General features: G+C 39.8%; 6 protein-coding genes across 8 annotated transcripts in view; 3 read left to right on the forward strand and 3 right to left on the reverse strand.

Annotated features, from left to right (window-relative positions):
* pdia2 (protein disulfide isomerase family A, member 2) overlaps window positions 1–5,594 on the reverse strand; it is a 6,957-nt gene extending 1,363 nt beyond the window's left edge. Inside the window, exons 1-9 of the mRNA XM_030780669.1 lie at window positions 5,354–5,594; window positions 4,305–4,511; window positions 3,983–4,116; window positions 3,615–3,752; window positions 3,355–3,471; window positions 1,728–1,853; window positions 1,100–1,294; window positions 471–591; window positions 1–2 (exon numbers count right to left, since the gene is read on the reverse strand). The exon at window positions 1–2 is cut by the window's left edge and continues 180 nt beyond it. Of these exons, the coding sequence (XP_030636529.1) occupies window positions 1–2; window positions 471–591; window positions 1,100–1,294; window positions 1,728–1,853; window positions 3,355–3,471; window positions 3,615–3,752; window positions 3,983–4,116; window positions 4,305–4,511; window positions 5,354–5,594 (1,281 nt within the window). The remainder of the gene's footprint in view (window positions 3–470; window positions 592–1,099; window positions 1,295–1,727; window positions 1,854–3,354; window positions 3,472–3,614; window positions 3,753–3,982; window positions 4,117–4,304; window positions 4,512–5,353) is intronic.
* A 7,224-nt stretch (window positions 5,595–12,818) lies between these two features.
* pgap6 (post-glycosylphosphatidylinositol attachment to proteins 6) lies at window positions 12,819–21,637 on the forward strand. Its single transcript, XM_030779043.1, has 12 exons — window positions 12,819–13,030; window positions 13,746–13,956; window positions 14,903–15,033; window positions 15,290–15,558; window positions 15,708–16,075; window positions 16,268–16,361; window positions 16,484–16,601; window positions 17,125–17,264; window positions 19,499–19,677; window positions 19,987–20,133; window positions 20,873–20,989; window positions 21,311–21,637. Exons 1-12 carry the CDS (start codon window positions 12,819–12,821, stop codon window positions 21,602–21,604), a joined length of 2,280 nt encoding a protein of 759 aa, XP_030634903.1. The 3' UTR covers window positions 21,605–21,637.
* A 4,115-nt stretch (window positions 21,638–25,752) lies between these two features.
* Window positions 25,753–38,165, reverse strand: rgs11 (regulator of G protein signaling 11). The gene is made up of 17 exons (XM_030779044.1): window positions 38,103–38,165; window positions 37,630–37,726; window positions 36,308–36,358; window positions 34,857–34,963; window positions 34,655–34,706; window positions 34,512–34,570; window positions 33,775–33,851; window positions 33,316–33,397; window positions 30,132–30,200; window positions 29,228–29,251; window positions 28,819–28,880; window positions 28,362–28,475; window positions 27,962–28,077; window positions 27,487–27,574; window positions 26,628–26,766; window positions 26,216–26,298; window positions 25,753–25,882 (listed from the first exon to the last, which is right to left on the reverse strand). Exons 1-17 carry the CDS (start codon window positions 38,163–38,165, stop codon window positions 25,753–25,755), a joined length of 1,413 nt encoding a protein of 470 aa, XP_030634904.1.
* A 596-nt stretch (window positions 38,166–38,761) lies between these two features.
* Window positions 38,762–43,129, forward strand: ints15 (integrator complex subunit 15). 2 transcript variants are annotated; one of them, XM_030780459.1, is made up of 9 exons: window positions 38,762–38,838; window positions 39,570–39,769; window positions 40,084–40,305; window positions 40,561–40,726; window positions 41,109–41,410; window positions 41,867–42,068; window positions 42,175–42,214; window positions 42,410–42,485; window positions 42,549–43,129. In XM_030780459.1, the coding sequence occupies exons 2-9, from the start codon at window positions 39,572–39,574 to the stop codon at window positions 42,693–42,695; spliced, it is 1,353 nt and encodes a 450-aa protein (XP_030636319.1). In that variant the 5' UTR covers window positions 38,762–38,838; window positions 39,570–39,571; the 3' UTR covers window positions 42,696–43,129. The 2 variants fall into 2 exon arrangements, with proteins under 2 accessions (XP_030636319.1, XP_030636318.1); XM_030780458.1 differs by having other exon boundaries at window positions 42,410–43,129.
* A 1,600-nt stretch (window positions 43,130–44,729) lies between these two features.
* pmm2 (phosphomannomutase 2) lies at window positions 44,730–49,804 on the reverse strand. Its single transcript, XM_030780162.1, has 8 exons — window positions 49,636–49,804; window positions 48,890–49,001; window positions 48,629–48,705; window positions 48,329–48,420; window positions 47,695–47,794; window positions 47,216–47,291; window positions 46,966–47,081; window positions 44,730–46,261 (listed from the first exon to the last, which is right to left on the reverse strand). The coding sequence occupies exons 1-8, from the start codon at window positions 49,708–49,710 to the stop codon at window positions 46,157–46,159; spliced, it is 753 nt and encodes a 250-aa protein (XP_030636022.1). The 5' UTR covers window positions 49,711–49,804; the 3' UTR covers window positions 44,730–46,156.
* Window positions 49,805–52,500: 2,696 nt separating this feature from the next.
* Window positions 52,501–104,059, forward strand: mad1l1 (mitotic arrest deficient 1 like 1). Of its 2 annotated transcripts, XM_030780524.1 has the most exons (17): window positions 52,501–52,647; window positions 55,041–55,181; window positions 55,907–56,086; window positions 56,186–56,310; window positions 56,455–56,536; window positions 56,636–56,766; window positions 57,133–57,247; window positions 57,580–57,641; window positions 60,430–60,516; window positions 64,436–64,580; window positions 67,675–67,815; window positions 70,170–70,226; window positions 71,585–71,676; window positions 74,133–74,223; window positions 82,876–83,080; window positions 86,612–86,802; window positions 103,770–104,059. In XM_030780524.1, the coding sequence occupies exons 1-17, from the start codon at window positions 52,501–52,503 to the stop codon at window positions 103,929–103,931; spliced, it is 2,154 nt and encodes a 717-aa protein (XP_030636384.1). In that variant the 3' UTR covers window positions 103,932–104,059. The 2 variants fall into 2 exon arrangements, with proteins under 2 accessions (XP_030636384.1, XP_030636385.1); XM_030780525.1 differs by lacking the exons at window positions 56,186–56,310; window positions 56,455–56,536; window positions 56,636–56,766; ... (5 more) ...; window positions 70,170–70,226; window positions 71,585–71,676 and having other exon boundaries at window positions 55,907–55,972; window positions 74,161–74,223.
* The last annotated feature ends 40,120 nt before the right edge of the window (window positions 104,060–144,179 follow it).

Genomic DNA, 144,179 nt, shown 5'->3' on the forward strand with positions numbered 1-144,179 from the left:
ATCTGGATCAGACATGTAGAGAGTTACAGAGTAAATTAAAAGTGTTAACAGAGCTGAGAAGGGTTCTCAATGAGCCAGTTTATTTTTGCTGCATGCTAACATAGTTTAAAGTTTTGGAAAAAAATGTGAAATTGCTGTCTTGAAACATGTCCAAAACTTCTTATTTTTTGTAGAATTTTCTTATATTTATATAAGGATTTATAAAGATTTATATTTAAAAGAAAGAGAGATTTATAATGTTTCCTAGTACAAACCTTTCTTTATTATGTGTCCTAGTACAACCTTTTACATAATTTACATAATAACATCACCACAACGTTTTAGTAACATTGCAAAAATCCTACATTGTTAATTTTCTGTTGGAGGTTCACTGAAATTTTATAGAAAGTTAGAGAAATGTTTTGTATCAGCTGGGTTTGCTTAACCACACAATTTAAACCATGTATTCCAGTAATTAACAACGGACTTACAGAATTCCACAAAGACATTCTTAGTCTCATCAAAAACGACTTCCTCGAAATTTTTCCCCACAAGCACTTTGACAGGATTCTTATCCCAGTCCTCTGGGATCTCTTGGGTCTTCCAGTGAGGCTAATTTAGGGAATTTAGATGGTCAAATAGTAAACTGATAAAAGAGGTAATATGAAACACAGTTTGAACTACATATGTCCATCTATCTAGCTACAACATTTTGGCATTCGACTCAGAATTCTGATATAGTATGTCCCAGTGCAACCTTTTAAAATTGATCTATAAATGTTTCAACAACAGTAACACCACCACAATGCTGTAGTAACATCATAACAATAAGCAATCTTGCATTGTTAATTTTCTGTTGAAAGTTCACTGAAATGTTAGAGAGATCTGTTTAACTGTTTTGTGCTGGCTAAGTTTCACTTAGCAACTTACTGAGTTTACTTAAGCAGTGATCAGGCTAAAAGAATCCCACAAGGACAGTCTCACTCTACTTACGCAGTAATCAGACAGAATCCCACGAGGACATTCTTAGCCTCATTCTCACAAAAAGTAAATGCAAAACTGTAAAACCTAAAAACTTTAAGGGTTAGGGAGTGATGACTCATTTCTGACGTTTCCTGACCTTAATGGTGCCGCCCAGTACACCTGTACAGAAGGCCTGGAGCGTTTCCTTGGTGATCTCTTTGCCCTCCATGGCATATTTCTTGACAGTTTCCGTGTTGATGAGTCTGACTGTTGGAGCATCACTCTCCTTAAGGCCGAAATAGTTGAGCACATGGGACACTGATCCTGCCACATCGATTGTAATGAACAGCACCTGTACACAAAGCCAAACATCAGCCACATTAACACTGATACACACGAACACATAAAAGTGTGTGTGACAAACAGCACATGGGTCCCCAAAACTGGACTCATTTTCAAAGATACACTCCAACATGTTAAAGTGTGTGTGATAAACAAATACCTGTTTCTAAATTTAGACACATTCACACAGATAAACACAAACATGTAAAATTATGTGTGATAAACAAATACCTGTTCCTAAAATGAGACACATTTACACAGATACACACGAAAATGTAAAAGAGTCTGGAGAGTCAGTTTTTAAACACCTGTAAACACACATCCCAAAATTATACATATCTGCATAGACTACACATGTAAGGGTTTGTGTGTGTGTGTGTGTGTGTGTGTGTGCGCAGGTGTGCGTGCATGTGGTAGGGTGTGGTTAAAATGTAATTACTCACTTTGCCCTTAAAATCCGTGGCTGCAGATCTGTAATCGTCCAGCAGGGCCTTGTGAGATTCCACTGTAGTGTTGATAAACAGGAGGAGGTGGTTAAGGACCTTAGCCTTAAAAATTTTGTCAGCATTCTGGAGAGAAAAAGAAAAAAAAGGAAGGTGGAAGAAAAAGAGAGGATGACATGTTTTGAAAATGGTGTGTGATAATTTCAGAATAGATCAAATGGATATGGAATACTTACTTACCTACTAAACAAGAGGTCAAATGACCATGGCTGTTTAATACTGGCTATATAATGGTTACCTTTCATATATATCACTTAAAATTTTTTGTGTGACCAGATCTGTTGTGTGTGACTCTCTCTGTTATATGAAATATAAATTTGTAACTTATTGTTTGGTCCTGAAGGCACTCTCACAATTTGTTGTACAGAAACTGAGGGAAGTAGGAGATTAGAAAACTGCAGTAGGAATCGTAATCCTTTTAATTAATATCTTGACCAAAAATTGGAATAATAGTGAGAAAAAGAATAAAACCCCTCACTTTGGAAATGTATGCTTTGTTTGCCAGAGGGTTTTGCTTTTTGCATGGTGCTCTGCAAATAAACATTTATACAAATGTAATCTAATATCAATCAATGTAAATAGTTTCTCTGATGAGTAATCTAACAATATTCTCTCTCTCTCATTAGTTCTCTGTGTAACAAGTCATCTCTCATGTCTAAAGACCTCCATGTGTTACAACAGAATACTTTTTAAGACAGATCTCACAATGAACATGCAAATACCCTGATTACTCATACATTTCTTTTTACAACTGTGAGGTTCACAGTCAGGGGAACAGGAAAGCCATGTTAAGCATAGCTGGAACATTTCAGAATTTGGAGGAACAAACTTTGTCCAGTTTACAGCAGAAGTTTTAAGAAAACAGAAGTAGTCTGTGAAAAGAGCTTCTGCTTTTGGATCATTCCAGAATACGAACAATGAATATTATGGCTGTGATACATGATAACATCGCGACAACGCATCACGACTACCTCTGATGCCATCACAGCATGACGATGAGGAAGAGGAGGAGGAAGATGACTTTCGCATACTGACAATTTTTACACAAAAGAATTGATATCTTGAACATAACAATGCAGATATTACGCACAGATATATTTGTGAACACGTGGAGAGAAGGGTGAATTCACAATAGCCTGAAATTACGCCTCTGTCCAACTCATTTCCCACTTTATGAGTAAAGTGAGTGTAAAGCCTATCAGGTCCCCAACCACCATCCCACACCTTCCCTGACATTCCAATAATCTTAAAACCCCCTTTTTCTAACATCCTGAACACTATGGCATTTTTGTTCTGTAGAGGCTAACTGGCCTGCTGTGCTCTTACACCAGCTAACAGCTGGCAAAACTCTTCCTTGTTGGTGAAAGGGAAATAGTATGTGCTTTCCAACTTGACATGCTACAGAGGTGCCTGGAAGGTTGTATGTTTGATGTGCAAAAGCTATCTGCTCGCCGATGACTACTGCCAGGCAATTTAATCAGGGAGAAAGAGAGGGAGAGAGAGAGAGAGAGCGAGAGAGAGAGAGTGTGTGATTTTTTGGCTTGTTTCATGGTGTTGTGGTGGTTACCTCTTCAGTGAATTCAATGACAAGCTCGAGACTATTCTTATGGATGAAGAGCACCAGATCATCTCTGTCCAACTTTTCATCTTCAGGAAGAACCATATCCACTCTCTTTTCATCAAACTATCACATAAACACACACACCCACACACACACACACACACACATATATTTTGCATTAAAATAATGTTTTACTTCAGTCACAACTCTTTAATAATAAAGCGTAACAGAAGAAAAAATACATTTTCAGCATAAGATCTATTCACCTTTTTGAAGAGCACAACAGTGTTCTTCTCCACTTTGTACTCCTTGAAAAGCTCTGGGTTGGTTGTGATGCCAAAATTGATGTTAAGCATATTTAACGCCACTTCATAAAACATCTTCACCTCCTCTGCATCCAAACTCTGTGAGACAAAGAGCAAGGGAGAGAGATAATCAAAACTCATAAATGCACACATTGCACATCTCTCTTCTGTTACAATTATGCTAAGTAGCCTACACATTACATGGCTTTTGGCTTTTACTTTTATGTTTGAAGCATGCACTCAAACACTCATCTGCAAATGCACATAAGATAGATGTATATATATATATAGAGAGAGAGAGAGAGAGAGAGAGAGAGAGAGAACAGTACCTTGAAGAACCCAACAGCAACTACATCATGGGCGTCAAGCAGCTTCTGCGTGTCCTTTACGTTCTCCAAAAGTGTAGCACTGGGCCCCACGTGCCGCTCCAACCACTGTAGGATGTCTTTCTTACCCCGCTTTCCTACAGAATGGCCACAACTTATCTCGACGCAGGACAACACATTCAAACGCTACTTCATATTAATTTGAATCCACTGAGTTTTATTTTTTGTTTGTTTGTTCTTAATAACTGCAAAATGTGTTGCCTGGACACAGTTGTGGGTTGTGCGCCGACTTGCACCTAATACGTACGTTTCCATATGGATTTACCTGTAAATTCTGTGGCATTTTGTCGTTTGCCGTCAGTGAAAAACTTGAGAGTTGGAAAGCCTGTGACTTCAAATTCCTCAGCAAGTTCTTTCTCTTCCGTTGCGTCCACTTTAGCCAGTCGAACCGGAGAAGATTCATTCTTCAGCTGTGATGCCACCTCAGCATACACCGGCTCCAGCGAGCGACAGTGACCACACCATGGCGCGTCTGAGAAAGAGAGAGTATTTTAGGAGAAAATCGTAGACCTAGTTGTGTTCATGTAAAATAAAGGGTTTAGGTACGTCATAACGACATCAATACAATTCTCAATTTTGAGAATTACAGTGGGGTAGCGGTGTAGTATCTATGTGTCAGTTTCGCAACAGGCAGCCCAGCCTTATTCTCTGAGTCTCTCCTTAGCCTGCTGTGTCTTGACTTAAAACGCATCCACGTCTTTTTTTTAACACGACTTTTGAGAAGGAAGAAAATTTAGGCTTCCGGTTTCCTCAGGCTGAAAAATAAACTTGAATTCGATTCAGGAACATTAACGGACATAAACAGTTTTGAGAGAGAAGTCCCATGGCTAGCTCTACTAGAACTCGTTTGGCAAAGTAAAATTAAAGTGTAGACAAGTGATACAGGCTAGGACTTCAGAACCGAGATGAAACACGTTAATTCCGATCTTTTAAAAGCTGACAAGAGCCTAATTTTACTGTTTTGCAGGTCACCCTGCTCTGTCATGGGAAGATGTGCACCTGTTTTCAGTTTCGCGAATGCTGACGTCAGTCATAGTCGACCTGGGAGGTATTCCAGAAAGTGGGTTTTGAGAAAACTAGTCTCTGAACAGTTCATTGCCGAGGTCGCAGACCCTACGCCTGTGTTGCACACTTAAAAAAATGACAGAGTACAATCTTACACTGTTTGATATCACATAATCTCCTCAACGTACAGGAAGGCCTATTGTGCGAAATTAGGATGCTGACAGAATAAAAGCCAAAATAACGAGTTAATAAAAGATCAGTGGGATATCACGAGCATTTTTGTCACATTAGAGCCTCCAATCTACTCACAGAATTCCACCAACAGGTATTTATTCTCTCTGAGTGCCCTATCAAAGTTCTTAATGTGGAGAACCATGACATCTTTCTCTTCGGTTATTTCGTCTGTTTTCTCTGTCTTCTCCTCCTCTCCCTCTTCTTCCTCCTCGGTCTGATCTTCGGCACTTTCTTCGGTTTTCTTTTCTTCCTCGGCCCGTGCGATGAAAATGGCCGCGAGGAGGGCCAAAAGGAGGAAAGCGCGCCGCAGCTTCATATTGGTGCTGAAAAATGAGGTGATCTCGTGCTGCTGTCCGGCAGTTTAGTGCTGATAAGAGCGCGTTCAGTTGTGACGAGTTATTGAGGGGAGTGCGTGGAGCAAATCTACTGGTCTTGATAGGATTCTGTGCTTACTCCCAAAATGTTTCACACAGACATTAACGAATTATTATCAGGCTATATGCAAAGTGTTAACCTTAAACAATTGGTCAGTTGGTCACTATATAAAGATTAGGTTTGCCTCTGTAGTGTGGGACTTAGGCAAGAAGTTGAAAGTAACTAAACCGTTTGATATTTAGTTAGAATGAACATAAACGACTCATACTTCCTAGCTGACCACGTCTCTGACGGGAAATGACAGTAAAATAATTTGTGTTTAAAGGACAAAATGTTTTTATTACTTGGAGGGAATTCAAACCAACGACTTTCATGTATCTTTTGGTATCTGCTCTGTAAGGACACGTGTATTAACTTTGCCTCACTCGGTGCTCGCTATCAGCTCTTGATTTGCTTATTTAGGCAAAGCTGTGCACCCCCTCTTCAGTTTTTAAGACACGTAAGCGCAGTCGCTAATCTCATGCTCAAATAGGAGTTAATCCAAACGTAACAAACGGTTGAAAAGATATATCGAGCCATCCTTTGTAATATTACGTAAAGACACCGTTTACGAGAAATGATATTAGTTTCCTTTGGATGGGTGAAGCTACTTTCCACTGCAGAGGAAAATTAATTCAGAAAGAATTGCAGTTTTTACAGTTCTCTGCATAAGAATAGTTTAACGCGCTGCGTAATAATTCTCTTTCTCAAATACACAGGTAACACTTGTGCACATTTGTTCATATACTCCCACATGTACACACAGACACAAACACAGTGATACACAGAGTTGTTTGCTCAGATATGTATGTAGTCAGATAGCTGCTTTTCACATGTTGAACACAGAAAGGTCAGATTCTCTCAACTCTAAGCAAGAACACACACACACACACAGAGAGAAAGAGAGAGAAATTAGATTCAATCATTCAGCAACTACACTCAGATTGTGTGACAGAAATGTGTTTATTCTCATGCTGTACCTTGACAAATGATAACACTTAGTAAAATATTATTAAAATTTAAAATGTAGGTTTAAGCCATTTTCAAGTCACAGTGAAAATCAGACTAAACCGCTTTGTGTTCTGTTTCATTTAGTAATTACTGAGTATGGTTCATACAGTCCCACTCTTAAGTGGTACCAGGTTGTCTTTACTGACTTCATGCGGAATAATCTCTCACTTTTAACCAGCCTGCTTGCAGGAATGCCTTACTGTGAAGTACAGACAGTATATGATTACTCCTCACAGTCATGTTCTTTATATTCTGTTCACATATAGTCCATTTTATTCACACAGAACCCCAAAACCTGAGAGAGGTGTGTACAGTGTTGACAAATAAAGATGCATGAACATTTTTAATTGTTTTGAATCTAATTTTTGCACAATACAGGGAGCTGTTTTTGTGTGTATGTGTGTGTGAGTGTGTGTGTGTGTGTGTGTGTTTGTTTGTGTATATCTGTGTATCATGGCAGCTGGTAATCACAGTGAAAATCATTGGGATTGTCTTTATCTGTAGCCCAGTGTGCAAGTAAGTCACTGAAATCTGGAGTACTGGAGCTACTGAGTGTGCTTGCTGGAGTGTTGCTGCTATTGAGCATGCTCAGTGTAGTACTGCCATTACTGAGCATGCTCACTGGAGTGTTGCTCCCACTGAGAATGCTCCCAGGAGTACTTGGACCACTGAGCATGCTCACCGGAGTGTTGCTGCTACTGAGCGTGCTCACAGGAGTGCTCAGACTCACTGCAGTGCTAGAGCCTAAGGGGTAGGGACATGGCTCAGTCCAGAAGCTGACAGGCAAACGGCGCTGGCTCATGGGTAGGCCACACCCCTTTCTCTGAGCCTCTTGAAAGAGCTCTGCAAGTGGACCTAGTGGCTCAGACTCATCCCCTGATCCTGATGACGCCATCCTGATGAGGTCGGCATAATAACGCTGTCGTCCGCTGCCTGCAGGACACGACCTTTCTGCATAGATGTCACAGGCATCTGGATCTTGGCTCCTCCCAAAATAACGTTGTACATCATTGCTAATGAGCTCAGCAAAACGAAGGAGTTGACTGGTTGCCTCTGTAGGACTGGGGGATGGATCGGAATTCCAGAGGTCCCCCTTTACTTGTGTCTGATAAGGTAAAAGCTCTTCATCCTCTAAACTGCCCTCAGTTTCCTCCCTAAGATCTTCTTCATCATCTTCTTCAATTTCTTCCTCAACCGGAAAGAAGCAGGGCTGGAGAGAGGTGGCCAAACCAAAGTCACTCAGGGTTCGAATCACGCTTGCAGCCATTCTGCACAAAGATTGTGTCAGCATTAATTGTGTGTGTTATATGTGCATTTAATTGTTCCTTTACATTTAATTGTGTTCCTGTAACATAATATCTTACAGTCCTCTGGTACTAACTCAATGTCTTTTAGTACCCACCAGAGATTAAAACTAGCAGTCCTTCAATTCTTACTGTGTAGTCCAGTCCTTCTCAGTTAACCAGGCAAGTTGAGTAAACAGTCAAAAACTATCCAATAGGAAAACAGCTAAATAAACTTCTTTCTGGCTAGTTTATTTAACGACAGCAACAACAACAACAACACTACTGTTACCACTACAACTACTGCTACTACTACTACTAATAGTAATAATAATTTTAACGTTGGTTAGACAGTCCAAGTGCACCCCTTACCGTGCGCAAGGGAGGACGTGGCTCACAAGTTTCTCTTCTGTTTCGCTCCGAGGGTTGAGCAGTTCGAGCATTTATATCCCTCGCACAGAGCGCAGAGATTGTTTTTCCAGCAAATATTTGCGAGCAAGTCGTAATTGTGCTCTGGACAAATAGAGCGCACGTTTGTTTTGGCGCCCAGCAACCGGAGAGGAGAACGGAAACTGGCGCGAGGCTGCAACCGGCTGTAATGGTTCGTTTGCCGGGGGACGTTCAAGTGTTATTCCACTAACGCGACTTACCCAAGGCGCACGCACACACACACACAGACACACACACATACAAAGAGAGAAGCTGCAGGGTGGCAGCCCCTTATCGCGCTCTAGGGCACTTAAGGGCAGAGCTAAAAAGGCGTGAAATCGGATCTTACGCGGTTTTGAGTTTTGAAGGAGCCCCTTTATAAAACCCCATTAGACTAATCAGAGAAATAAACATTAGTCAGCGTCTCCCTCTCTAAAATCGCCGCGAAATACCGAAGATGCCCTTTAAAAAGCACAAACAACCACGGTCCCTATAGATTCATACTACATAGATGAAACGAGAAAAATATTTAAACCGCTAACCTCTGGAAGTTTTTTAGGGCTCCAGAAAGTGAGAGAGAGAGAGAGAGAGAGAGAGTGTGTGTGTGGGAGTGATGTTTGGGGCAGAGCTCCATTGCACAGCTGAGTATCAGCAAGCCTCACTGCAATATAGTCACTAATGACCGCCGCAGAGGGCACGGCATCTGGCCGAACAGATGCCGAAGAGCAAAGGCTCTTATGCAGAGATTCTAATAAAACCTCGTTCGTGTGTGTGTGTGTGTGTGTGTGTGTGTTTGCAGCATTTTCTGTGCTTCGTTCCCTTCGAACTATCCCCACCTAGCTCGCCTCTATGAAAATCAATATTGGCAATGTGTCTGCTCTCGAGCGCTGATACGGCAACATACTAACGTACATGGAGCATTAGATGCAACATGGAGACAAGTCCATGTGATTTGGGGTTTTATGCCAATTACCCCCGCTATTCATCGAAATAAAACTACTTTTGAAACAAAAATCCTCTTCAGTTAGTCCTAAATGAATAACAACAATCGTCTCTAATAAACTATATTCCAATAACATATCTATATTTTCAGCTACCAACCGACATCTTCCAAATAATACTGCGTCCCCTACCTTCTGTCATAACTTTTGCTCAAGAAGTCACTGTGGTGAAGTGAATCGCAGAGTGAAGTGATCAGCGTCATCGATGCTATTGGAGGGCATAGCCTACTGGCATAAAGCAAGATAGGCTTATATCACTGATTCTACATTTAGCTTCTAGTTGTCTTATAACCAATTTAATTGATCTGGACTGTACTTTTGATCTGGGGACAAAACTACATAGCCGAAAAAGTCAAACTTTTGCACTGGGGCGATTATTTATAGTAGTTTTCCACAAGATCCAAGTGCTGAGCAACTTTTTCCAAAACAAGACAAAATGTGAACATTTCTATACGATTAAAAAAGCCCTACAGCAAATTGTTAAAAAGAAATGAAAAGAAAAGAAAAAATCGTCAGCTTCAACCGGTTGCCGCCTTTTCCGCTGTCTCTGGTCCTTCATGTGTCTAGCTCCAGGTTTTAGGTAGCCGAGGGATAGAGAGTAGACAGGTCAGTAGCCTTTTGTGTACTTTTTTTTGGGAGGGGGGCAAATATTAAGCTTCGAAGTATTAGCTTAGTCAGTGAGCTTTATAACTTAGACCCCCCCCCCCCACACACACACACTTTTTAACCTGTCTGTTCCACCGGTTTGTTCCACTGCGATGCATATTTATGTAAAGTATTCATCGTCAAGTTCATTATGCCTGTGGAGCAAAGAAGCAATAACATTTTGTACGACTCAGCTTACTGAGCTAACACCCCTACGCAGCTAAATACTTGACCTTTACAATAAACAAATAAATAGGCTACAAAAACGAATATAGCTACACGTCTCACGCGTACTAACGTATCTACCCTGTATCTCATGATTAACCGAAAGCGGTCTGATTAAGTCGACTTTGCGGTTTTCTCTGTTGTTTCCACAGTTGTTTCCCGAGTTATATAATCGGGTAAGAGTGTTTGCACTCGTGTAAAACCTATTATCAGTCCATAAAGACATCTGCATAAACCTCACCAGTAAAGGGAGTAACTGTACCATTTTTTCTGTTGCTAAGACAGTCGCCAGTAGTCATTTCCAAGTGTATGGTAAACAGACTGGGCTACTAACGCAAAAGTAACCGCCTACCACTCACGTCAATGATCACTGAACAACTGTTCAGACATCACAATCATACAGGGAATATACGATTTCATCGCCGATTTTGGTGAGACAAAGACGAGAAAGGGGGACGGCGCACACATAGGTGAGACTCGAGTCTTCCAATGTGAGCAAGGCGCAATCTGAAGAGACCCGTTAAACAACTGGAGAGTTCTGAGTTTGAATCGCTGATATGACTCCTCCATGCCTTTTATGACCCGTTTTCTTTCTGCATCCACAGTGGCTCCGAAAAATAAGCGACTCTGGATAAGAGTTTCCATTAAATGGGAAAAATGTACACGGTTCTAGTCATATTAACTGAAACACGTGGACCACATGATGTGTCTCCACATAGTCTTTAGCATCAAACAGACCGAATGTATGTGTGTGTGTTTGTGTTTTTCTACAGTGATTTCTCATTCTGGATTTCAGAATACTTGATTTGATGCATACTTCATTTCTGTACTCAGTGCAGAAAGAAAAATAAAATCTTCTGTTGGTGAGTTTTTGAAACGTGAAGGTGTTCATAGTTCAGAGAATGTGAATATGGGTGTCTTAATATTAATGAATTATTATCCTTGCCCCTTTCACAGTGTCTATGTCTGGATTGCATGTTATTCTGAGGAACATTTTAAAAAATCCCGTTGCTGGGATTTACCCCCCTCTGCCACACTTCATCAGTCCAGTTATTGCCCTTACATTTCTCTTTCTTCCCAAACTATCTGCCTCTTTGTTTCATATCAGGAATATTAAAAAACCCCAGAGGTTAGCTGTATCTTATTTTTATTTATTTAATGTAACCATCTTCTGATTTGTGATTGTAGACAACCATTTGGCTCCCTCTCTCCTTCCAAAAGTCTCTCTGTTTCTTCAACTTGACAAATTACCAGGATTGTACATGTGTTATTACATACATACAATTTTGTTGAAGCCACTGGAGGACACAGAGTAGTTTGGCTATGTCTGAGATAAACTTTGACAAGCAGCATGTTTGTTAGTGCTGATTATTTCTGTTAGGTATTACTGAGAAGAATAATGAGCGGTTTGAATTATCTGAACTTCTTTTACGGTAAAGTAGTACATGTGTTAAGAGCCTTCACTGCTTATCAGTATCAAGGGTGTAAATATATCTGGAAATAATTGAACATTCCAGATGAAGATGTCCAGAACGAGTGAAGCCTCGGGAAAGTGGTCAATAACGGTTAGAAAATGACGACGGTAACGTCAAGTTCATGCATAAGAGCAAGGATAAGTGCGCCCTCGGCTGTTCCAGGTAGGCTATATCGTGCAAGCGCGTCTACAACAAACACCGGCGAGACGTCATAGCGGTGGATCACGCAGTGTGCCTGTGGCTGCGATTGCCTACACTGAAACCAGGAAGTACACTATGATGTTCCGTGCAGTGATAACCAAAAAGCTGTGGTTCTACCTCTAGTACATTTACCAATTTTATTATGAGATGATTTAAGAATAACACAATCCAGAGATGAAGGATATAATTTCGTGGTGTCTACTTTTGTCTGTCTCAACCACTGTTTGTTTCGGTGACGGTAAGTTTGCGCCAAACCTTATCTAGACTAGAACTAACCACGTTAGCTAGCCTGCTAACTTAGCTAGCTAAAGTAGACGGCTAATAAATTCTTTGCATAATTTGGTTGATGCATTGCTGCTCGGATACTAGCTAGGTAGATAACATTTAAGTCTTAGATATAACGTTGCTATAAACAGTGCTTTATATTACGTTATGCAATGCTGTGTCGCTTATGTATGTGCACACAGGATAACGTGAGCTACTTGTATTTCACCATACTAAATTACTCCTAAATGTCATCATTGTTGTCCCCAGTGATTATAGATGTTGTTTAGTCCCGCTGTCGTACACAGGACGGGTGACGGAATAAATGAAGTGTTAAAAGTCAGTCCTTGTTGTTTGGAAGGCAATGGCAAAAAAAGAGAAAATATATTAGCAGCTGAGATATTGCACTTCAGGATATTCCACAATTCAGCTAATGTGCAATGACAATAAAGGAATCTATCTATCTATCTATCTATCTATCTATCTATCTATCTATCTATCTATCTATCACCTGTTAGAACGCTAATTCATGTTGTGGTCTTGTTCATGATGGCTGTAGTGCCTTTTGTTTTTGTTTACACTTGACATCATCATGACGCAATTTATCGGGATTTTGTCTTCCGCAGATCTCACATTCGTATCGGGATTCTATTCCAAGACACCACAAAGACTTTCCAAATACAGCTGGTATGGGAACGTGAGGCTTCACCATTTCAGGGTACCAGAGGATGCGGTGCTTCTTCGATGGTTGCTTACGGTGACGCGAGGATCCGGATTTAACTGTGGCAACCAAAACGTCACCGTGTGAGTGAGAGCGCCGCGGTCAAATGTGCATTGTTTCAGTAATGGCTCTTAATCGCGAGCTCAGCTCCAATACAGAGAAATATACAGCACCTCCCCTCCCCCATTTGACTCGTTGAATACATACTGATGGAGTGCAGAAATCCAACTTATCCGATCACTGCCATTTACTGCTGCCATTTGCTGGGAGTGAGGTGGGGGGATGGAGGGAATAAAAGCTGAATTTCTCTGGATTATAATTATACGTTTGTATTGGGGTCTCAGTGTGTACCCGATTGTAGCTCTAGCTATGCATGTTACAGTTTTGTTCATGTGGCACTACTAGCATGCCTGACTTCAATACTAAGCGGAGTGACAGTTAAAAGAGAGGCTTAATTTCTTGTTTTGATGTGGACTAGAATAAAAACATGCTGTCAAATGGGCTAGGACTGAAATAATGAATAAACATTGCTATACATGATCTAACATTGTAAGTAGCCTTTGGTTGACTGTACGGCGATGTTAACAATGTTAAGGTGTTGAAGTATGTGCTAGAATGTTTTGTATCTTACCTCACTGAACGTAGACAACAGAGACACAGGAAACAGTAGCATTTATACCAACACAAATTACATGTGATATGAGTTACTCCAAAACACAAGAGCCCCGGTCATGCCACACTATCAAACTAAAATGTCCTCGATGTTATTTCTTTCATTGTTGTTTCTCCATTCCACAGCCACATTCGGGCAGGAGCACCACCGGTTATCAACCCTGTGGTAACGGCTTTTCCCAATGACACGGCCTACGCACTCGCTACCAACCTTACGTTAACCGTCCTTAGTGGACAGATCGCTAATGTCACCTTGTTTAATGTCACCAACCCTGCTGCAGGAGACTGGTTCCTTGCCGCCCACCTGCCCAAAGATGACGGCAGAATAGAACAGCAGGTATGGGAAAATGCATTCTCGCGTTACTCTACATACTGTGAGAATGTAGAAAGACAGGTGTACTTTGCCAAGAGCTTTAGGCTTAAATGCCATGTCCTCTGTCAACACAGAGACCTTATTATGCATTTAAAACCCTAAATTTAATGAGTGTGTGTGTGTGTTTGAGAGAGAGGGCACCAGTCAGATATGAAAAATGCACCCGACCAAAAACTGCAGTGTGAACATAAAATATTTTCATTTGTCTCTATCGCGTACTTTTTAAAAAAACATGTTCTGTGCTGCATCATGTGAGTTTCTCTTGCCTTGTCATTTCCAAATGCCATCTCTAAACATCTGGGTGCAGGACTTCAAGGACAGCTTATTTTGAGAGTGTGACTTTCTAATAAAAGGACACATACCTCGAATGTTTCTGTTTTTACAGCCTGTCATCATTGTTAAGAACTTCATACTCTCGTGGCTGTGTTTGTATTCTGCTTGTTGCTTTGAAGAAACACATGATTTATTTGTTTCCTGCTTTTGAACCAAGGCTTCTTTAACACATTCCTCTCTGATGTTACTGTTTTCACTGAGTTTGGATGATTTATACCAGCACTTCAGTGCTTGTTTGTGTTTGGTTAGTACTTTTCATTTAGACCCGAATAAGCTATCTCTCCACATTACAGTACCAGGTACCCTGAAAACCATCATTTTGCAGGTCACAAACCCACAAAACCTTTACAAAGCATTTCTCACTTCACAACACATTAGATAGCTGCCCTCATATACGGGTTATACACATACAGGCTGAAATGCTATGGTACTTTACTTCTGTTTGTGTGTGCATACGCAGGCATATATGTTTGTTTGCGTGCATGTGTGTGTTTAGGGGGCTTGCCCTAGTGGTCCGTGATGGATGGAGGATTCTGTCTGTGTAAAGCATATGTGTGTGTGTGTGTGTGTTTTCTAGGGTTTGCCATCCTGTTTGTACCTTTTCCAGCCTCAGATGTTTGTGAGGAGGGCTGTGGACACGCCCATTCTACAGGCCAACATTCCTCTCACTCAGAAGCTTAGTGCAGCACACTCTCCAGCTCTGTTCAAGTACGCTCTCTGTGTGTGTGTGTGTGTGTGTGTGTTTGTCTGTCTATTTTCAGGTATGTAACATGTGTTTGAATTTGGTCAGAGTGAACAGTATGCCTTTATATATTCAAATATTCAGTGTACACATTTTCATATTTTTGTGCGTTTTATGCATTCTTATGAATTATGTTTTCCACTGTTGGTATATGCTTAGAATGTCTATCTATTTATGCGTACAGCTTTAGAGTTCATAAAATCTTTTTTTTTTTTTTTGCAGGGTTTTTATTCCAGAGTTCACATCCAGGTTGAATATTTCTATCCAGAGCTGCAGGATAGAAGATGAAGCTTCGGGTGACTGTGGGTTGTCTGTCACTCTAGGCTCCTCCTCTTTAGGGCGGGGCTCAGTGATCACGGTGAACTGCTCAGGGCAGGAGCCGTGCTTAGCTTCGGTCTCCACCCCTCCATGGAACTCCTGGGTCCGGGTCGCCGTGGAGACCATCAGGCCTAATGTCACTATGACCTTCAGCATTTCTACTAATTATACAGGTCTGACCTTGAACATATGACCCCTAACCCTAAAAGATCTGCTCAGATGTATTGTTTGGCCTTTAATCATACTGAGGAGCAGGCATAAAAAAGCAGAACTTCACTTTTTCTTTTGTCTCTCTTTTTTGCTCTCTCTCTGTTCTCTTCAGTTGGATGTAAGCCCTTGAGTGTTCCTGCAGATTTCAGCCATAACAACTCACTTGCTATCGAAAACTCCTCCGTGTCCTCGAGCAACAACACCTCTGTCACCCCTAGCAACACTTCTGTCACCCTTAGCAACACCTCTGTTATCCTGGGCAGCTCAGAAGCCACAGGTTCCCGTGGTAACGGTTCTGAGGGGACATGCATGCGGAACCCGGCAGTGTTTCGGGAAGAACTCGATGTGCTGTCTCTTCGTTTTACTGTTGCCAATAGCAACCTGAGTATTACCAGTGGCCTGCCGACCATGCTTGCTTTAGACCTGAACTCACCCACGGACAGTGGAGGGACCCTGATTGTTCAACTCAACCTCAACGCTGTGAGTGTGTGTCTGACAGACAGTGAAGACTGGAATATTTGTCTCTGGTGTTTCAACGTACTAAGTCTGTGGGGATATGCTTGTGTGCATGAAAATTCTGATGTTGATGATGTGTAGTTTTATGTGTGTGTGTTTACTAGAATGTAAATTATCTCCTGTTTGTTGATGATGTGCTACTTGTTGCTGTTTTAGAGCTCTCTTATTGGTAGCTTTGGTAGTGTGAGGGCATGTCTCACTGCATCTGCTCCTGTACTACAACTCAATACCAGCAAGCCTTGTGCTACAGGTCAGTTATACACATACACACACACACACACACACGTGTGTCACAAGTTAATGCCTCATTTGGACAGAGGATACATTGGGAGAGTGTGTAACTTCTGTGTGTGTGTGTGTGTGTGTGTGTAGCTTTCCAGCAGGGATACTCTCTCAGTGTGAACCAGAGCATGACTCAGACACTTTTGAGGATTCCCTTCCCGCAAGCGGCTGTGTGGTACCTCAGCTTACAGACCCTCTGCAATGACAGGTGATATATACATATTTATCGCTTAGGTACTGCGTTAATAATTAACATATACAGATTTATCATTTAGTTGCTGCGTTAATAATTGAAGTTTTGTCCTTTTACTGTTGTGCTAATATGCCTTGCTTCTAGATGCTAGGTTGTTGGGTTAACATCAGTTGATGCAATAATGTCTGTATAGCCCCATTCTACCACTGTAATGTTTCTGTATTTTGTATCTACTCTTTCAATTTGTCATGTTTTAATGTTGTATCCTCATGTTGTCTGGGATTCCCAGTATATACGTTTAATGTTTCTATGATGCAGCATGCTAATAACATGGTAATATGTGAGAAAGCTGCTTGTAGTTCTGCAGTCTTTAGTCATAGGAGTGTGCAGTTATGGTGTGTTAATGTAATATTGTCACTATAAGGAGACTGTCTTTTGTGGCATGTTAGTGTAATATTGTGACTATAAGGAGAATGTCTTTTGTGGCTTGTTAGTGTATTATTGTTACTGTAAGGACACCCTCCTGTTCTCTTTGCAGCTCTGACTGTGGGAACACATCAGCTGTCGTGAGTGTGTCGGCTAGTGTGAGTGCGTGTATTGACGACTGCGGTCCGTACGGGGAGTGTCGACTCTTGCGTTCCCATAGCTACCTCTACGCAGCATGTGTGTGCAAAGCAGGTGAGATGCGCATGCACACAAATACAGATGTCAACATTCATATAAATATATACAGCCGAAAAGAGCTGACAGTAAAGATTGTGTTATTTGTTGTTTATAGTTTACACCATCAGGTTTTGATCTACAAATGTGAAGTTGAATATATACATAAACTGCGGTAAACATAGTAAAATGCCCTGCAGTTTCCACTACAAGACACAACATGACTACGACTCTCTTGTTATGGTTGTATAGAAAAAGTGCACTCAGAACTGCATTGTTTGTTATTTGTTGTTTGCAGGTTGACAGGGTTGGGATTGGTTTGATGTTTGTTGTTTGTTGTTTGCAGGTTGACAGGGTTGGGATTGTGTTGATGTTTGTTATTTGTTGTTTGCAGGTTGACAGGGTTGGGATTGGTTTGATGTTTGTTGTTTGTTGTTTGCAGGTTGGCAGGGTTGGGATTGGTTTGATGTTTGTTGTTTGTTGTTTGTTGTTTACAGGCTGGCAGGGTTGGGATTGTGTTGATGTTTGTTGTTTGCAGGTTGACAGGGTTGGGATTGGTTTGATGTTTGTTGTTTGTTGTTTGCAGGTTGACAGGGTTGGGGTTGTGTTGTTGTTTGTTGTTTGCAGGTTGACAGGGTTGGGATTGGTTTGATGTTTGTTGTTTGTTGTTTACAGGCTGGCAGGGTTGGGATTGGTTTGATGTTTGTTGTTTACAGGTTGGCAGGGTTGGGATTGGTTTGATGTTTGTTGTTTGTTGTTTGCAGGTTGGCAGGGTTGGGATTGGTTTGATGTTTGTTGTTTGTTGTTTACAGGCTGGCAGGGTTGGGATTGTGTTGATGTTTGTTGTTTGTTGTTTGTTGTTTGCAGGCTGGCAGGGTTGGGATTGGTTTGTTGTTTGTTGTTTGCAGGTTGACAGGGTTGGGGTTGTGTTGTTGTTTGTTGTTTGCAGGTTGACAGGGTTGGGATTGGTTTGATGTTTGTTGTTTGCAGGTTGACAGGGTTGGGGTTGGTTTGATGTTTGTTGTTTACAGGCTGGCAGGGTTGGGGTTGTGTTGATGTTTGTTGTTTGTTGTTTGTTGTTTGCAGGCTGGCAGGGTTGGGATTGGTTTGATGTTTGTTGTTTGTTGTTTACAGGCTGGCAGGGTTGGGATTGGTTTGATGTTTGTTGTTTGTTGTTTACAGGCTGGCAGGGTTGGGATTGGTTTGATGTTTGTTGTTTGTTGTTTGTTGTTTACAGGCTGGCAGGGTTGGGATTGGTTTGATGTTTGTTGTTTGTTGTTTACAGGCTGGCAGGGTTGGGGTTGTGTTGATGTTTGTTGTTTGTTGTTTGCAGGTTGACAGGGTTGGGATTGGTTTGTTGTTTGTTGTTTGCAGGTTGACAGGGCTGGGGTTGTGTTGATGTTTGATGTTTGTTGTTTGCAGGTTGACAGGGTTGGGATTGGTTTGATGTTTGTTGTTTGTTGTTTACAGGCTGGCAGGGTTGGGGTTGTGTTGATGTTTGTTGTTTGTTGTTTACAGGCTGGCAGGGTTGGGATTGGTTTGATGTTTGTTGTTTGTTGTTTACAGGCTGGCAGGGTTGGGATTGGTTTGATGTTTGTTGTTTGTTGTTTGTTGTTTACAGGCTGGCAGGGTTGGGATTGGTTTGATGTTTGTTGTTTGTTGTTTACAGGTTGGCAGGGTTGGGATTGGTTTGATGTTTGTTGTTTGTTGTTTACAGGCTGGCAGGGTTGGGGTTGTGTTGATGTTTGTTGTTTGTTGTTTGCAGGTTGACAGGGTTGGGATTAGTTTGTTGTTTGTTGTTTGTTGTTTGCAGGTTGACAGGGCTGGGGTTGTGTTGATGTTTGTTGTTTGTTGTTTGCAGGTTGACAGGGTTGGGATTGGTTTGATGTTTGTTGTTTGTTGTTTACAGGCTGGCAGGGTTGGGGTTGTGTTGATGTTTGTTGTTTGTTGTTTACAGGCTGGCAGGGTTGGGATTGGTTTGATGTTTGTTGTTTGTTGTTTACAGGCTGGCAGGAGTGGGATTGGTTTGATGTTTGTTGTTTGTTGTTTGTTGTTTACAGGCTGGCAGGGTTGGGATTGGTTTGATGTTTGTTGTTTGTTGTTTACAGGCTGGCAGGGTTGGGATTGGTTTGATGTTTGTTGTTTGTTGTTTACAGGCTGGCAGGGTTGGGATTGGTTTGATGTTTGTTGTTTGTTGTTTACAGGCTGGCAGGGTTGGGACTGGTTTGATGTTTGTTGTTTGTTGTTTACAGGCTGGCAGGGTTGGAGTTGCACTGACGGCTCTACTGCCCAGTCGTTCTCTCGTCAGCTGACTGCAGCTCTACTCCTCACGCTCAGTAACCTCTTCTTCATCCCACCAATCGGCCTGGCTCTCTACAGAGGATACCACACTGAGGCCGCCGTCTACCTCTTCACCATGCTCTTCTCCACGGTCAGTGTGTGTGTGTGTGTGTGTGTGCGATTCTTCGATGAGACTGCCATGTCATTCTCTGTGACATTCTTGTGTGTATGCTCAGGCAGGTTTAGGCCGTTATTCACCCGTTCATCATGTTCTTCTCCATTGGCAGAAAGAATGTGCATTTGTGTGTGTGTTTGTGTGTGTGTTTGTGTTTGTTTTCTTGTTTGTGTTTGTATGTAACCTCACTTTGACACGACTGCCAATCATTGTATTATGCCTCACACTGAGCACTTTATCCTTTATGGATGTGTGTGTTTTAATATCATTTTTTTTTCTGTGCAGTTTTACCATGCCTGTGACCAGCCCGGTGTGACCGTGCTGTGTATAATGGACTATGACACACTGCAGTTCTGTGATTTTCTGGGTTCAGTGGCTGCAGTGTGGGTGACGCTCATCTGCATGGCAAGACTGCAGGAGCCCCTCAAATACGTAAGAGACACATCACCACTGTCTCAACACTCATCTGTCGGCTGCAAATCAAAAGCCTGTGCTATGACTGTAGCACTGAATATTTGTCATTGTTCTTCCATCAGACGAAGATTTGTTCTGTTTGTGACATGTACTGTCATTTAGTGTTAGAGCACTATTTACCTGGAGGGCCTGGTTTTGAAAGACTGATGTTAATATATATGTTCACACATTAACGTCAATCACCCTATTGACGAATATTACCTCCAGTTAAACTAGGACTGACCGGTTTAGTCTGCCGAATTTCCCTCTTGTTGCTACACACATCTATATATCACTCAATCCTTCCATCCATCCATCTATCTATGCAGTCATTCATCCACAGGGCTAGGTATCCTGAACTGATGCTGTGCTGTATTGTTAAATGGCAGGTCTAAGGCAGTAAATGTCAGCTCTGTTAGTGATACAGTGAGCTATACTGCAGGGTTGTAGAATATTTAGGGTTTACGCTCGTCACACGGGCTGAAACAGGACGCCAGGAGAAAAGCTGACATGTTAACGATTGAACACAAGGGCTGTTATACAAGCCTGAAAGAGTTGCAGGCTGGAGTTGCAATTGTGCGATTAGATTGTAAAGAAGAATTGTTATTTTGACCAAAAATAACAAAACAGTCCCCAAATCAATATATCACAATCAACTATTATGTTAGTACATTACAACTAATTATGTTACAGGATTAAAATTTGTGCTCTGCTCTAGGTGTTCTTTCTCACGGGCACCCTCCTCATCGCCATGGCGATGCAGCTGGACCGACACGGCCTGTGGAACTTGCTTGGCCCAATAATGTTTGCTCTGTTTGTCATGGCTATCGCCTGGGTAAGTTTCATCCATCACCGTTCATACATACATGATCAGTGTAACAGAGGTATCTTATTAATGTCCATTTTTATAATGTTTTTAATTATGACAACCTTAGTAGAGTCACACATCACTGTGGCAGTTGTCATTATGAGGAGTTTCTTTTTGTGTTGTGTATAATGTGACAAATGTAGTAGTAAGAGGTCTCACTGTGTGAAAGAGTTGTAATACCTTAATAGTTTCAACTTTGTATTTCAATATCTGATGAGTGTATATATATGCGTGCATGTGTGTGTCTTCCTGTGTGTGTGTCTGTGTGTGTGTGTGTGTTTCCTGCAGGGCCATCGTGGTATCAAGCGTCGGCACTGTTACCCGACGTCTTGGCGTCGCTGGGTGTTCTTCCTGCTCCCTGGCATTTTATCGGCTCTGATCGGAGTGTGTTTATACGCCTTTGCACAGACTGACAGCAACTACTACTACACACACTCTCTGTGGCACATCATGGTGGCCACCAGTGTACTGTTCCTTATGCCTCCCAGAGAGAAGCACATCCCACCCTGGGGCTGGACACACAAGATATGTGGCTACAAGATCTGCAAAAACGAGAAAGAGGACCTGTATACTGTCTCATAGACGCATGCGCATACGCATACACATTTACACACACACACACACACACAGTCACTCACTCACTCAAACATAGAGTTTACCACTCATTACACCCAGGGTCATGGCACATGCTCTTTCCTTTTGTCTTGCTTAGCTGAGGGTGTCCACTGCACAGCTGGTCCAGTGTATGGTCATGTGATCTGTAAGAACTTGCATTGTTCGTGCTAGTGCTGTAGATCCCCAGTTGTCCTCAAGGGGGCGGCAGTGTCTAGTTCAAGATTACTCTAGGCATGAAAGGAATCGCTGTACTTAATTCATCATCTCTTTTCCCACTAATACTAACAAATTTATCCGGTGTATGTTTCTTTGCTAAGTTAAGTGGTTGTTTAAATCTTATTTTCCTGGATAGATTCCCTTTGTTTTGTTTCAATAACCCTCAGCACCTTCCTGAGTCTATATCTGGGATTGTTCTTGTTTTGTTTTTTGGGACTCGGAAAGTTACAGCACTCACTCTGTAAACATCTCTTGGTGCTACTTTTTAGATTTGTATATCTGAATCATTCACCGTGGCATTTAAGAATTAATCACATTGTTGGGTATTAAAGTAATAACACTAAATGATTTTTCTTTGAAACCATTTTTATTTTTCAAGCAAAGACCAGCTCTTCAAAGACAAAATGAATCCAACAGAATTTGACCGCTTGGAAAAAGATTTCTGAGGCTAGCTTCTAGTTCTAGTTACGAGTGAAAACCAGCGTCATTACCCCTCTCTCATGTAGTTTGAGCGTAACCAAACTTTCGAGAGACAGACTTTAAGGCTCTCAGAGGACACAAGAGTCCCAGGGAAATTTCATGTGTCAGGTTTGGGTTGCATTTCTCATTGCATTATCGAACAGGTTCTTTACTAAACAGATTCCTGGCTGTGTGGAAAGGATCAGTAAAACGCAATTACACTGGACATATTGATCCCATACAGGCAATGCCCTCCTTCATACTTAAAGATTATACTCAATGAAGATGTATCACTCCTTTCATCTATGGCACTACTGTTATCCCAAATGTTCAACATGAAAGCACTTTTGAAACAAATGCTGACTATGAAGTAATCCAGACAAATTTTAATATTTATTTTGGATTCATTTACATTTTTTTTTTCATATTCTGTAATTGCACTTTTGTTTTAACCTGGAATGTGCAATATACAAACTTTCTGAACACTCCCAAAGCATTACTTACCAAACACATGTAATCCCATAGATTCCTCTGTTCTATATGGAGATTACACTCCTTTTTTTTTTTGCACGTACCTTTACTGCACAGTTCTTGTGTGCACCTCCTCTTTAGTGCCTCGTTTCTCCCTGTTAGATTAAAATCTTCATGCACAAGTAATAATGTTGTTAAAAAATGAAAATAACTCGTTCAAAAAAAAAAAAAAAAAGAAGCTTGTTGAACTAAAGATGTAAATGTTTATATACGGTGTTACTTTTTAGAAGATTTATTGGGATATTGATTTGTAAGATTTCTAATATTTATGTTTTGTTTTTCCTTTTTTTTTTTTTTTTGGAAAGGGAATAGTTTTGTATGGATATATGTAAAACTTAAAAGCACTTTTGATATTTCAGAATATTGAAATTTCTTTCTCCTGTGTTGGTGTAATGATGAAACAGATGAGTTTCTTGGGGGGGGGGTTTATACGGTGTAAATACCTGTGTGAAACTACTCAGTGCGTTTTTTTTCTGTTAAGCAGAAAGTGATGGATTCACTTGTTGTTATAGACGGGATGGTGGCTGTTGGCTTAGAGGAATGCGTCTCAGGTCTTTGTGTGTCTTTAGTCTCGGAGAGAGACCGCTTTCCTGTAGATGAACAAAGACCAAACCTTGACATGTATGTAGAACTGCTTAATTTGACATATAGTGACATTTGATGTATGTGAAAACACTTCCTTTCACGTGTGATGTTTCCTCTGAAATGTTTTTTTTCTTGTTTTCTGCACTGCTTTACTTTCTCACCTGCTTTGTGTTCTTATGTTAATGTGGCCAGCGTTTCAAAAGTAATGGTGAACTTTGCTGAATGTGCCAATCATATGCACAGATGGAATGGGAGATTTGAGCAATAGATCTGCGATAGCTGGATGTAGCTCTGTGCAAGATGTAAAATCTTTGTGAGTGTTTGTGGGGCAGATTCTTCCTTGTTTGACCACTTCATGTCTGTGCGTACACTGAATGCACTAATTTCCTTTTCTTAATGAAAAGTATAATTTCGTCTGAGATAAAATGTTGAAAACTTATAAAAGAATAATCACTTACCTCAGTTGCTGTATTTTTTTTGCCCCATTTGAATGTATCCATTGTAATGCTTAAGCTGTTTTAGGAACAATAATAAATGGAGAAGATATTACCAAACTGGCACTGAGATTATTTGGAGCTTTGATCATCTCTTTGGATTTCTCCTTGCATTCTATAAGACCACAGCTTAGTTTGAAGGAGAAAAAAGAAACATGATGGAAATGTACTTTTCATCTCTGGAAAAATATGTATTACATTTACATTGGAGAAATTATGTCTTAAGTTCCTTGCATTCAAATGCTATATGTGCACTATGTGTAACCTGCTTTTAAACTCAATTCAAGTTCAAATGAAAAACATACAAAATGTATCTGTATCACAAACTGAATAATATCTACTGATGCGAAATACCTGTCCTCTATGAATATATTGCTACAAATTTCATTACACAGACACAGTTGCAAAACTGTGTAGCATTTGTCTAAACCATTTACAAATGACTGCAAATTCTTCCCAGCTAAAGAAAGAGAGAAAGAGAAAGAGAGAAAAGAGAAAGCCATTGTTACAGACTTTGGTCTTCACTGGTTTATTTATATGAAGATAAAGATGAAAAAGATCAGAGACAAAAGGTGTAGACAGGAGAAAAACAGGTCTCGTTCAGTGAAACAGAAGGTCCTAGAGTCAGAACTGTGATAAAACCTGATTTGGCCTTATGAATGACTAAATGAGTCCGCTCGCTGGATACGTTACAAAGGTAAAAAAAAGTTTAATGGAGACAGATTAAATAAATGAACAGGAGTCATAACATTTATGGTATCAAACATCAGCATATGATGAATATACACAGTTAATTGGTCAATAAAATCCTGACATACCACATACATATAAATGAGAGAATGGAATCCATACAGATAGAATCTGATTACCACCACAGGCTAAAACAGAGAGAGAGGATAAAACCATGTTTTCATAGGAATCGTGTATCTAAGTAGTTAATATGATGTTGGATCATATCACAATGAGCTGCTTGTGTGTCATTGGTTAATATATTAAATGGATGGCTTTATTGCTAGGTTTCGATGTCTGGATTACAGATCAACAAAAGGACAAAAACAGGTGTTTTTATGTGTGTATGTGTGTGTGTGCGTGCGTGTGTGTGTGATAGATATCTGATGATATTTTCTTTAGAAAAATGGAGGGTGGGTAGATCATCAGCACTTTTTCAATTCTTTGTAATGTTTAAACTTTTATTTTTATTGATTTTAATCCAGAGCCATAGATTATGCCTATTGCTTTAATACAGTTGGCATAATCTAATCTCAGTTTAAGACATTAGCTATAAAAGAATAATGTGCTTGGAGCCACTTAAAGTAATTTTGGTGAGGCTAACAACTTTAAGATCCAGTAAACCCTTTACAGAGGACATGGATACATAAAATACAATAAGGTTTTCACCAGACACAGGGGAGATTGAAAAATTGCCTCAACTTCACTTTTGGCATTTTAAGTTTTTTTTTCCTCCTAATGTCTGTTCCGTTGTCGGAAATGTAGGGAAATTTAGATTCAATATATTTTAGAAATCCTATTCCTGAAATGGATGCTTTCCTCTGAAGCCACTTACATGACTGTAGATCAGACTGAAGAAACAGGAGATTTTTTTAAGGACTGAATCCTCAGGTCATCCTGATGAGAACAGTTTGGCTCAAAGGTAACAATACAGCCAATGATTCCCTCTAAGAATTCAGTTTTTACAGTGGGGCAACTGGACCAGTCATCTCCTATACAGTTCAGGCTGTCATTAGTGTATGTGTGTGTGTGAGTGTGTATGCGTGTGGATGTATGTATGTCAGAGAGAGAGAGAGAGAGAGAGAGAAGAGATTTTTAGAGCTAGGAGCTGGAGTTGATCTTTGTTGGTGCAGCACCAGAGGATTTTGCTTTCCCATCATCCTCTCCTCCTGAGGGAACTAAAGCAGGTGAAGGGCTGGAGTGACGCTGGCGTCTCATAAAGGGAAACACACTAAGTACATAGCGTACACACACACACACACACACACACACACACACACACACACACACACACACACACATACACACACAGAGGGAGAGAGAAAGAGAGAGAGAGATCATTTAAGGTTGAAAATAAACATGAAGTAGTAAGCGATCAAGTTGCTCTCAAAATATCTTTAAAATATATACAAAATATATACACTAATGTACGATTGTGTGTGTGTGTGTGTGTGTGTGTGTGTGTGTGTGCGTGCGCTTGTGTGTGTCAGTTCTTGTATGTGTGTTTATGATGAAGTCATCAGGATCTTTACTATATTAGAGACTATGGATCATTTGAACATACCTCTTTTTGGTCTCTTGTGGTACAATGGCCTTGGCCAGCAAGTTCTTGTACAGGTCAGATTTCAGGTAGCGAGGATAAGAGTCCTGCAGAGATGCATCATGGACCATCAGTCAGGTCCATTAATCATTTGGTTTGATTTTTTTTTTTTTTTTTTTGTAGCCAGAAGATTTCATTTCTGTGTCCCTGGTCAGTTTTGTGCTTTATTAAGGTTGGGGCTGAGACTGGGAAGGCCTCTCTGGCAAAAGCACTTAGAGAAGTTGAAAAGCATAAAATTCCATTTGTTCTCTGTCAGTGTGTGATTTTCTTATTGATGATTTTCTTATTTCTTAAGCACTAATATATTGTGCTTTCCACATAAATATCAGGTGTTTTACAATTCTGTCAAAGACAAAAACTTCAGCTATACTCTTACCTTCTTCATGAGGAAATAAATGTGCAACTGGGCGTCATCTAAGACAAAACGATGAGGTCGTTTGATGCCTTCTAAAGTCTTCTCCATTGTCTTACTGTCAATGTTTACCCATCGACTTGCACCAGGGGCCAAGAACTGCCTGAGGAAGGAAACATCAATATGGTCCAAACCTGACTGAACTAGACTGAACCAGACTGAACCAGACCAAGGTTCAAACTGATCAATTCATTTGCAAGCTTACTTAGCTAGAACTTCAAAAACAGCCCACACATGAAGGATGATGATCATTTAAACTAAACAATTCTGTTTACACAGAATGCATTAAATGGATTGTCAAAAATAGGGAGGTACAGTGATAAGTAGACCGTCACTGTTTTATAACACATGGGCTATAACATGTGTGAGTTACAACATATAACATATGTTTTTTTACCATACATTCCTGATATTTTAAAGGCAACCAAACTGACCAGTTCAACATTTTTGCACTCATTTTACATATATTTTATTTTTGTGTGAATCTGTAGTCTGTATGACATAATTAAATGTGTCACTGCTGTTTAGACTGTGTCTCTCTTAAAAAAAAAAGATCTAAAAACTCTAATTTTGAGCTCTGTATGGAATAAAATTCAAAATGGAACCTTCCTTTCCCACTACAATAACATTTTTTTTGCATTGGTAATGGATAATTGTGCTGCACCCAGCACAAAAGCATACAGTTTTAACAATGCAAGGGGGTCATAAATTATATATCATAGATACATGTATTTAGTGGCCATGTATTTGGTGAGTGACAAAGCAATGCTACAGTAGGTCACACTGAAGACTGAACGTGCTGTCCAATCAGATGAGGGCTTACTTGTAAACCTCGTCCACTTTCTCAGGGATTTTTGAAGTTTCACCGTGACGGACGTCTTCGCACGCCTGCCAGAAACACAAGTTCTCCGCTGAACAAGAGGGGAGAGAAAAAAAAGAGAGGATGAGAGTTGGAAAGACAGAGGAGGAAAGAGACATGGAATAGTCTTTCATTATTGATAGGGAGAGAGCTCTTCAGATGTACATGGGGGACAGCTCTACTGAATTAGGCGAAACAAAAGCAGGGGATGAAGAGGAGCTGCTTTGTGTCTTGTACAAGTAGCAGAAGAACTGATTCAAAATGTGAAATTTTTCAGTTTTAGCACTACTAATCCTGTACAGCTGTAATTGTGTTTCTACACAATGGAATTCTCTCCCTGTGGGTGTGGGCATGTGTGTATGTGTGCATGTGTGTCTGTGTGTGTGTGTATGTGTGTGTGTGTGTGTGTGTGTGTGTGTGTGTGTGTGTGTGTGTCTACCGCTAAACTCTTTCTCCAGGTATCTGAGGAGTTCTTTTCGGCCCAGTGGGTCATTCAGTAGTTCCATGAAGCTGAAACTCCAACGCTCCACACGCAGTTTAGTTGGCATGGCAACCCTATCAGAGTAAGACAAATGTACAATCCACCTTTAAACTGAGTTATTCACCAATTTCACCGTGGAACAGACATTTGAAACCAAATAATATGACCATGTAATTCTGAAAGCAGACTGAGAGATTGGGTGTGTGAGTGTGTGTGTGGGAGTGTGTGTTTGTGTGTGTGTGTGTGTGTGTGTGTGTGTGTGTGTGTGTGTGTGTGTGTGTGTGTGTGTGTGTGTGTTTGTGTGTGTGTGTTTGTGTGTGTGGGTGTGTGTGTTTGTGTGTGCTGCATTGACACTTACGTGTCAGAGTTCATATTCCAGAACATGATGTCGTCTGTGATCCAGGGGTTGCTGGGAAGACTGCCCTGCATTATGGGGTCATGGGCCTGGTACTGCTCACAGAACTTAACAAAACTACACACACACAAAGACACACACACACACACCCTCTAAACAAAAGATCAAAAGACCACAGAAAGTGCACATTCCTCTGTAAAGAGTGCTACTTTCAAAAGGGTAGAACAAAATCAGTGATCCATTAGCTATGGCCCAGAGGGTGGAGGAATACAGAGAGAGAGAGAGAGAGAGAGAGAGAGAAGGGCCAGAGGATAAAGAATACCAGAGTATAAAAGCAAATAAAAAGGGAGACGTCAGGTATCCTTAGCCATTTTTGAGTTGAAGAGCAAACACACAGACACGCGCACACACACACTCACGCGCACACACACACACACACACACACACACACACACACTACCTCTCTAGGCAGATGGATGATTTCACTCGATTTCTTCCAATGCCTCTCCTGTTCTGTTCAATCTGAAGCCAGCCCAACAGACAGCCCAACATACACATGCAGGGAGAAAGGGAGAGAGAGATGTGGGAGACAATTACAAACACACACAGAGAGAGAGAGAGAGAGAGAGAGAGAGAGAGTGAAAGAGAGTTGAAGAATGTAAAGACTTAAATTTCCTGAATCAAAGGATTAAGTGTAAACACTGTGTGAAAGCTGTGAAGTGGAGAATTCAGAATATTTCACTCAATGAACAGATGGCATTTCATATTTCACTGAATAGCAAACACTGTCTCACCATTTAAAAGCACCACACACACACACACACACACACACACACGCACATACGAGCACACACACACACCACACTTACCTCTTTTTTGTAGAATTCTGCATTCTTTTCTGAAAGACAAAGGGTAAGGTAAATTGTAGCAGTTTCGGACAAACTGAATTTGGCATGTATTTGAAAACATATGCACTCTCTGCATGTCTGTTTACATGGGCAGTGGTGAATAGAACTACAGGCAGGTCACAGACAGAGAAAAAATGAGTGATGGTGTGACAGAGTGACTACTTACTTGGGAAGAATGGATTAAGCATAAAGAAAAGAAAGAGAGAGAGAGGTGAAGTTTAACAGACAGGTGGATGTTCACATGGACCCTGTTCTTATAAAAAAGACCATAGTTCCACATGGACCCTGTTCTTATAAAAAAGACCATAGTTCCACATGGACCCTGTTCTTATAAAAAAGACCATAGTTCCACATGGATTTTTACATATGTGTGTGTACTTGTGCACTTGTGTTAATACCCACATTACTACATTTATTATACTTCTGACTAACCTAGTTTCTATTTGAATTTATCATAATATGTATCAAAGGCAGTTATGGATAATTGTTTATAATATAGTTTAGATTATAGTACTGTTGTAGTATTTAAAAAGGTGAAATATTTGTTATGAACCCACTCAAAACAAGGTCCTGAGATGAACACAGTAACTGAGAGTTGAAAAAGCAAATGGTACATGAACAACACAATACATATGTAAGATTACGTAGTGGATTATTGAGCAAATGGAGGTCTTTACATACATCACCTTTCAGTGAATGTGTGAGCTTGACCTTGCGTGTGTGTTTGTGAGAGAGAGAATGTGAGAGTTGGGTTGGGGTACAGAAAGAGAAACAGAGAGAGCGAGAGAGAGAGGCAGAGAGAGAGAGGGAGAGAGAGAAAGAGAGGCAGAGAGAGAGGCAGAGAGAGAGAAGGGAGAATACTGACCAGTTGCACTCGTGTGTTCAGGTTATTCTTTCTCTCTGGTCCCTGTTCCAGGACATTCATTACACCAGGCTACAAAACACACAGACACACACATACACACACACACACGCATGCACACACACACACACACACACACACACACACACACGGACACACCCATTCAAAACACACAAACAGAAATACTAAACAACATCTGGTTCTAACACTGTACATAAACAATTTTAAAAAGTGTCCCATTCAGATTAATGAGGATATAAACATTTGTGGGGATACATGGTGTGGTCTTTGATAAAATGAATCTAGAATATTCCTCCATGTAACTGCACAGTTAGGTGAGTGTCTGAGCGGCTGAACTGTAATCTGTTATCTGTAGCATGTGATGCTAATGCCTCCAATTCTTTCTGTTCGCATTTATAATGACAAGCTTCCAAACCCTATATCCTCTGCCAGGGACAAGGCAAGAGCTGCAGCCCCCCCACCCCCTCCCCCTTTTTAAACAGGTCTATTTAGCTTTGCCATTTACTGAAGATTTAAAACCTGGTTTCTGGACAGATCTCATACACACCGGATGTGTTGGAATGAAATGGCCTCTAAATCTACTCGAGATTAAACCCTCATCTGGATTTCTGGTTGACGTTTTCAGTGGTGTCTTAATGTGAGTGATGCCTAATCACTCTCTCTCTCTCTCTCTCTCTCTCTCTCTCACTAGCATATAAACACAAACACATACTCAGACCCTGCATGCACGCTCACTCCCAAATGCACACACACACACACACACACACACACAGAATCCTCTTAAGCCAGAAGATGGAACCATTAGAGAGAGAGCTCAGATCACATGATAAGCACCGTCTCCCACTCACAAATATTATAGCTCTCATCTCTTTTCCTTCTCTTTCTCTTTCTTTTCTTTTTTCACATACAGTCTCTCTCACACACACATGCTCATCAAGTGTAAGGAGTACTAGTGAAGAGAGACAGAAATATCACGACTTCCACTCTATTTCTCCTTTTCTTCTTTCCCTCCTTTATTCATGAGCAGAATAAAATGACAACCTCCCCTCTAACATCTTACCCTCTACCCTCTGCCAATGCTCCCAAAGCCTCCTTTCTTTTCTATTTGCCTCCTCATTAACTCCTCTACTCCTCTTTTCTTTCTCTTACTCTCCATTCATTCCTCCCTTTCTCCTGCGCTGCCCTTTGTATTTGCCTCTCCCCTCCTTCCTCCCTTCCCCCTCTCCTCTAAAAAGAAATGATGCTTTTAAAAGGCAGACTGAATGTTTTATAAGAAGAGACTGTAAACACAAGAGCATGTGCTGGAATGATTCCAAAAAAATGTCCTTATATTCAGTCCTGCTGCTCCCAACCCTCATGCCTGTGTATATTTACTTAGTAAACTGGCAGTTTTCATGTGTTAGTAATGATCAGCAGAACATGCTATAAAAGACCACCCGTGTATAGCAGTGTTCACAGAATGCACAGAATCTGCATTCAACTCTATCCTGCCCCATAAACATCCCTGAAAATAATGAAACAAACATAGTTTTGTATTATAATGATAGAATAGTCTTCTATAGCAATGTAAACACAGACTTTAGACTATGTGTTCTATTGTGATGTAAACACAGACTGTGGACTATGTATTCTGTTGTGACGTAAACACAGGTTATAGACTATATGTTAACGCTGTAAACACAGACTTTCGACAATGTGTCCTATTGTGATGTAAATGCAGGCTATAGACTATATATTATAGTGTGATGTAAACACAGACTGTGAACTATGTGTTCTGCTGTGATGTTAATGCAGGCTATAGACTTTATGCTATAGTGTGATGTAAACAGAGACTGTGAACTATGTGTTCTATTGTGATGTAAACGCTGGATACAGACTATATGTTATAGTATGATGTAAACAGAGACTGTGAACTATGTTTTTTGTTGTGATGTAAACACTGACTGTAGACTATGTGTTCTATTGTAATGTAAACACAGATTATATATTATGTGGTTTATTCTGATGTAAACACAGACTGTAGACTATGTGCTCTATTGTGGTGTAAACTCAGATGGTATACTATGTGTTCTACTGTGATGTAAACAGAGTATAGTCGATGTGTTCTATTGTGATGTAAACCCAGACTGTAAACTATGTGTCCTATTGTGATGTAAACACAGACTGTAAACTAGGTATTCTACTGTGATATAAACACAGACTGTAAACTGTGTTCTATTGTGGTATAAACACAGACCATAGACTATATGCTCTATTGTTGTGTACACACAGACTGTAGACTATATGCTCTATTGTTGTGTAAACACAGACTGTAGACTATGTGTTCTATTGTAATGTAAACACAGATTATATATTATGTGGTTTATTCTGATATAAACACAGACTGTAGAATATCTGCTTTATTGTGGTGTAAACACAGATGGTATACTATGTGTTCTACTGTGATGTAAACACAGACTGTAGACTATGTGTTCTATTGTAATGTAAACACAGATTATATATTATGTGGTTTATTCTGATGTAAACACAGACTGTAGACTATGTGCTCTATTGTGGTGTAAACTCAGATGGTATACTATGTGTTCTACTGTGATGTAAACAGAGTATAGTCTATGTGCTCTATTGTTGTGTAAACGCAGACTGTAGACTATGTGCTCTATTGTTGTGTACACACAGACTGTAGACTATGTGCTCTATTGTTGTGTACACACAGACTGTAGACTATATGCTCTATTGTTGTGTAAACACAGACTGTAGACTATGTGTTCTATTGTAATGTAAACACAGATTATATATTATGTGGTTTATTCTGATATAAACACAGACTGTAGAATATCTGCTTTATTGTGGTGTAAACACAGATGGTATACTATGTGTTCTACTGTGATGTAAACATAGACTGTAGACTATGTGTTCTATTGTGATGTAAACACAGTCTGAAAGACTATGTGTTATATTCCCATGTAAACACAGATTTCAGATTATGTCTTCTGCTGTGATGCAAAGACAGACTACAGACTATGTGATATATTGTGATGCAAAAACACAGATTATACACGATATGTCAGTTATGTTGTGGTCACAAAGATATCTTGCCAGTTTGATGAACCAGTGTGGATATTCTGCTGTGTGCTGGTGTACTGGTGCAAAACAGAAATGGACTTACTGGAGGTCTGTTGACAAGCCAATAAGCTTGTTCCTGGCATTCTAGCACAATGCGATCAGCCTTCCGCCGTTGTTTAGAGGCTCTAACCAGAGTAAAACAACATTAAATATTTTATAGGAGCACACAATTTCATTGGAGCACACAGCATCCAGCTAACAAGTTAAACCAATGTAAAAGCATAAAGCAATAAAGCAGAGTGGATGTATTACCTACTTAATTCTAAGAAAGAGATGACAAAAACCTGAAATGTCTCTAATGGCTCTAATGTCCTCTAATGCCACACATAGTGCACTGTCCCTGGGTGTCTGTTTATGTGTCTGTTTGTGACGCCTGTATGAGTTCATGAGTTTATCCCTGTACGTGAGTGTGTGTCTGTTCAGGTGTGTGTGTGTGTGTGCGCGTGACCTCTGTATGAGTATTTGAGAGTGTGTGTGTGTGTCTGTGTGAAGCAAGGTTTACCTGAGCTGCTCTCTTGCCTGCATCACCACAAAGTCCCAGGTGTGATTTATCCGCTTATGCAAAGCATTATAACTCTCCTGAGAGCGAGACAGAGAGAGAGAGAGAGAGAGAGAGAGAGAGAAAGAGAGAGAGAGAGAGAGAAAAGAGAGAGAGAGAATATTGTATTATTACTCAAGGGGAAAGGAGGATCTTGCTTGTTTTAGTTTTTTAGTTTTCATGCTAATGGGGGATTTGTGAGGAGGTAAGCATTTTCTCCTCTGTTTTCTAGAAATGCCTTACTTAAAATAAAGTACAACAAACCTCTAAATTCACCAGAGTAACTCAATGACACAGCCCTGCCTACTCAGTCTACATATAATTCATCTTTTAAATACCCACTGTTTCACAACTCAGACATTATTTACAGACAAAGTCATTTTAGGACTCAGCTGAACGTAACCCTTAGACTGTAATTTGACACAGTCTAATTAATTACTAATTAAATCTCTATTTCAGAGCTCAGCCAAAACAGATAGGCTTGCTTGATGGGTGTGACCCTCTTCGCAAAAATGTTAAGTTGAAAAGATGCACTTAATTAATATGCCGAAACCCTGACCAGTTGAAAAAAATGCCAAAAGATGTTGTCTGGCATCAATATAATGCCAATCACTGTCTTTGTTCCCACATATTAAAAGCATTTGGTGTTAAAACTTGCCTCCAACTAGCAACTTCTCTTAAAAAAAAAAAAGTGATGTTACCTTTTCATACTCAATCAGTTCGCCTTGTTTACGAATGTTCTTCTTTGCCAAATAGATGGCTATGAAAAAGAGACATGAAAACATATCACTAAAAGATTAGATCTTTCTGATGACAGTCAGAGTAGGACATTTGAATTACTCACCATAGTCTAGTTCAGTGGCCGGCCAGCAGGTTGTGGTCCAGTAATACGGTGTCTAGAAGAAAAACATCCAGATGACTTGTCTGCCATCCCTTGTTGTATTTGAGGATCTGTTTATCTGAGTAGCTCTGTGTTCATATGTGTATACTGTGTGCAGTATGTGAACCTTGTGTTTTGTTATGTGTGTGTGTGTGTGTGTGTGTACCTGAAAACGGTAAGGTGACTCATCTGGTTTCAAACAGAGATTCCTGGGCTCCCTCAGTGGGTATATGTAGCCAAATTTCACTAGAAGGTTCCCTAAATGAAGCGCCTCTAAACACACACACACATGTGCGCGCACACACACCCACCCACCCACACACCACACACACACACACACACACACACACACACACACACAATATGTGGCATAAAACAGCATAAATATGATGAGAAATGTTAAAATGTATAAATCATTAATTAATATTGAAAGACCTGATGATCATTTTCGCTCTGACTAGGAACTGAATTCAAACTGACTTAATAACTGAATCTAAGGCACCTCAAAACAAGTAATAACACCTGTAACGTTACACTTAACTCACACGACTGTCTTCATAACTGCTCTGAATCAAAGGCTCTACTAAATGAGCAATAAGGCCTCTAATTTTACAGTTAACTCAGGTTAACCATGAGACATGCTAACATCACTAGCGAAAACAGTAATCTTGGTCCTAGTTTGAGATGTTTCATAGAATGAAGATACTGAAAACGAACTTCCTGAGAGAGTCCGTGACATAAAAAAAAAAACAACAACAACAACAGTAACACCCTCTCGCCTCTATTGAGCAGATCTGAGTGGGGTCCCATGGGATCTAGTTTATGGCAGGAGCACCTGTGTGATGCATCACTTGTTTACCTGAATTTTAAAGCTATAAGAGTGCAAAACAGAACCTCATAACCAAACGTTGTTCTATATCTGGCAATACCTACTCATGCTGTTATTAAGCTAAACAGTGCTACTGAATAAGAGATTTTCTACTGACAGACCAAAAACTGAAAAAACCTAACCCTCACTCAGTCCTTGAGTGTGATGAACACAATGTTCTGCAATATAAATCAACTCTGTGGCACTGGACATGCTTGAGTTTCTCTCTCTCTGTGTGTGTGTGTGTGTCTGTATGTCTGTGAGGGAGTATCCCTGAGGAAAATACAAACAATTCACATTCAACCTACATCAGGAGGGCTCTCTAGGGCTTTCTCTGTGACTCAGACAGCAGCCATTGTTTACAGGAAATATCCAAGAAACACACCACAGCAACCAGTTCCCTCACAGCGCAGAGACCAGTGCCCATAGCACAGACCCCAGCACTCATGCAGCACAACGACTTACGCTCATGCAGTTCAGAAAGCAGCTCACACAGAGCCCACAAATTAGCAACCACTAAACATCAACCAACTCTCTACCTAAAACACCACCTCCAAACTTAGACAAGCAACCAAGGAATCAGCCCAAGGATAAACTTGACCTTACATGTCCATATGTCCTGAGATGTAGAACACCCCATTACACACGTGTGTGCATACATACACACATACACACACACACACACACACACACACACACACACACACACACACAGCAGTCATCCAGTGCAGCCTATATCCATTACCCACCTTCTTCACATATGGAGTACTTCTGAATTAGCCACTCCACAATGTCAATTCCTGGAAAAAAGCATAGGAGCCTTTATCAGAATCAGGCCATTAAAACACACACAAACACACTCTCTCTCTTGCTCCCTCTCTCTCTCTCTTACTCTCACATAACCGCGTGCAATAAGCAAATGTTTACAATTGTGTACCATTACCAGCAAAAAGATCACGTGCTATCTGAAGCAAAGGAAATAATCGTTCATTCTCAACCTCTTCTTTCTATCTGTGCTTTCTCTCATGGGAGACTTCTGCAAGAAGCTAATGCAATGTATTAAAGTGTTGTCATTTCATCACCGATCCTCTCTGCATAGAGTGGATGGATGGAGTGGACACAACCTGAAATCACAACTTTTTTATTAAAAAGTAATTTGGGGCATTCCTCATTCTTCTGTAAGATCACTAATTTGGTTGTGGTCTTTAATGTTGCCATGTTGCCAGTGTTCACAATGGGATTAAATGATACAGTATGTGGTGCTGAGTCAGTTTTTGTGGAAGACAATGGGGCTGTGTTTGATTAAGAGTTCCTGAAATAGTTTGTCTGGAATAGTTTGGCCTTGATACACATTTTACTCCTCTAAAGGGAAGCTTTTCATGATCAACAACAACACTGTCATTCTTTCCCTGTCTATAAGCTCTCTCTCTCTCTTTCTCTCTCTCTCTCTCTCTCTCCTGTGAGAAAATGATGTTGCTGCAGAATTTCACAAAAACATACGCTCTTGTATAATTAATCAGAGGAAAATGAGCTTGGAGACTGAGAAGCAAACAGGCGTGTCTGATTTCACCAAGCTAGCATCCTGACGCAAGATATTGATTTAGTCTCCACTCCCACACACACACACACATACACACACACACATACACACAGGCTACCCCTGGCTAGACTTTTTAGCCTCTAGGGTAATATCAGTGAACATGGAAAGAGAGATGATCACCTCTGCTTCACAATAAGTTCAAAGTATAAACTTATTCTATTTCTGCTTCTCCAAAGGGATTTTACCAGTCTCCAGTCAATACTGTAACGATTATCTGCTCCTTGCTATCTGTTCATGTCAGGACATGTTGGCACTGATGTGCTGGATGGAACAAACCCTAAAAAACCCATAAGGGAATATCAGGTAGGTGCATGTGGAGGTTGTATGAATTTACCCCCTTTTAGGACACACACACACGGACGCACACATGCACAAACATACACACACACACACACACACACACACACACTCACACACACACACACACACACACACACATAAAAGGAGGGAGAGAGAGAGAGAGAGGCTCACCGGTCATAGCGTGGGGGATTACTGTTATTAGGAGTCGCTGATTTCTCATCTTCATACCCATATCTGGGTCTTGCATGGCCACAATCATACGCTCCATCTGTGCCGGATATGAATATCCCATGACACAGATGCATCACTGTTATAATAGTTATAGTAATATTCATACACAAACTGGCATTATTATTATTATTATTATTATTATTATTATTATCATCATTATTCCTTGGTAAGAATGGAAAATTTCAGTTGTTAATATTTAAATAATTGCACAATTTAGTAAAAAAGTCTTTCACTGAAAACTCCTCATAAGCATTTCCCATCTTAAAAATATGTCTGGAATTCCGTGTAAAGCAACTGTGCCGCCGAGAAGCCACCTTTGCGCTGTTGGTGTTGCGAGAGATAACCTTACTTTTGTTTAGTTTGATTTGGCTGTTTTTATTATGTAAAAGAATAAAAGTTTTCGCCATTCATACCTTGGTCAAGCAGGGCATTTGTTCTCGTTGGAACCCATTCTGGTTGAGTGCATTGATGGTCATGTTGACGGCTCGATTCCGATTCGCACTCTGAGCGATACGTTGAAGTTGAGCTCTCTGCCCCGCTACGGAAAATTCGGAGGAGTGGCACAACATCAGAGGACAGTATCTATCAGAGGGCTCGGTGAATCTGGCGCCTCTAAGTGGCGTTGGCAGGACTGCATCTACACATCTCATATTTTTGTTCTTCAACGGCGACGATACAGATGCCTCGGTTTTAATATAACTGATTCTGCATAGGAAGGATTTCCATCTTACCGCATTTGGGTCGATTTACTGAAAAGGGATTAACTCCACAATGCTAGTGTAGGGAACTTTGACAAAGTGATATAGGCCAAAACTCCAAAGCTCCCTAGCAAACGGCATGAATTCGTGTAGAATGTTATCATTTTTGTACATCACAGTAAAAAAATAGCAATTTACAATTCCCATGCGATAATAGGCAGTGCATAAAAAGGTTATAACAATATAGCTGCTCTAAACTCCGCCACTGAAGGTGGCGGTGACAACCAGTAGTCTTAATACGGTGAAAGTCCAAAGACGACAAAGAAGAAATATGTCCTACCTGGGTATCCATACTTATTTTACGTCGTGCGAGACCTGATTGTGTACGTTGAGATATCTGCTTGTTACCTTTGAGGAAAATGTGTTGAATACAGTGAATTATTCAGCTGAGGTAAAGTAGATGTATTCTTTAAATAGCATTGTTGATCGTTATTTTTTCGGTTGCAGATGAAAGGTCTACGCAATGCACTATTTCCATACTAATGTCTTACATTCTCTTAAAGCTAGCTTTCAACAACGACGCTTGTGGGTGCAGTAAGAGATTTATATAAGGAGGCTAAGCAGTGTTTGCATGTTGCTTTTGTCATGGTTGCAGAAATTTTTCATTTTTTTTCCAAATACGGAAACGGATAGTTTTGGCAGTTTAAAGTACAGTATGTACTAAGGTGCCTGAGGCATGATCTGGCATAATTTTGGGAAGATGCTGGCCAGCGATGGTCAGTGTATATAGCAACCTGGCAACTTAAAAATTTTAGACAGGCAAAGAACAACCTTTGAGTCAAGTGTATTTCATGTTAACTAGCACACTCATTTTACTGGGGGTGTGTAGCGTATATTTAAGTTGTACCTAATCTCTCTTTCGTCAGTTACGATAGCCAAGCGCTTTTGACAAGATGAAGTCTATGTGTATGATTGTAATATATACATACTTCCATCTTCTGTATTATCTTCTTTCGTCTCACATCGCTAAGAAAAGACGACATTTATGTAAGAGTTTATGGCTCATCTATACAGCATTATGGGCTCAGATATAAATGTTTAGTTAGACATAACATAACTGCAAAGTTTTTCTTTTCTTTTTTTGTTTTTTGGTTGAGATTGATACTTATCATTTTTTTGTAGAAATGAGTGATATCCGACACTCACTGCTGCGGCGGGATCCGCTCAGCGCGGCCAAGGAGGTGCTGTACCATATGGACATTTCGCTGGGTAGCGCGCTACAGAGCTCAGGGGCCGGCGCTCCGGTTCTGGATAAGAGTACCATCGACCTGGTGGAGGAATTCATCTTCCATGTTCCCAAGGATAGGAGCGTCCCACCAAAAGTAAGTACATTCGAGAGTGTACGATCAAAAGAGTGAGGAACAGCCTTGTTTGTGATTCTGATAGGACTGGATGGGACAAGTATAAGCTATTAAATTGAAAAACCAACCCCATAAAGCACTAACTTTGCCCTAACCACTGACTTAAAAATCTGTTTAAAATGCTTATGGTAAAAAGTTAAGCAGTCATTCTGGGTTTGTCCTTAGTTAGAAACCAAAAAACCCAGATAGCTTCTGTAACACATACCTCACTCATATGTCATATCTCGGCTGTTTGTGTGTGTGTGTGTGTGTGTGTGTGTGTGTGTGTGTGTCAGAGGATGAGCTGTGTACAGGAGTTGCAGTTGCTGGAGATCATGTGCAGCTATTTCCAGGAGCAGAGCAAAGATGCAGTTCGTCAAGTCATATTCTCCGCCCTCTTCAGTCTCCAAGGAAATAAAGCCGATGAAAGCCGCATGGCAATGCTGGGCAAACTGGTCTCCATGGCAATAGCTGTGTGCCGGGTGCCCATCTTGGAGTGTGCAGCCACATGGTTACAGGTAGAACACCTATAGAGCATCTGGTTTACTGTTTTATTTATGTTTACCAGTTATTACATGGGTTTTACAAACACTGTACATGGTACAAAGCAGGAAATTTTGATTCTTTCAGTGTAACAGGATTCATCACCTACAGTGTAGCTCAATTAAGCACAGTTCAGTGTCACACTACATATAATTTCATATTATCTGTCCATTTGGGTCTTGCGATTCATTCTTATGTGTGTGTGTGTGTGTGTGTACGTGTACATGCAGCGATCCCACTCGGCATGGTGTGTGCGCTTGGCGCGCGTGTTGGTGGATGATTACTGCACACTGGTTCCGTCTTCTTTCTCCACCTTGCAAAACATCTGTTCGGCCAGCCCCCGCTTCTGCTGTCAGCTCATTACTGCTGTTACGGCTCTCTACGACATGTCCTCAGGTAAACTCCTCTTCTCCCTCGCTCTCTCTCTCTCTCTTACCCGGTTGTCTGTTTTTCCTCTTGCTTCTAGTCTTTAAACCTCTGTTTGTATTTGGTCCTCTCTCTCCTTATTCTTATTCTCACTCTTACCTCTTCTCTCTCTCTCTTTGTTCATTTCTTTTTTACCCTCTCCTGAGCTCTTCCCTTGCTTGTCTATCACCGAGCGCTTCTTTCTCTCTCCTCTTTTTCTCATTCTCTTTATACCATCTCTTTTTACCCTCCTTTGAACTGCCCATATTACCACCTTAATGTATATTCTTTTCACCGTGTGTTTATGAACGTTGTGTGGCTGTCTGACGATCCGTTCTATTATCTAATTTTTTTTTTTATTGGTCTTTTGTAGAGGATATGACTCCGCCCCCTTCCCTGTTGGAGATGGTGGTTGGCTGGGTCACTGAGGACCCTCGGCTCCTCCTGCTCACCTTGATTAACATGCCCCTTGGCACCAGCCTGCCACTGGGTGGCCTTGATGTTACGCCCCTTATGGGGTTGCTTCGCTGGTGTGTGAAAGCTCCACTGGCCTATCAGAGGGGAAGAAAACTGTCTTTGACCAATGGGCACGGAGAACAGGAGAAAGGGGTGGGATGTGAGGAGTTGTACTCCAAACTGCACCTGAGTGTCCTTCAGGTCTTCCTCATGCTTCAGGTACCTTCAGGAATCAGCACACAGACACACACACATATATACTTGTCAGTTCTCAGAAGTCACTAGGGAAGAATTATTGTGCTGTGCTGTGGTTTTGTTTACAGCACATGGGAACTATACTTGACTTTCTTCAGTTTAGTCGCACTAAGCCTGCACACTGAGAATGCACTGTTGATCTCATACTGAAAAAAGAGATGAACTTTAATATTCACTTACCCTTTTCACTTACCCTCTGTAATGCATCCAACCAAACTTTACAGTGCTAGACTCAGAGTCTCACCAACAGTAATAAAGACAACATGCATAACATTGTTTGTATTTCTAACACTGAACAAGGTAAACTGAAAATATATATATCTCACATCCTTTGTGGACTGCTTTATGTCGCTGACATCATTTACCCACTATGAGAAAGTAACAGTATTTAGTTTATTTTTGTTTTTTTCTCCTGTGCAGGTCCACCTCACAGAGCAGAACCTTTTGGGTCGACTGGCCGTACTGCAGCTGGAGTCGGTGGCGGTTCTCATGGAGGAAGTGAGCCGTCTTGTGGAGGAGCTGAACCCGCTCCATGCCGCCAGCCACATACAGCTGGCTCTGGACAGGCTGGCTCAGGCCTTGCAGGTTGCTATGGCAACCGGAGCCTTGCTGTGCACCAGAGGTTGGTGGAGCCTATTTGATGGTTGGGCCTAGAAAATCTATCGGTAATAACGGAAACTCAGTAATTTAATTGTGTGTGTGTGTGTGTGTGTTTTTTTTTTAATCAGAGGACTTGCGAACTCTGTGTTCCAGACTCCCACATAACAAGTAAGTGACAACAACAAATCACCACATATCACTCCTAATATCATTTCTTCAAATATGAATTGCATTTACATTTTCTTAAGGTGGAGACATTGCAATACAAAGTGAAAAAAGAAATTGTGTATATCATGTTAAGTTGTGTGTGTGTGGTGTGTATAAAACATTCTAAAATGGTTGTTGTCTGTTTTGCTGTCACAGTTTGCTGCAGCTGGTCATGTCTGGTCCTGTCCAGTCAACTCACGGTGCCCCGTACCAATCAAACTTCTACCCCCACATACACCCACCCCGATCTTCCCCACTGCCCCCCCACAACACACACCCAGCCCTGTCCACACACAACACACACCCCGCTCTCTCTCCTCACGCCGCACACCCGGCCCTCTCCCCTCATCGCCCACTGACGCCTCACGCGACGCACTCTTCTCTGTCTCCACATGCCTTTCACCCTGCAGCCATGACCTTTCCATACCGGCCTATACGCTAAAGCCAAGCCGACAGAACACAGGCTCTGCCTTAGACTGACTCTACAGTCTGTACCTGTGTTTGTGTGTCTTCACAAGTTATAGACTAACTTACAAAGGCACACACCTACCGTGTGGAACATGGATTGCTTCGCATGCGAGGGCTGGGGAGAAGGAGAGACGCGTGGTATCCTTTTTCATCTTTTTTTTTTTATGGATTCACATTGACGGTATAAAAGTACTCGTTCTCCAGGGGCTGACGGAAAGTTAGTATTTCAGCCTGGGTTGGTTTTGTATCATCAGATTTGATTAAAATCAGTTTGAAAATACAAAAGATGACAAAATATTGTATTTCTTTAAAAATACCCTTTTGTTGGATTTTTCTGTGTTCTCACAAGCAAGGCAAGGAAGGGAAGAGATAGGAAGTACTCTCGCTAGCTAGCTTTTTTGAACTCTTAAGGGCTACACAGTGGATGACACCAATGACCCATTAGACATTTAAGTTACATTTAGTTACATTCTAGTCCCATAAGCTAAGTCATCACGAAGATCCACCCAAGGATTTTGGTTTTGGAAATCTGTTGGCTCAAATGGACTGGGAGTACTCCTTGAGTTGGAATCTAACTTTATATCAAGACCTAGTCATTTGTTTGGGCATTATATAAGTTATATAAGTTCACACTGTCCTTACAGCATATGTTATACCACTTTCTGTGGAAACAGTGTGATGTTGATTGTGGATTATGATGTGTGGACGTCCAGTTTTGGCGAATGCTGCTGTTGGAGTAATGAAAGACTTTTATAGACAGCATTTAACTTTGAGTATTTGTTTCCTCTTTGTCTTCAGACCAGATGTTTTTGTCCTGTAGAATTTGTCAAGAATGATTTAGAATGATCAAGAAGTTGAATTTGGCATTTGGACTGTCTGTCAAAAAACAAAACAAACAAAAACACCAACCCACAGCCAAGGAGTGGGGTTTACCTTGTCAACCAATCAGATGAGAGGTACTATGACTACCTGTCTGGTATGAGCTGTGATGATTTATCTTTTATGAATAAACAAAAATCCGTATCTTTGTTTTAACTCTGTTAATGTCTTCTTTGGCCTTCCTCCATATTAAACCAATTTTATACATGCTGTGTAAACGTGTGATGTTTTTATGGAACCTAAACTTTGTAAATGTAAGAAAAATAAAACATTACTGCTAATACTGCTCTTGTTCGTAATAGCGACACATTTTTCATTTTCAGTCTTATAGAACCATTATGCTTTCTTATACGTGGTTTTTTTTTTGTGACAGGGAAAACTCAGCTCTACTGTAAGTGTTTGGGATACATAACATTGAGTATGGTTACTGTAAGTTATTAACGGCGTTGAGAGGTGACTGAAAATGTGTGGGATGTGGCTGATCTGGTGCTGATCTGTGCTGTCCTCCTTCCCACAGTGATAATGTGTACAGAACAAGCAGCTGTGGTGATGTGTGTGCTACATCCAGTGGGACTTTGTGTCGTGGGTCATTGAGGACATTTGGCTCGTTGCGTGCATGGTTTGAGATGTAACACAGCTGTAGAGGAGCAAAGCTTCTTTCTAAAACTGTCTTTATCTAGTCTTTTCACACAATACAGCACAACATGAACTGCCAAACTGCTTCCTTGTGTTCATTTCCAGGACACTTTGAAGTGGGTGTTCAAGCGTATGTTCATTGCAAGGCCCTATACAGCGTTGATGTGTAGCTGATTCAATTAGTTTACTCAATGCAAAACAATATGTTCTCTATATATAACATCGTACATATTGTATATGTCTATGCATGGATATTTGAGAATACATTTCACGTTGGATGTAAAGTACAGCTTTGTTTTAATGAAGTCTAGGGATGATAATCATTAAGAAAATTTATTTTAAAATAAATCATTAAACACATCTCAATGTGCAGTTGATACAACACTTGATTGATTTCACATTTTACACTTAAATGTCCCTACCCACATGTTCATGAACTGAACTGATTTTTAGAAAACAAAACAAAAAAACCCCAACACAAAACAAACAAAAACAAAAATACAAAAACAATTTCGACTGTAGGTTGAAAGAGCCATGAACAAATGTCTGTCTTGGTGAAGGGTTTTGTGAAATGGAACTAGGAGTAGTTGTCACATATTACAACCCACTCATTCTGTAACAAGGTCTACATTTATTTTTACTTCTCAAAGGCTCTTTTTATGATTGGCACACCTCTGCAGCGGAACAAAAAGGGAGACTTTGACACAGAATATTACCAGATAAAAAGTATCTAGTCATGGATTCTTAGTAACAGCCCTTCAATTTAACAAAAGCCTCAAGTCAGCCAGACTGGATGGGCAGCAGCTCAATTTGTGACTGGACAGAGGGTCAGTCAATCACAAAAACAGGTCCTTACTAATGCAGTGCCAGTGATGTACATATGCAAGTAATGCATCATTGGCTGATTTAGTCACAATGATCACGTCCACTTCAATAACCCCTTCAGTGAAGCCCTGAATCCCACCAATTAAAATAACCCGTTCACCAAAGTCTACAAAGCTGCCTTTTAAAGGTACCCCAGACCAAAGCCATCTCATACGTATCCCTTCCCTGGTACAAAAGCCACCCTTGTCCGTTCATTAACTGAGGTACTGACTTCCTTTCTTATGAGCGAAATTTAAAAGACCTGAACATGCTAAGAGAGACCAAATGTTCATTTGCTCAAATGCATGAACTCAACTTTGATGCAAAAAGACCTGAAAGATAAAAAAAGATAAACATTTAACCAGGACTCTTGCTATTCTTTAAGAAACATTCATACCCTCTTCTTCATCTCTTTGCCATTGACCCTTCACAAGGTCCCGTAACCTCAAGTGACACAAGGGCTCTAAATGACACTATATAACTACAGTGTAAAATGATGTGCGTGTGAGTGTTTGTGAGCTCATTTAGTGTAGATCTCTCCCTCAAGTCTCTAAACTTAACAGGACATTGATCTTTTCTGTCCGTGGTCACTGCTTTGAGGAGAAATGATCTCAAAATATGTTAAGCAGCAGATTTGTCAGAGACATAACTTGGTTAAGAATAAATCTCTGCTTTATATGGTTATAAAAAAATAAACATAATCAACCCATGTTCAGATGACTCAGAGAAAGGCTAAAGGCTCAATTTGAAGGCTCCTTGAGTCTTGTTATGGTTTGACGATTAATGTGTAGTTATGTTAGATTATCTTTTACAATCTGATTCAGGGGTTACGTGTTTGGGTTTGATGGTCATCTTGATAGTCTAAGTTCAGATAAAGAATCAAGGGTCAAAGGTCATGTTTTAGGCTTAAAAGTGACAGTTAACAGGTGATAATGAGAAACTAAAAAAAAAAGTGATGAGAGACTGTCCACCAGTTTAGGTTTCAGTGATATATGATGATGACGACAATGACGACGACAGTGATGATGATGATGATGATGATGATGTGATGCTGTCTCAGCTGAGGAAGAGCCCCTCACAAATACGCTGTGTGTCTTCAGGTGAGGTCACCTCATGACCGACTGTCCGAGGATCGGCGTAGATCTCGTAATCATTTCCCCCCTGCACGCACAAAACAGAAAGACAAAAACTGCTTGTTTTTGTTTTTTTTTTTTTTACACTCTTCCATAAAGGCAAGATGAGTAAGGGCAGTCACCACAGAATTTCTGACTTTTTGCTTTCCTCTTATGAGAATAATTTTCTGAATGGTGAGGTTATACTCTATTCTCTCTTTCCACATCAATAAAAGGTTTAAAAAACGACCGGGGGGGGGGGGGGCGGGGGTCGAGGCAAGTCTAAGGCAACCCCATCCAATTTATCTTTGCAAGTGTAATCTGTTAGTGGATGACAGTTCACTAAAAGCTCATATATGCTTTGTGAGAAAGGTGGTAAAATAATGATTTAAACTACTTGTGTTTTTTTTGTCAATTCAGCTTTTTTGGAGAGTTGTCGACGGTGTTTTGTAAGGTTGCAGGCACCATTACATGTGTCTTGGAGCTGTGATGAGAGACTATTAAAAGAAGATCAAAACAGATTCAACATGATTGCCATAGCAACAACACATGTACTGTTGCTAATCCTAAAATGCTTAGGTTTTGGGTTAGTGACTGTCGAACAACACAGGTAATATGATGCTTTTCTTCCAAAGCATAAATTAGCCTTGAGGTCCATTAAGGAAAAATGGTGGGAGGTGAAAAGAAAAACTCATTAAGAAACACAGAGTATGTTAGAGAGTTTTGAAATCACACATAGGTCAAACAACTCACTGGTTTGGTTTTGTCTCCAAAGAAATGGATGGTCTTGTATGAATCCTTTTCCAAGATTCCCAAACAGTAGCGTTTATCCCAGCCCTCTGGAAATACGTCGAAACTGATCTGACCACCTACAGATGCAACATATAGAAAATGTACAGACACAGTCAAACACACAGACAAGTCTTTATTTTCTCTCCAAGACTGACAGCAACTCTCTCCCCGTCTCTCTCACTCACACACGCACACGCACACGCACACTCACCAATAGAGAAAGCAAGTCCTTTCCCGGCAAACTCCTCTTTCAGAACTGCAACAAACTTCTCTCTGATCTTCTCTTTCTGTGAAAAAGAAAGTGATGGAACTGAACAAATTAGCCAGTGTAAAAGGGATGATGACGAAAACTAAAAATGTCTCTCCCCCTCTCTAATCCACGCTGAATTCTTCATTCTGGTTCAGAGCACATTACATCTTTCTTAAGAAGTAACTTTCAGAGAGAGAGAAACCAAGAGTTTGGAGTTGGGAGCTGACTTATACCATATAACTGAGGCAATTCAATTCTTTCATTGACTTATCATGCATTTTTTTGTACAGGTCTCTGTGTCACATGACAATCATTCCTAAGACATTCAGAAACTTGATATACTCTGCATTGTTTGCAAAGAACAACAAAGAAAGTGACAAAACTATAGATTGGATTAAATGTCTTTATGTGACAGGGCAAGAAGACAGGGTGTCACTAACCTTGTCAAGCTCAAAGAATTCTATTCGCTCCTGTTGGCTGCAGCTCCGGCCAATCGGAGAGATGTTGAGCATTCCATTACGGAACTCAACAAAGGTCCCCCTGCAAAGACAAAGGCAGACAAAGGCTTTAGCTTTTTCAGTGTCAACACCTGCTATTAATAATGATGGGCACAAAAAACCCCAAAACAAAACAAAAACAAAAAAAGGTCAGAAATGAGAGTGTGTTTGTGTCTGAGATTAGGCTGTTTCCTGTTTAATAAACACCCTCAAAAGTGAATGTATCTGACATCTTAATGTATCTGACTCTTTATTCCTTTCAAATACAAAAACTGAATGGAAAATAGCAACATTGGCTAGACGTAGACATCAATATGAAAAATATGTTTGAAGGACATAAAACATCAAATGCTTTGAAGACATTTTCTTGGAAAACATGCTTAAGAATATTACACATTTGAAAAATGGGGCAGCCCAGGTGAGTGAACAGATAAAAGTTACATGAGAGGCAATATCTGGCCACAATAAGGATTGCTGTCTAATATGAGCTCATAGAAGAGGAGTGATTTATGTTGAGGTGTATGTTAAGAGTCAAGTACAAATGAGTGGTGTGTGTGTGTGTGTGTACCCTCTTCACCTTTTCTTCGGCAGTTTGATCTTTGCCATATAATCCAGGCAGAAGTTGATAAAGTCTTGCAGGACCTCTTCTCCCATATATGCCTGAATGCTCTAATCAATAATACAAAAAAAATCATTGTCAATACCCATCAAAATCAATTAATCAACTGATTTGTATCTTAAAATACTTTACCCTCTGAACCCACAGAGTCTGTATTATAAAATGCCCATAAATTTAAGCTTCATTCTCAGATTACAATATTAAAGAGGCTGCATCCTAATCTAAGGATTGTTCATTACAAATTAACATTCACTTTACCTGTACAGAGTGCAGCTGGCCCATTCTGTAGGCCACCAATCCGTTCTCAGCAAATACATAATCCACTTTATCAATAACTATAAAAAACACACAACGTATCTGTCTCAGAAAAATGACATACACTAACATTGTAAAAACACTCACTCAAATAAGACAAACAGCAAAAACAACCACTCCGACTAAATAATACTTTTATTTGTTAATTAATTTTCTTTCATATCGCCAGGAAGCCTGGTTTTGTGGTGTTTGTGTGATACTTACTGTCTTCCCCAAGTTGTTCTTTAATCTTGTCCAGGTCAGAGCCTCCGACAACACCAACTCTCACTCTCTGTCTGAGTCGCGTGAGGAACTCTCGCATCACCGGCGTCACCCTCTGCACAGACATTAAAATACACTATTTAAATGTTGTCACTGCTTTGAAGCAGGACTGTACATAGTTGATTTATTTCACCATCCCGCAACCTATGACATTTAGAAACCCTCACTGTAACACCAGATCGGATGACAGCACTCACGTGGCGGAATTGCGCTACAAGGATAACTGGTGATAGTTTCAGTTTTGTGTTATGCTTTGTTGGAGATACATTGCGAAATGCTGCTGACGTTTACAACCAGTCAGCATCAAGCAATCAATGACAACCGTAAACGATTTAAAAAGATGCTGAACAGAATAAAGACAAAGTTTCAAAGTAACCACTGTCACTATCCGACACTAGGCACATTAAACACGGCAACCCTGAACGACAGCACGTTGATTTGTCGCTAATAGAATTTAGGGAGAGTCAATGAATTATGGCTACGTTTGCCAAACGGAGCAAATTAATTCAGACATTTATATCCGAAATGTAAACGACAGGGTTACTGCAAACATTTAGTCCTGAAATTACCTGGGCATTAGAGAAATTGTTGCAAAATGTTAAGTAGAGATACAGTAGCATCTAACATTACAACATTAGGCTATATTAGGCACTGCACACCGAAGAAGCGGAAAACCCTTTTTAACTCACTTGTCGAGCTGCAGTTAACGTGCCGTCAACATCAAACAGGCAAAGTGTCGTTGTGTCCACTTCAGACTGAGCCATATTCAAGAGCTGTTAGCGATCACTAGCTTTCTCTCAATGTATACTACTACGCTGAGGTGTTTGAATTAACTTTCGTTCAGCTGCACGGGAAGTTGTTGCTGCTATTCGCAACGTCACCGCTTTTGCATTGTCGGAAGTGTAGTGAGGCTTGGATTCTATGGTTGCACTCCTCTGAATCCTGACTGCGTGTATTTTGCGCATATTCACAACTGTTTCATTCAAGTGCATCTTTCAGCTGGTGATCAGTGCAGACCAGGCAGTAGTCATTTAATCTAAGGTTTCGAAAACAATTTCGAAATGTTTAACATTAATGGAAGCAATCTTAAAGCTTATTTGATCTTAAAACTAAATTTATATTGTACAGTAATGTGAGACTATTATAACTTCTACCAGGTGGTGAATTTTAACAACTAAATATTTATAACAGCTAAGTTCTTTTGTTAGACAGATATGGTTGAAAATTGTGTCATTTGTTTATTTACATTCAGATGTAAAAATTTTTGCAAAATAACAACAATTAACAATTCGTACAAATACAAACGTGTATTTTAAACTGTTGCTGGACCACCTAACTGTGTCTGTGTCCATCATTTGGAGATTCGATAGCCATGGCAAACAGCCTAGCATTTTCTATCAGTGACTGTGGCGGAAAGGACTGCTCTCTCCTTGTGTACTGACAGTGAAGAGCAGTTTAGACTTCAGGGGCTTGGTGCTTCTTCCTGTGTCATTCTTTTAATGCTCCAAAGTCCAGTATTTACAATCAAAGCAGTAACACACAATAAAAGGTCTTACCACTGAAATAATGAACATATATCTTTGTACATCTTATTTTTTATGTTTGAAAAGTCTTAAAATGTACTTGTTTCTTGGTGTGCATCTTGGTTTGTTTCTAACCTGGCGTCAATATCCAGAAAAAAATGGCGATGAAGCAAATTAATTTTTTGTTTATACGTGTATTTATCCGTGTACAGGTGGCCTGAAGAGGACTGGAGAAACTTATCAGCTTTATAATGACCATACTTCTATTGCAGAATTACATGCCCATACATCTATATTGCATAAAAACAGGTAAAAGCAGGACAGTGATGGAAACCTGGAAGTATTCAGGGAACATGGACCAAAGTTAAAGATATTAAAGGTTAACAGTACCTTACTTTGCATGTTCTGTGTACTGTTCCTTTAGGTTTATGATTCACATGCACAAAATAACTAAAATGAGGGGCTTATTTTCCAAGAAAGCCCACCTTGCTCTCTTAAACCCATTCAAATTAAATGCCAGTTGTAAACCCCTTCAGATCACATAGCTGATCTGCTACTGTAATGGCTAAAATATCTGGGGGGCATCCAACGTACACCTGACACGGAGTTTAGTTGAATTCATAAACTTGAAAGTTTATTGAGCACTCCAGTTCACAACCAACTCAACGGGCTACATACCACATTCTAACTACCGACCGGCTGACCTCCCTCCAACGTAAAGTAGTCCTTACTCCGAAGTACAGGTCCATCCAAAAAAGAAAAAAAAAAAAAACAGTTTTTGTCCTCTCCCCCTCTCTTCGTCTTCGTCCCCAGTCCCCGTTTGAAAATAAAAGTCCATGGAGATGTCATGTGCTACTCTACCACTGTGGCATCAAGATGTCAAAGGCTCCAATAAAACGGTTTGCGTATTTGCAAAGCCGTTTCAGATTTGCGAGAAACCTGTGCCAAAAGTCACATTACTCACAAGTAGGACTAGTGGGTTTGCAAAGATCTAATCTATGTCTGCAGAGCATTTGTTGTTTATTTACGAACTCTTTGTATTTGTGAACATGCATTTTTTTTTATCGCGTCATATATTTGCAAAGTGAGCTGCACTATTTTTGTTTGTTTGTCGTATGATGTATTTGCAAAACAGGATGGGTTTTGTTTGTAAATTGAAGCATAATTGGCAAGTTTTTGCATCGGTTTCAGTTCGTGCACGCTCTCGTCACCGCACGTCAAGGCCCGTTCCACTGCAGAAGAGGGCGCGATGAGTCTACTCACACACTTTAAAACCATGAAAACATGAGCGGAAGTGAGTACTAACGGAGGGAGATACAAGACGAAGTTGCTCAGAGTTGAAGTTGAGGTATGTTGGGATTGTTATGGTAGTAATTTTTTAAAAAAGAGGCGCAGACTCTTGTTGAGTCACATACATATATCCCGGCTCGTATATTTTGTAAATGTCCTTTGAACGGTTACTGAGCTCATGCATCTTTTTTGCCAGTTCGACTGTCCATTTAACGGCAGCTAGCCAGTTGAGCTTTGAGTCCGTGTTCTTACTTGTCGTGTTTGATATCGTTCAAAAGCGAGTCCCGGGTTGAGGCGTAAATCGATATAGCTAGGTTAGATAAGTTAATATGTTTAGCTAATCCATAAAACACGTTTGTTTTGAAAGGGTTGGATATCCCACGAGTGGGTTCTGAACCCTTGCGTGTTTTTTGTAATGAAGTAAACATTGCCCTTGTTTACTGGCAGTGGTATCTGATTAGCCAGAAAAATGTAAATAAACCGCACTGATTTTTGCGAACCCAGCCACTATGCAGTTTTAACCAAAGCAAGAAACGTGACTTCAAAGGAAAAAGGAAATTTTAGCAACAGAGGTCTTTTAGGTTCATTTACAGATCTTGTTCTTGGCACCCAAGGAGAAAAACGATCGTGTCACGATTGCAGGTCTTAGACCATCTGTACACAAAAAGATTTGATGGTGTTCTTTTGTGGTATGAGGCGTTAAAGTCAGTGGTTGTATTTTCAGGATTCTCTCGAATCACAATGGACGATTTGGAGGACGACACCACCGTTTTTTCAACACTTAAGTCTTTTAAGAACTTCATAACTCGCCCAGACCGGTCTCTGTCGGAAGCGGGGCCTGCATACGGCAGAAGTGATCTACAGAAGCTCTACACTCAAAGACTAGAGGTTTGTCATATCTAAGCCTACTTTGTTTTGCTCTATCGTGTACTTGGTGTGCTCATTGATATGCTCCTTCCCAAGTAATTACAAACTGAAGACCTCAGTTTTAGTCTCAGCGTTTATGATGTTAAGGAGAAAACTTTTTATGGTCATGATAAGTGCAACATGTAAATGATGTAGTTGGATATGAGGTTTCAGGCTGAACGACAGATTATTGTTCAAGCACAAATAGGTAATTCCCAGCATAGACTTGAGTAGATACAATTTGAGGAATTACAATACTGTCAAAGTAAAGAAATTTTGGGGAAATGATGACAGTACAGTGAGCTACAACATTGCAGTTTTTCAGGTGTGTTTTGTGTGGAAGAAGTGCTCAGAGAAAGTAAATGTTTGACAGATGGTGTATTTTCAGGCCTGGTTTGGAAGTGCACAAACAGATCATTTGTGACCCTCCACTTCAGAGCTTGTGTTTTGTTTTGGGTTTATTTTTTTCTCTTGAGCATGCTCAGTTTGCCTTTGAGGAACAGTTTGTTAAGAATAATTCTCTTCAATTCATGTGCATTTGATTGGATTAAGTATTAGGGAGCTTCATAATGTGTTCCTCAGACAGTATTGAACATACACTAAACAAAAACCTCACATTTATGCAGAGGTGGACAAAGTAAACAACTCCATTACTTGAGTAAAAGTATAGATACTCCTGGTCAAATATTACTCCAATACAAGTAAAAGTTGTTCTGTTCAATTTTTACTTGAGTTAAAGTACTGGAGTACTTGCTTTTAAAAATACTTAAGTATTCAAAAGTACATTTTCTTTTTAATGTCATCGCCTTGTTGTATTGTTGCAACAATGCATTTACAGAGTCTAATGACTCTGAAACAACCTACTGAATGCACTGACTTGCTTGTAGAACCTGTAGAATAAAAAGCTTGTGGAATATGCTACAAAGCCTATAGAAACACAGTTGAACCAAATGCTTCCTCTATAAAAGACTGTGTATAGCTTCAGTTAAACAGGCACTAGGTTAACTCAGATTGGCCTTAAAAGGATAAACGCGTCATAATGTTGTAGGCTAGGTTAATTTTACTTCTACTACATAGCATTGTCTGAAATGTGAAACAGAGGGATGACCATCATCACCGCTTGATTCCCGCCCCCCTCGTCCTATTGGGACCGGGTCCTACGTGAATCCGCTGACTTTACAAATATTACTGTGTTTACCTGACAAAATTAAAACATATATTCTCTGAAAGGATTTTTGTCAGTAACGTTAACTTGGCATTTTCGCTAGCTAACTATTAGTATGCATCAGCAGTGGATTCACACAGGATCCGGTGTTATGCCCCAAATGGTTTTCAAGCCAACTGGTTTCTGTACATGTTCACGCACTGTGTTAACAGTAGAAGTTGTGGTCTGCCTCTGTCACCAGATTCGTCACACATTCACAAACATATAAATCGCAATTTTCAAGTCACATCTCATATCTACTGTGGCAAATAATTGTAAGTGTTAGGCGAACACAGCGCGCGAATGCATACGGGAAGCAATTTGCTTGGAAACCAGTTGATTTAAAAAATCTCAGACATGGACTTAAGATATGGCCATGGCTTCTCTGGTGAGGAACCTTTATCCTTATCATCTTTATCTTCCATTGTAGTAGCCATCAGTAAAACCGCCAAGTTCAGTTGTTAAAAAAAATGCAGCACGCACTTGACTGACAGCATTGGAGCAGTTTACTGTGATTGTGTTCATCACAGGGGAAAAACCAATATGGCCTATCGCATTTTAGAAAAGAAAATTCGTCTGCTGACTTCAAAGCTATGCGTTAAAGTAACAAGAACCTTCATAGAAATGTAGTGGAGTGAAAAGTACAATATTTGTATTTCAAATGTAGTGGAGAAAGTCATAAGTTTCCAAAAAAAATAACACTCAAGTAAAGTACAGATACTCGAAAAATGTACTTAAGTACAATACTCAAGTAAATGTACTTCGTTACTGTCCGCCCCTGCATTTATGAACAGAACAAACAGCTGCTTTCATGTCGTAGACCAGGATTCTGACTCATGTTTCTTGTTCACTGGTGTTTTTAATCTGACACAGTGGTCTAGAGGGGATCAGCAGGCTCTCCACATGTGAAGTTTATCAACCACGCACACAAACAGTCATTAAACACTGATTAAAAAGGGAAAAATTAATTGAAACAGTTCCGTTATTCAGCAAGTTTTTAATCCAAAAACTCACTCAAAGTTGTTCAGTTCAATAACGTATACCCATAGGACCTTACAAAGTCATAATGAACTCTAGTGGAGTGTTGTGAGCTGGGTGCGTGTGTGCAGTTTGGCTTTCTTCAGTGCACTGTGAATTTTGGAAATAATCAAGTTTTGTTGTTTTCGTGTAGATGGAGGAGGCTGCAGAGAGGATCCATTCTCACACGAACCTCCTGCAGCTGACTCAGGAGAAACAGCAGATGGAGCTGAGCCACAAACGCGCTCGGATTGAGCTGGAAAAAGCCGCCCACCTCAGCTCCAGAGACTTACAGGTACTGCACTCTATAGACAACAGGCAGGGTGACTGTTATCGAATGGTGTGCCTACATACACAGTGCAGTTTTGTGTCAGACTTTTTATTGTGTGTCGTTGTGAAAATGCAGTATTTATCAACGATACACGTTGCACTTAATTCTTAGTAAAGGGCTTAATCAGAAATGGACTCAATTAAAATGGAGGCAACAGGACCCGTTACAAATCAGAATAAGTTTCTAACTACTTTTAATTTATTAGACTGATTTCTTTGGCTTTTGTTTTGCTTATCATGTTTCATTTTTTTTTTTTTGCTGCTGCTGTTGTTGTTGTTGTTGTTGTTGTTTGGCCAGTATTGACTCGCTTGTTCCTAATGACAATAAGCTGCTGGAGATTCTTAACACTGTCAGATCATGCTACGTGCTCTGTGCAGTTGCTCAGTATCTTCCCTTGATGGTTTTGGGTTTGAAACCCACATTTCACAGCTTATGACTTAATCCCAAAGGAGCTCTAGAGGTGTGCAACTTCTGGTGTCAGCTAAAGAAATAACAGATGAAGTTTAGAACATTCCTTATATCACTGAATTTTGTATGCATGAACTAGATCATTGATATGGATTTTGAGAAGCAGATAAGCTGACTGGATCATTTGTGAGAGGTTGGGAACAGCAGTAGGGTGCTGTTAATGTCAGGCAGTGAAGATGTGGTCTAATGGTTGTTCTAATGTCATGCTTGTGTGTCTGCAGAGGGAGGTGGACCGGAACCAGGATCTGCTGACGAGAATCCGGCGTTTGGAGGACAGGGAGGCAGACGCAGGACAAGCACTCAGTGAACAGGTTGAAAACAACAAGGCCTTGAAACACAGCATAGAGGAACTCCACAAGAAAGTCGATGAGAAGGATAGCAAACTCACTGAGGCCAACCAGGTATAGAGAGAATGAGAGAGAAAAAGAGAGTGACAATGTGTGTGTGTGTGTGTGTGAGAACGCTAGTTTAATCATTGTGAGTGTGTGTTTATCCTATAGACCATTAGTGCTTTGAGAGATGAATTGAGGGGGCTGAATCAGCAGCTTCAAACCCAGGAATCCAAACTCTCCACACAGACCTTAGAGAACCAGGCCCTGCAGGAGCAGTCGGAGCTACAGCGCAGGTCTGAACAAACACACTCACACACACACACACACACACACACACACACACACACACCTTCCTGTGTCAAGCCTCATCGGTAAGGTTAATGATTTACAAACACATATATCACACTGACGCTAATGTGGTTTTCTGACTCCTGCAGAAAGTACCAGGAGCTCAGTCAGAGGTACCAGAGTCTCCAGACGTCTCAGTTTTCCAGCACAGAGAGTGAACTGAAGATCAAGGTAGTGTTTCAACAGGTTGACATCACACGTGTTTAGTGGCTTGCAGTCAGTGTTGTCACCCTGCATTACCTTTGTCCCTCTCACTCTCTCTCCGTGTAGGAGTTGGAAAGGCGTTTGGCTTTGCAGGAACAAGACTCAGTCATTGTGAAGAATATGAAGACTGAAGTGGCTAGACTGCCAGATTTGGAAAGAGAGGTCAAACGACTCAGGGAAGAAAATGCCTACCTCAGGTATCAGACAAACGCTGAGGTGAAAGAAAAAGAAAAAACTTTCAGAGTGTGCTAGTTTTAGTTTGCGCGTGCCATATTTATGCTCTTTGGTTATCAGCCAAGAACAGAACAGCACAGGTACTGTAAGTTCCATCCAATCACAGAACAGAGAACCTGATGCAGCATCCAGTAACAGAGCAGAGGGATGTAGGTATCTTATGCAACAGCCAATCACAGAACAGAGTGGTGTAAGCACCTTATGCCAAACCATAGTGATAGAACAAGCAATTTGTCCAGACCTGTTCAGGTAAAACTAGAACAGCACATTAGGGAAGAGTAGCAGTATATATATGTTTTATCCCTGTGTCATTTATTCTTCTTTTGCAGAGAGACAAAAGAGAACAGCAGTTTACTGAAGGAAGAAACAGAGGGACTGAGGAAGAAGCTGAAAAGGATGGAGAAAGTGAAGGAGGACATGGTTAATCTGGAGTTAGAAAAGGAGGTAACATACACACACACACACACACACATACACACACACACACCTCAACACCACCACTTCACAGTGCCACACGAAAAAGCTCCTGTGTTAAATATCCCAAAGATTTCCCTTTAATATGACCAAAACGTAAAGCTGAATGGACAGTCCAAAATGTCCAAATATGTGGATTCAGAAAGTCCTTTGAGTAGTCCTTTGAATGAGTCCTCTCAGCACCAGACCTGAAAGTAACCAGTTCCAGATCTGAAGGTCAGGTCTTTTTCAGTGTGGCACATTATGGACGTAAAGGTTTGACTGTAATTGTTTATACATCCGTGACTGTGCTTGTCCAACAGAAGCTTGAATTGAAGCTGAAGGCCTGGGAGGACATTGGCCAAACCACTGGACTCAACATCAGGTGATTAAACCATTTTTAAACAATTCTTCACCACAAGGTCTATTAAACCAAAGATTTCCATTTGGTCTCGCTCCTCTCTCCATTAGGTAGACTAATGAATGAATCTTGTGGATTGCGATGCTAGAATTGGCCTATAGGGGGAGCTCTAGGTCTAGAGAAGCAGATGTGCCTTTGGATCAGAATTCAGAAGCATTCCCCTTAAACCAGTTTGTGTGTGAGTGTGACTAACATTAAGGTTAGTTGTCAGGTGTGACAAAAAGTTATTTGATCCCTATGCATACACCCCAAGGAATAAGACCTTTGTATGAATGTGACTCTGGGTTTTAGGTAGAGACAGTGTGTGTGTTTAAGGAATGGAGTGTGTGACAGAGAGAGAGAGAGAGAGAAAGAGGGACAGTGATGTGCTTTACTAGTCATGTGGAAATGTGCAATCGCTCTCTCATTAATGGCTTTCAGAATAGGATGAGTGGGTGGAAAAGCAACTATACACTCTCACAACTCAGTGCTTCTCTACGCCTTTCTGCAAAGCCTTGATGAGTCTGGCACAACAAACTGGCACCACACAAACAAACACGCACACACACACACTCTGTGAATCTCTAATGAGAGAATCCGTGTGAGTTTGCAGAATAGGCTGATTAATAGAATACTGTCCCTAGCCATCTAAGTTAAGCCTCTTATCGATGCTTGTATACCAGCATATAATAACTACTCTTATCGAGATCATAACACATTTGCTCGATGTGACTTAGGGAAAGATTCATTTCTTTTTAATTCAATTGTTTACTTCAAAAATAATTAACATTTTTTTTCACTTTTTTTAATGAAAGATTTTAATTTTGAATACATAGAACATCATCATCCAAAACTAGCTAAGAGACTTTCTTTTGTACCCGGCATTTCCCTCAATAGCCGTGTGTGTGTGTGTGTATATGTGGTGGTGGGGGGAGCAATCTGTCAATCAAGCTTTAACTGTGTAGCCCCCCCCACCCCCAAAATTGTCTGCTGACTGTTTCTCTCCAAAGGATTGGTCATACCCACAAAGTCATGTTTAAGGGCACACACATATTCACACACACACTACACAGACAACTAAGCGGACACACCCTGTGGTTTGACTATGGAAGTATCTGTCAGTGAAGCCCCATTCTGAGCACTCAGATAATCAGGCTTGTATTCATAAGCATCATCCTGCCTCATATCCTGTCTTACTGATTAGGATACTTCAACACAGTCATTTGGGAGAAGACTACTCAGAAGACAGGTGCTGTCAAACTGATGACCTGAGAGACTCTAAGGCTCTGCCTGTGTGTGTGTGTGTGTGTGTGTGTGTGTGTCAGTTATCAAACACAGTCTAGCTGGTTGATTTGAAACCTTGTAAAAACTTCCCTATGATAAATCTATACTATGAAAGGCATGTGAAGCACTCCATACAGCAGTAGGCCACTCTTTGGAGTCGTTTAAACAGAGTAAAACACTACACTCAGACTGGAGATGTATGTGAGTCTATGACAGTCCTTCGCAGGGAATTTCTGATCCATTTTTAGGAGAGACAAGAAAATATGTTTGAGCAAAATTTGAAATAATGGTGTTATTTTTAAAGTAGTTTTGTTATTTCTCACTATTGTGTGGTTCCTTTTGTTACCTGTATTATCTCATTTAACCATCGCTGTAGAAAGAAGTACATTTTCCCTCTCTACAATGACTTGGCAGCATCATGCTCCAGCCTTCATTTCTAGACGTGTATAAATTGTCTTTTAATGGTTAGGCTAATAGCTTGGTGTGTCTGTGTGTGTCTGTGTGTGTGAGCGGAGCGAGTCAGGGAGCGTGTGAAAATGAGCGTGCATTTATTATGTCATAATGGTTATTAGCATCAAATGTCACGTACCTAAATTGTTTCCATCATCACTGTGTTAATATCCCTTTTTATTTCTGATTAGAATGTCAGATTAAATTGTTTTTGCTCAGATTGTTCAACGTCATTCTAAATACTGTTGTCTGCTTCATTATTTCTGCCTCTGAGTGAGGTGGACTGTCATTTTTTTTTTCCAAACATACAGGCCCCCCCCACACACACACCCACCCACCCTGATAGTCCTGAGTTACCTCAACAAGGCCATTCACAACAGCTGTATTCTGAGTCCAGAATAGTGTTTGTTTTGAAAGCATTTAGATGGAACAGAAAACTATAATTTAAAGAGTATCTTTTAACCTTGCTCGTTTTTCTTTTTTCAGACTGTATAAAATCCTCTCATTCACCTAGTATCTCGACCTGCACTCGTACATCTAATCATTAAAAACACAAATAAAACGAAGGCCTGAGACTTTTTTATTGTAACGCAAATCATCTCAAATGTGACCTTCTTATTTTGCCACGCTTTCCATGGAAATCACTGCTATCAGTTTGGTTTGGCCTTTTTTTTCTTTTTTTTTTTTTTTAATTTTTTTGTACCCCAGCAATGGGGGAGTTGACGAGGTAGAATAGTTTTCACAAGTTTCAAGTCTGTCGCAGCGTGAGCTTGGATGATGTGGCAAACTCATTACACAGCTTTAATCACTCAAGATGAAAAAAAGAAATTAAACAAGAAAATGGAATAGAAAATGAGAGTTGACAGTTTTTTTTTTTTTTTTTTTTACAATAGCTTCTCCCAAAAGCTTTCTTTTTTTTTTTCCCTTCTTTCTTCAGTGTGTTTTCAGGTAATTAATCATTAGCATCTCTTCTCTCTGTCATTTCAAATATGTACTCCACAGTTCTGATTTTTTTGCTTTTGTTGCTGTTGTACTGCAGGAAACCAGAGGATTTGTCCAGAGAAGTCATTCAAATTCAGCAGCGAGAGATCAATCTGAAACAACAGAATTATACCCTTACCACAAGGTAAAAGACCCACGTGCGCGCACACACACACACACACACACACACACACACACACACACACACACACACACAATCAATCGCACAAGGCACACATACACGTACACAAACACACACACACACACACACACACACACACAATCAATCGCACAAGGCACACATACACGTACACAAACACACACACACACACACACACACACACACACACACACACACACAATCAATCGCACAAGGCACACATACACGTACACAAACACACACACACACACACAATGACACGAGACACTTATACTACACGCGTTCAGACATTATACGCATTCCCTGAATACACCCCACAAGAATAAAAAGCTTTAGTGAACAAATTGTGGTAGCTTTAGGCATCAATTAATCATTGCGCAGCAACTCTGACTTTGACTCGTATGGCTTCAACTTTCTTTATCTCAGCTGGCATTTCTATTTCTTTGGGTTTCTCTGGCTGAACAGTGCCATAGCAGCCGTATGGTTGTGAGCTGCTCTAATTTCTGTCAGAGTTTGTGCTCGCAGACCCGTTTCTGTCAAACACGGGAAACGGCGAGCGACGTGACAGCCGTTTCTGCGACGACAACTTGTGTTGAACAGAGACTGACAGTCTCCATTCAGCTTCATCCTCCTCTGTCTGCTTCACTTATGAGTGATGACTGTCACCACAGTGTGCTCTCTGTCTCCCGCATGCGCGCGCACACACACACACACACAAACATAAACAAACACAGGCGTGCACACATTCTCACACACTCATATAAAAAGGGTAAAAGAGAGAAATTCAATATTTCAAATAGGGGAGGGAGTGTGTATGAGTGTGTATGAGTGTGTGTGTGTGTGTGTGAGAAAGAGGGATAATATTGACAGTTTGCCCTTACTCTTATTCTCATTTTAGCTCATTTGGCCGTTTGAAAAGTGGATTTTTTAATAGTCAGATAACCAGTGCTAATCTTGTCGGCTTTAATTATTATATAGCTTATTTTAGAGTCTCCCTCTCCCTGTCTCTATAAGTCTCTCTCTCTTTCTCTGTCTCTGTAAGTCTCTCTCTCTCTCTCTCTCTCTCTCTGTCTCTGTAAGTCTCTCTTTCTCTCCACCCCCCACCCCTTCCCTCTGTCCTCTCTAATTCTTAGACAGTAATTGGTCTCGTTCTTGACTCCAGTCAAGGAGCTTGCGTGCACACTTCACGTGGAGCGATCAAGTTGAACGGAAGTTTCCTGACATAGTCAGGTCTTTTCTAACAAGCACAGCTCTACTTTCTCCCTTTGCTGAATGCCACTAATTGTGAAATACGATGTCTGAAACAGAGAGTGGTGCGTTAATGAGATGACAGTCATTACCTTCGCACACTTCACGCTTAAAAAGGGAAAAGTTATGGGAGTGTTTTTTTTTTTTTTCTCTCTTTTTTTTTTTTTTTTGTCCTCCCGTCTTTCCCTCGCACGATTTAGTCTTTTTCCCCTCACTTTTTCTGCTGCCTTTAAATTATGTTTAGCTTACAGCAAATAATTGTCAGAGTTTCCATTGAGGTGCATAGAAGTGTAGAGTTTTTTCCCATTAACTTTGATGGATATCACTGTAGCACACATTCTTGTTTTCCTCTGATTGAAAATCGGATTTGCTGGGGAACAAGGCCTTGTGTTTGTTTCTTATTTATTCTTCACAACTGAAATCATTTAAGAATTAAAGGAAAATAAATCTTCAGCTGATGGGTACAAGTTTTAGCTTCTGTTTCAGGTCGCCGTAGGCTCATAATAAACATCTTTTGCTTTCAAAGTCGGCTGCCTGCGGTGCATGCACGCCAGAATGTGTCATTTCATTTGATCTGTTTAGATGTGTGATGGACTTTGAGCTGGGGAAAAAAAAAACACCCAAAAAACCCAAGGTTTTTGCGCGAGGTTGATTCGCTGGCGGTGGGTTACATGTTGAAATTCCACACGTGTCTGAGTAAACCCAACACTGATTTGATGAGCAAGACAGTCAGTGCAGAGAAAAGGTCAGCTTATGTTTTATCGTCAAACGAGCACTTACCCAAAGGTCATTTATGTACAAAGATGTCATCTAATTAATGTTTCCATTGCTCTTAATTATGCTTATGATTAATGACATAAAGTAAAATTCTAGAAATATAATTGGAATAATTGAAAGATTTTCATTTAATTAACATCTAATTAATGCAAACGAGCTGTCTTTGTGACGGGCTAACGATAACATGGTGTAAAAAATGTGATTTTCTTTTCAGTTCAACATTGTTTTTTTTTTTTGATAAATGAACTGTGATACGCGGTTGTTTTGTCAGGTTGTTTGTTCGTTTTCAGGGTTAAACTAATTCTCCGTAATCTCAGATCTTTGGCCTCGCGGGCTGAAGCGGAGTTCGACGACTCAAGAGTCACGGGTCGTCAAGTTTGACCTCTGGAATCCCTGTTAGAGACACTGATTGAGTGAGGAAGAGATTTGGCATGCACCAAGAAACCAGAATATCCTAGTGCATTAGCTGCCTTTTCTGCTCTGTATTCAAAATCAGCTTGTGTGTATGAGAGAAAGAGAGAGAGAGAGTGAGTGTGTGTGTGTGTGTGTGTGTGTGTGTGTGTTCGTGTACCTATGGTTTCTGTGACTTATCCTCTCGGTCCAAGATGCTCCATTAAGCTGTGTTTTCGGCATAGAGACCGAGTGGACTCACTAAATTAATTACTTAATTTACTAACGAATGAAGGCAATTTGCATAATAGGCCTTTCTACGTAAAGAGGTCAGATTAATTGGAGATAGAAATGTTTTTTTGTGCTTGGGCTCTGTGTTATTGTGTTATTGGACCTCAGTAACAGGGTGTGGTGATACTCATTAGAGCAGAAATTGGTGTTGATGGTTGGCATCTGGAGAAGATGAGAAGAGTTAATCAATCTACTTATGTGAGGACCTCACACACACTCGTGCACTCACACACACACGCACACACACACACACACTCTCTCTCTCTCTCTCTCTCTCACCAACCTAGACACGCGCACACACGCACACACACACACACACACACACACACACACGCACACAAAGTGTTTGATGGGAATGAACCCTTGCTGTGAGTAATTTCTTTCGTTCTGCAAGGTCAAGTGGAAGAGCCCTCTCCCAGTCAGAATCCATCTGTATCAAACATTCTCTTTCTCTGTCTGTCCCTTTTTTTCCCCTGCAAATATATAACACGCACACACACACACATTACCATGGGACAGACCTCCAAACACATCATCACACACCCCTCTATCAGAGCCAGTCTGTGTAATGGAAAAGAACTCCACTGATTTGAAAGCACAGACATTCACTCACTCACTCACTCACTCACTCACTCAGAGGCAGAATTGGTGACTAGTAGGCAAAGTTTGACGTGGAGTCATCTTACCTGTTATCAGTTTAAAACACATGTAATCATGGCATGTTCATCTTAATTGGATTTGTCTTTTGGTGTTTGTGAAAATTTCACGTGGGCAGGGTTTCTCAGCTAATGGGAACTGCCCTCAGATAATTTTGAACTGTTGCTTTGGTTCACTTGGAATGCAACAAAAAATAGATATATAAAACATAATAATACAACATATAATATTTTGTAAATATTTAGACAAATCCACACAGATCTATTCGCACTGGTACAAGCTACTGCCTTACCTAAGAATAGCATGAGGAATAAGCAGGAAAAAGTCGGATGTCAGCGAAATCCATGAGAGACAACGGGGAGGGTTATTCACGTATGGAAAAACCCTCTATGGAGGTAGAGATTCTGCCGTGCATATGCGGTATTCTAAGGTTTATTTATTTATTTTAACTGTGCAAGGTGCTATTGTTTGCATACATTCTGTACTCACACTTTTTTTATTTGTTTGTTTCTTTTGCTCTCTCTCTCTCTCTCTCTCTCAGCTTGCGTACTCTGGAGAAGGCCCGGGCGGAGCTCCAGACGGAGGTGGTGCAGCAACGCTCCAAAGCTCTGGAGGAGCAGAAGAAGAGGGAGAACCAGGATGCTCTGGTCAAGCGCCTCCAGAAGAGAGTCCTGCTGCTCACAAAGGTTTTTCTGTTTTTCTTTTTCACATACATACACATACATGGTTGTCAAGGTCCACTTTGGCTCAGAGTTATGGCACTAATACTTTCACACACACATACAGACCCCTGATCTACTCTGACTATGGGTTTTAATGTCAAAGGTTTTGTCGATGTTTTTGAGTATGTTTACTTCAAACTGATGCTCATGCTTCAGACACAGACCTGCACAGTTCACCGTATGCCAGCTATCGTTGGCTGTGAAGTCAAGGCTAGTGCCTACCTTAATGGTGGAGGTTGTCCAACTGCATCAGTGACAGTGTCGAGTTAAAGTAATCATGCACACAAATGTTCTAATGACACCAATGCTGTTTACTCAACTCACCTCATACTTGTTCTCAGATGTTGTGACTAACTTGACAACTTCATTATAGTTTTTTATTGAACACACAGCTCATTATCCCTAAGTAAACAGTTGCTATGTATCCATGGGTAATATGTATAGTCAATGCCCACGTTATGTGATCTTTAGTAATCCTGAGGACACTGTTGGAGTCATAATTATGAGGAGTAATTAAAAACAAACACTTCTGGTCACTGTCTCCTGGTCACTTATAGGGTATATAAGAGTAAAAACAGTGAAACCTAAAAAAGCTATTATGTGGCTAACACTAACTCTGACAGACACCTCCGTGCACTAATTAAACAGGTTCACAAACACACACGCGCACACACACACACACACACACACACACATGCATTTGGCGTAATGAAAGATTGTAAAAATTGGTTCAGAATTCCGAAGTTTGGCTGTTGTTGTGTGCCTCTGATGGTTTCATTGGTTTGTCTGTCATTTTTCTGTATTATACATAATACTCTCCCCAACACTCACAACCAACGTTAGAAGGCTATCACGAAATGCAGACCCCAAAATAGTCGTATGATGATACTTACAGAATGTATGGGTTCTCCACTGACTCTCCTTTGTCTTATTAAACCTGCATGTGTTACACTCCAATTTAGATTAAAAGGTTTGGTAGATGTCATTATTTATGTAATTAGCATCAGTGGATCACGCACCAAAAAGTAATTAGGCTGAACATGTGAGATTTTTCTCCTTTTGGGGTGAAACTGCGTCTCTGGTCTGCATCTCTCCGTTAGTCAGTGTCATGCTCTTTTCCTCATTCACAGAGAGTCATCAGCCGCATTAAAGGACAAACTCCGTTGTCCACAGTTTACTTAAGAAACCCTCAGTGATGAGGCGTTTGAGTCTTTGAACTGGAGAGCTCGGATTTGGACCTTTCTCCAAATCATCACGGTAAAATGATTCGGAGAAAAGGTCAGGAGGTCAGAGCTGTAAGAGACTTAGTTATGAGGGTCAGTCACTAGGCATGAGATATAACACCCAGAGAGAGGAGAAGCTGCATCAGGTCAGTCTCAAATGAGAGGTTTTCACTCATCCCGCTGCCTGTTTGGATGTGCCAAAAAGAGACTTCACAAGTTTGTTTCTTTATTTATCTGTTTATTTTTTACCCTGTGTTGACGACTGAGATCACATTATAGCATCAAGTAATTTGACGATCTCAGAGCGAGAACAGACTCAAAGTGTAGTCTCTGTTGATGGGCTCCTCCTCTTAAGGACTATTATTAGATGTATTTGTGAGTGTAAACTCTAGCCACATCCATAAGTCTGTCTATCTCTCATCCAGTAATGCAAGGGCAGCTTTTGTTTAGCTAGTTCCTCTGAAGCATTTTATGCCCAAAGAGAAACACCAATCTAAATGGACTTTATGTTGTCTTATCTCCCCCCCCTCTCTCTCTCTCTCTCTCTCTCTCTCTCTCTCTCTCTCTCTCTTTCTCTCTCTCACACTCACTCACACACACACACACACACACACACACATATCCATATGTCCCCACACACACCATGATGCTGCTGCTCAGCTCTAGAATAATAGAGCTCAAATAAGACTCTGTTATCTGCCCACTGAATGAGGTGATTTTTGATTAAGATAAACCTGTGGCTGAATTTTATCAGAGGTAAAATAGCTCTTGAGAGGTGTTTGCGTGTGTGTGTGTGTGTGTGTGTGTGTGTTGTTTGTGTGTATGTGTGTGTGAAAAGCCTTGGGTGTCTGAAACCTTATTAAAACAATGACACAAAGTCAGAAAGCAAAATGAATCAAAATGAATCCTGCTTTGATCTTTGCCAGACTGGACAAGGTCAGGAATGAAATGAGATGACCTCCGACTTATATTGGCTGGTGTATGTTGTTGAGTGAGTGGGCAGACATGTTTCCTGTTGGTCAAATCCGCACGTTTTTTTTCTTTTTCCCCAGATGCGTAGATTTGTCAGCCTTTGGCTGATTTGTGTGAGCGTTAATCGATAAACAGCCTAATTCCACAAACTCTTGAATAGAAACACAGTACCACATGCTTGCTTAGTTGCAGAACTCATTAAAGAAAAGCATTTTTGCTTAATCCACAATGACAGCTATATCTGATAAACTGTAGCAAGGCTATTCAAATGGATCATTAAACAGCAAACAGTCTGATAGTAGTCAGAGTGTGGGTGTGTGTTTTAAATGTGGATGTGTACGTGTGTGCGTATGTGTGTGTGTTTCTTTATGTTGTGTGTTTGTTCCTGCCTCTCTGGAAAATGACTCTAAACGGTCCATCAATCTTGCAATTCTTCGATTTAAAGCCTAGATTTGAATTTTGTTTAATCGACTCGAAAATGAGATATGTACCACTGTCCACGCATCCCGCAGACAAAAAACATAGCCTACTCTTAGTTTGTTTTCCCTTACCCCTTCTTTTTTGTGTTTGCCTGGAACCAAGTTAAGAGCAGCTTGAAATTACCTTTTCGGTTCATGGTGTAAGGACTATGCATGAGTCCTGAGAGAAACATAGTTCTTTTTCACCTTTAAAATTAATGACACTGGCACGTAGTTAAGGTTGTAGTGTGTGTGTGTGTGAGGCCAAAGGAAAAAGCAGTGATGGATTATGTTGGGAAACACAACCCTTTCTGTTAAAGCTGAATTTAGCTAGCTGAACATTTTTCTTCAATATGTTTTGTATAATTATCTGTTTCCGTATGTACATGTACGTGTTTGTTACAGGAACGGGACGGCATGCGAGCAATACTGGAATCATATGACCGTGAACTGGCCTCCACTGAGTACTCTCCTCAGCTCACTCGCCGTGTCCGAGAGGCAGAGGAAATGCTTCAGAAGGTGCAGGCCCACAACACAGAAATGGAGGTGACTACATTTCCCACAGTGCAATGGCACATTATGAAATAAACCCACCTCGCACTCTAATCCTTACTAGATTTCTTATAATGCAGTGGCATATCATGAAATAATCCCACCATATCAGTCTAATCCTTACACTAAACACTGATGATGTATTGGTAGAAAAGATGACGTTGTCCTTCAGTCTCAACTACAAGTGACATCCTCCCAAATCAATAAAACACTGATATTAAGTGTCATGGTTCATCAGTGGGCCAACACCAACTACCAGACCAGTCTCTGGGTGTCTTGACAGAGGTTGTAGAACTATCTTGATGCAACGCAATTGTTCTTTGTGAAAGTGTTGAAAGGGATGAGTGGATCTAAACCATGCTGAGGTGATGTAGCCCACCCCTTAATGAAGCTCTGTGGGAAAGAAACACTCAGACCTGCGGTTTTCCTTTGGTAAACGCCACACAGACCCTCATCTGCTAGGCCAGAACACCTCACAGGCTCTCATCTGCTAGGCCAGAACACCTCACAGGCTCTCATCTGCTAGGCCAGAACACCTCACAGGCTCTCATCTGCTAGCCAAGAACGCCACACACAGGCTCTCATCTGCTAGTCGAGAACGCCACACACAGACCCTCCTCTGCTAGCCAAGAACGCCACACACAAACCCTCCTCTGCTAGCCAAGAACGCCACACACAGACCCTCCTCTGCTAGCCAAGAACGCCACACACAGACCCTCCTCTGCTAGCCGAGAACGCCACACACAGACCCTCCTCTGCTAGCCGAGAACAAGGTAAAGGATGACTTAGCTGAGTGTGTGCCACTTTTTTCAATGCTCATTAGACCACTGTCTGTGTTCTGTCGCACTGCTTTGCTCAAAGAATAAAAAAAACCCTGTACTTTCAACCAATCACTGGCAGGAGTTCCCTGCATCTTGATCCAGCCTCACAAACAGAGACACGACCAACCCTAGTTAATGCCTTTCTTCTATGACTTCCATGCCAACATTACCTTAGCCACAGTTGCTTGTGAAACTCTTGAGAGTTACAAAATGTCTCCCAAGGGTCTCACCTCTCAGGGTGCCTGAGATGTGTTCCTCTAGTGAAGGCAGTGCAAGTCAGGCTGGTGGGTTTGTACTTGACCCCTAAGACCCTGGAATGGGGTGTTGATTGTATAATCAACTGAGACAGTATAACCGGGTGTTAATTGCGCCTGTATGAAGTCACATTCTTCCAGCACACGTTTAAAATCATCTTTTGCCCAAACGGTTCCTTTATTTTGGTGGTTATACAGACATGAGAGGTCAGGTTTCCTCTCTTTTTTTCTTTTTTTTTTTTTTCTTTTGATTTGGCTTTTCTTGGTGAAAACATATAGACCCCCTTGCTGATTGTTGGTTTAGCTATGCAAACTTTCAATCAAATTGGAACTAAACAGTTTCTGTATGAACATACGAAAGAAAACCTTATGCTGTAAAATAATACTATATTTAAAAAAAAAAAATAGACATTATTCAACTTAAAAGAAACTTTGAGCCATGGTTTGGTCAGGTTGCTAATTACACACCAAAGCAATTGCAGATTTTTTTTTTTTTTTTGGATCAGTTGATTTTCACAGCTCCAGTGTAGTCAGGGTGTGCCGCGTTCTTAGTTCCTAATCCTTCATGTCCAAGATATATAAGATTTTCATGTTTTTATTCCCTGCAGATGCCGAAGCAAAGCTCACAGAATATGAATTTGAGAAATTCTCAAAAACAAATTCTTACACCCCATCACCTCAAATGCAGTACTCGCTGTATTATCTTTTAGTAAAATGATAATTGGTTTAGTCATCAGAGCTCAATGAAAGCAACATCATGTCATAGTGTGTAATACAATCAAACAAATGTTGTCTGATTAAAGTGCATCTGCACTTCACTCAGCCGTAAGTGTTTTTGACTTTCCCCCTCTCTCTCTTTCTGTGAGAGAAAATGATCTCAGAAAGTAAAATGGCATCATTCCATTGGGACAGTGTGCTCTGAACTTCCTCTTTTAGATGTATGTGTGTGTGTGGTTTTCTGTTTTCTTTCTTTCTTTTTTTTATAGAACTGTCTTAGAGGTATTTAAATGAAGTTCATTAACAGAGAATACTGTATTAAGACTGTTTCTCTCTCACTGCCTTTTCTGATTCTTATTTTAAATAACTTTGGTTTATGACTCCAACATTAATGAATAACACTTGTGTTTTGTCAGTGTGTCAGACTCATATCATACATGTTGAATCGGTTTCTTTGTATCTGTTATTTTTTTGTGTTGATGTATAATACCTGTATTTCTTTGTATCTGTTATTTTTTTGTGTTGATGTATAATACCTGTATTTCTTTTCTCTTAGGCTCAGCTGTCAAAAGCCCAGGAGGAAGCTGGCACATTCAAACTCCAGGCTCAGAGGGTGAGAGAGCGAAACACTGGCCCTCGCTTTGGGCGACTGCCAACCAACAAAAAAATGCTAGCTAATGGAAACAAAATGACCTTTACTGAAAATGGTCAGTTTACAGCTAACAGATGCCCCCCTCCTTCTCCTCTTGGTCTTTGGTGTTGATCCTGTTTGTGAGAGCGGATGAAAGCACCGTTACCTGACTTTGTGCTCATTCATCGCTCCTTCACTTTTCAGACATCATGCATTCATCATCATCTGTTTTTTTTTTTTTTTAATATATTTCTGTCTTGAATTGGGGTCGATTATGCTGCCAGCTTGTGTTAGTGAATGTGTTACTATAGTGATATTTACTACACAGGCAGACAATTAGAGGGTTGAAACAGTGTGAATGCTTGGACAATGTGCACACAGCAGAAATAGAATACCCACCCCCAGTAACTGAAGACACAGAGCCAGTCTCACTGAGTCAAGCTCTTCTGGGTATTTCTCAGGTCCCCTGCCGAACCCGTATGCTTGGGATTGCTGATTGTCTTCATTGGCGGACAGTGATTGTGTATGTGTGTGTGTGTGTGAGTGTGTATCTGCGTGTGGGTAGGGGGAGTTTTTTTTTTCTTTTTTTTTTTTTTTGGTGATTTCAGGCTGCTGTCAGGGCAATAAGAAATCGTAATGCTTTCTATATTTTCTCCCATCAACCTCTCAGCTGTGTTCTCCTTCGCACCTTTTTCTCTCCTGTCTCCTATGGCGACGGGACGGGAGACGGCATGAGAAATTTGGCCGTCTTTCGCTTCGGTTATTGCTGAGAAAAGGGGACGTGAGAGGAAAGACAGGATAGTGAGAGAGGACATGATAAGAGACATTAGAGTAAGCCGAGGGAGAGGGACAGAGGCGTATGATTTCTAGCTTGTAGGATTAGGTTTGGTTGTATGTTATGTTAAAGGGAGCCCTCGCTCTTCCTCTCTGTCTGTCTGTCTGTCTCTCTCTCTCTCTCCCTCCCTCTCTCAGTGTCTCACTTTTCTTTCTTTGTTATGCCTTATAGTTTTTTGTGCTCGTTGTCTCAGCTCTGACCCCAAACGATGTAAACATGAAATTACCTTAACAGACACAGGCACACTCAGGAAATAGTCTAGAGTTGAAAGGAAGAACCGATACTGTTTTCCTTATGTAAAATTAATCAGTAAAACAGAAATTCGTATCTCACAGTAAACATGTACACATACACACACACACACACACACACACACACACACACACAGGGCAAGCGACAACATGTAGTTTATGCTAATGAAATGTTGATATTTTTGTTTTTGGTCCTCTGTCTTTTGTTTCCTATGTTTTTGTTTTGATTTTTCCTCTTCCTCCTCACCTCACAGGCGGAGTTAGAACTCGATGTCCTGAAGAAGCAGCAGGCCTCGGTTGTCGAGAGCAACCCCATAGCAACGACTGAGGAGATCAACTCCCTCAGGTGAGAGCTTTCTGCTCAGCAACTGCCAGTCACAATTCACCCTCGCGTCTTCGCTCACGTCTTATCTTCCAGCGGTGCCCGTGTGAGCTAACATAATATTCAGGCCTGCCATCTCACATTCAGTACATATGTAATCCTTTTGATCTATTCACACCAGCCTCTAAGTAAACATGCGGAAATTAGACTCTGTGCTGAAGTCCCATCTCTGTGTTGCTTGTAGTTTATGTGATGCCAGCATTAGGGATATGCTATCCTTTAGTTTTGACATAGGTTTTTAGTTTTAATATTATATGTTGTACAAGAGCAGAACAAATAATGACATATAAATAATAATAATAATAATAATAATACTAAATCACTGGATTAGTGTACAGTGTGCTGAAAGAAGACATAGAAAGTATTAAAAATAAGATGAATCCTTTTTGGATGATGCTTGTTGTTGGTCATAATGAGTATTGTTTTATGTGGAGGAATACGGTCTATGCTATTCATAATTCACTTTGAAGAGTGATTAGGATGAATGAGCCCATCACTGAGATACTGTGCACATGAATTATGATGAAAGTTGTAAGAGCCTCTGAATGATTATATAGTTTGGCCACAAAAGTATAAAAAAAAAGTGTGTGTGTGTGCGCGTGTGTTTATATATTTGGGAACATGTTAGCTCTTGGTCAGCTTTCACATACACTAATGTCTGTGTCAGTTTTGACCATGGTAAATGAATGATTGTTTTTATATTTTTTGAAAAGCTATTATTATTGTTAATATTGTTGGAGAGTACAAATGAGTCTGAGGGAGTCAGCATAAGAAAACCATATTATGGTTATTATTTTCTTAAGAACATTATTACATGGTTGTTATTGTCCTGGGTGTTGTTATTACATGGTTATTATGGCCCTATGGGTCATTATTATATGTTTTGCTTTTCTGTGAATTCAGTGTCTGATCACCTTTACTGAGTGGACACACTGAATTTCCAAACTGGGGAATGCTGTTGACTCAGCTTTCTCTGTGGAAGATGGAGGAAATATGTTGGACTGAGTGAAATCTTTATCTTGGACTGTAATTGTGGCATATGGTGCTATCTAATTACTGTGAAAAGATGGCTGGTCTTCTTTTGCTTGTGCAGATGTTTCACTTACACATGATTCTTTTCTTTCTCTGTCCCCCCCTCTCTCTCCCTCTCTCTCTCTCTCTCTCCTTCTCCTTCTGCCTCTTTTTTTCATCAGCATGTAAACACAAGAAAATTCCGTCTGATGTTTCTTGGTCATAGAGTCACTAATTGGCTCCAGATTAATTTGGACAATCTGTGTTTTTTCTTTCCGCTTCGTTCATTAATTGAATATTTGTTTTGTTTTGTATTTGAAAAAAGTGTCAAAAACAAATGAACAAAAACAATTCAAGAGTGACTCCGGCTAAAAGTGGTTGAGTTAAAGAACAGCGTTAAATGAGCCAGCTTAATTAAATCAAGAGCATCTGATTTGCGGCTGTTGCATTTGAGGATACTGTTTACTACAGAGGCAATTACACAGAAGATGAACATATTTCATAAGAGAGAGACACTTTTGGGCGGGTAATTTAGAATAACCCATGGGGAACTTGAACTTCGAAACCTTCTGAATAGCATCACAAATGGTTTCAAAGAACGTGATTGGGTTCCTGTCGCCCACAGAGGTAATGCACCTGAGGGGTTCCCTTACCGTTTAGTGCGGCGTTTATGCTTTCCTCACGATGAAAGATTGATGCCGAATGGGATGGTTCGCTGTTTGATGCCTTTCGACGACGGCAAAGCCTTCTGGGAAGGGGTTGCGCACGGCGGTTGTTTACAGTGAAGTTCGGTGTAATTTGGTTGTCGTGGGGGCCACCTGCTCCCGGGTACCGTGGAAACGGACGACACGCTTTAGGCCTATTGTTAGTCATATGAGCAAATCAGATAAATTACGCTGTGAAAGAAAGCGAATGTTCTGGAATGGATTTAAATACAGACGCAGGTCCCTGGCCTCCCACACAGTTCTTGTCATGACGCAGGATTTCATGTTCCACGTGTCACAGTGTGGTTTTTATTTTGTTTTATTTTTTCTTTAAATTTTTGTTCTCTGTAGCAACAATGCAGAACTGTAGCTGCATTGTTGAGAATGACAGCAGGATGTTCCAACATGCTCTGAATTGTATATTGAGACAAAAGGGAAAAGAGACAATGCACTGTGAGGCTGTACTGTTTCCTGTCACTGACAGGGTTAGAACAACTAGTGTGTGTCTTGAAATAAAAGATTTATTTGAACTTCAGTATTGCCATTTGAATTATACAGAACTGTGTGAACTTCTTCTTCACTCCGATTTAACCTTATGTCTACTTCTCTAAGGAGTGTGTGTGATGCTAACGGAACTTTTGGAAATTTTTGGGGTGTGTGTGTGTGTGTGTGTGTGTGTGTGTGTGTGTGTGTGTGTGTGTGTAGGCAGAAGATAGAGGAATTGGAGTCTGAGCGTCAACGCCTGGAGGAACAGAACAACATTCTGGAGATGAGACTGGAAAGGCATAACCTACAGGTAACACACACACACACACACGCACACACGCACACATACTCCCACTTATCAAAGAGAGCATGTAGATCTTTACGGCCCAGACAGCTGGGGGCTGTAAATCTGGGATGCTAGCCTTGAGTTTTGCTCTTAGTGCAAATAGCGATGATGGATTATGTGGCTAAAGCTTAATGCTTTTATAACAATCATTAAAACATGTTTTAAAACACTTCACTGCCTTTTTCCTTCACTGTGGAAGTACCCACAGTGCCCACTCCGTAATGAAAAAGGGGATCAAAGCCGACCCCTACGAGAACTAAGCTAAGTGATTTTTTTTTTTTTATTCGGTTAATGTCCGTGCCGTATCCACATCAAAAATGCAGCTTTTACCGAGTTACTTTTTAGATGTTCTTTTGAAATGTTTGAGCTTGTTTTCAGTTGTCCCCTGACATAGGCAAAATGACCGTTTTTTTCCCTTACCAAACTTCAGAGTTATCTTTCAAGTCTTTATCACTCTCATAGGAAATAAGCAGTTTTAAGGCTCACTGTCATTTTTCTTTGAAAGGTCTTCATAGTAGGACTGATTTCCTGAGACTTATGTAATCCTTTTGCTCTCATATGAAACCTCTCAGGTAGTGGTCCCCCCCCCCCCCCCCCTTTTTTTTTTTAAGTGAAGAGTGGAGCTTACTGGCTTCCATGGAGCAACGTTTGTGTGTTTGTTTGTGTGTGTGTCTGTGTGTGCATGTTTGTATGAGTGTGTGTGTGTGTGCACATGTGTGGGGCCTGACTGAGAATGTTAAGTTAAGCCATAGTCTTTTGAGGACTTGTGCCTGGATGGTTTTTTGAGTGCTTGGTTCTGTTTCAGTTTTTTGGGGTGTTGTATGTTTTTGCGTGCGTGTGTGTGTGTGTTTGTGTGTGTGTGTGCATGGCCTAAATGAGACTATTTCAGGCTAAACCTCGGTCTTTTGAGGACCGGGTAAGTTCTGCGTGGTTGGCGTCTGAGTGTTTGGTTCTGTCTGTGGGTTTTTTGCTTGACTTGGTTTGGGTAGATTGTGGCTTTTTAGATGTGGCTTTAATGAAGTTCACCACTGCCTCACAGACAACTCCAGAGATTAGGACCACTTTAGGCCTGACCGGACTCTTATCTCACTCACACACACACACACACGCGCACACACACACATACACATACACACACACACACACACACACACACACACACACACACACACACACACACACACACACACGCTGGTGCCACAGGACACCTTCAAGCGAGAGTAGAGTGTGTCTAATTTCTACAGCATTCTGGATGGATGGTTTTATTTAATTCTTCAGTTCTCTAAGCTTTTTATTGATCCTCAGATAAAAGAAAAAACATGCCCAGTGGGCACTGAATTATAAGAGCATTTATTTATGACATTTAAATGAGATAGTAGTATATTACTACTAACACGTTTTATTAGTAATAACATTTGCCTGTATACAAAGCATTTTTCACTCTTGTATTGCAACTTTACCACATTTCTACAGACAAATCTGGATATAATATCATGCCGGAGGTCGTGGTAGAAATCGAATTTTGATTACGGTTGCCAAGGTGAATGGCCTTGAACCAGATTCAAGTGGTGTCCCAATCCAAATGTAAACATTCCTGTTTCTCACACTGCAAAAATGTGGTCATCATGTAATGGCTCTAGAGCTTGACCAAATACTGTCCTTAAAGCTTTGACCTCTGATTCAGATGGTTTTGTTTCCATTTTCAAGGTTTTTTTGCTTCACTGGCAGTGGTAAGTGTAAGAAGTGATATTCAGTGAGAATATTTTTTTTTTTTCAGTGAGCTGTTCATCCAAGCTCTGGCTTTGGTGTGAGGCAATTTTAAAAGAGGGTCATAATGTGAGACAGTGAAACCCTGATATTTTGTTTAAGGGGTTCATAATTCTCTACATCTCATTCTAGAACACAGTGGGAACTGAGGTTGTACCATGTCCTCAAAACACTGTGGCTCTATCCTCATTCAGAGTTTAGCATTCAAATGTCAATGACAAATTCTTCTCTGTGAAAAGGACATTAAGTTTCTGCCTATGTCTCTCCCCCCCCCCGCCCTTTCTTCTTTACCTTCTCAGCAGAAAGAACAGCAGTCCTATTGTTAGCCATCATTTGAAATTGTTCCTAGAGGACAGCTTTAAGGTTTTTTTTTTTTTCTTTTTTTTTTGAAGAGGCAAACATTGCCAGTGACAAAACATCTTAAAGTGTTACTACTGCACATACACACTGACTAGTTAAGGAGTGTTACTGCTGTACACACACACACGCACACACACACACTGACTAGTAAAGGAGTGTTACTGCTGCACACACACACACACACACACTGACTAGTTAAGGAGTGTTACCGCTGTGCGCACACACACACACACTCTGACTAGTTAAGGAGTGTTACTGCTGCACACACACACACTGACTAGTTAAGGAGTGTTACCGCTGCACACACACACACTGACTAGTTAAGGAGTGTTACCGCTGCACACACACACACTGACTAGTTAAGGAGTGTTACTGCTGCACACACACACACTGACTAGTTAAGGAGTGTTACCGCTGCACACACACACACTGACTAGTTAAGGAGTGTTACCGCTGCACACACACACACTGACTAGTTAAGGAGTGTTACTGCTGCACACACACACACACACACTGACTAGTTAAGGAGTGTTACTGCTGCACACACACACACTGACTAGTAAAGGAGTGTTACTGCTGCACACACACACACACACTGACTAGTTAAGGAGTGTTACTGCTGCACACACACACACACACTGACTAGTTAAGGAGTGTTACTGCTGCACACACACACACACTGACTAGTTAAGGAGTGTTACTGCTGTGCACACACACACACTGACTAGTTAAGGAGTGTTACTGCTGTATACACACACACACACACACACACACACACACACTGACTAGTTAAGGAGTGTTACTGCTGTGCACACACACACACTGACTAGTTAAGGAGTGTTACTGCTGCACACACACACACACACTGACTAGTTAAGGAGTGTTACTGCTGTACACACACACACTGACTAGTTAAGGAGTGTTACTGCTGCACACACACACACACTGACTAGTTAAGGAGTGTTACTGCTGTGCACACACACACACACACACACACACACTGACTAGTTAAGGAGTGTTACTGCTGTGCACACACACACACTGACTAGTTAAGGAGTTTGACTGTGAGTGTAGTTTTAGCACGAGCCTATAGTTGTCTGATGTCTAAGAGCAGGTATCTGTCTGGAGGTCAGTAACCTAATAAGGACTAATGTAGTCTACTCAGACTGGCTGATTGGCTAGACAGGTCTCAGACGATGAATATGCGGTTGAGAAAATGTGAATAACTTCTTCAGGTTTCTTCAGTACATTTCAGAAGAATTTTTTTTAATCTCACCCTCAAAAACATCAAACCAGGACACTCTCAGTTTATATTAGAACCATTTTTGTCCTTTTTCAATTTTAACTCATCTCTCCATTTCTGCCGTTTTTACCTTTCCTTCTCTCTCCTGTCTCCTGACCTGTGTGACAAGAACTTGAGAAACAGAGAGATCAAGAAACAGAGAGAGAGAGGAATGAAAGGAGTTTGTGTGGCATGGGGGAGTGATATTTTTGTAAACTACTTAACTGACATTCTCGCATGAGGTCATCGGTAAAGACACGCGCCCGTAAAGGCAAAGGGTTTTCTCCTGCCCTGGCCTGCTCCTGAGGACCATCAGAGAGGTGTTGTCATTGGATAAATAAATCATACTCCAGCAGAGGCACTTAAATATAACCACAGCTGCAACTCAGACTGTTCAAATATTCATGCTGTTTAGGTTCCCTCTCTCTCTCTCCCCTTTCTCTCTCTCTCTCTCTCTCTCTCTCTCTCTCTCTCTCTCTCTCTCTCTCCCTCACTCTCTCTCTCTCTCTCTTGCTCTCTTTTTGTCATCCTCCACTTTGTGTGTACGAGAGAGTGAGTGTATGTGTCTGTGTGTGTTTGTATGTGTTGGGGTTTGTATGTGTTTTAGAGCCATTTTTGTTTATAGTCCAGTAACTGCGCCCTCGGAGACCAAGGCATTTTAGATGTATTAGATTGGTCTCACAGATCACTCAGTAACATACAGTGCACAACCTTACCAAATGTCTTGACTCACTGCACCCATGAATGAATGTGCATATAAACCACAGCACTGGCTTTTTCATAACAATATATTATACATTAGACATAACAATACCATGCATTTTGTATAGTAATGTGTAATACATTTTACATGACAATACTATACATATTGTATAGTGGTATAATGTATCATACATTACACATTCCAGTACTATACATAATGCATGTGTAATATACATATCAGTATTATACTTTTTATAACTGAAGCATCATTTTGGATAACCATGGAAGTCTTGACCAAAATGCTAAAATACCAGAAATATCAAAGAATTAAAAATAGTTTGTAAATAAATGAAAGTCCCTTGCTGTATTACAGTCTTTGTCGTTCTCATGTCATGGTCGGTTCTGAACAAGGAGAACTGCTTTTACTTACAACTGGCCTTGAAAATCTTAGTGAATTAGGTTTTTAGTACACCTTAAGTTAACACTTCGCTATTTACTGAAAGGTATATTTGCCAAAGGCAGTCTTTTATTATGTCCTTGTTTTATGCTGTGAAACCTTAACCTACTCGAGATCTGTCTGCTTATCAGAGTGGACACTTAACCTCTGAGACAGTGAATACTCAACAAAATTTTCCACGTGATAATTGTTATTTTTTTTATACAGTAAAACAGTGCTTACTATCAACATGTACATTTGTTTGTTTTCTCCTGTCTTAGCTGGAAGGGAACAGAGCTCTTTATTAATGTATGAGTGCACACACACACACACACACTCTCTCACTCACTCTTTTTACAAGTATCTCTGTGTTTATATACAATATTCAAAGTCTCTGCACCAGAAGGGACGGTCTCTATTTATGTTTGTACGTGACGTTGGGTTTTGTTTTCGGTGATCTAACCTCTGTCTAAACCCACTAGCCTCTGTCTAAACCCGCATCCTCTTAGTCTTGTCTACTGCGGCTAAGAACTTGAATACTCATACTAATACTCATACTAATATTGTCTGTAAAGATTCAGTGCTGGAACAAGTTAAATACGAACTTAAACTCAGCTCAACAGGGCCCCTTTTAAGATCTATTTACACATTAACACCCCTCCACCCTTTCTCCATTCCCTCCTGCTATGTCTCCATCCTCTAATGTGATTGGCCTTAATAGAGATGAATATTTATAGAGGTCTTATCTCCTGTGCATTAATGAAGTGATGCAAGACGCTAAAAACAAGACAGAAAATAAACAAACACACACACACACACACACACAAAAACACATAGCTAAACAAACACACTACGAGCACACCACTGACAGGACCTTGAAAGGGGTTGTTTCTGAATGGAGTGCTCTAACTTTTTTGTACCTTTTGTGTTTTGAGTTGAGTTTCTGTTGATGTGGTCCCATCAATCCAATGAGTTAGATCTCTTGTTTTTAGTAGTCATTTTTCACATGTGGTTATCATATTTTTGTTGTATTTCTTAGTGGAGTTTCTAGAAACAAGGGTGTTGCTGGTTTCTTAATTAATATTTTGCATACTGATTCTAGCTCTTGGCCTTATTGTAGTAAGAAAGAGTCTAGAGTTTAACATTTTTCCCTGGCTCATTGTATGTGAGTTCTGTTCAAGTTTTGTGGTCGCTGTGTCATATTTTCACACTGACAGAAGAACAGAGCTTAAAATGTTTATTGACAGATGAATGAAGCTTCGCCTTTGAGATCTGTCATGTTATTAATGGCTAACTCATCCAATAAATTGTTAGCTAGCTGCCTGCCAATAACCTGTGAATAATGGTTTTCGTAAGTGCTCCTAACCTTGAGCGTATATCTGGGTGTTGTATTGTGTGTCTGTCCGAATTGACTCCAAAAGCATCTGAGAAAACTGTCTGAACTCTACAAGAGCTGAATAAAATTTTGAGAGAAAAAAACTTTTAAATAAATAGCCACAGTAAGGTTCATATTCAAACACTTTGGATATATGTCTACAAATTTCAATATATCAATAGCAACAATATCTAAGGATCCCTGTTGTATTGTCCTCTCCCCAGACACACACACACACACACACACACACACACACATACAGACACACACACATACAGATACATACATGCCGCCCCCCTCTAATAACAGTGTGTGGGTAGCAGTAAGCCCATTTTGATTTTTCATTATGATACCCGGGAGGTGATACAAAAGAACTCTACTAAATACATTAAATCAGAGGTGCTGAGTCAGTGTGGGTTGCTAGAATTCTCCCAAAAGTGGATATTTTATCATTATTGTTTTTTTTTTGTTTTTTTTTGAAGAAGCCAAGCCCTCAGACACACAGTCATGCTGATGTGATTTCAGAAGGGTTTTTTTTTTTTTTTCTTCTCTCATTTCAGCAAAGGCTTATCTTGTTCATTTTCAGTTTTGAAAACTCAGCATTCATTTTATGATGATTTTCCACTTTTCAATTAATGGTCAATTAGAAATTCATAGCAGCCTTGCAGACCCTTTAAAAATGTTTCGCTTTCAGGCGTAATTATACAACACAGAATTACCAGTGAGTATCTCCTCAGTACCGGGGCAGACTTTTTTTTTTTTTTCATCGTTTATTTGATGGGTATGTTTCTGCAGATTAACTACGCACAAGCAGCACGTACAGTCTCATGACAGGCCTTTAAAATGGTCCTGCATAAGAGCCTAAGATTTAGTTTGTGTTCAACTGAATGGCAACCAAAGAAAGAAAAAAAAAAACTGTCAGGAAGGTTTTGATTCCATATTTACATTATTTCAGTGGACATCATGAATAGACCAAAACTAATGTAGTTCCAACTGGTTCTGTGTTTGTGATATATTTTCCCAGTGCTGAAAGCTACCCGATGGATTTATAAGACCAAGTTAGATACATAATCAAAACATCAAAAAGTGCCTGTCACCAAATCTGTATTAGTCATCAGTACAGTGCCCTGCATGCTCGTGTGTTCTGAGAGTTAGTGTTGAGCCTGTCATAAAACTGTTAACCTTTTCAGTTTACAGTTTGAAATCTTATATCTTGACTCCTGAGTGTGTCATGTAGTATAAAGTGTAGATGCCAGCTTCAGCCTTATTAAAAAAATACAAGATGTGACTCTGTAACTTGGACAAGTGTAGCAGTAAATAAACATAGTATGACACATAACTGGCTCTTTCTCTCCTCTTCATCCTTCATTTTTCATTTGTCTACCCTCACATTCTTATCAATATCGTCCTGTCCATTTCTCTTCCTTCCTTCTTACTCTTCCATTATTGATATCCTTTTGATTTTTCTTTTTCTCTTGCTTTCTCACACACCTCTCTCTTTCTCTCTCCCTTTTTCTTTCTCTCTCTCTCACTCTCTCACACACACACACACACACACACACAGACACACACACACAGACAGAGAGCTTACACATTGTCTCTCTGGGCTGAGGGTGCTGTAATTTGCCCAGTAATGAGATGTTCAGATTGAGGTATTACTCAGCGATAGGCTCTTTAATTTACCACAAGGCTCAGTAATGGCTTTTAAACCCCTGAAGTTTTACACCCAAATAAAGAATCGTTTTTCAGGATGAAAGACTTTTTGGGGATAAAGAGTTTTAGACTGGAATGAAGAATTGTCTTAAGAAGAGCACATTGCCATGTTGAATTCAACAAATTCTTTTTTTTTTTTTCCCCCTTCTTAAGGAGATAGGCTGGGGATTCAAAGCCACAGGCCAATAGTATGTCTTGATTAATTTAGAAAAGTCCTTCAACAGAAGTTAGAGAACAGGTTACCTCAGATTCTCTTTAGATCCTGATGCATGTGCTGTCTGAACTTGTGCTCTGTCTTACTTTGTCTTGATTTCACTGTTAGAGACATTAAGGTATATTATAGTGCAATTACAGGGTGCGTGAAGAGTGAATGGCTCTTTTAAGCCCTCATTACACTTGACAGAGTCGCTTGGCCATGCAAGAATATATTTTTGCTGATTTTTTTTTTTTGTTCTGTTTTAGCTTATGTGTCTGTTGTCTGTTTTTTGTGATATGGATAGCATTGAAGAATTGAGAGTTCTGTCCTTTTTGCGACAATTGCCGTGATATCTTGGCTTGTATGACCGAGAAAAATATAGTACACAATGCTCAATATGCTGTCTCTAATAAACTACAAACAGCCCACAGTGACTCATGTTGGTATGAGCTACTTACTGAAGTTTTTAAGGTGTGGGTTTCAGAAGTAGTTATGAGCATAGTCCATGGTTAGTTGTGATGAAACATTGTTAAGATGCTAACTTTTCTATTTAAAGAACAATAAGAGCAATCATTATCAGTATAAAAGTATTGGCCACCTACAATTTCTCTAATAATGTTTGACTGTTATTTCGTACATTGAGTGAAATGTGTTGTCAATGCACGGTGCAGTGACCCTTTCAACGATAATCACTGGATTTCTCCCAAACACCTGTGGATGAAATTGTAGGATTTCCTTTTTTTCCCCCTAAGCCAATCATGGGGTGTATTTTGTCCCTCTGTCAGGGTGACTATGATCCTGTCAAAACTAAAGTGATCCATTTTCGGCTCAACCCGACCAGCGTTGCCAAGCAGCAGCGTGCCGAGGAGGTGGAGCAGCTGAGGGAGGAGTGTCAGCGTCTGAGGGACCGCCTCCGGACGCTACAGGCCGAGGGAACCATGGCAACGGATGATGCCTCTTTCAGCATTCCACCCTCACAAGAAGTACTAGGTATTTAATCTGTGTGTGCGCGTGTGTGTTGGTGTGTGTGCGTGTTTTGTGAAGTGCTCTCTAATGTGTATGTTCTATGGGTCAAGCAAGGTTAAGGTGAAATTGTTCGAAAGACAAGAAGTGTAGTCTCCTTTTTAGACCGGCCAATTACCCCTGGTCTTTAGACCGTGTCTTCATCTGACATGACCTCCTATGCGTCTGAGAGTCCAGTCTTTCACTTTACACAACACATTATCTTCTCAGGCAATGCTTTGACAGAAAGCCCTTTTCATTTTAAATCGACAGATAGGCAGAGACTTTTCAGCACACTGTCCAGATTAATAGCTTTTATAATGCGGCTTTAAAGCTGTTAACTAACAGGGTAAGTGCTTTCTTGAGGTGGATTAGGGTTCACACTCTGCCTTACTTAGCACAAGGCATTTAAATAACTATTAAGTTGCCATTGTAGCTGCTTCTTTCTTAAGAAAAGATCCCAAGAGACCTACTAAAAGTGCAAAAACACCACACACTCACACACACACACACACACACACACACACACACACACAGATACGCGCATTTGGTCACTTTACTGGCTCTCTTACTTGATAGTTTGTTGGAACTAGTGGGAGAACAGATTTTGGGAGTGTCTTGTAAAAAAAGTGATAAATATATGATGGGTTTTCTCTCATTTAATTTGTGAAGTCCCTGAAGTAGGTAGCTATTCTAAAATAAAACCTACGAATAACAAAAAAAGTAATTGTCAAAATTAAACCCATATTCAGTAATACTTAGGCATATGAATGTATGTATTGTAATGTGTCCTATAGAATCAAGAGGAAGAAAAAAGAAGGGAAGAGAAATGATTGTTAAATGACGTTAAGACAGAGTAAATGAGTGTAAATAAATAAGCATGTCTCACCTAATTTTTCACTTCTGATGAGTGTGTGAGCATTCATACACAGACGTGGTTATACTTTCAGTGTGGGATTCCTCTCACTAATCATCTTTTTTTCTAATCACAAATTTTCAAGACCCCTTTCTCTTTCCCTCTGTGTCTCTGTAATACACATACACACACATGGAGGCCCACACACAGAAAGAGGACTTAATTGTATATAATTTAAAGGTTCGGAGTATCCAAGTATTATGGGAACAGTGTATAATTATGTCACAATGTATCCGTTCTGATGGAGTATGAACAGAGGGGCTCCTATTGTGTTTTAGATAAACTACAACCCAATAACCAAGGAAAGGAGAGAAAATAAAAGAAAAATGCAATTAACGTGTGTCTTGATCAGGGGTTGTAGGGGGGGGAAGAAAAGCATGGTCTTTCTTTGTGTGTGTGTGTGTGAGTGTGAGAGTGAGAGAGGGAGAGAGAGGGTGTGAGTTTTCAGAGGTCTAGTTGTATGTGCTTCAGTCCATCTGAATGGAGCTTGCACTGCGAACAGATTGAACCGATTTGCATTTAGACAAACCATTAGTGAAAAACAGTCACAGTTTCCTTGTCATGAATAGTTAAAAAGCCAGGTCAGGACAAATTGAAAAATTGCAGTGGTCAGTGTACTGAGAAGCCATCCAGCATACTGGGAAGAGTAACCACATTAGCTTTACCTCACATATCATGTTCAGGTTAGTGTGTCTGAATTAGGCGTATGTAACAAACAGTGTTCCATAGGTATTGAATAGAGCCTTTCTGATGGATTTTATTTAAGGTTCTCTGGTTTTGTTATCACGACGAAAAAAAATGATGTGAGCTGACTCTTAAATGTCTGAAACAAAGAGCAAAGTATGTTAGCAGTGAGTCGTGAATAGAATAGAATTGTAAGCTAGAATAGATTTGCAAATGGAAATCACACAGTCTGAAAGTACGAGTCATCACCCGAGAACATGTAGCCTGCAAATACAGCCTGTAGTGTGAAAAATATTCATAAAACCTTTTTCAGATGAAGGCAAGGAAGTGTAACATTTTCAAAGTCTCGCTTCATTAAATGAATAAAAGGATATTGGTAAAAGACTTTTTCACATCATTTGTGTATTGTAACATCTGATGCAAAACTGGAATGATGTCAACCTTGTAACAGCAGAATATGCAACTTTCTTGTTGTGCGTGTATACACACATAATCTGCATATGTAGACTTTTATATATTTATTTACTTTTATGAAGTAAAATTTTGTGCAAGGAGTCCAAGAGGTCAGAGAAACCATCCTTGTAGGAATGGATGAAAATGAAACTGGCCATTACTCTCACATAACAGAAACCGCATGGTGTACATGAGCAGTCGGCTCATACAGACATGAAGTGCAGCAGTAGGGGAGAATCCATTAGAGGCCGTCATGAATACTAAGCACAGGCGACTTTGCCTTGGGTGAAAACGCTGCGTGCAGCCCACGTTACATGCATTACGATGACATAAGTGAAACTGCACCTTATTCATGCTGCAGTTACTGACGGATACCACTTAAACGGTTGCCTAGACGACCTTGCGCCGGCTATGTGTCGGCGAGAAATGACGCACAGGCTGAGTTTTGTCCCAGGTCCTGGAATGTCAGCATAGTTTCAGTTTTCATGTCTGTATCGTTAGTGTTGTCTCAAAGATCGTGTTGAAAGATTTCAGAATCATGGCCGCTGAGTTAGTTAGAGGTGCCTAGTTTGTCTTTAATCCAGTAACTGCGTCAGGTTTTTCAGTAGGACGCATTGCAGTCAGTTTTCTCACGCTTAGCGGACAGTAAATTCCATGAACCAAAAAAAAAAAAATCCTTTAATCTTGTTTTCTGAAGAAATAAGAAACTAAGCTTGTTCAGTGTCACTCTAATAAACGGATGTTTGGAGCAGTAAATCTAGTGTAGAACAACCCTGTGCCCAGTTTATCCTCTACTCAACTCTGCCCTGATATGACACTCACACCGTCATAAGACTGCTTTAAAAGTGTCAAACCACATATTAGTGTGCTTTTCAAGTGCTAGGAAGACGCGTGATTGGTCACCAAGTTGTTTTGTGGCAGCCAATGGCTGTAGCCTCTGTCATGCAGTGTAGTTTTGGTTGACATGACGACAGATCCTCTGTTCCGTATGTATTAAGTTTAAAATGTAACACCCTGATCTTGTTGACTTACTCATCTTTCATGACGATGCTAGTTGGCTCTGTTACATAACTGAGTGTTGTGAGAGGAATGTGTAGTATTATACAAAAAGCTGAATTTTGTCATTGACAAAATTCACTGTTGTCAGTGTTCTTCAGCTTGACCAGTTAAAGTCCTAAATCGAAATCCAATCAAAAATCTGCCACATCTCAATGAACATCATGAAGAACCTTAAACTGTCACAACTGCTGAAACTGGATGAAGCATTGTCCTGTTGGCTGAAGAGTGTTTTGTAATGTGAATTTTACATCATACTCGGAGTATAAAATTACACATATTTTCCTCAATCAAGCATTTGGTAAGCCCCAGATAACACGCCCATTCTGAATGCAATACTTTTCTATGCCTAACTGACCAGCACACCTTTGATGCTCAGCTTTGGCTTTTGCTTGTTTGCTTGTTGATAGATTTGCGAAAGCAGATGGAGAGTGCTGAACTGAAGAACCAACGTCTCAAAGAAGTGTTCCAAAAGAAGATCCAGGAATTCCGCACTGCCTGTTATGTTCTCACGGGATACCAGATTGATATCACCATGGAAAACCAGTATCGGCTAACCTCTGTCTACGCTGAACGTATGGAGGACTGTCTACTCTTTAAGGTACGCACCCACCTCCCCAAACACACACACACACTCACACGCACACTCACACGCACACACACACACACACACTCACACGCACTCACACACACACACACACACGCACACACGCACACTCTCATGCACGCACACTCTCATGCACTCACACACTCACACATACATGCAGACTCTCTAACTCACTCACTCATTCACTCACACTCTTGTGTGTGTTATCTTTTTCATACACATGCACACACCCATAAAACCAAGCAATAATACCAGTTGAAACGTATTAGTCATAGTCTCTTCAATGAAGTTTAGTACAGGGCTTTTTATCTGAGGAAGTGAGAGAGACAGCAGGCCCTCCTCAAGGGCATATAACTGCAGCTCTTCCAAGTTCACACAAACCGTATGAACTCTGGAAACGCTGTAAACATGGATCTAACCTTGACGGTGGGACGCACACATCCCCATACATCATCAGGTTCACTCAATTCATCAACGACCATTCAGTGATTTCGCTCATAAACTCTCAGCTGGTAACTCTTATTATTCTGACTTGTTAGAGGTGTGTGTGTGTGAGAATGTGCTGGAACGTGTGCAGAAGCAAACACTTTTGTTTTTAACTAACCAGTGTTAAGAATGTGACTTTTGACCCTGTGTATTTTCTGTCAGTCAGCTGTTTCTGAATGACAGTGACACGCTTACTTTATGCCTCTTCCATTTCCTGCACCGCTACATAGCTTCTGTTTTTTTTTTTTCTTTTCTTTAATTTATGAAAGCTTAACTCTGTTGATCACATGCAGGTATGATACTTTCCACTGATCATGATGGAAGCCTTTGTTCTAGTTATGCAAATTAGCAGTCTCAAATCATTATTTTAATTGGGTTCATGAATTTTAAAAAGAACATGATTAATTTGTTTATCTACGGCAGCAAAGACACTGTGTATTTTAACGGTACAATGAGATACTCTAAGCTCTGTGGTACTGTACATGCAGACAATGCACACTCATACAGCCATGACTTGTTTTTTTTTTAATAAATATGCGTTACCTATATATTTTTATCGATGACTGTTTTTTTCTGTAGACTTCACCAGAAATATATTTACATATGCATAAACAGACTTGCCCACTTGTTTCCTGTTTGACCTGTAGTCCTTTCAGGTTCTTTTAATAAGAAGTTTCTGGGCAAACGTTCTCCCTGCATTTGCATTCTTTCTTATTAATATTGTGCACCTGAGTTTGTGTGAGCGTGCACACACCCGCATGCATAAAATAGTCTTCTCTCATCTTTCTCTCATCTGTGCATTTCTGTATGTGTGCGTGGTGTGTGCGTGGTGTGTGCGTGTGTGTGTGCGTGTGTGTGTGCGCACATGTGCTGTGTGTGTGTGTGCGCGCATAGTGTGTGTGTGCGTGGTGTGTTTGTGTATGCACCTGCATGTGCAGAAATGTTTAAGATTTTGTCTCATAATTTTGTGTGTGTGTTTTTGTGAGAGAGTGACTATGTGTGCATGTGTCTGTATGTGTGTGTGGGAATGAGTGGTTATGCATATCTATGTGTGTGAGTGAGAGGGCCAGAGATACATATGTTAATATATCTGTGCATGGTGGGGGAAAGAGCAACTGGGCATGTGTGAGTGTCAATGTGTGTGAAGTATAGGAGCTTGTAGGTTAATACATTTGTATGTATATATATGTGTGTGTGAGAGAGAAAAGTGATTTTGTGTGTGTGAGTGAGTGTGTATGAAGGACAGGGTGAATACATTTGCTCTGTTATTTAGTTTCCTGTCACTCAGCCTATGAATGTCTTGCAGATGCTAATTAATGCACTTGGCATCTTTTTACTTATAAATTCATTATACAGCTGATGTAATTTTTCGTAAGAAACTTACCCTTTCTTATCATCACAATGCAGTTTCCTTTTTAGCTCATAAAGGCTTCACTAGCATTTACACTAATGGGTTTAAATGTCAGTATAGAAGTTGAGAAGCCAAAGATGAAAGTATGAAAAATCGAACTGAAAAGTCGAAATTGTCAAAAATTGAAAAGTCAAAGCTGCCAGAAATGGAGTTGAAAAGGCAGAGTTGTCCTGTTAGCTGACTGACTTGAACCACTGCAGTCTGTCCTTCATCCTTCATTACACTTCATTATAGCATTCTTCACTGTATTTAAGTCTCCCTCCCTCTCTCTCTCCCTCTCTCTCCCTCCCTCCATCTCTCTCTTTCTCCCTCTCTCTCCCTCGCTCTCTCTCTCTCTCTCTCTCTCTCTCTCTCTCTCTCTCTCTCTCTCTCTCTGTGTGTGTGTGTGTGTGTGTGTGTGTGTGTGTGTGTGTGTGTGTGTGTGTGTGTGATTTAAAAGAGCAGTATTGATGGGCTGGTAGAGTTTGATAGATTGCAAATGATAGGAGACATTCCAAATCCACTCTTGGCCTTTTTGAAATTCAATACCTGACCATTCCATCGTGGTGATAGAACCCCATGTTGGGTTCTGGATGTTGTTCCAGGGACAGCAGAGAAATTTTGATATGTCCTTCCTTTTTTGCCCTTTACTTATACTAAGGTATGTTTTAAAGGTGGGTGTTTGGAGACAAATCCATAGATTTCGGTCTCTTTTTCTCTTCTGATTTGCAGTAGATACATACGTTTAATTAAGTCTGTCGTGAACTGATTTGTAGAGCTTCAGTATCATGTCCCACCATCTTTGTTTCTTTTACAAAGAGGAAATTAATTTTTAGGCCTGATCACAATTTCACTCATCTGCAGCTCAGGACTAAAGCACACTGTGCATTAGTCTAACATGGTAGGTCACACGCAGGAAGTTAACTGTCCTGAAGTTAATCTCCTGCATCTAAACTGAGAACAGATCAGTGACAATGGGACCAAGGCTGTTGGCATTCATTTTAGCCTGTTTGCCTCTGGCACATAGAAGTGTTCATGTGATTTCTTGCCATAAAACATCACCCAGAGATTGTGATGAGTTATGTTTTGATGAATTTTGATGAAAGAAGCAAGAACTCTGCATTAAACCAAAATTTTAGCCGCTGAGATTTAATAAGAATTGATTCGGTTAAAAAAAAAAAAGAAAAAAAAAAGATTTATTTGATGGAATAGAAGGGTGTAAATGTAATTTAGCCTAACTATAGGAAATCGAAGGAAAGTATCGGAAACAAGCCAGCTGGTATGGTGTTGCTCTAATGAAGTTATGGAAAGAAAAGTTAAAAGTGTAATGTGTGTTGACAGCTGTCTCCACTCGTGTGTGTGTGTGTGTGTGTGTGTGTGTGTGTGTGTGTGTGTGTTTTTAAGCGGATCTTCACCGGAGAGCACCAGACAACACATCTGCTGCTTTTTAGCTGGTTAACCTTGATTGTTTTTGCATCTGTATAGCAGCAACAGTGTGTGGCTGTGTCAGTATGTGTACAGCAGGTAATCACTAGCTTAATGCACTGTATGTGTTACATGAAGAAGAGGTCTGCTGTAGGTGTGAGAGGGGTAGATGACCCGAGGAAACAGATGTCTGATCGATTAAAAGGCAGTTTCTCTGTTGCATTCTGTCATTTTGCTGTTAGTTCAGTGCATTTCAAACTCCTAACAAACAAAACGTTACGAAAGATGCATTTTCAGCAACTCTTGATTCAAACTCTGTTTGAAACACACACATTTTGCTTACATACCAAGACAGAAAATGTGATTAGTACATGTTTGATGGATTGGTTGTCAAATAAAATTTTGTCTGAAGGAGAAAATTTAATCTTATTGTGGTCAACTTAGTTTGTCTGGTAAACTTTACCTACATGTGAAGGTGGACACGATACAAGTTCTTTACCTCCTAAGATCTTTAACTAGAAAAGACAACTTTATTGCAATTATTTTTCAAAATATGGTCTTTGCGTCCCCTTTTTTACATTGACTTTCTGTCATTCCCAGTATTGATTAAATTTCTCTTGTGTGTATACATCCCTGGTCTGCTTGGTTTCCTTTTCAACCAACCATGGGACACCCAATTACAGACCAGTCAGTTTTTTTCCTTGACATTCGTGACCTTCTTTGAGTATTTGACTCATTTTTACATTTTTTTGCAGACTGACCAAACAGTGTGTGACAGTTAGAACTGATTGGTAGTAAGAGTTTTTATGCTTCGTTTTCCACTTTGCTGTAGAAGCTTTTGGAGCATTGTAGAAATGACCAATTTTGAGTTGCGATTCTGTGGTGCTTCAAGTCCACAAATGATACGACAGGAGTAATGCTTTAGTAATGCATCCTCTTGCATAGCTTGTAAAATTAGTCGACTTTGCACGCTAAGCTCCTCAAGCTCACTTGATTGTACTGTAACATAATTTTTTTTCTTTTTTCCATTTTTTTGTGTGTGGTTCTCTGGTATTATTAGTTTTATATATTATAACTGTTTCTGTGTAATATTGACATGGTTCTTCATATTTCACACTTCTCCGTGTCCATGTCTTGTGAATGATGGTAGTGTTGGCAGGGCTACAGCCCTATTAGGGAAATATGCCACTCACTGAAAAGCCATAGTGAAAGATAAATGCAATGTAAACCAAATCATACCTCTGGAAGATGAACGGTTCGTTACAGCAGTCAATTGAAATTAATTACTATAGGTATTGGTCTACATACTGTTTATGTTCTGCCACTAGTTCTAGTTCTTATGTTCTGTTCTAGTTAGTGATTTTTTTCCCCCCAATGTTGATATTTTACTTCTCAAACATTTTCGTTTTAGTGGTTGAAATTCTGTTACGTTTTTACCAAACAGAGCAAAACCAATCAGTTTCAGAGCAAACGGACGCAGTGATAGTCATCAGGTAAACGCATGGCATGCATCACAAGCAGTTTGAACCTGTAATCAGACTTTTCCCCACATTGAGTTCTGATATTGCAATCAGTATTTTAGATAAACATTGCATTTCATGAATGGACACAGTAACTCACTTATCCCTGACAGATTTGGAAACAGCATGTCTTCGTTGTACATTTCCATTGCACATCAGGTAAAAATCCAGCATTTGACTTTGCTGTTCTGACCTAATTCTCTATCCCATACGTGGGGTAAGATGGAAAGACACAAAAGGAGAGAATGAGGGATTGGGTGGAGGAGGCAGTGCAATAAGACTTTTTCATTAAATTGGTTAACTTTGATAAAGGAGAACAGCTATGTCTCGCTATGTCTTCACTCAACTCCACAAAAACATTTCACTTGTGAACGGATGCTTTGTTAACAGATCTTCATTCTTTCTTTAAAGCGAGTAAGGTCTGCGATAAATTTTAGTATTTGAATTTCTCAAGTCAAAACTTTCTAAAAAAAAAAAAAAGAAAAAAAAAAAGAAAGAAAGGAAAAAAAAAAAAAAAAGAAAAGAAACACCCCATAAAACCCAGACATGGTTTTTGTAAAGGTAAGGAGGATAAGGTGAAGGAATCTGGTGCTTTTTCTTTCTTTCTTTTTTTTTCTTTGTGGTGACTTTTTTGTCCTCCTCTTTCACATTCTGTGCGTGTGTGTGTAAGAGTGAGAGAATGAAAGAGCAGCACGGCAGCTCCACTGTGTCAAATTAGGCCTACTGAGCCCACCTGCGACCCCTCTGCTAAAGATAATTCACTGTCAATATTTATTAACCTTGAGCCATTTCTCTCTCTGTGCCTCTCTCTCTCTCTTTCTCTCTCTCTCTCTTTCTCTCTCTCTCTCTCACCCTCACCCTCTCCCTCTCTCTTGCCATCTCCCCATCCCTTTCTGTCTCTCTTTCTCACACACACACACACACACACACACACACACAAGATGTGTGACTTTGAGAAGTTTCTGTAGTAAATGTTATTTGTACACTAGCTCTTTTGGAATGCACATACACAAACCATTTTAATGACTTGATGCTGCTGCTTGTAAATTAGACACAAATTTAGATGGTAATGGTTGTCCATTAGGGAATGGGAAATAGAACACGTAGATTTTTGTTCTCCGAGAGAGAGAGAGAGGAATGCAGAATGCAGACTCATAACTTAGACTCACTTCACTGTTTTCAGAACTTCAAACCAGGTAAATGTGTGGTGCCCAGAGAAACCTGTCGCATGTTGAAATATTTTTACATTTTGAACTGTGTAGATTTTTGGAAAACTGTAACTGTTCCGAATGGCTCCTTTGAAATATTTAGATCTTTAAATCACAGACTGAATTGTGACATTAAGATCTATATCAGTCACATCACAAAGAGGGATAAAACAGTGTTTAAAGGTTCTAGAGACAGTTAAAGACTTTCAGGCTTTCTTCATAGCTTTAGTAGCCTGGCTCTCGTCAGGTCCGATCACTGAATCAGTGATTGGTGGATTACATTCATTATTTAACCAGTTGCAATAGATCTGTCATTTTTTTGATTGGTTTAATTACCTTGAATTATAAAGGGACTGTGAAAATGAGATGGATGGAAGACAGAATGGCGAGGAAAGAGAAAAAAGAGATGAAGATACACAAATGAAATTGAATCCAAGAGCACTGTCACAAACCACATTTAGAACTTTGCAATCAAGTAATTACCCTCAGACTGGCCTTTTGACAAATACAATTGAATAAACCAGTTTATCAAGGCTGGGAGTCAGAGAGGAAGAGGAGGAATAGAACAGTTAAACCTAGCCTGTAGATCATGAGCAGGAGCACTGGTATAGCATTTAAACTAAACTCTCCCAGATGTTATGATGTTGTGCTGTGATAACATTCAACAGACCCTCTTCCTTTCCCCTTTTTAATCCATTGCTCTGGAGAGCTGGGTTTTTGCACTTTGACAGTTGTCATGGTAACAGCAGGTGACATTGCGTCACAGCGTGATGGTAGTCGCCATAGCGGCAGGTGTCCCGGCGAGGTGTTTTGATCTGGGTTTGGCATTTCCAGTTTTCCAATCAGCGAGCTGATTACAGCGTCTGATGGAAAGTCTGATTAAACTCGGTGATGGGCCATTAATGATGCAGAAATCAAGGAAATGAGTGTGTGTGTGTGTGTGTGTGTGTGTGTGTGTGTTGAAAACTTAGTACTTAAATGTGTTCATAAATGATAAAAGAGAAACAGGAGGAAGGAAGGATGATAATGTTTCCATTAAACTTCTTTCAGTACTCTTCAGAGGTTTACTAGGTCTGTCATACTCATATAAAATGACAGATCACGTATTCACAAGCTTTTGGGATTTTTTTTTTTTCTTATTTTGCTTTTTTCCCTCCCTCCATGTCAGAGGTGAGTTTGTGCTTGTATAGCTGTATTGTGTAGACGTTTCCTGGTGGTTAATATAGAAAAGTGTTAAGACTAAAATGAATGACTTCTGTTTGTTCTTCAGAACATTTCCTTTGCGATAAAAGGACTTGGCAAGATAAGCGTCTATGTTCCACAGAAAAGACTGAATTACGCTTCAAATCCAATTTATTTCTACCTTCGTAGGAGGGTAACAGCCGTATGTACTGTGAAAGCTGTTGGAAAGTTGAAAACATGTGCACATTAATACACGATTTGCAGAGCTTAAAAAGAAAAGAGATCTGTCAATATTTGACCTAGATAAAAAAAAAAAGGTATGAATGAGCCCCAGAAGTTCGGTTTAGTCTTTAACACAACAGCTCTGTTTTGTCACAACAAAGCATTTTATGCAATATCACCTGTCAAACAAAAGATGGTCAAGGCACCAGCCACCAAATTGCGTGTCTTTTCTGCTCAGTCATCTGATTCCCTGCTGGTTCTCTTTGTTTAAGGAGGCTGATGGACCACAGGGCAGGTTTGTCCATCTGCAATGCAAAGTTGTGTTTTTTTAAGATAAGATTTTTTTAAGAGGAGACACTACGTTATATGAAGTATATATCTTGTACTGTTTGGTTGTACCAGCTTCCATCTACATCTAACAGAAGTTTACACAAGTAAATGTTGTTGTCTTTCATTTCAACAGTTGGATGGTTGAATGAGAGAGAAAGAGCAATGTGTATGAATTGCACAGGCAGCAAGAGATACAGAGGAAATAAGGTCCTAAAATTCCTCAAGAGAGAGAAAGAGAGAGAGAGGCAGTTTCTGGGCGTGAGTGCAATTCTTAGTGACACTTTTTAATACTGTTTAACTCTCTACTCTGGCTCCCTTTTATTCTCTGCATGCACCGAAGCATATGTCAACTGTCACGTTTCAGTGTTGCATGGAAAGAGCATTCGTGTGTCTGGTTGTATGTGTGTGTGTGCTTGTGTGTGTGTGTGCGTGCGCTTGTGTGTGTGTGTGCGTGCGTGTGCGTGTAAATTTAATGGTGAGTCTGTCAGCGTACCTCATGTTCTGTGTGTGTGTGTGTGTGTGTGTGTGTGTGTGTGTGTGTGTGTGTGTGTGTGTGTGTGAGAAAGGGAAAGTGCTTTTTGTGTAGCCCAGTTCTCCATTTGTTCCAATAAATATTAATTCAGATGTTCTTTTTTTTTTTTAAAGAGTGACTGAAGTGCATAACAGTTTTTCTCATGCTGCTGTGAAGTGACTACTTAAAATCTGCTGGAACAGTTTTTAGTTTCTAAAGTGGCTTATTTGTTTTTTCCACAAATACAGACATTAATGTTAAATGTCAGCAAATACCATCCCTGTTTTTAAACGACACAGATTGTGGTAAAACTTTGTTTAATTAAGAAAATCAAATTGCTGAACAGCTCTTCAGAGGGTGTTAAATAGTGACATTATCTGTTTGTAATGAGCTGAGGTCAGAGTCACATGGTGTCCAGCAGAAAGCAGGTTTTTGGACAGGCTTCATCCAGGAGTTCTCAGACAGCCACCGGAGACACTGATAAGGACACACGGACTTAATTATTAGTTGAATCAGAAGGGGTTGTGTGTGTGTGTGTGTGTGTGTGTGTGTGTGTGTGTGTGTGTGTGTTTGTGTGTGTGTGTGTGATTAAGTAAGTGAGAATCCAAAAGTTATGTTCCTCAGAGTGGGGCCATGTTACATTACTTAGCATTTGTAGCTGTTTCATATGTTGTAATACTCTGTTAAAACATATTACTACTATTACACACACACACACACACACACACACACACACACACACACAGATACACAAATCAGCATGCACAAGTCAACATAGACACAGTCTGTAGGCTGTGGCAGTCAAAAGTATCTGACTACAAAAAAAGAACCTGACTTTCTTAAATAGCAGTAGTAAGACGGTCTTAGTCCTCTTTCTTAAATAACAGTAGTAAGACTGACTGTAAACACAAGACTGTCTTAGTCCTCTTTCCTAAATAACAGTAGTAAGACTGACTGTAAACATATGACTGTCTTAGTCCTCTTTCTTAAATAACAGTAGTAAGACTGACTGTAAACACATGACTGTCTTAGTCCTCTTTCTTAAATAACAGTAGTAAGACTGACTGTAAACACATGACTGTCTTAGTCCTCTTTCTTAAATAACAGTAGTAAGACTGACTGTAAACACATGACTGTCTTAGTCCTCTTTCTTAAATAACAGTAGTAAGACTGACTGTAAACACATGACTGTCTTAGTCCTCTTTCCTAAATAACAGTAGTAAGACTGTCTACTGTTCTCTTGCACTCAGTTTTTACACCAAAGGCAAAATGTCAAATCTGCATTTAAATTGAAGTCTTTTTTTTTTTTTTTTCATTTGCATATTTTTGATTATTCTATTATATCTGTCTTTGCTGTTTCTGCTCCTGTCAGAGAAACTGTCCTCCCCTCACTTTATTTTAAGAAGTCTGTCAGTTGGAAGAAGGTTTTAAAGAGCAGTTTCCCCCCCTAAGCCTGCAGGATCATCTGTAAAGTTATGGAATATGACAGGGGCTGTTGTGTCGTAATGATACGCTGTCAGTCCGGGACGCTCGCTCTAATTGTTTTTGTGCCAAAGTGATCAACAGATTGTTTCACGTTAAGCATATGAAATGAGAAAATTGATTAGGTCACTTCTCCTTCCAGCCATATTATTCAGTGTCTCTCTCTTTGTGTTAGTCTCTAATTATGTATAAAGCATGACTGGTTTACAGTGATGTGGTATGTGCGTGTGTATGTGTTTGTGTGTGTGTTTGTGTATGTGTGTGTGTATGTGTGCATGCTAACATTCAGATTGTGGCTCTACTGTTTTCACGTTTTTGTATGTGTGTTTTACACTTTGACATGGCTGGGTTTGCTCTGCTTTGTGTGTGTGTGTGTGTGTGTGTGTGTGAGAAAAAGAGAGAGAATCTGTCTGCGTGGAATATGAATTATCACCAGAGACCATTTAAATGAACAAACAGTAACACGGGCTCTGTGTGCCTGCTTGTGTTTCGTACTATGGCTGTAGAGTGTTTAAAATTTTTTTTTGCTTTGTGGCTGTTTTTTACTTTACTGCAGGCTTATTTGTGTGTTAGTGTGTGTCTCGTGTCCTGTAGCACTGATGCACCAAGCATGGCGATATCAGCTGTTAACAGACAGCAGTTGGCTAATTACATGTTTGCTTAATACGTAGATAAAGCTAATTTAACAACCAATTACTGTTCTTCACACACCTCCAACTTTAAGTCGATGGAAATGACACTTTCCCAATCTCTTTTCTTCTGCTTCTGCTGAGCACCGTCTCGCAAACTAACCGCTCCAAGACTGGATTCCAGAAAAAGATCTCTGTGTGTGTTTGTGTGTGTGTGTGTGTGTGTGTGTGCGTGTGGGCTGAAACGCATCTGTCTATTCTAGACTATCTGTCGTTCTGATCTTAGAAAAATCAAATGAGTAAATGAAGTGGCTGACCTCAGCTGAGAGATTGAAACATAACTGCCAATATTCCTCTTTGATTAAATGAGAGCGCCAGCAGCTGTCTTTATGTGCGTGGCTCGTTTTTTAATTTCCTACTGAAAAACTGGAGTTTTAACTTACGCTCTGTTGTACTCTAGGTTGTTTTGCTGTTTATACGTTTACACGTTTTGCCACAGTAAACGTTTTATAGTCAACAGGTGTGTAGACCTCCTGTTCAGCATCACTAGACTCATCTTGTTTTTTTTTCTCTCTTTCAATGAGACCTTCCTCTCTCAGGAGAAAAACACAGAAATTAAAACAAAAGTGAGTTTTCACCACAAGAGATTAGTATTATTTTCCACATTTATAATAGCAGAGATGAACTTGAGGAGGTATGGTAGTTCTCTCTCTCTCTCTCACACTCTCTCACACACACACACACACACACACTTTGGTATGCCACTGAGTACAAACTAAGTTCAGATTTATTTTTGCAGTTCTTGGGTAGCCTATTGTCTTTTCTCTCTCTCGCTCTCTCTTATTCACAGTTTTTCTTTCTCCCTCCCCTGTTTTCCCCCTCCTGCTGAATGTTATTTTGCTTATTGTCTCTCTGGGTCGACGAGAGTAAGATTTTTAACATAAGTAATGTTGTTATAGAAAGGTCAAATATTGCTCATTAGACAATTTAGGGTGGTGGATATTCAAACAAACACTGATAAGGTCACAATTTGAATAAGTATTTCTCTATTAAAAAAAAAAAACACAGAAAAACTGTTGACCTTTCATTAGAGGTGGATTGGACAAGTAAATGAAACTGGAAGAAGCTGAAGCGCAGACAGAGAAAGCTTGTTATCAGTGGCCTTCTCTTGACACACAAGATGGCTGATGTTACAGAGCCTTTGAGTTACAGACTAAGGACTGAGATTATTTTTTATGACTGTGCTCCAATTAACACAGTCCCCGCTTTAATAGCTAGAGGACTGTGTAGCTGCCCGATTTTTCCACGCTCCCAGATTTTCCCTGGAATTATGAAATGCGGAAGTCTAGTCTGCAACACACATGCGCAGTTGATTTTGAGGGCTGCCCGATTTTGCCGGAAGTACAAAAGTCCGGAAGTCCAGACTGCAGTAGGCATGTTCAGTATCCGAAGCGTGCGCACACTATATGATGTGTTCCAGCAGTGCCAGATCTGTACTGCTCATGCATAAGCATTTTAAGGCACAAACAACACGTAGTGTTTTCATTGAGAGACGGAGTGTTAGCCTTTACTTCTGATGTTATAGAAGTACTTTTTTTTTTGCAAAGATTCTCTGTAGGCTAAGCATAATATTCACTGCTGGATTAAGCTGGTTATGCACTTTACCATAAATCTATTATAAAACTATTTATCAACAAAAAGACATAGTTTACTTGTCGTTTGAGAACCACCAGATCATTTTTGCTTCGCCCAAGTAGCATTCTTAACCTTTACATACAATTTGCTTTCGACACTTTCAGGTTTTAAGTTTTTTTAGAAGATAATCACTATTAATAACCATTATTTTTGTTGAGCCATCATATTTCCAGATATTGTAAATAGTATTTTAAAAACAGTAAAGTAAATTAAAGTAGTAATAGTAATATAAGTAAATGATTAATATAAATATAGTTTTCTATTTGTGATAACTGTCCATTCTTACATAACAATGAACATACACTGAGAATGACTTGAGTTTCTTTCATTTTTTAAACTGAAATAGAACAGCACAATGTATGTAATATGAAATATAAAAAATAACATGAAATACACAAAGTGGATGTGAACACAGAACGTAAGAGACAGGATGCATATTGCTTTAAGAGACCAACTAGTACAGACAAGAGAACAAAAATGTTCATATTTGAGATTAGGAGGAATAACTAAGATCCTCCCTAACTATTTTACACAACAATAAATGAGCAAGCCCCCATCCTATGTAGCATGGTTTGTCTCCCTGAGGACATGAGGTTCAGACTGATGATTTTGTGATTAGATTAGATTAGATTAGATTAGATTGGACTAGATTAGATTCAACTTTATTTTCATTGCACATAGTACAAGTACAATGAAATGCAGTTTTGCATCTAACCAGAAAGTGCAAATAGTAAAATAAGGTGTGGCCAAGGCAATATTTACGGATAAGGCATATGTGAGTTACATACACTCACTCACTCATTTTCAAAGCCGATTATCCTAATAAGGGTTGCGGGGGGTGCTGGAGCCTATCCCAGCGTTCATTGGACGACAGACAGGGAAACACCCTGGACAGGTCGCCAGTCCGTCGCAGGGTAGACACACAGACAAACGCATTCACACACACATTCACACCTAGGGGCAATTTAGTGTCTCCAGTTTGCCTGACCTGCATGTCTTTGGACTGTGGGAGGAAACTGGAGCTCCCGAGGAAACACACACACACACACACACACGGTGAGAACATGCAAACTCCGCACAGAAACAAGAGCAAGACTGTGGTGCAGGGTAAACAGCACTAGCCACTACTCCAACACGCCCCCTATTTGCCCCTCCCTCATTTGACGCCCTATTAATCGGTTGAATTCATCCACCTCACTAGAACAGTAAAAACGAGAGTTAATATGGATAATAACGACATCCCCCATGCTCATGCACTCAGTGTAAACATTAATAAAGTTCACTCCTACCTTCTGCTGTACTCAGGGTCAGCAAGAAATAACTGTTCCGCCTCCTGTCTTGATATACCCCGCAGAGCAGTCAGGACATGGATGATGCACTGACCCAAAGCAGAGTAGAACAGAACAACAAAATCTCCTAATATATTTACTGTATAAACTCACATCACATCATAAACATTGTCATACAAACATTATACCACTACGTTTGTGAAGGCAGTAATGCCATTAAGTGAAAGGAGAAAGGGCACGTCAGATCTAACTTTATTTTCAGAAGCCAACAATGAGGCACAATACCTAAAGAACGCATTTATTTTGCTTCGCAACGTGGAAAAATAGTGTGGCTTTGTTACAGTTGGCAGTATGTGCGCCACAGATTCACACAATGAGATCTCTCATATCAACCAATTTTGCTTACTGGACAGTAAATACAGCTCCAGACACTTCACATGCATTCTTACATCGGAGAGGCTCATCGGCAACCCACTTTGTGTACAGGTCTGTCATGGTCATCCCATATTTGTGACCTCTGGCTGTTTCACGTAGTGGGCCAATAAGGTCCAAGCCTACTACCTCCCAAGCCTCTTTAACCTGAGGAAATATTTCCTTTGAACTTCTTTAACCACATTTCCCTGTGGTCAGCAAAAGTTTAGCATGTAGTACTTTTAATAGAATGCAAAATCGTGTGTCTGTGTCTTGATGGGGTCATTTAACTGGCAGCAATAACAACATCTCACCTGAGACAAGAGATAATAACTTGTTAATTTTCTTTCAGTATTATACTTTTGAATGACTCTTGTAATTATGGAATATCTAAAATCTAAACTCACATTATGGTGTCTTGCAAGACTGTCTCATCTATTATGAACTGACTGCTTTGCATCCCAGCACAACTCAAATCGAAACCATCTCCCCAAGACAAAAAACAGTATATGTATATCACATGCTACAGGACAAAGTCAGATCATAACTTACCCATTCAGTCACGTCTTTTATCAAAGTTTACCGGAAGTAGCCAGCAATAACCCTGTCTCTGGTGCCTCTCAAACCATGATGGTTGCCAGTTCCAGGGTTATCATGGCACTCCATGAGGGCAGACCTCTTTTCGTCTTCTGTCAACACCGCCAAACGCATGTACTGTTTGTTCGGCCCGATGTAAAACAAGCGGTTATCTGCAAAAAAAGAAAAAAAAGAGAGTTTAGTAACCAATAACCTTAACACTAACTACACCTGACCGAATGGATCATGGAGAATTCATTACCCTCCATACGTCCTTGCTTATTTTCTTTGCTCAGAAAACTGCTAACTTAGCCCATACTACATACTAAAAACACCAGTCGAAGGAGCATACCTTTAACTATAAAGGGTGAAATGGAATAGAGCATTTCCTTTCCATCCTCCCTAGATAGACTGGGGTGGAATACACCATCAGAGATGTAATCTTTAAAACGCTGGTAAAACTCAAAACCTCTCATTTTTGATTATGCTGCAACACTTCCATGTTGCCAGTACAGCGCCACAATACCACTTATGAAATATGATGTAATAAAATATTGTAGATCGGGCAGGGGACACAGAAATATGATGTAATGTCATAAAAACGGCATGCAAATTGGGTAGTGTCGTAAACTATTCTTGCGTGTTGCATACCGGACTTCTGGATTTCGTAATTCTAGGGAAAATCTGGGAGCGAGTAAAATCAAGCAGCTACAGACTGAAACACAATCCTCTCTCCCATAGATGTGTTGACATGGTTTGAATTCTAGAACTCTCCTGTAGAACACTGCTGAGGAACTCCATGTTCTGTTTACCAGGGTGTCACTTAGCGACGATTGGTTGGCTTGCTGCCTGTGCTGTACCGCACAAAATCAATGGCCTTAAGTCTTCAGAGGGCAGGAAGATCTGCATTACTGTGGGGGTGGCAGAGTGTGTTTGTATGTGTGTGTGCCTGCGCTCATGTGCATTTGAGTAAGTGTACGCATACCTGATGAATTCTCCAGTTATGAGTATGTGTGTGTGTGTGTGTGAGAAAGAGAGAGAGACACAGAGAGAGAATGACAAGCGTAAAGGTCCTCAGGGTATAGCAGGGTATGACACCATATCAGCTAAACACAAGCAAAAGAAAACAGTACAGAGACAGAGAATTTCCATCTCAGGCAAATGCCTTTACTGAATTCAGTGATGTGGGATTTAGGTTTTTTTCAAAAAATATTTACAAACATAACCATTTGAGATATTTTGTCATTGAAGTAATATCCGTCTGTCTGGATTGCGCTCAGATCAGAAATTTGGAACGATCTTCCAGTCAGTTCATTTCATCATTTTGAATTTAGGATTGAATTACTGCCCCTCTCTCTCTCTCTCTCTCTCTCTCTCTCTCTCTCTCTCTCACACACACACACACACACACACACACACACACACAGAAAGTAGAAGCTGAATTTGACTTTGAGTGACAGTCAGTGTATTTCATTCTGTGCGTATGAGACTATCCTGACCAGTCACACATTGACTGTGAGATTGCAGGTTGTCAGTCAGTTCCAGAGCACCTCTGCCGTATGCCTGTAAAACAATAAGAGCTCTTCTCTTCTGTCCTGCAGTTGTAATCTATCAGAAGTCTTTTTTAAGCCTTTTCATACGTGTAATTTCTATAGAAATGCCCTTAAATCATTTTTAAGACTTTTTATGTGTGTAATTCCTGACGGTGTCAAATGGAAATGTCAAGTGATGGTTCATATTTCACTTCAGCTCTGATATACGATGTGCTTAATATTGTTTACTGAACATCCCCTCTCTCTTTTTCTCTATTCCCTTCTCTCTCTCCCCCTCTCTCTCTCTCTCTCTCTCTCTCCCTCTCCCTCTCCCTCTCTCTCTCTCTCTCTCTTCCAACCCTCTCTTTCTCTTTCTTTTTTCACACTCTCTCACTTTCTCTTTCTCTCTTCCAACCCTCTCTTTCTCTTTCATTTTTCACACTCTCTCACTTTCTCTTTCTCTTCTCCAACCCTCTCTTTATATTTCTTTTTCACGCTCTCTTACTTTCTCTCTCCCCCCACTCTCTCTCTCTCGCTCTCTCTCTGTTACCTCCAGTCACTTTTGGCATATCCATATAAAAACCTATCTAGAGTGGGTTTTATGGTCTGTTTTGTGATTGAAATGAAAGCAGTAGAGTAACTAGTGTCTAGCAGTGGGACTCTTCTTGCTGTGAGTCATTGTCATTAGGTGAAATCATTCAGAAAGGACCAGATATAAAACTCTCATTGGCTGTAAAGACACAGCTGAATAAGACTTCCCAACAGTGTAGGGAATTCAGGTGGGGACGTTTCATGAGGAATATTTTTTTTTACGGACATATTTACTACACACGTCAGATTAATGGGAGTTTTACTGATGTCAGTGTTATGGAGGCTGGACATTGTTGTCATATGGATTTTGAGTAAATATAAAAGATATATCATCCTTTAATATCTTGATGTCAAAGCTCTATCCAGCTATGCTCTCTCCTTAGTCACCCTCAAAATAATTCAGACAGATAGTAGAGTAAATGTTTAAGTTCTAGGTCGCTGATGTCTCTGACTTTATCTGTGTGTATATTTTTGTGTTGCAGGCCAATGGTCCTGTGGGAAGTGGGAGCATGCAGTTATTGGAGACAGATTTTTCCCGCACTCTGACCGAGATGGTCGACCTGCATCTGTTCCACCAGAAGAGCATCCCAGCCTTCCTGAGTGCCGTGACCCTTGACCTGTTCAGTCGGCAGACCATCATTTAGATTTCTCTGACCTCACCCTTACACCCCCTCAAGTGAAATGTAGACAGACACAAAAATGGCATACAAACAGAAAACCGCATATATACGTGTTTTGTAACTGCACTCGCACACACCACTCACACACACCACACACACACACACACACACTGTCTGTTTCTTTCTTTTTTTTTTCTTTTTTCTTTAAGAATTTTGGAGGATAAATTTTAGAACAACTGTTGTAACTGGCTATTGCTATGAATGTACCTTTATCTCAAAATCAATTCAACACTTCAAGCAAATGCCATTCCTTTCTGCTTCATCTCTGGAGTTTGACTTAAAAAATAAAAATGCCCTTCTTTGTCAGTGTTGACTTCATTGTCATTCATATTGAGGTCATTGTGAAGAAAAGAGTTCCACATGAAAAAGATTCCACATTACAAAATTCCATCAAAAATACCCAAAATAATCACACAGTTGTCAGTGACTGCATGGTACAATAAGAACTACAGCCTCAGCTGGTTCGCTCATGACAGTTTGGAATTTTTACTGCCTCTTTTACAACAATCGCATATTTCACATAACTGAAGATTCATGGAAAGTTAAAGCTCCTTCTAGTAAAAAAAAAAAATTCACCTACAACTCTCTCATTAGGTGGTATTTCTGAGGCAAGTGGAGCTTGGCGTTCATTGGCTTGTCATCCACAGCGATGGGACACATAGAACTCTGTTCCTTTTTTCCACCTATTGCCATGCAGTGACTGCTGCAACCAGTGCAGATTGATCTCATTGATTAGCATGAGCTGGAACATTCATTCTGCTCATGTGTGAATGTAAGGCAAATGACTGGACACCATGGATCATTCTCTACTGCTATTAAAACCATATTTCATTGGTTTGTATCAGTGAATTCCAATTCTAGTCTTAGAAAGCTGAGGCCCTTAGGGATTTTATATCACAGTGGTATTTAATATGTTGTGGAGTGCACATACCAAAGCATTTTAGTCTGTTTATAATTTCACCACACTACAATGCAAAAGGAATTAGTTATTGTTGATCTCTCTTTGCAGTAATGTTTTTGTCACTGTCATCAAAAATCAAGTCATCAGCAGGTGTTTTTGTCATAATTTGAGTCAATGAGCACAACCTTGCATGTGTAAAAGTGAATGAAGGAAAGCACTCTGACATCTTACTTTTTTTAAACTTAAGTTTTTAAAAGCAAAGCAAGCGGTCTCTGTGTCAGAGGTTTAACAGCTGAGGGAAGGAATGTCTAATGAGTGTTGCTACAGTGATTCAGTTTGCCTTTCCGCTCACTGCACTGCAGTGAGGTACTCAGAGCTTCATTCTGTGATCAATGAAAGAAGTGAGAACATTCTGTGAGAATCAGGTTGGATATTTAATGCAACTGCTGTTTGGTTTGCTCCAGTAATATGATAGATTGGTAGTGGTAAGTGCAGAATTATATTTACTGTTTGGATAGAACGGGACATGAACAGAGAACATTGCTGGGGTCTCAGTATTTTAATTTGTACCACTACTGATGATCTGCGAAGTATCCACATTAAGGAATGAGCAATTGGATCTTTGGAAGTTGATGGATTGGGTCCAGAATGGGGAATGTGTGTGGCAGTACCTCTGTGGGGTATGTCAATGAAGCAGTAGTATTGGTATCCACTGACCACTCTGTCTGTGGGCGTCCAACCAAAACATTAACAACTAAGTAAGAAGCCTAGTAATTTGGAGACCTTGGGAAGAGGCTTGAGCATATCACTGATACCACCCTACCGACAGTCAGCAAGTCCAGTATCAGGCATCTGTAGCTGGGCACATCTTGGACAGATCGTGTTAAACATGGCTTCCATGGATGATGTGTAAATGACATTGCTAAAGTGACTTGCTTTGCTTTATGAAATGCTGCACAGCAATGGAAATCCACATTAGCAATAAGTTGTGGAGACTAAGGTCTCTCATGCAGAGACCTCTCATGCCTGTTTTTTTAACTTCTTTTTTTATTTCTCTATCTCTCTGAACCCGTCTTCAGCCCCCTCTGTCTGTTTGACCCTTGTTATGGCTCAAGCCTCTCTGTTCAGGACCAATGCACACCAAAGCAAAAACCACACGCCTTAACACCTAAAAGACACCGGGCTTGATGTTTAGCACAACATCTTCTGTACCACTGGTCACATGTCGATAACAATCAATTTCCACGATGACCAGATCACTTCAGAGGTTAGTTTACCTTGATAATGGAATTCGGACCACGGTTGAGTCCAGTCTTCTTTCACTCGTTCACTAACTATATAGAACAAAAGAAAATGAAACTAATCGGTACACCATTACTGGATAGATGTGCGTATCGAACCTGTAAAGAATGATAGCCTTAAACGTGGTATAAGACCTTTAAATAACCACTGGCCGACTGACCAGCAGCTGATTCTCAACCTGCCAGTGAACTTAAGCCATTCACAGTGTTAGAACAATCAGAGTTAATATCTCTCGGAAGCATAAAATGCCACGTTTATGGGTAGGCTGATATAATTTTACTCTTCCTTAAAATTGGAAAAACTGTGTAAAATTATGAGCTCAGATTAACACTTCCCAAATTCCAAGGAATGTTTCCTTCCTTTAGGCAGAGACACCCCCAAAAGGATGGCATAAATCATTTCCAAATTACTGAATGTGGTGTTCCAGGAACTTAGTTATCTGGGAATATTGAATTTGAAGAGTATTATGGTACTTGCTACATTACTGCTATTATTTACTTAAGGTTAAGGCTAATGAGATATTTTTAATATTTTCTAGGTTCAGAGTGCTGACCTATAAATAGTCTTCAGAATAACTTTGAGAACTGGGTTCTCAAATCATATTATGGTTATAGCTAAGTGATACTAGGGCTCAATCTAATATTCACAGCAAAGCGTTAATCAGAATTTCTCTATACTACCGACACTACATATTATTAGTTTCCAAATGAACAGAAATCCTCCTGGTTTACATTATGTTGTGTCATTCATATCTTCTGAGGTGTTGTGACAATAAGGCTTCTCATATGAAGTTTTATTCCACTTAAGTTTCAAAATAATACAAAGAACAATCACATGCTCTCCCAGGCTCTTTATTGGCATAGAAGATTTCTTTCGCGCCTGTATAGCAGGGGCTTCCAGAGTTAGGACTACAAGATTTGTGGATCACAAGATTTGTGGATTACACTTGATTGCATATATCAGCTTTACCTGCCCATTTATTCAAATAGAACATTGCCCACAGTTATTAGTAATGTGATAAAACATTAATCTCCCACATACATTATATCCAAAATTTCCATTTAATTGCCCCCCCCCCTCTTCTCTGATATAATGATATATCCAATGATCTTTATATTAATAAATGGAAAAAGTATGCAGATTTCTGACAAACTAACATCTCTCTTTGAAACCTGTCCTTAGGAATTCTGGACTGTGGAAAGGATGAAGCAGCTCTCAGTAATGTTAAAATTTCACACATAATCTATTAGCTTCCATTTTTATATGCACATTTAAGTCAAATGTAAATATAGAACCGTTTCCTTAATAAAGGCAGGACAACTGAATAAGTATTCATTTGCAAACAATTATTTTACTATAGAGGAAGACATTGTGTTAGTGTGCTTACAAGCCCTTGTGCAGCTGCTGGGGCAGTATAGTGACGTGCAGTGAGCATGTAAGTCTTTAACAAGACTATTTACCAACCTTTGAGTGCTGGTATTAATTGGGGAAAGTCAAGAGTCATGTGTGAAGACTTGCGGAGAATACCAGTATTGTTTCCCTTTCATGGCAAAAAAGAGTAAAACATCAAACTAGATGACAGAAGCATGTAAATGTAGTTTAGATCTTTGTAAATATAGTCTTTAGATCTTTGGTTTATGGTGGCTGGCAGCACGGAGGGTCCTAGCTCCTAGTGTGTGTGCTTACTGGGTGTATAGGATGGGTTAAATGCAGAGGCTGCATTTCACTGCCCTAGTATATGTGTGACCAATAAAGTACTACTACTATTTCTGGTTTGGGTTAAAGACTTCATCACAAAGGTAACTGGGTGGTTTTGCAGGATTTTTCCACCCTGTAACATAAATCAGTTAAACTAAAGTTTCAATTTGTGTCCTCCGATATGACTTGGCTAACTTCTTTATGTTCTTGTCTGGTCTGAGATCTCCTACATCAAGTGGCTTCTTTGCGAGGGGATCAGTCTTCTCACTGCAGGACAGAAACAGTTTCTCTTCAAATTGTACATTTTACTGTATGTACCACATATACTATTTATATTAACTATGTTTACTACCCATTATGACACTGAATACAAGCCTCAAATATTTTGTATGTGCAGTTGATTAGATATATACAGAACTCAACTCACTTCTTCAGATGCATCTCAATAGCCCTGCGTTCATATACCATTCCATATTTAGTTCTCACTGGATCCCTAAACAGTTGTTTTGTAAGAGGGCACATCAGATGAGGAGGTATAACAGTATCAGATGATTCATGGCCAACCAATTTCTGAAACATTGATTAAAAAAAGAAATTAAGAAATTAAAAAAAAAACAAAAACAGGGTAAGCTTGTGCCTTCCAGATTATCAAGAAAATAGACTTTACAATAGCTGTCCAGTCACATAACATGGTCACATAACATGACCACATTGACTGAGAGCACTGGCCTGTTCTTAAACAGTCTAGTTTTATTGCATATTGATAAATGAGTTGGGCATTGAAACTGTAATTTACAGGTGTTAAAAATGATATTCATGATAGCATACCAAGTGCTTGATTTAAAATCCTAGTTGCAACACTTGATATTTGTTGCAAATTACAGGACAATGCATGAATTTCTCGTTGATGACACAAAACAGTTTAATTAAACTTTTAGTTTTGCTTTGCTTAATCTACTGTTGTGCCAATGGTTTTGCTAAGTTTTAGTTTATGGTAAGCTTAATAAACATTATGGCCAAATAGACAGGACGAGGCTAAACCAGACTTGAGATTGACGGATTACACCCTAAACTGAACTAACAGTTAGAGCCAAGGACTAAGCAAGCTTAAAGCCAAGCAAATTGAGGACCAAAATAAGTCAGACAGAATATGGTTGTTAGGATGACAAGCTGTTGAATTTGAATCCCAAAAACAGGACATCTTGCTATCCTTTTTGCGGGTGAGCCCACCAAAGGGGTGGGGAAAAAAAAATAATAGAAAAAAAATAGCCCACATATTGCAATGTGAAAGTCTTGTCCGCTTGCCTCCCAACACTACAAACGTGTGACGAAAGCATTTGAATTCTGCCTTAGAATTAGCTTTCATGTAGAATTCATTTATCTTTTCCTATACTAATATACAGTCAATATAACTTACGGTTTTAGTAATGAGTTTTTGTTATATGTTTTTGAATTATCACTCAGATAACTGTCATGAGATCAGTTTTCTACAATACAAATTAAAAACAAGGATGAAATGTGGGAAATGACATGGTTTACCTCCTCAACTTTAACCATTGGTAAGTTTGCACAGGTCTCTGCGCTTTTCTTTGCCTCTTCTTCATACTTTACGGGATCAGTCATAAATTCCTCAGCCAAAACACTTGGAATATCATGGGAAAAGAATATGAAAGTTTACTGTGAAAAATCAAATTTATAATAAAGTATTCGCTCTTGTAATAGTATAAATGCTCATATTTACTGCTTAAGTTTTATAGTGCAAGTATGTCAATAAATGGTTCCAAAAAGATCATGAAAAAGGAACTGTTTTCCATAAAATTAGAGGCTGTTCAAGATGGAAACCTAAGAATTTCATAATTTAGCACTTAATAGCATTACTGGGCATTGTCAACAAAACAGCATGACAAACATGTCAACTGCATCAACTGCAGTTTAGTACATAAGAATAACAAACTATGTGTTCAGTAAGTCCCTCAGCAATCCAACAGTGGATTGACTGTATTGTGCCCAGCACTTGAGTCCAGTTATGGAATTATAGAAATATGTTCTAAGATATTCTTAAATGCTAAGCTACTGTTCATTCTTGAGTCCTCAGATACATGTCAGTATATTTTCTCTGCTGTGTGTCACTAGTATGGTTGAAACAAAGGGTTGGTTGTAACACTGTTTATATTACAGCCCAAAGTGTGGGAACTGTGTAAGGATTTGCATATCATATGTGCAAACTTACATCTAGAGCACATTTGTGGTCAGTTCATGGAAGCAACACAAAATCTTATGATGAGTGGATTTGACACCCTGAGAACATGGCCCATTGTGTTTTTCGCAATACCCAACCAAATTGATGATAACACTGAAATCTGAACTCACAACCTAAGTGATGCAGAGCATCTACAAACTTTTCTGTTTTTCATCAGTAAATAAGCTGTGGTTATACTTCATGTGAAACTTCTGGCAGTAACTCAACCTACTTAACCTTACACTTTTCCTGTAAATGTATTACATTAGCTCTCAGTATGACATTATGCTGATGTTATAAAATATTCCGAGTAAATCAAGTCATGTACCTGTCAAGTGGAACCATAGGTTCATGAGCTATCAACAGGCTGTACACAGCATTTAGGATCTCTCTCATGGTTATGTGAGCAGAGTAACTCTGGTCAAATGTATTGTGACCAATGCGTCCCACGCTGCTCACGTTACAGTGATAAACCTTGACTGATATGAAGGATGTCTCATTTTAATTGTGAATGAACGTACATTTTCACTGTTTCTGCATAGTTTTTGTTATTTTATTGTGGCAGATGTGTAGATATTTAGACAGATATAGCAGTCTAGAGGTATAGCATAAATTGATTATGACTAATATTGCAAACAAGACATGTTCTCACATTTGAATTCTACATTTTGTCTTGAAATAACATTTTGAACATTTCTGTCCTCATTCCATATTTAAATGAGTGCCTTTACACTTGAAACTGCTCTATACTGCCAGATTTATATCTGTACTACAGTGCCATCACTACCCTATACCTTCACTTACCCCAGTGCTGACGGCAACGATGTAGATTAGAAGATAGATTGACGAGCGTACCAGTATGGTACATTTTTGTACGTCTTTGGCGTAGATCTTAAGGTAAAAAACTGAAGAACAAGTCTCCATTATCCTAGGTGTTAAGGTAAGGAAGCAGGTATAAAGTACCCTCTCACTGTGAACAGATAGCTGAGTGAGATTAATCCTGGACAGCAGAGTCCACAGAGTTAACAAGGCATTCATTTTTGTTATTCATATTTTGAAAAGTAGTAATTATAATGTGCTAACGGTGGTAAAGGTTCAGGAACTCACAGTTTAATTGTTGTTATTAAAGATGTAATACATTTTTTCTAAATAACCACAGAAATCCATCCAGTCAAAGTTCACAAGGCTCAAGAGAGTAGAAGTAAACTGATACCAGAATCGGCCATGGCATCACTGCAGTTATATCATGACAAATTATTCTGTAATCACTGTGAAAAATCAGCCAACTGGTATGGTACAGCATTATAGTACACAGAAGTCACGGTTCGGTTCACACCACAGTTTGGACATCACGGTTCGGTATGAGTTTGGGACAATGGGAAAAAGCAACAAAAAACCCCAAATGCATAAGGCTAGGTTTCTTTCCTTTATTTTGAACAAACAGTGCAAGTTACAGTTTGTTCCACCTAGTGTCGTATAGGCCCCCCCCGCCCCCCGGGGTAGTTGGTAAAGCCTGTGGTGCATTAAAGGTGCCATAAGGAAATCACAATTTTCCTTGCCCTTTTGAATTAACTGAGATGAATGTGCTATGGAAACATTGTCCAAGTATGAAAACACGCATTCTCCTCCTACGGCCGTATGATCTATGTGAAGAAAACAAGTCTTCCTACAGCCCGTTCTGAATTCTGTGTGTTTTTGATGTCACAACTACACATGGCCGCCTACAGCAGCGTGTACCCATTCATAGGCTATTGACAGCCAGCATTTCCATCTATTATTCCAATGTACCAGTATACAAGGACATAAGGTCTTTGAAAACTTATGTCGTCACGTTTGCACCACAGTCAGATCCTGAATCTTAGAGAGAAAAGAGTAAACCAACTATGAGAGAGTGAAATGAGAGACTTGTGCTTGTGAAATTACGCTCATCAGTCTTTGCACAGAGGCAACGTATATTCTCCGTACGACTCCATGCACCGAACCGTCACGTCTGTACCATGACGGTTCGGGACAAATACACACACTGTTACAACCCTATACAGAATGGCTTGAAAACCATGTAAATGAAATCATTAATATGAAAGAAAATGGTATTTGCTGGTATGTGTTTAATGGATGGAATCACAGATAAGTAAACAGTAAGAATCACAAAACCACAAGGCTTAGAGGGTTAAGATTTAAATCTGTCTTCTAACACCTAGAAACTTGTGTTGCAGTGAAGGATACAGGAGTGATGAATCGCACAAGAGGTGGTTTCACAGGGTAGTCCTGTGCAAACTGACAGAACAGCTCAAAGGTACCATTTTCATATGGGGTATTAGGGGGACCCTGCATGACAATTCTCCAGGATGCTGGAAGGAAAAAATAAAAATAAAAAGGAAAAGTAATGTGACAGACTCCATTAAAATACACTAATACTAAAATCTTAAATAATTTGACCGACGAATTAAAGCAACTCTGACTGCATTGAATGGTCAACCTCTAATGTTTTAATGTACAAACTAATCTTCCAGTCTATTACCAACACAAGAATACCAAACTGCTCAGCAAAGTGCAATTCTGAAATCATTAAATATTTGTTTCTGAGGTTTTCCCCCCATTTTACTGTATACTTACTCATGTCTGTCTCTGAAGGAAACACTGACCAGTATGGGTGTGGGTCACAGTGAAGACTTTTAAGCTCTTCTAAAATCCGTTTATCCTTCTCTAGAAAGCGTCCTGTCTTTGATTCCATAATTTTCTTCTTCAGTATTCTAAAAAAAAAAAAAAAGAAAACAAATGTCATGTGAGGTGTTAAGCAAATACATGGATAGATGGACCTATAGACCGACAGACAGACAGACAGACAGACAGATAGACAGACAGACAGACAGACAGATAGATAGATAGATAGATAGATAGATAGATAGATAGATAGATAGATAGATAGATAGATAGATGGTGTACTAGACTCTGCCTGTTTATTGACTACAGTTTGGATTAGGATTGCCTTTGCTGCAGTCCAGTCTCTTTCAATTCAGATAGACAGACAGAGATAGAGAAAGAAAGAAAGAAAGAAAGTTATGAATAATTTTAGTTATGAGTTACGTCAGTTAGGAATAAACGTTGTCATCAAGCAGTGTATACTTCTCTGTGACGGTCACTTTGTTGTTCATCTGTTGTGGTTGTTGCACCTCTGGCTTGAGATCATAGCCACAGGTTTCAAAAATCCTTGTCAAGTCCCTCTGTTCATAACAATAAAGATGCATATTTACGGCATTTGTTTGTATTAACATGACTGATTGCAGTTTTGCAGTGTGTGATTTGACACTCAGGTGACCCCCCAGGAAGTCCTCTAGTACTCTGTGACAGCTCTTCACTACAGTGCATAACATATTATTGCTTAGTAAACTATTTGTAGATCATATATGTTTACAAAGGTAATCACTATTTTCATTGAAATTTATGCATTTGAATGTGCTCTTTCCATACATCCTCACCTAGGAAACAGTGAATGCATCACTTTTAGCATTTATAGCTGTTTTGCATCCCTCAAAACCCTGCATAACCGATAACCTATACAGGCCACCTCAGTTTTTTAGCATGCTGTATTTGCTAGATCTATGTGAATACACGCCAGTCTGGTTTGAGAATGCTTTGCTTGATTTATCTTGTTATTGTACCTGCATATGAATGCTCAGATTAGTGAAGTGAGTTAACGTTTAGAAATACTGACTAAGATAAGCTTGCTTCGTCACATTTAACTAAGCAGATAAGTGAGGTAAACCTTAGTTATACCCAAATAGTGATGTTATGTGGGCGCCCAGAACTGGAGTTGAGAACCACTGCCTATCACTAATTATTTTACGTATTGCACCTTGCTGCCATATTTTTCCTTCCATATCTGATTTTGTTATCTTTCCACAAGACTGTAACCTTAACCTAAACTGGAATTTCAGATCACAGACATATTTGTTTTTTGATACGTGTGAAATGATTGTTATGCTAAACAATGAGATTCACTGCCATCAAATGTAAGCTCTGAGGGATCTGTGGAGCTCATGATTAATGTAAGTAATGTTATTTCTTTTCATAAAAACAGAAATCTTTTTATATCTTAACCATGAATCCCACATGAAGCTATAAGTCAGAGTAACATTTTGTCCTTTTTGTTTTTTTCTTGGAACATGAAACTTCTGGATTGTATGGTGACAAGCATTCTTACATGGTTGTATCTTACCATTTTTCTAATGGAGGTAATGTCAAATTGCTTCTTCTTTTTCCTCAGCTCCAGTGACAAGACTGTCTCCATTTCAAAAAGCTGTAATGCTTCTTTACTTGTTGCAGGTTTAAAACAACATCCTCCTATAATACAAGCACATGAATTGATGAAATTCATATTAATGACAAATTATGAAACTCTGCTGATTGGTTGCTAAATGGTACAGATGTGGGACACGAACCAGCAAGTAAAAGGTGGCAAACTGAAACCATGAAAAGCAATCAAGTCAGTCAAGAGAATCTTAGCAAAGACAAGGAAACTGTTTCCAAAACAAATGCAAAAACTGTAAATTATATTACTATGAATGTATCACAGTAATAATCTTTTGCATATTTTGTAAGAAAAGTAGAAACCATCTTTCTATTTTGTCAATACCGTTTTCATGTTTCCATTATTACTAATGGTGTCATTTGTTTATTTTGCAGAAATGAAAGATAAAAGAAGAACAGTGATAGGCAATTGCTATTCACTTCAAGAAACTGTTATTATCAGTGGGGCTCAGGCAAGATTGTAGATTTCATGTCAACATTTTGAGGGGCAAGTATGATCAATGTCCAAAAGTATGAAAGTCTGAGGTTTTGCAGAAATGGTTTACAGTGACGTCATTTGTGTTTATAGTGAGGAGACATAGGGTACATAAAGAATTGAGAAAAATGAATTTAATCCTTTAAATATGCTGTATAGTATCACATGCTAACATTAATGCTTAAATGTTGTTCACAAACCTGTTACATTGCTGATCCCATGCAACACATTGTTCTCCACTTTTTCAATGAGGACAGAATCAACAACAATTTTTTCACTCATCAGCTTGGTTGTAGTTAAAACTGGATCACTCTTTGACCTGTGAATCAAGAAAAAAAATCACTGAACCATTAAAGGATTAAGATTAAGCCTCACTTACTTCAAAAATGAAGAGGAAATTACCTCATATCATTGCCATTAGTCACGCATATTATGAGTTTCCTGCAGTCTGGGAACCTTTGTTGGACTTTTTGAAGTTCTTCCAATCCATGATTCAATGCATCATATAGTACAGTAATGCCAGATGCCTGGAGGTGTCTTATGTGTTCCTGAATATGGCAAAACAGGTAGTTTTCATTCTGCCTCTCATTATCAGTGTTGCAGTTTGATTTTGAAGAAATATTAAGTTATAATAAAAACAAGTTCTGCATAAACTGTAGAAAAGCTTTTTCGCCAGTACTTCTCTAGAAATATATACATCCCGTAGTTATTGAGATTGCTTATGATGCAGATGCATGAAAACTGAACATACTCCAATAAAAAATGTACCTTAAAGGTCTCAAAGTTTTCTGTGAATGTATGCAGAGTTTTAACCTCAGTGTCAAACTTCACAAGGCAAATGATATGATGGAAATCATATGCCATGGTCCGGTTTGCAAAACTGCTGAAGATCTCTTTGATAGCGTCAATTCGCTTTATACTGGAGTGGGTGTCAAAACATTCTTCACCCATGGAGATGCTTGAATCAAAGAGTACCTGACAAAGAACAGAATGAAGAACAAGTAAAGTAACTGTCAAACAATGTCTTTAAATGAGAATAGGAGCTGTTGTTGTTGAGGGGGCTAACTATTGAGGGGGCTAACTATTGTTAGCCCCCTCCCATTATGTGTGATTCAAAAATTACATCCTTAGCTATCTGTTGTTTAGGTGTAGTCATATAGTGCCCCTGCAATGCATTAATAAAACATTGTTACAGCCATAACTTCAAATGCTTAACTTAGATACTTGTCATTTTTACCTATATGACAATTATTGGAGATCACACTCAGTGTTCAAGTGTCATTGTTATTGTCTAAGTCAAAAAATTACATGGAAACACCTCATTTAAAGGATTGCCCACTACTGAAATGAGATTGTTTGCAGCTTTTTTTTATGATCCCCATTACGTCACACCAAACAGGAAACAGTTTGCTTATGCATCTTATTTTTTCTGAACAAGAGCTTTAGCTGCCATTACTGATATTCTTACTAAATCTGACCCAGTGTGTTAAAGTACACTTCTCTATTCATATCCTACAAGAGTAAAACATAAGATTATCACAACAATATAACCAAAACAGCTCAAAACAGCTACATTTTACATTACAAAAATGGGAAAAGGTATTCTTTTACATGAACAGAATAAATAATTGCTAGCAGTTTTCTCTTATGAGATATTTTAGAATCCCTACATAAGATATTCTTAAATCTCCTTTGTATGTTGCCTGTGATATAACAATGAAAACACACAAACAAAAACCATTACCACAATTGCCTCTTTTTGGGTTCTACTTGTCCTGAAGCTTTGGTCAGCTCTGACATCTCTCAGTCTAAAGAGATATAAAACAAGGTTGTGCAAATAACAGAACAAAACTGTAAAAGAGTAGAAAATCGATGTACAGTCACATTATTTATAAATGCAGCGCACTTGCTGAAAATGCTGAATGTTGAAAATAATCAGTGTAGACTGAAATAGAAACACTTACTTATGAGCCAGGACATCCACATTCTCATTGGGTTTTTTCCCAGGGAGACAATCAAAAACCCCAGTGTTCTGAAAGGTTGCTTTGTCTTTGCCGAGATATACACCGAGGTTATCTGTTGTGATACAAAATATATTAGTTGAATCAACCTAATGTGACATTCATAATCAGAGTTATGGCCTATGTTTATTATGTTACAACAGTGGCCTATGTTTATTATGTTACAACAGTGGCCTATGTTTATTATGTTACAACAGTGGCGGATCTAGGTATGGGCAACATGGGCAGCCACCCAGGGCGGGATCTTGCCGAGGCCAGAACAGGGCACCCGCACAAAAAAATTCAGAATGGTGAGATTTGCGTGATTGGTTTTCTATTGCTCAGTTGCATGTCATGTCAATGATATAATGTCACCATGTGGGACAATTAACCTCGTCAGAGTGGGCGCCCTGATTGTAGTTTGTGAGCTAGGCAGGCTACTGCCTGGGAAGGTCTCCCACTTAAAAGTATCAGATGGGGAGGGGGCAGGAGTAGGTTGACCTCAGGTCTCCCCACTGGAAGTCCGAGGTAGGAGGGGGGGTCTATCAAATAAGGCACCTTTAACTTTGTACAGTACTAACACGATTAGTAAAATCAGTCACTCTACGAAATGCTACCAAATAAACTGCAATTCATTCATAATACTGTGAATATATATTTTCACAGACATATTGTTGCATTTTTTGTGGTCTATGCAAAATCATTAAGAATTATATAAAACCAGTATGCACACCACCAAGGTGAATTGGTTTAGTCTTGACTCTTTGTCGACAGTGTTGGGGGATGGGTAATGTATTGATGCTCAGGTGCCAAATCAACACAAATGGATAAGAACAGGTCCAAGCCATCAGGTGCCCGGTTTAGGAAAAAGAGGAAAGAAGAAGAGAAACGCGCAAAAGATAAAGGCATGCAGCTATGTCATCTCTTGATGAGTGCAATATTATGCATGTAATGACACAGGCTAGTATAACACTTGTTAGACTATGTTGCTTGCTATGCTATTACACATAGGGCAACAATATGCTGAATGGGAGGGTTCGTCCAGGGCACCATACAAGCTAGAACCACCACTGTGTTACGGAGTTACTATGGTTTATGGCTTATTGTGTGCAGCTATAAATTGGGGCTCTGATTATGGAATCTCCTTGTCAAGACAGTGGCCTCTGTTTTTCACTGCCCAAAATGCATTGTTTAGCAACTTTTACAATTTCATGTTAAAAAGTATTTTGGGCTTGTCAATTATCAATTCAGTATGGTAATACACTTGGATATGAGGATAGTCAACTAAAAACGATTGGGTTAAGTTGTAACATGTGGTCAGTACTGAAAAGAAGTATGTTCTTTAATTTAATTTATTTGACAGCTGCAGTGTGATCAAAAAAAATTCAACCAGAAATCAGCAAATTACTGAAGAGAGTAATTAAAAGCTCTCATAAACTTGCTAGTTTTTTGTATGTATCTTAAAAGGCACCATGTTCATGTCATGCATTAGTCAAACTGAGTTCAGTTAGGTTAGCTAGCTGGTTCTCTGGCTTATTTCTCGTATAAATGTGAAATCAAATCAAAGTAGAGTTAATGAGAGCCTGAAACCATTTTTTTTTTGTGGCTGCAAAATGAGAGTGGCAGTGGGGACTGAGGGGTTAGCACTGGTAAGTGAGAGCTACAATCAAGCTATTCCTTAGTCTCACACAAAACTGGCCTCTCACATTCCCCCCAAAGCTTCTTCATGGTAAATTTCAAAGATATGTAAGACATTGCTATTTTTTAAAATTTCTTCTCAGTCTGAAAAACCTAAATAAGAGTAAGAGATATTAGCTTTGTTTTACCTTCTATTTTCTCAAGCACGTACGACCTGTCAAAGATTTCTGGTGTTCCAGGTATACGGACTGGTTCAGTTAGACGTCCTGTGATTGTAGTCAAGGATACTTGTGCATAGTTTTCATGCTCTGAGCTTTCATTCTGTGGGTAAAAATAGATCAAATATACAGAATATGGCCATAGTTATGGAACCAACCTCATAAAAATGGACTAGATATTGCCAAAACATTGTTATATTAACAGTATTAAAAAATTCTTAGGGAGGTAGCTTAAAGCATTTGAAATGTTTATCAGCAGTTTTACTATTTTTCTTCAAAATATTTATGAACAAAGGTACAAATATGTATGGGTCTGAAGGGCTGATGGCCCGTATGTTGAGGGCCAGTATGTATATACCTGTGCTTGTGATATCAGATAGGCCCAACATATATTTGCATATTCAAAAACATCCTGATCCTCAATGATCTTATCCCCTGATTTTTTCTCAAGACCGGGCAGAAGTTCTCTAAAGAGGAAGTACAGGCCTTCAACAATGGCAATCTGCAAGTAAGAGGACACATTTGTGTGAATTTTGCATGGAAGGCTGTGGAATTACTTTCCACAAAATTCCTGGTAAACCAGAGCATAACTTTCTTCTCACCTTTTGGATTTTGCTTACTATTTCATTCCTGCACACAAGTTGGTACAAACTTTGGGCCAAAGGGCTGCATCCAGCTAGCTTGCGAATATAGGCTATCACTTTCTTGAAATCCTCTCCTCTGTGTTTCATTCGCTGCAAGGTGTGCAGAAAAATGTCGCATTAATGTAAAATGAATTACAAGCCACACAGAAGACAACCTGAATCTTACCTTGAAGTGACTGAAGTGAATAGTTAACATTTCCTTTACCAAGAAGAAACATTTTGTATGACTGAGTCAGAGCTGTAGTCAAGACCACCTTTGTTGAGTCCAAGACCAGGACTAGTTGAGACCGAGTCCAAAGAGGTTCAAATCCAAGTCCAGACCAAGTTCAAATGAGAGAGACAGAGTCAGGTGCGTAGCCAATGGACCCAAAAGATGCATAGGCCCCGTGAGTTAGGATGGAATAATTTAATTTAATACCAAAAATAATACGTAATTGTTTGTTAAATTGGTTGATAATATAACTAAAATATCTTCACAAACGCTCCTTGAAGTAAAGATGTGATCTAATTTTTTATTTGTATAATGCTTGATGGGTTTGACTGACATTTGTATTATCCAATTAACAAGTCTGGTTTTGACTTTATAGTTCCAGCGATGTAAACCTTCAGCAGAAGATAGCATCAGGTTTTCTTCCGAACACATTCGCATATTTAAAGCACATTCATGAAAATCCAGCTAAGGAAACATGTGTGCGCCTTTCCATCAACTGTGTTATGCGGATTAAAAATGTACACCCTCCTCATCGCGGGAGGAGTTGTGAACAGCTGTTGGTTTAAAAATTGTCTAGGACAACTTTAACAGAAGTATGTGATAAAATCAGAACAAACCCCTTGCTGATGCGACTAAACATGTTTCCATCAACCAGTACCATTTCACCCTATGCTAATCACCAATTTCCAGCGAATAAATTTCTTACGCGACTTTGATGCAAAGTTTTGCGTCAATTTGCATTAAATGGTTGGACAAACCCAGCTAGTGTTGTGAAAGCATTATATTGTGTGTTTGTTGTGACAAATACAAATACCAACGAGTCCAAGATAAGTCAGAGACCAGACTCGAGTACAACAGCCCTCGACTGAGAGCTGTTCAAGTCAGTTCATGTTTTGCATCTGATGATTCTTAAAGACTTTTACTCAGTGACTTGCCATAACACACACACAGTATTGTATAGCTGACCTGTGGGACTGCTCTAGCACCCATTTGTGTCCAATGGGGGTTTTTCCTTAATTTAGCATGCATATTAAGTGAGTCACTGATGCAGCCTCTAATTGGTCTGTTGTGACATTACAAGAATCCTATCAATATATCAATATTCCCTTGTTGTCTAGTTAGTTAGTTAGTAACTTCTCACCAGTATAATCTGTTTAGGCTGAATAAAACTGGTATTCACATGGCTGCCCCTTAATATCCCAATTTAATTTTCTCATGAAGCACCAGTGACATGCAACCTGATATATAAGATCAATAAAACAGTTTCACAAAAGTTTTGAAAGAGACCGCAGTTACTGATTGACAGGCAAATTAACAGACTAAATGTTTTTTTTGCCTTTTTTTCATCATTGCAAAAACTGGCAGCTGGGAGTCTAAAGAAATACTGTCCTTGAGGAACGTGTGATTTGATCATGTTCCACCATACTTCCATTTTACTTGTGAAGCAAACAATTTTTACTTGTCCCCCATAATTGCTGATCACACAGATACACTTTATGAATCATCAAATGTTAAGCTGTCTGAAAACTGAAACACAGCAGACATATGTATTGATATATTACATGTATATGTGTGTACTTTTGTGAAGGTTAAATTGTAACTGAAATGAAATCCACTTACAATGGCATACAGAGCTGAGAAGAATACGCTCTGTCCCTTCTGTGTTTGCTGCACTGAGGATGTGACATCACTGTGGTAAAAAGCATCCACAGATGGAGTTTCATCATCAAATGAAGACAAATAGAACTTAACAACCGAATCCTCAGTGATGCTATGTTGTTCTAGGGTCTCGTTGACGGAGCATTGGATGTCTCTGAAAAAAGATTCATTTTCAAAATTGAAAATTGAACATTTAACATATCCTGTAAACTTTCATTAGTTGCAAACATACATACCATAATATTGTAAACTTAAATTTGATTTGTACATTTGAAAAACTGCAGAGATGTACAGTAGCATTTGAATGATGCGATCAGTCTATATACTGGTTGTAAGAGGTCAGTGAGTAATATTACTTGTAATGCAAGACATGTGCAGGTATTCCACTTTTTCTGGAGAGTTGTCCTCTTAGATCTGTTAATGTATCTTGTGTCAAGTCCACTTTAATTTCAAAGTCCCCCTGATGATAAAAAGTGAGGGGAAATTAAAATGAAATTAAAGAGGTGTTATTACTTAGAATTCGGTAAATATTATTAGTTTTAACATTTACACATTACCATTGTATTTATTCCAGGCAATGTTCTCAGTTCAGAAGCTCTGCATTGTGTTCTTATGGTTCTGCACCAGTCCTAATGTTAGAATTATGTTTACCTAATTACGGTTTCTTCTCACATTACCCCTTGCATTTTTGTATGAAAATCACTATTGTTTTCACTTTGTTATTGAAAGAGTGAAGTATAAATCATTAACATTCAGTACAATACAGACCCTCAGCATAATGTGGTAGCGTACTGCATCTGGTCCCTCGTTTTCAGTTTTGTTGTATTTCCGCTCCTGAGGGGAGCCTCTTAAGTTCTCCTTCGGTGTAAATATGACATACAATTTACTCCCATTTTCAATGTGTCTGTCTCTCAGAGACCCTGTGATAATAAAATGCACACATTAAAATTGAGGTAGGTGATAACTTTTTATTTACTTAATAACATGTGGATTAATGAATGATAGTTTCCCAAACTACCTGTGAATATTATCTTCATATACAGAGTCTTAGTCCTTAATTAATTCAGTCATATACCAAATTACTAGTTAAGTGCGAGAGTAAAATGATTGCTTCAAGTACACATAGATTCTACATTTATGGTCTTCATAATTAGTGCCTTGTAGCTTTCACTGATGGTTACTTCAAATATGCCAGAACCAGCAGGCGATTTGTAGGGGGATGGGGGGGGGGGGGGTATCATCCCCCTTGTTAGAAAAATGACCAAAATGCATGCAATCCCCCTATATACTCTATAGTGTAGTGTCAGTGACCACTGGGCCATCCCCTTGTTGGCCACTGGGCCATCCTCCCTTTTGAAAAATAACAAATTACCTACTAGCCAGAACTGTTACACCTGTAGAAAACATATCGAACCAGACTGATGGCAAAACTGCAAATGAATATTATGTGTTCTACAAATGTTCTATTGCTCATAAACAAACACATTGCTTTAAGCAAATTCAAAAGAAGGCTGGCTAAGCACTAAAATGTGTTTCATAAATTACAAAAGAAGTTTAGGAGAACAAATATAGCACAAGTGCAGGGGTATCATTCTTTACAGACAAATATAAAATTGTTTGGTTTTTTTCAAAATGTTTGGCCTTGACCAGACTCCATAAAAATGTCATGCAAAAAATTTAAAAGAGATTGTCAGGTTTGGACAGGGGTGTAATGTACCATGTTTTATGAGTGGCCAAAACATAAAAAAATGACCCAGTATAGACAAAGACAGTGAGTGATTTACTGAGCCCTGTCACATTTTTAGAGAAAATATATGACTTGTCTTTAATTATGACTTATTGCAACTGAATTTTCAGATCCATAATTGATTTAAAAAATTGAAATCATAAATCACAGGGCTCAAAAAATCTGAGGAGGCATATGCCACCCCAGATGGAAAGGGCATGATGCCACTGGGTCTGGATTACTTACTTATCAACAGCAACTGAAATTTTATCAGTCAAAGGAGACCGAGAGTCTTTAAATACTCACATGTATTAAAGAAGGGGTCATCTGTCAGAGGCATTCCCTCAGCTGTATAAAGACACACAGACATAGTAGTCTCAACGCCCTCTAGATGACAGATTCTCAGAATGAGATCATCCACGGTGTTCTGGTCAGGGTCCAAGCCTTTATAACACATATAAGGAAATGCATAAAATATGGTCTGTGTGTAAATAGACATGAAAGCATCACATGTATACATAAACATGCAGAATGGATAGAAGGAGAGACAGGAGACAGACATAACAGCTATGTTAATGTAGCTTTAAAATGATCAACATCATCTGAAGAGAGCTACATTAACTTTAGGTCAACAAAATAAAAAAATGGGGCAAAATTTTAAAATTACCAACTACTTTTCAATAGAGCTTTTGATTTGTTGAAATGTTTTTGAACTTTCCAAAACTTCATCAAAGGTAAATGTTTTTCATTTGGTCATAACAATTTATTGAATTGTTTACCATTGGTGGATGATGTTCTGAGAAAAGATTTTGAAGAAGTGCAACCAAAGAGGCAGTTTGGGAAAACTGTTGGATGTTTTCATAGCAGTGCCCTTTATAAATTAGGCTTGAGAGAAAGTTATCAGTGATAAAATAGTGTATGTCCAAGCTGACTTGTGTTTTACCAAAGGAATTACATTGCTAGCCTCATTAACTTAGGGCTATTGACAGGCAGGAGGAAGTAGGATTCATTCATGCAGTCTTTAATTTGAAACATTTATTGTACAAAATGACTATGTCAGCATAATTAGCATTGTTTAGCTAAAAGTGCGAGTGAAACCTTTTAATGACCTCCACTCAAATGACTTGGGTCACTGAAATAAACAGTAATGTTTCCTCAACAGATAAAAAGATGTCCAGTGAAACCATGTCAAATAAGCCAGCCTCATACTTGCCATGTCATTCAGGAGATATAATTTTCTGTTTTTATTTCTTTTCTTTTCATGAATAATCCATATATGTATGTATGTATGTATGTATGTAAGAGGGGTATAGAGATGACATTATCTGTATCTGTATCTGTTCAACCAACAAAATTATCTGTCTCTCAAACTGATTTAATATTGGTATATAATTAATTATGAAATATATTTATACATCCTCATACTATACTTCTCATCTCTCTCTTTTTTTAGTTTTATTTTTAAATAAACTAAGTTTTATGAACTTTCTGAGTACAGAAGTGCATTGTAATTTAATCACTGCCTACTATCCTACAGAAATTCCCAGGACTATCTATTATAATTCACCTTGATCATTAAAAATCATTAATCAATTGGTCAGGCTACCTAGTCAGCTGATGGTCAGTGTTATGCAAAACATTAGTATGCACCCAAGTGTCACTCTATCAAATAATAACACATCACCCATATGCAAGTTACTCCCTGTTGGCTTGGCTACCACTATGAGGCCTAGGCACAAGCTGGACATAAATAGTAGACACACATACAAAAACAAGCCATCAAACATTCCTAAAGAGGTTACAAAAAACACCCAAAGTTTCCAGAGTTCTTTTGAATGGGCTGGCATGTTGGAACTAAACTTTTTGTGTAGATCAGGTATACAAAAAGTATACCTGGTGTAAGTTTTCTCATCAGGCACATTTGATTTGATACAGTTTTACTTTCTATAAGTGTGCCTCTGTGTAAAATAAAAGAACAATATAACTCCTATGACATAAAAATATAACTTCTACTGTAGCTCCAATAGGTCAGACAAAGTAAATTGTTGTATTTAACCATTATTGTATTTAGCTATGGATCATAATCATAGCTGAACTCTGATTAATCCTAGGTTTATTTCATTGTTAAAATTACATTTTTATTACAAACTTTATATTCTTTCATTCTGTTACAGTTATATCTATGTATATTATATCTGGTGACCCGGGAAGTTCATCGGCTGGAAGAAGGTGAACTTTAAGAGTATCTTTGTACTACTCACTGGATACTATTAAGTCGTTTATTAATGTTGAATAAAAGAAGAGTTTTTTTTTTTAGCTTTTATGCATATAAACAGAAGAGTTGGTCCAACTGTAACAAAGTATATGCTGTTGAACTTAGCACAACTGTGATACAATTTTTGATGCATTGTTATTGTGTTGTCAATGTGCTGTACTATTATGATTCAAAATAACTGAAATTGGACAAAACACGTCCCAGACAACTCAGTGTTCTTAAAACCCAGTGCTTGCCTGTAAGTTCTTTGTGTTGTGGACATTTTGGGAATGTGTATTGTAGGCAGTATGCCTTCTGTAAGTTGTTTACTCTCAGTCTCTGGATCACCACTTTCATTTGTTCAAACCGAGTCTTCTCAACTTGTGTGAAACCTTTCAAAAGAGATGAGATTATTAACCACTCACATAAATGAATACAAATATCAGACAATCTGTGTAAAATGTCTCAGAAAAAGTAGTTCTTAGAAGTCCTGTGATAGACCTCACTGCAACATTAAAAAAATACAGATCAAATTAATTTTCTCCAGATATATAATTTTTCAGATACTTTGCTATCACCTTACTCACCCAGGTCACGCAAATTTTCATCAGTGATGCTGTCAATGAGGTCCTGCTCCCCAGTGACACCCAGGTCAAGGAATTTTTTGTAAAACTTCGCCAGTCTGTGCTGCTCAAGTAAACGGAGAATTGTAGCCATCTGCAAAACAAATTGTCAGAGGTTTAATGTTGGGCAGCCTACTTTATGCATACATTAATTCTATTTCATTTTACCATTTGCTTCATTTAAGTAGACTGAACAACGTATATTCATATGGAATATCTCTAAGTGGTTAAAAAGCTGGAATTATGAGTGTATCCAAAGGAAAAAAAACAAAACATGGCCTGACCTGAAACCCGTGTATTCCTAAAACAGACTGAAGAGAATAACATGCAGTGAAAATAACTCTCAGGTGGCCACACATTTACAATTTTACTTGTTTAGCAGAAACAAATTATAGAATGTAAAATACTGAACAGTAATTTTTTGCATGCCATTAGATACTACAGAAGATGGAGAAGTTTTTCAAGACAACATTAATAATCACTATCACAATCACAGCCATAATCATAATCATAACCATGACCACAGTCACATCACACTCATATTCATAATCATACTGACAATCACAGTCACACTCACAATCACAATCACAATCACACTCATTATCACAATCATAATCAAAATCACAATCGCATTCGCAATCGCAATCGCAATCGCAATCATAATCTCAGTCACAAGCATAATCATACTCATAATCATATTCATAATCATAACCATAATCATAATAACAGAGATTAAAGCGATTTGGAAAAATGACAGAATGTTCAGCAAAGACAGGTTGGCGCAATACCATAAAGCTCCACTAGGGCAGACACTGTCAAACCAAGAGACAAATGCTGCTCCCTTGGGAAAGGAAATGAAGTCTGTATAAACTCTTCTAAATCATTAGTCATGAGCACAGGAAGTAATGTACTCAGACAACTTTCACGCTGAGCTTAAAGAAAGGCGGGACCAATTTTTTTCCTCAGCTAAAGCGGAGCTGTTTAGTTGCTGAGTAAAATGTGAGTTCCCCTGTGATGAAATATGATCTATAGTTATGGTTACATCAGGACTTTTCATTCTTTGTGGGTCTTCTGGGACCCCCATTACACTGTTTCAGTACTCTCAGTGTTAACTCCTAGTTGGCTAACATCCTCAATAAGATGGTGCCGGTGGTGACGACCGCTGTCGCTTGGCATCCTCCTCAACTTTGCTTTTTTCTTGTTTTTTTAGTGTTATTTTCTAGTTTTTTCACCACATTGTTGTGCGCTCATCACGTACGATGGACAGACTCTACTGGACATCAGTCAAACCCACAATCTAGTTCTTTACCATCTGACTTTCCTTCTGTTGGATTTAATTTACCTCGGTTACTTGTGTTACCTGAACAGAAGCGTTGCCGCTGGAAGAAAAGGGGGAAAAGAGCCGGGGTCCTAGTCAGGCTGAGGAACAGACAACACCATTCCCTGCTCTCTAGCATACTCCTAGCAAATGTTCAATCCTTGGACAACAAACTGGATGAGCTAAGAAGGAGACTGGCCTTCCACTGGGACATTAAGGACCGCAACGTCTTTGTTTTCATGGAGACTTGGCTGGATCCCTTGGTCCCTGACTTGGCCATTCTACCTGAGGGACTCTCCATTTATCGCCATGACCGGACAATGGAGTCAGGTAAGGGCAAGGGCGGTGGTGTTTGTATCATGGTCAACAATCAGTGTTGTGTGGATGTACAAACAATATCAACGGGGTGCTCTCCTGATCTTGAGTACCTCATGATCAAATGCAGACCCTTTTATCTGCCCAGAGAGTTTACAACAGTGTTTTTCAACGCTGTTTATATCCCCCAGATGCCAACACCACTCGGGCACTGGGTGTACTGTATGGAGTTATCGAGAAGCAAGAAACCCTATACCCAGAGGCTGCTTTTACTGCGTCACTGCTTCCGCACCACGGACTGGGATGTTTTCCGGATCGCGTCTAACAACAATATCAACGAGTACACTGAGCACGTAATGGGCTACATAAACAAATGCATACACAAACCGCGGATAAATGTTTATGGACTTATCCCAATCAAAAGCCGTCGGTTAACGGTGAAGTTACGGTGCTCAGAGCGCGGACAGCAGCCTTCCACTCCGGAGACCCGGTACGTGCTCAGAAGGACAATAAAAACGGCAAAATGTCAATACAGGGAAAAGGTGGAGGCATGTTACAGTGGCTTCAACACCAAACACATGTGGAATGGACTAAGAACCATCACAGACTTCAAAGGAAAGGGCTGCAGCATGGGGGGACATGCCTGCTTCTCCTCCAGAGGAGCTGAACTCCTTCTATGCTCGTTTTGAAAACAACACCAAACCGGTCCTACTGTTAGAACAGCACAACTGCCCACTTCAAATATCTTAGGCAGACGCGTGTAAATCTTTCAAAAAGGTAAACACACGTAAAGCCCCTGGTCCTGACTACATCCCGGGCCCCGCTCTCAAAGCAAGTGCATACGAACTGGCAGATGTCTTCACAAACATCTTCAACCTTTCCCTGCAAGAGTCTGTAGTCCCCTTATGTTTCAAGAAGACCACCATCATCCCAGTCCTGAAGAAAACAAATGGGAGTTGCCTTAATGACTACCGCCCAATAGCACTCACCTCCATTGTGATGAAGTGTTTTGAACATATAGTCAAAACCCACATTACATCCTCCCTGCCCACCACACTGTACCCACTTCAGTTTGCCAACAGGCCAAACAGTTCCACAGATGATGCACTAGCACTCGCATTGCACATCACCCTCTCACACCTGGATCAGAAAAACACCTACGTGTGGATGCTGTTCATTGACTACAGCTCCGCTTTTAACACTGTAGTGCTGTCCAGACTTGTCACAAAGCTCCAAGACCTGCGCATGAGTCCGTCCCTGTGCAGCTGGATCATGGACTTCCTGGCAGGCAGACCCCAGGCGGTAAGGATCAGTAACGTCACCTCCTCCACATTGACACTCTGTACTGGTGCCCCCCAGGGATGTGTGCTCAGCCCCCTGCTGTTCTCCCTGTTCACCCACGACTGCACGGCCTCACATAGCTCCAACTCTGTGATCAAGTTTGCCGATGACACCACCATCATCGGCTGCATCATTGATGGTGACAAGTCTGCTTACAGAGCTGAGATGAGAACCCTGATATTGTGGTGTCAGGACAACAAAACCAAGGAGCTGATCGTGGACTACAGGAGGCTGCAGGGAGGGGGACACACCTCCATCCACATCGGGGGAACAGTAGTGGAGAGGGTCAGCTGCTTCAGATTCCTGGGGATTAACATCAGGGAGGATCTAAGCTGGCCACACCATACAGGAATGGTTGTGAAAGCAGCAAGACAGCGGCTCTTCTTTCGCCAGCGACTGAGAAGGTTCGGTATGGACCCCAGGATACTCACCAACTTCTACAGGTGTACCATAGAGAGTATCCTGACTGGCAGCATCATGGCTTGGTATGGCAGCTGCACCGCCCAAGACCACAAGGCTCTGCATAGGGTGGTCAGATCAGCGCAGCGTATCACCAGGACTGAGCTGCCAGCCAATCAGGACCTCTACAGCCAGCGCTACAGGAGGAAGGCACAGCGGATCCTTGCTGACCCTACCCATCCCAGCCATAGACTGTTCATGCTCCTGCCATCTGGCCAACGGTACAGAAGCATCCGGACCCGTACCAGCAGACTCAGAGACAGCTTTTTCCCCAAGCAGTCAGACTACTGAACCACTGACACTACACATGCACACACTCCATACACGCACACTGCACGCTCCACACTGCTTGGACCCTTGGACTGATAACTGTCTACATTGCACTGCATACTGAAATGCTAGTTGGGTGTGCAAGACCAAACCCATAATCACAATCACAATCACAATCACAGACATAACCATAATCATAACCCTAATAACAATCACAACCAGAATCATAATCATAATCATAATCATATTCATAATCATAATCATAACCATAATCATAATAACAGAAATTAAAGCGATTTGGAAAAATGGAGACATAATGTTCAGCAAAGACAGGTTAGTGCAATACCACAGAACTGCACTGCAGCAGGACCTGTTTTTCTCCTCAACTAAACCAGAACCGTTAAGCTGCTGAGTAAAATGTATAGCTAACTATTATACGAGTTCATCCTGTGATGAAATGTGGTCAATAGTTATGGTTACATCAGGACCTTTCAGTCTTGCTTCATGCTGTTTGCTCATATAAATGATCTGTATTTAAATAAAGTAATTGTTGAGAAATGCAAAAAAACCTAAGGCCAATAGTCAGTATCTTTTCTAACTTGCCTTGTGTGCATTACAACAAACTATTACATTTTTAGTACTGTTGTTATGACAGCATGTAAATGCTATAAGACTTCTACGCAAAACAAATGAATCACTTGATTCAATGTCAATTGTAATCTGATAAGATGTTTGATGTTTTGAGGTTTGAGGTTTTCAATCCTAAGTACACAATTTTGTAAACATGTAGTTTTCATGATGTTTGTAGTTCAATGCCCATTACTATTCTAAATAAGTACATGACATGCTATCATTCAAATGTGAGTAATGTGCTGTTAAATATATTTGTCATAGTTTCATACGTATTATTACTGTGTTAGTGTTGCGTCTGCATCAGCAATGATGACATTCTCTAGAATGGCTCTTGCTATGGTTGCCTCTGTTTAAAAAGTAGGTTTCTTTTAAAAGGAGTGGCTACCACTAGTATAGCCTTGGGTGTGCCCAGATGTGCCTGTGCCATGTAAATCTAAAGCTGGCACATATAATCATAAAAAATGTATGAGTTAGCTGCAAATTAAGAAAAATCTTAATACTATTTCTTACTATTCCTTACGCCATTGAAATTAATAGGGAAAAAATAGACTTATGGACAGATACTTCCCATCACTCATAATGATGAGTGTGGGATGGTGCAGTTGCTGCCTTTATGCTCGTCAGTTGGCGGTCAGTGACAGATGTTCAGTAAGTAGGGGGGTATGCCAAGATGATTGAGTGAGCACACACTTTCTACCAAGCTCTGAAAATTATAGTTTTGAAAATAGTTAAAAGACTTGAATTTCTTATTTGCCAAACACTTGGCAAAAACCATATAAAGCAAACTGTCAAACCAAGAGACAAATGCTGCTCCCTTGGGAAAGGAAATGAAGTCTGTATAAACACCATGATTAATCATGAGCACAGAAAGTAATGTATTTGATCCTAGACAACTTTCACATTGAAAAGCAGGACCTGTTTTTCTCCTCAACTAAACCAGAACCATTAAGCTGCTGAATAAAATGTATAGCTAACTATTATACGAGTTCATCCTGGTGATACAATGCCAAACCAAACCAAAGCGAAACCAAAGTGAAAGAAAAAGAGTTTCTGAACATGCCAGGACTAAGGTAGACAAAGTTAATTTTGCTAAGACTGGTAATGTACTAATAGATAGCTGTCACAATTATACCACTGCCTCCTTAACTCTTCCTGTAGTAGGAGACAGTAGAAGAAATGGATGAGTTTCAGCAGTATTTTGATGAGCATATCTGTAGTTTAAATTTAAATCTAGTTTATGCTCTTGGTAAAGCTAGTTTCATTTTCGATTTGCGAACGCAGCAAGCAATACAGAACTGATATAGACTTCCGTAGTGGTCGGAACACCAATGGTGATTCTAGACTTTTTTGACTGGGGTGGCCCAAGTGTTACCTCTGTGTGAGCAGTAGTGAAGTTCTCTTAAATGGCTCTTGCTATGGTTGTACCTCGTTAAATAGTAGGTTTCTGTTTCTCAGAAAAGCAGTGGCTAGACAGTATTTTGATGAGCATACCTGAAGTTTATAATTAAACCTAGTTTATGCTGTTGGTAAAGTTAGTTTCATTTTCGATTTGTGCTGCAACCCTTGTAATGCAGCGAGCAATACAGAATTGATTTAGAGATCCGTAGCGGTCTGAATACGATTTTCAGGCTCTTGTGCAGTGTCCTGTGCCCTAAATTCTCCCTAAAAATAAATACAAACCATTAAATCACTCAGTTAGCCATTAATATTACACAAAGGTACATTTGATAGCTATGGTCTGGTCTGATTAAAGGCAGAATCATTCAATTGTGAAGACGTTTTTGGATACTAAAATAGGGCTTAACCCACCACATCTCAAAATAACGTTGTTTTCTTCAAATACAAATGTAACGGTATAAACCATTAGAGCTTAAAATTCGCAACCTCGTTAGATCAGATCGCTGAGTTAGCATTCTCAAACCTCACATTTCTGTATTTACCACTTTATTGTAGCCTGTTTGGCAAAAGTGATTGTGTCTTTAATCTTTAAAGCAACAGAAAGAACTGATAAAGTCATTTTTGTCTGTTTTCTATTTATGTGGTGGTGCACCACTGCTGGATAACACGGGAGAGTCATTCTAGTTTGCCGAAGTTATAGCTAAACTAACTAACTACCCTAGTGGAAATTCCAATTGAAAATCCAGTAGTCTATTGTTATGAACTGGTCTCAAATGGTCTGTACTGGTTTCAATTGGTTCCAACTGGGTTTTCAGATTCTAATGGTTTGCCCAGTTAAGAATACTAGTTGAAACCATTTAAAACGTTCAGACCAACAGAGCCATGGGCAATGGCTGCTTCACCAGTTCCACCCAGTTGAAACCAATAGGATGTAACTGGTGTTGTCTGCTATTCATTTCAACTGGAAACAATTGGTCTCAACTGGTCTAACAAACCCAGTACCTGCACTTGGTGAGAAAGTGCTGTACATTGAGAATGCACTCAAAAATAATGAAATATAATGAAATGAATTGTTTGATTCAATTCATTGTTTTTTTGAAAATGTCAAGTCATTTGTAAAACGTTTTAACCGTTAGTGTTTCTTTTAAAAATAAGTGTTTTTAAATTGAACATGAATTCATATTCAATTTAAAAACACTAATTTTTAAAGTTATATGTTGCTTAAAGAAAGTTCTCTGCCTTCCTACTGGTCAATTTTTATTAATTATATTTTGCCGGCTATAAACTGACCAAAGAAGTGCACACACTGTTTATTTGGACATGATCACTACTTACTGAAATGATTATATTACATCAGAGCAAGCATTTTGATTACACGATCAGCTTGTCCTCCGTCTCGACTGAAGAGATACCTGGGAAGGGAGTGTGGCTCCTAGCCCTTCTTGAGTAATCTGATTGGTGTACTCAAAAATCCTTGCTGTAACGTCACACGAAGGCAAGCAATCAAAACCCGCGAATTTGGCTTTGGTTAAAACGCAGCTTTACAGTTACAGCCTACAGTTAGCCTTAGTTCACAGTAAAAAAGCTATAGCTACGTAATATTACAATGGGACTCAAGGAGCTTTTGAAGCCCTTATAGCTGGGATGGTCGTCTTTTAAGATATCGGCTCCAGCTTCCCCCGTGGGTAGGCTACATCACTCAAGTGAATAGTGCTACTGTTGATGTTATCTTGGATTCGCCTATTATTGCAGCATAGAACGACAACAGTCCACATACAGTAAACCCTCCTAATCCGCGGATTCACTTTCCACCGCAGTTCAAAAATATTAAATGAAAAATTCCAGAAATAAGCAATTCATACATTTTGCTCGCCATTATGAGTAGTGTGATGAAATCATGTCATGTTGTCCTGCTCGAGACATGAATAATCTCTTATTGTGCATAATTTGTAAATTAAATTTTATCATAGGTATGTACATATAGGAAAAAAACATTATATATACGGTTCGGTATTATCTGCAGTTTCAGGCATTCGTGGGGCTCTTGGAACGTATCCACCGCGGATAAGGGGGTACTACTGTTTTTGAAAATGTATAATCGAGTGTGTACAGACCATGAACAGAGAAGTGGTCTGTGGTTGGAGTAGTATCTCTCCTACTATTTGAAAAACATGGTACTATGGAAGCCCGTCTCCGCCACTTAAAAGAAAAAAAAAGAAAAGATCACAACTCGTTATTTTGAGATATCATTTCATTATTTGCACATAGTATCTCATTATTTACAGATTATATGTCGTTATTTAAAGATAGTATCTAGTTATTTTGAGATAGTATGTCATTATTTACAGATAATATCTCATTATTTTGAGATAGTATTTGGAGATTGTATCCCCTTATTTAGCGATAGTATCTCATTATTTAGACATATTATGTCATCAGTGATGTAACCTGGGGTCACTGGGTGTTTCGGGTCTTTCAACATCAGACACCTTCGCCCAGACGACCCAACCAGGGTTGATCAGGCCCCAAGCTTGCGTCCCAGCAGCACTCAACCACGGTTCTGCCCTCTTGATCCAAAGCCACCTTGTGGCTTTCTCCGCAGCTTCAGTGGTGGATCTAATGGCCTTCCTCTTTGCCTCCCTGGTGATGCCCAGTAGCATAAACGCTTTGCAAAGTGAACGCCTGGCAAATCCTCGGCAGCTCACCTCCACAGGCTCACAGCGAGTTCGCCAGCCTTCTGCACTCTTCCACAAGCTCCTGGTATTTTGTACACTTCCTCTCATTTGCCTCGTCCATGCGCTCTTCCCAGGGCACTGTGAGTTCCAGCACGATCAGTTGCTTGGTGGACTCTGAGACAATGATCATGTCTGGGCTGGGAACTTCAGCTGTTTGCCCAGGTCCTCTTCCAGTTGCCAGTCGGTGGCAATGGCGAGGAGGCTTGACTCTGCTCTGGGTTGTTGGTGGGGCTTCTCTCCGGCTTTGAGGAACGTGATAGTCTTCGGCTTGTGGTGGCCCTTGCTGGTGCTGATGGCTGTGGCTACACTCTCTGCTACTGCCTTGAGCACTTGATCATGGCGCCAGCGATAGCGCCTGTCTCCAAGGGCTTTTGGGCAGCTGCTAAGGAGGTGTTCCTCTTCCCGGACAACAAGGGCAGGAAGGTGTCTCACTTTTGCCCCAGATGTGAAGGTTTTCTGGGCTTGGTAGGACGTTGTGGACAGCTTGGACCAAGGATCTGATGCGATGGAAGTCTGTTTGCCAGATGTTGGACTGGGTGATCTTTCTTTGCAGTACATTTTCCCATCTAGTCCACGCTCCTTGCTGTCCCATTCCCACCATCCTGCCGGCTCGTACCTCCTCCACGCCTGCCCGCACTTCTTCCTGGACAAGATGTTGCCGCTCTTTGCCCTGGATGTTGTTGACCCTGGTCGCTGGGAAGTAGCCTATGCCTGCACGCCCTGTAGCTATGGACCCCATCAATGCCTTCTGCCTCAGCCGTGACTCAGCCACCTCCAGGGATTTGCCTGTGCTCCATTTCCTGCCTGTTCGGACCTGGATGCCAGCAGATGCCACTTTTGGATCCCTGGATTCTCTGTACTGGAGAGCTTCCCGTGTTCGTGTCACCATGAATTCTTCAGCAAGGCCGTCTGCTGTTGACGACCCAGAGATCAGAAACATCTCAATTTCGAATTAGTCTGCTATCTCGAAATAGTGAGATACTATCTCAAAGTAATGCGATAATATCTCGAAGTAATGATACCATCTTTAAGCCAAGCATTATCAAATTTACAGGCAGTGATTGACAGCGAATCAAGCAGCAATTGGCAGTGAATCAAGCAGCGACTGACAGTGCTCTGATCGAATGGTGTTGGGGGGCACTGGGGTGGGGGATGGGGGCAATTTCGGGGGGACTGATGCCACCCCGTGCCACTAGTTTAGACACGCTCCTGAATGCTGAAAAAACATCTGATTGCACAGATGTATATGTAAATTTGTACAAACCAACAAAGTGTCTTAGATAAAGTTAGTTTTATTTTCGATTCGGTTTTACGCCTTTAATAATTTTTGTAAGTACCCATACAAGACCGCTCATTACATTTGCATAACATCCTGAGCTTGGAGAATGATCCACACCCAGAATTTATATATAATAGATATAATGTACACCTAGGTTGACGAAAGAATGAAAACAACCTCAAATAAGTTTGACTGTTTAATGAACAGTAACGATTAAGCGAACCGAATAATAACGATTGAGCAAAACCTCAAGACAGGCCGCTAAAATGTAGGCTATTACAAAACATCTGTAAACAACAACATCTGTAGCCTGTTTTTTTTGTTTGTTTGTTTTTGTTGTTGTTTTTTCTTACAGGCTAGGTCTACACGACATCAAATGTAGCCAACAGGCTACCTAGTTTATGCTCTTTATTTCTCCTTTTCGGCAAAGTCATCTGCCGGCGACTTGAAATCAGTCGTGTCCAATGTGTCTTTACAGCTTGCAATGTCCTGTTTAGGGATAGTCTTCATTATAGATACGCTACGTTTTGTGTGAACATTATTACATGACGTTTTGACCGGCAAGTTCTTAATTTATCATTTTCATTTTTAAAATAAATTTTACCTGGCAAAACCGGTAATTATCGCCTAATGGAAACCCTGCTATGATTATCTATCTATCTATCTATCTATCTATACAGGTATGTATTTATGTATGTATGTATGTATATATATGTAGAGATAGATAGATAGATAGATAGATAGATAGATAGATAGATAGAGGGGCGGCACAGTGGCGCAGTGGGGTAGCGCTGTCGTGCAAGAAGGTCTTGGGTCCGGTTCCTGGCTGGACAGCCAGGGTCCTTTCTGTGTGGAGTTTGCATGTTCTCCCTGTGTCTGTGTGGATCCCCTCTGGGAGCTCCAGTTTCCTCCCACAGTCCAAAGACATGCAGGTTAGGTGAATTGGAGACACTAAATTGCCCCTAGGTATGACTGTGTGTCTGCCACAGTCACTTGTCCCAGATTACTGATTTTTCAAGCTGAATTTGTTTAAAATATTTGGCAAATGAGACTATACCAGGCAGTTCCTTTTTCTGACTGCATATTAGTTATACCTCATTTTTAGTCTCTCTCTCTCTCTCTCTCTCTCTGTCTCTCTCTCTCTGTATGTATCAATACATATTGATCTGTGTGTATATTTGCTTGTGCCAGCTGGTGTGGTAGGCAGTGTTAGCATGCAGTTGTTGGACAGATCTTTCCCACACTCTAAGTAAGATGATTGATCTGCATCTCGTTAAGGACAGCACCCTGGCCTTGAATGATTTAAAAGAGAGATTCAGCTGTCGATTGAGTGATTATCAGATTTGTTTTTCCTTATCGTACCATGATTTGGAATATATCTTCTTACTAGTGTTGCATGATGTATCATTTTTTATATCATGAGCATGAAATGAATTTCCAAGATAAATATGTTAGAGATTCATAAGGCCAGAAATTTGACAGAGAGGTGTACAGCAGAGGAATAGTGCTACTCTAATGTTACCTATACATGACTCTACAGTATGTGGACCATGTGCGCGGTGATAAGAGAGAGGCAGAGAACTGCAAAGAGAAACACAAGCCACATGAAACAACTGGAATGGAAAATCTAAGTGAAGCAGTAGCAGAAGATGTGGTACTGAAAAGAAAAATACATCCTTTGTGTGGCAATTCTTCAATTATAAAAGAGATAACTGTTTGCAAATGCAACTTTTGTGTAAACCATGTTGAGCACTGTTGGCTGCTAAAAGGGGAACGCAACAAACCTATATCATCACTTCAAAAACAAAAAAAACACAATCTGTTCATTTTCAAGATCTATTGTAACATGTACACTCAGAGACAAATTAAAATTGTACACTTTAATCTCTGTTTTATTGCAACTCATGTCACTATGGCAAGTTCACACATCTCATATTTTCTCCATATTGTGCAGCCCTACTTGTTACCCATAATACCAAGTATTACCTCCCTTGCCATGATGGATGCAATGCCAGCAGTTGTAAAAGGACCAGGGAGGCGAAGTCAAGGACTTGAAGTTTATTTCAAAGTACAACCTGTGCAGAGAGCCACCTCAAACATCGGATCGAGAAGTGACTACCTGGCAGTCAGAAAGGCATTGTATATAGACCAGGCAGACAGTACGGTCAGCATAAATCAGTCAGTCATGATGTCAGAGATGAATAACATTTACACGGAAAGTTACACTGATGACGCCGGGAACTCTAATCCAAAGCACGGAACAGACAGTGTTGGGTTGTTTTACTTTATGGCTGTCCTCTTCCTGAGAATTAGATGAGTCCTACTGACATCATCCTCTGGACAGAGGGGGATGCCTGTGGAGGTGATAAGGCAGCTGGAAAGTGCATTACTTCTTTACTTTGTAACAGGGGAAAGTATCTATGGCAAGAGGCTATTTCCTGGGGTACAACAAAGCACTTCAATTTCACAGGTGGCATAAACAGGAAAAACAGCAGTAGTTCGGTTCCATCAGCCAGGTGCCACCTTAGTCTGGGTTACTGGGGCTAAATGTACACACACTTCCTCTGACATTAAGCCAACCACCTCAATTTTTCACTTTCTCTCTTAGTATTGTCAAGCCACACAACAGACTTAGAGGAGAGCACTACTCTTTTTAATTGCGGCTGCAGCTAACCGGGCACCGAACTGACAGTGTAGCCATCAGGTGGTGATCTGAGGAGTGACCCCGCCCGACCCCCCTACCAAACGGAACCATCTGCCTCACTCTGGGTGAGGGAAAGATGCACTGGCATTCTGCCCCGGGCACGTTTATCACTGTCCCTATCAGTGTGAATGCCAGAGAGTCTCTGCACACTCCGCCGCTTAATTTATGCAGAATCGTCTGAAGTCATGAATGAATCTAGTAGATAAGATATCTAGAACATTCTGCTGATTTGCTCTGCTGTTTTTCAGCCTCTTTGTTTTTCAGTGTCGTACCTGCTCATGTTTAAAACTGACTTTGACTGGATAACTTACCCTGTGCATCACGTGCACGTCCTCATGATAAGACTTGACATTAACATGGAAAAAAACGAGGCTGATGTGCACTGACTCTAAAGAACATACAGCCCTCTTACTTAGAGGACCACTGGGAGAGACATACACATTCACTTATACAGGAAATGTCTTATGGAAAAGAGGAGGTATTACAGGATGTACAGCCAAGGATGGGGCGGGGGGTGTCCTTCAGTGTCAGTGCTAAGTTTCTGTTTCTGTATGCCTTAATAACTTCCTGAATGAAAGTGAAATATGACTATGAAATATGATAAACTACAGTTATCTATCTAAAGATCTGTTTAGACCATATAAGAGGTTCACTGTTCAAACACCATCTAGAGTGAAGAACTGTGTGTGAATGCATAGGGGAGGCAGAGATGAAACTATGAAAGAGAGGTTGCAACAGCCAAACTATCATGAGACCCAAATGCACCATCAATAATTCTTTACCTGGAAGATTCTGGAAAAGGATCCAAGGCAGACTCAGGAACACCATGGTAGAAATCAGTGGAAACAGAGATTAAGGAATTGGGACAGACTTGGGAGGATTCTAGTACAGGTAATTTGTGTTTGACAAGTGCTCCCTAAGGACTAACAGTCCAGGAAAATTGCAGGATCAACATAATCAAAACATGATGTGAAGACTTGTTCAGTGATAGACTTTGGATTATTTATCACTCTCAGGCTTTTTCTTTAAAAAAATTTTTTTTTTTGAAAATGGCAAAACAAGAAAGGCTCCTCACAAGGGAGCTCAAGTTTGCAGTGATACAAGCACATCAAATTAATTTAGATTCAAATTAGCCATATCTTCATGGCAATATACGGTTCTGTTCTGCCAAAGCAATTAGAAGAGCCCGTTGTCCATATGTACATTTGTGCTTTGGGTCTGTGTGTGTGAGTGCATATGTGTGTGTGTGTGTTTGTGATACGCAAGTGCATCACTGTACAGTAATTCCAAATTGCCCCCTGCAGTGCCAGTTTCTGTGGCCCTATCATATGCCAGTGAATCAGTGCTAGGCATTTACCAGGCTTAATGCCAAAGCTATTAACCACTATATCCAAATCTCTCTCTTGCCTGTTTGTCTGGCCAGACTCTAAACCCGTTAGTCTTGTGCTGGCATTGTTATGGAAAGTATTAAGGATTATTACTCATAGGCATGTTTCCTGTCTTACCTTTTCACTTAACTAACTATTGGGAAAAAAGTGGTTACTATGGAAACAACAGACAAACCAGGCCTATCTTTTTGCCCTCAGACTCATTAACCATTCTGATATTTATTACTTGCCTCCCTATTCTCATGTTTCCTGATTTTTAAAAATCTTTTATTTATTTTATCATTTAGCTTTTGAATCAAAAGCAGCCTAGTCTCTCATGATATATGAATGAAGCTTTTGTTTTTTTTATGCATGGGTGATTATATAATTTATAGCTTTGGTCTGAAGATATTGGAATATATGCAAATAAGGGGCAGGGAGCAAATAAAAGAGTTTTTAATATTTGATTAACTTTTGCTCCCAAAATCACAGCACGCAATCAGATGAAAGGCCTGGACTCAGAAACAAAGGGACAGACTTGATTTATTTTTTGGGAGGAATGGGTTGGGCAAAGATGATCAAAAATACTGTATCCACACATCACAGAAAATGAATTAACAATAGAGGTTTCTCTTGCCAACACCTGAAAAGTTTTGATAAAATAACAGAAAAAAATACTAATATTTATTTACTTGATGGCTGTAATGTTTATAGCAGATGTCTCATGTTCTGTGGTGTATTGTTACCTTGAAATGCAGGGGTGTTACCAGAGGATGTCAAAAAGCGTCTGGAATACGTGAGAATAATACAGGCCTGAACACACAACGCTGGGCAGAGCAAAAGAAAGAAAGACAGGGAGGGAGGGAGACAGCCAGCCAGGCAGGCGGTGTCGACTCAGATGAAATGCATGTACAGGTCTTTATTTCTTTGGTGTAGGCCTGTCAAGTTGTCATGGCGGCCGTAGTGGAGAGCGAGAGACCTGTGCACTCTCTCTGAGCATGGGAAAGAACTGCCTAATCACCGTGACGACGGAACCTGGCAGAACTCAGGTAAAACTGTCAGTAGTCTGCAGGAACAGCACTGCCCTCTTTCCATTCACCTCAGAAAGCATCTCTATGCACTGAAAAAATGAACTCTGATTATTTTACAATAGAATGTTTTTCAGAGATTCCACAGAGTTCAAACTTCACTTATTTACTGGAATTGGAGAGATAATTCTGATGTATCAGTTGCTTGACCTATGCTTTCCAGAACTTTATAAAGATATGTGATATAAAAATATGCAGAGATGGATTGTAGCAGAGAGTGTCTATTTGGACACCTTTTCAGCCTCTCATATCAAATGATGACATTTTAGTGGACGAAATAGAACACATTTTTCATTCTAGGGATTGTTTGCACAGCTGAGATTGCAAGCCCCTCTGAAAATTTTCAACATTTTCTTCTGAAAACAAATTGTTCCTGTACGTATGATTTTTTTTTTTTTTTTTTTTACATCAAGCACAAAACCACGACAGCCACTATGTTAAATCATAAAAACCTTAGACCATAACCATCTGAAAACTGTGTGAGAGCATCAGTCAATATATTTGGAGCTGTCATTTCTTCACTCAAAAAACAAAACAAAAGTTGTGGACAGCTCCAATGATACTCTGTGAAACTTGCTTTTTCCCCTGTCTAGTTATCTCCAGCAATATTATATTACTAGTAATAATAACTAATCACTAATTGCTTGTAATCACTAATAAACAAGGGCAATCATAATGAGGTTCTCATATATTACACATTATATAATGATTGTACATTGGTCAAAATCCATAAATCATGATAAATTCATATATAATGAATTCATAAGGATTTATGGCTTTGGCCAATATTATATAGAACTAGTCTTATCAAAAAAGCCAAATGATTTAGAGCCTCTTTTTTAAACTGGTAACCTGAACAACTAACCAGAAGTTTAAAAAATGTGGAACAAAGCATTCAAAAGATTTTTTTTTTTTGAGTATGTGTGTGCATGATTGTGTGCATGTGTGTGTCTGAGTGAGCTAGAGAGAGAGAAAGAGCAAAAGTGTGTGTGTGTTTTAATGATTTGCTTTTGATCTAGGTGTTAGATGTGTTGACCATAACTCTTTGAACTGGACTGTAATTCCGAGAAGCTGAGTGAAAAAGTTAGAGAAAAAAAACACATTCCAACAATCATTTTGGAAAAGTTCTCAACACATCCCTTTGGATCAGTCTGAGAGTAATACAATACACAAACCCAATAAAAGTCTTCAGCTAGGCCAGTAGAGGAATGGATAGAAAATGACATAGATCAAAAGAAATGACTTAAAATAAAGAAAAAAGAGGGATGAACGAAGGTCCTTTCAGGCTTTTGTAATCATTTTAGACTCCACTAACTCTCCTTTAGACTCCTTCTGGAACATTCTGAGTGATAGTGAAAGGCTAACAGCACTTATGAGAACTAATATGATCAGTGATTCGTCCTTTCCCTCCTCGCTCTCTCTCGCTCTCTCTCTCACACACACACACACACACACACACACACACACACACACACGCGCACACACACACACACACACACACACACACACACACACACACACACACACAAGGAAGACTAAAGGGGTTTAAGAATGCCTTTACTCAGAGATATGGGGAGAAATAGACAGAGTAGAGAAGGCGGTGAGAGAAATAAACAGACAGACAGATAGATAGAGTACAGGGGTGATGAAAGCTAATGTGATCAGGGCTATAGCTATGTGGTTGTAGGACATTTCTTGGGTGTTTCAAAGGAAACACACAGCGTTATGTCCTAGAGGGAGAGAGAGATAGGGAGAGAGAGAGAGAGAGAGGGAACAGAGGACAAACGGATTCTTTAATACGATGTGACTTCAGACCTCATCACAACTGAAGTGATCCGGTGACAGATCTCAAGCGCTGAGTCCATTTTCAAACGAATGGAAAGTGTGAACAGTTAACTGAGTTAATTTCCTGTTTTTCTTTTTTTTTCACTTTTCAGTCCACTTAAAAGAGGCCTGAAGTTAATCCTTTTCACAGCTCTGGCAGAGGCCATGTGGTTTGGCTCAGTGTAAAAAACTAGAAGAGACATGTTACTGTGCAGACAACCACCACTGCCAGGTAATGTTACCTTCTTACTCTCTTTTGTCAGAAAATAGTTATAATGTTGAAACTACAAGTTGGCTGGCCTTTGTAAGAGGTGCTTCAGTACATAGCCCGCATGGGTAAAACTAGTGTAGAACCCTTTAAATCAGGTATGGAAATGTAGCATGTTGTAACTAGAACTTTCTATTCAGTAATCCACAAATGATCAATGTACAAGACACTCAGTCAAGCACCTACACTTATGGCTAGTCAAGCCATTCAATGAGTACCACTTTTTAAAGGTTTTTTTCATATTGACATAGCATTTCAAATACACATACATCAGGAAAATAGACACAGATACAGATAAACAGTGAATACACTTTCATAGGGTGTTATATGAAACTAGTTTTTATCTGAAACAGTGGTGTTGGTGAGGGGTTTTCTTTCTAGCTATTTTTTTCTTTTTTTTACGTAAGGGCCAGATCCTGCCAGAGATTGCTGCTGGAATTTTCCTTTGTTCTCTGTTTAGCAACTATGTTTTCTTTCACTGTATGGTAATACTAGTTCTGCTTTTCACTGAGGTTAATCATACCAATAAATGTAATCAGTCTTTATCTGTTTATATACATTGATCTAACATATATAGTCATGAGTTTGTCAAAACATAATTTAATTAACATCCATACTGTAACATCTGTAGTCAGCTGTACGATTCCATAGTGTATTGAGTCCTGTTGTAATGTTTATTTGACCTACAACCATCAACACTACTCCATACAAATTACAAAACATAAATACAACGTAATATACAATGGACTGGTAACAAAAAGCTTGTTTTCTAACTGAATAAGAGGGAGCCAGATGATTGATAATACACACAAATGTTTTTTTTTAATTGTTTGCATCCCTGTAAGGACCTTGAGAGCCAATCCTGAACAAAAAGAAGCTTATCACTACTGAGACATGAACAATGTTAATGTCAATTGACCTGTTATGTGGTAGTGCTTTTCTGAATAGGGTTATGAATAAGGACATTTACACTTGACACGTGCATTTTCCATACTCCAACAATAAATCCCTCATGACTCTTATACCTTATAAACGCCCACTACACTACACTGAAAGGTCAGGCAAAACTACAAGAGAATCTATTATTTGTTTACATGTTTGTTTATGTGCTCTGAGAACAGACACAAATTACCTGACATTTAATGCATACAAAGAATTGGAAGCAATGACATAAACTCATCAAAATAGCAGTAAGAGCCTAAGCATTCTCGTTCCAAATTTCTCTCCCATGAAATAGGAATTTGGAATGAGAACTTTTTTTTTCCCCACATAAACACACAGACCATTTGATTGACAGGGGTCACCTCACAATGG

Source organism: Chanos chanos, chromosome 7, assembly GCF_902362185.1.
Source record: "Chanos chanos chromosome 7, fChaCha1.1, whole genome shotgun sequence".
NCBI lineage: Eukaryota > Metazoa > Chordata > Actinopteri > Gonorynchiformes > Chanidae > Chanos > Chanos chanos.

Excerpts from the sequence above, each read along its gene's own strand:
- pgap6 (XM_030779043.1), top strand. The coding sequence starts at position 12,819 with ATGACGCAATTTATCGGGATTTTGTCTTCCGCAGATCTCACATTCGTA. Across the intron at positions 13,031-13,745 it reads GGCAACCAAAACGTCACCGT|CCACATTCGGGCAGGAGCAC; the intron begins GTGAGTGAGAGC and ends TCCATTCCACAG. Across the intron at positions 20,134-20,872 it reads TGCAGGAGCCCCTCAAATAC|GTGTTCTTTCTCACGGGCAC; the intron begins GTAAGAGACACA and ends GCTCTGCTCTAG.
- rgs11 (XM_030779044.1), bottom strand. The coding sequence starts at position 38,165 with ATGACCATCAATGCACTCAACCAGAATGGGTTCCAACGAGAACAAATG. Across the intron at positions 33,398-33,774 it reads CAGGCAAGAGAGCAGCTCAG|AGCCTCTAAACAACGGCGGA; the intron begins GTAAACCTTGCT and ends TACTCTGGTTAG. Across the intron at positions 29,252-30,131 it reads TGAACACACGAGTGCAACTG|AATGCAGAATTCTACAAAAA; the intron begins GTCAGTATTCTC and ends CTTTCAGAAAAG.
- ints15 (XM_030780458.1), top strand. The coding sequence starts at position 39,572 with ATGAGTGATATCCGACACTCACTGCTGCGGCGGGATCCGCTCAGCGCG. Across the intron at positions 42,069-42,174 it reads AGCCTTGCTGTGCACCAGAG|AGGACTTGCGAACTCTGTGT; the intron begins GTTGGTGGAGCC and ends TTTTTTAATCAG. Across the intron at positions 42,215-42,409 it reads TCCAGACTCCCACATAACAA|TTTGCTGCAGCTGGTCATGT; the intron begins GTAAGTGACAAC and ends TTGCTGTCACAG.
- pmm2 (XM_030780162.1), bottom strand. The coding sequence starts at position 49,710 with ATGGCTCAGTCTGAAGTGGACACAACGACACTTTGCCTGTTTGATGTT. Across the intron at positions 48,706-48,889 it reads AGAACAACTTGGGGAAGACA|TTATTGATAAAGTGGATTAT; the intron begins GTAAGTATCACA and ends TGTTTTTTATAG. Across the intron at positions 47,292-47,694 it reads AATTCTTTGAGCTTGACAAG|AAAGAGAAGATCAGAGAGAA; the intron begins GTTAGTGACACC and ends TCTTTTTCACAG.
- mad1l1 (XM_030780524.1), top strand. The coding sequence starts at position 52,501 with ATGGACGATTTGGAGGACGACACCACCGTTTTTTCAACACTTAAGTCT. Across the intron at positions 55,182-55,906 it reads TCAGCTCCAGAGACTTACAG|AGGGAGGTGGACCGGAACCA; the intron begins GTACTGCACTCT and ends GTGTGTCTGCAG. Across the intron at positions 64,581-67,674 it reads GAGTCCTGCTGCTCACAAAG|GAACGGGACGGCATGCGAGC; the intron begins GTTTTTCTGTTT and ends TGTTTGTTACAG.